The sequence below is a fragment of the Nuphar pumila genome, chromosome 17 (assembly GCF_984573655.1).
Source record: "Nuphar pumila chromosome 17, dmNupPumi1.hap1.1, whole genome shotgun sequence".
Classification (NCBI taxonomy): domain Eukaryota; kingdom Viridiplantae; phylum Streptophyta; class Magnoliopsida; order Nymphaeales; family Nymphaeaceae; genus Nuphar; species Nuphar pumila.
In genome coordinates this window covers 81,304,143-81,448,321 of record NC_143265.1, presented here as the reverse complement: position 1 = coordinate 81,448,321, position 144,179 = coordinate 81,304,143, and the positions used below count along the sequence as shown (strand labels likewise).

The following is a 144,179-nucleotide window of genomic DNA, read 5'->3' as shown; positions in this document are numbered from 1 at the left end:
TGAAAGGTGAAACCTAAACCAATTCCTAACCAATTAAATACTTCAGTTTAAATCACGACTTTTAAGAGTGAGTCAACCAAAGTTTTCATTTTTCTCACACTGGACCAACTAAACAGATACGACTGAGCCCACATTCTTTGGCTGAATTTCATCCTTCCTATTTGAAGTGCAATTAAACAAATGTCTTTGGGATTTTAATTATGTTTCAAACTATGTGCTTAAGGAAACAGTGAGGCAAGCCAGCTGTGATCTTTTTTTACTTAGATAAAGGCTAACATGTTCTCATTGGTGATGAAGAGCAGGGTCTTTGTCTTTTTTGGCATTAATGATGAAGAAACAATTGCATTATTCATTACATTCTTCTTAATATTTTACTCATTTTAACACCTAACCATCCGTGTGGAATTTCTAGCCCCCAAACAGGTAACAGTGATGAACTCATTGACATTCCCCAGTATTAGGGTTTGGATTCGGGTTGGATATGGTCAAATTGGACTCAGAATTGGTTGGAAAAGAGCTCGTATCACATCCAAAATTTTTACATGTAATTGAATATTCGGTCAAATTCCGGGGTATCGTTCGGTAGCAAAGCTAAAAACTGTATCTGAACCCGATTATAATTGGATATGGTTTTGGCTTTAACGGATTGAATAAAATGGAGTTGGGTTCGGTCCAGTACAGAATAAAATCCGATCCATTGACATTCCTACCCAAAATGGCGATCACCTACTTATTCCTACCTAGAAGAAAGAAAGAGTGGTAACAATGGGTTCAGTTTTCTTGACTTGGCATGACCTGAAACCAGTTGCTTGTCATTTGGGTGTGCTCCCTGAGGTCACACTTAGTTTCGACGGAGAGGGATGCAAATAGGGGTGTCAACGGGTCAGATTTGGCTCGGACCCAAGTGAAACCAGACCCAGACCTCATTTGAGATGATGGTTTGATCAGGTTTGAACGTGGGCCCAATAAGACCCACTATAAGAGAAACCCTACCTCGATCCTATAAGGATTACATGACCAGGCCAGACCTAGACCGTATCTGGTAAAATAATATTTTTTACCTTTTTTACATTGAAAATAAATTTCTGATCTTAATCGGAACTCGGGTTGGGCCCAGGTCTGAAATGAAATTTCACAAACCATACCCGGTTCCATATATTAATCTGACCCTTTGGGTCCGACTCGAATTCTAATTGGACCTTCTTATTTATCACCAAACCCTGACCCTAAGGGTTTGGTACGGGTCAAACCCCACCCATTGACACCCCCTAGATGCAAACAGTCTGCTCAGACTATTGCGTTTCAAACCTTGTGGACAGCATGGCACCCATTGAACACCAGACGCTAGCGTCCCTCTGAGAACGGAACACAAGCATCCATCCATGCCCATTTTTGCAGGACACCAAAGTCGGACCCCAAGGAGTCCAACAAATGTGTTCAAGACGAGTTATCCGGGACTGCATGTCGCGTCATTCAAACATTACCTGATGGGACAAATACCCGTCCCGAAACAGCGACAAGCCGTAACTTGGTATATCACCTGATCCTTTCTCACGGGCTATAAGCATTTACTTGTCCTAGTCCTGCATGTTCACAGTTTGCATCACCTCCAAGTTTGGCCATGTTTGTTGGTCAGGGGTTGCAGAGGAACCTAAATTCAAAATCTAGTTTATGACTTTGACAATGTAGCCAACGTTCAAGGTCATGTATGAAACGAAGTATGAGGCATTTACAAGCTTGACATTTCCCACTTATGGTGACGGAGTTCACTACAAGCCAAACGAGACTTTTTTCTTCTTTTGATACTCCAGTTGGGGTTAGGCAGACCCACACCAGTCATACAATATACCATTGGGTTTTGAACTTGGAATGTGTCAGCACAAGGCGACATGCACTAACAGCTCCTACCAAACAAGTGGACCAAACTACACTTTTAGGAGAGTTGTGATGGCTAAATTTGTTACAAGCCAAACGAGACTTTTAGAGGTTTGTTGAGAGGGTAGTTGGCCCCTTAACTCTAAGTACCAGCTCTTATTCTTGAACACCGTCCAATCGTCCAACATTAGGATACTTCATTAATTCACTCTCATGTCATGTCCTTTTATATGCTGTTCTTAACCACAAATTCCATAAAAAATGGCGTGTCTGATATCTTTTTGCCGTGTCCTTGTGACATAGGTCCATCTTGAACCCTTTAACAAAAGAGTTTTTATTTTTTTTTTAAATAATCATCTTTCATTTATAAGGCAAAACCCAAAACCGTTTAGGCCTTATTTGAAAACTAGTCGCTGGGATAGGAAGTGCCATTTGAAGAAGTGGGAACTGTCGAATCCTGGATTTGGCAGCTACCGTGGATTTCATTCTTTAGTGTAAATACAAAGATGAGAGACCTCACTTCCCATCCCAAATGCATAAACACCCATCCCAGCTACCAGTTTCCAAACGACCACCACAAGGTAGTTTGACCAAGTTTTTTGCCAAATGCATTAACTCCTATCCCAGCTCCTAGTTTCCAAACTGGGCGTTAATGGAGTCCAGCTCCACTGATCATTCCCTATGTCATCCCCCCATCTTATACCCCTTTTAAATCCTATGATGCAAGCTGTTTTGATGAAATCAATCTTGGGTGAAATTGTTTTGATCAAATATGATTTATTTAAATCACAAAATTTTGTATTTTGTCAACCATTGAATTTTGAATCACCAAAAAAACTTGCACACAGGTGGTATTTTGGCTATTTAAATATCCATTTTCACTAAAAATGAATGATGCAGATCACATCTATCTGTAGTGTTGGGGGGGGGGGGGGGATTTAAAATAAAAGAAGGATTTCTGTAGTGTCATGTTCCAAAGATACAAAAAGAATCAAACTTATTTAGTGACGTCAACTCATCGACCAACACAGAAAGATAAGTCTAAATAAGGTTCCCTCTGTGTATTCTCTTTTTATTTTGTGAAATTCTTTTAGAAAGGCACCTAAAATTGGTCATTAATAAAAAAAACACACCTAAATTTTGATTTTTTCTAAAAAAACACACCTAAACTTTTGCACCTTTCATAAAAACAAACTTGTATCTATTTAACCTGGGTTATTAGAAACTCAAGATGAGTTAGCAGGGTAAATTTATTAATTAACCCTTCAAAGCGTCCTTCCCTTTTGTTTTCCCTCATTCTTAGCCTTCACTTCCAAAAATTTCCACCCACTCATGGATCTTATTCGCTGTAACTTTCTTCTATCACCAAGGACTCTTAAGCACAACTTTTCCAGCATAGTTGGGTAACACTTATCAATAAGACTCTTATTGGTTGTAACTTGAATGAGTTTTTATTGGACACATTGTTAAACTTTTTTTTTTATTCTTATTTAGAATCTTATATGATATGAGAAATATCAATCATATAAGGTTTTTTTATTAAAAAAACTCTACCTTTAAAAATTATAAATAAAAGTTGTGCTCTCATTTGAAAAAGTGGTGTACTGCTTGGTTTGAGGGAGAAAGAAAAGAGGGTGTTTTTTTTTGTGTGTGTTTTTTATGAGACATTAATGAGAACGATAATAGATTTGATCTCTTGGGTGATTCTAGTGTTTAAGGTCTTTCTTGGGTTTTGAGAGAAGTGCAAGAGAAAATGTATCTTCTTCTCTGTGATAGAGAGAAAGGTTTAAGTTAAAAGCATTGATCCTCTGCGACAAGTATAGTTATTCTGATTTGTAGTTTTATTTGTTCTCTTGTATCGGTGATTGATTATATTAATAAAAACTCTTCATAATTTTCTCGTAGATGTAATCAATTTTGTCGAACCACGTAAAACTCTCTTGTTTTGTGGTTATTTGTTTTATTGTAAATGTCTGCATCTTCTAAGTATGATAATGGGAATGAACCCCAAAAATCAACTCTTTCTTTTTGAGGAACTTCAAATTTTGCCTTTCAATAATAAAAATTTACATTGTGAAGTTTTATGTGATCTTTTTTTTTTAAATTTTTACTTGAGAAATCGTCCAAGGCACAGAGACCTAGCCGTGCTGGCTCAGCCTGCCATACTAACGGTCTCTCTACATGTCGGCATAAAACTATGATAAAAAAATTCAAGAAATTGCCGATCAAAAAAATTCTTTCGAATTGACCAATAGATAATTAATATATATTGCGTTTAAAACACAATATTTATGTTTTTGATGAAAAACTTGCAAGAAATTACCATTTTTAACATTTGGGTAACTATACACCCATCCGCAGTGCCCTCTAAGAAACAAACGGGAACCTAACAAGGGCATTCTAGCTAAATTTATTTCAGATTATGTTTGTATCAATAAATAACTTAGGTGCATTTTTTATACATTTTGAAAGCTTAGGTGCGTTTTTTAATATTAATAAAAAGTTGGTTGTTTTTTGTCTGAAAAAATGATGTCCAAGGTAAAATGGTAATTTTGCATTACATTTAAACGACAAGTTTGAGGGAAGGGATGGTAGTGGATCGGGGAAAACGGGCCCCCGCTCTGGCTCACCCAGTTTGGACCGAGGATGGAGGATATGAAACCGGGATGAAGGTTAAAATCAAAACCCATGTAAGAATTGAGGTGGTGATGAACTTATGCTTTCTTCCGCCCTGCCCTGACCCACCCCGTCCTCAATCCTTCTTTAGGGATGACAGTGGGCTGTGAGAAAACAGGGCCATGTCCCACCTCGCTCTGTTTGGATCGGGGATGGAGGACATGAAACGGTATAGAAGCGGGGATGAAGGTTAAAATCAAAACCCGTGCCAGGATCGAGGCGGGGATGGAGGGCAGGATTTTGAGACGGGGCAAAGTTGGAGATCTTGTTCTCCACCCCTGCCCCGGTCCACTGCCATCCCTACTTGAGGGAATTAAATTCCTTGGCCTTTTTAATTAACCACAGTACTTTTTAGGTACATTTTTGAAAAAAAGAAGCAGCAAAACTCAGGTGTGTGTTTTATTAATGCCCAAAACTTAAGGTGTGTTTTTTGAAAATTTCTCTTGTTTTTTAATATTTATTTTAGTCAATTGTAAATGTTCTACCTAGACCGAGCCAACCCCCCCTCCCCAAAAAAAGACAAGCAGAAGACGAAGAAAAAGAAGAAAAAATGATGTTGAATGAAAATCCTGCAGGTTAAGAACGAGTAGTTAAACACACCAAACCTTTCTTTTATTACTAATTCATGAGGTTGACAATGGATCCTGAAAACAGCATACATGAGAATGGCATAGCCGAAATAAGTGTAGGTATCAGATGAATGGTTTGCACAGGTTGAAAGAAATTGGAAGAAGCCAAAATGAGCCAAACTCAGGGCAAGTCTTCTCCAACTTGGGAAGAATGATACAGGGCTAGAAAATGATGTACCTGGGTCCAGTATCAATTTGTGAGACTATTTTATTTATTTATATTTTTTTATATATTTGGATCATAGCGAGGGTTTGGATTCATTTTGAATCCATATTAGATCAGGGTTTCTCTTTTTAGTATAAATATGTTATTATGAGAGTTTTGTATTCAGACAGATGGAATAAGTTATGAGCAATTGTCTTTGGTTTTCTGCTTATTTTCTATAAATCCATAGTATAGCATAGATTAAAGTAGCGTAGGCATAGATCATAGGTTGTAGATTGGTAGTTTCTCACAAATTCGACATCGGATTTGCATCACAAGGTAATCACGCTCATAACATTAGGGGTGTTCGGACATCCCAATACTTGCCTTAACCAATTGAGCGACCCGATAGGGGAATAGTTGTTAATCGAATAGTGAAACAAAGTGTTACATATCATATTGTAATTTTTTCATAAACTCATAAGTTACCAATTGTGACTCTCTCTCTCTCTCTCTCTCTCTCTCTCTCTCTCTCGCCTAATTGCTATACAATAAAATCACAAGACAGGTGTAAATCTCTCTCTCTCTCCTAAAATATCTCCACAAATCACTCCTCTCTCTATTCTCATTGGCTTAAAAAAAACTCATGCATGGGGTTGGACAATCCCATGCATAACGTCTATCTGATTAAATAATGATGCAAAATGGGAAAAAAATTAAACGTTGCAAATTCTACCTTTCTTCTCTTCATCTAACCTTGTCTTCGTCCTGCTTCAATTTCAAGGTTTTACTGTGATTTTTCATCCCACGTTTTTCAGGTTTGAGGTTTCTCGCACTTCACTTAGAATATAGTATTTCAAAAGGTATGCTTTATGCCTTTATTTTTTAGGTATGCTTTTTAGAATTTTTTATACAAAGCTGTGTTTTGTATATATTTATCTTGTATGGTTGGTGATGTTGTATATATATAAATATATATATATATATACTTAGAAAACAAATTATAATACAATGAGAGCATAACTATATCAAGGATATATGACTTGAAGTACATAAAAAAGATTGCAAACATGAATAAATATGTATAAAAATGTATAAATAAACATAACTTAATTTTCTAAAGTAGATTCTTGCATCTAGGATTGTTAGTACTTTATTTATTTTTTATCCATTTTGATCTTTTTAAGAAATAAGTGGTTTGAAGAAAAAGTGTGCTTGCGTAGAGTAGATGTTTTTAAGATTGAGTAGCTTGTTTATTTAGGACATTAAGTTTGCTGTATTTGTTACTATTAGTCTCATTATTTTTAAATAGAGATTGACATTTAGGTAGTGTAAATAAAATATTTTTATGATATTTGTTGAGCATAAAACATGATAGATGGTGGATTTTGTTGCCATTTTGATTTTTGTTACCACAGTTGTGAGTATTAATGTTAATTACCATATTGCAATTGTTGATTGTGTTAGTTTCCAATATGTTTCCATATTAAATTTGTTCATTATCCTTTGTTAAATAAGAGAAAATTGGGGGTTAATATTTAAAAGAATAAAAAAATGTTAACATTAAGTAAATAAATAAAGATTCTTGGCATATTGGAAGGTGCAAACCTTACTTTAGGTTTTCAATTCATACCCGATAGAGAGCACCATCTATGCCGAGAATCTTAGATTCACAATTGATATCATACGTCGGACATCCATCCGAATAGCATCATGGGGTAGCTTATGGAGCCTGTGCTTTTGCAACTCTCAAGTGTCATTTTCCATTACACCAATTGGTGTAGCCCTTTTGCCAATGAATGAGTAGGCCTAACTTGCCTCTATACATTTGTTGTTTAAGCACGTATCTACCGTAAGGATGCCCATGTCGGCATTACTTGTTCGACTTTATTTAAAAATAAATAAATATGTCAAATTCCCTTAAATATTTAATTGCAATATGAATAAAAGCAAGAGTTAGATATTCATGAATATGGATTTGGTTTAAATTTTTACCAATTGACATAACTAATAACAATATCCACCTCTGGACCTATGTACAAAATCATGCAACCATGTGTAGAAAAATGATATCTAAGAAAAAACTTAGCGAAGAAGAAGGATTATAATTTTTTTATTAATCTTTTATAGAATAGATACAGTGCAAAATAAAATATAATGATAACAAGTCACTAACTCAAGGGATTCACAATGATCCATCTTCTATCTCTTCCTTGAATTAAGCAATGCAGAAATTAAAACTAATCTAAGTTAAAAAAAATACATTTTTTATATTTATCATATCTAAATAGAAAACATAGTAAATGGGATAAATTTAACAAATTTAACACTCTCCCTCAAGTTGGAGTGTGTGAATTTATCATGCTCAACTTGCCTTTTAGTCGAATAAACTGATCTTGACTCAGAGCCTTGGTAAAATTATCGGCACATTGATTTTTAGTGTGGACATATTGGTTCTGGATCATTCCCTTCTTAAATATTAAACATGAAATTACTTTATTCAATTTGGATTGGATTCAATTGATGCTTGTTCAGCATTAAATCAATTTTATTTTGGTTGGGTTAGGTGGGTAGAACACTATGAAAAGCACACGTACTGTGACGGCCCAAGTGATGGGGCGTACATTTTTTGGGGAAATACTATTTGAAAGTTAGGAGATAGCCTAACTATACAATCTTATTTCCTATTGTAAAGGTGTATTAATTGGATGTTCCTTGCAGGCTAAGCAAATTTTTTGAAATTAATCTGATTTGATTTTGATCTAGATTAGTACCAACCAATATGTCTACATGAGATCGAGTTTGTCCAAGGGACTAACTTGAACATGCTTAAACATTATGGTATACGTCTGATCAGATTAGGACCTGCAGGCCCCATTTCAACCTGGGTAGGTCTACACTGGATCCAAATTGGATCCAGTTAGGTTCAATGAGCCAAACCCATCCAAATTGAACTCGATGAGGAACCATGTGGCACCAAATGCAATAAAGCGTTTGGATTCAGGTGAGCAGTTTAGACTTTTTGTAAAATTTTTGTGAACATGAATTTTTGTTTACTTCTATTGCTTAATTTTATATCAAAGGCAAATTAAAAAAAGTATTTAAATCTTAGGCAAATCAACGGGGACCCCACCAGATTTCATTGAAGTATAGAGCTATTACAAAAAAATATGTACAATCCCTCAACGGGGACCAATCCGGGGGTGGTTCTTCCAGGATTTGTGCACGCACCCTCTAGCCAATATAGCCAGGTATTTCACTATAGAATTTGAATATATTCTGGTATATCGTATGCAGAATTTGGCAAAACTGTACATAACAGGTAGGGGTGTCAATGGATCGTGTTTGGTTCGGACCCAAGTGAAACCAGACTTTGACCAGATTTTTGGGTATCGTATCGGATCCGGGCCCGGTTTAATCAGGCCCACTATAAGAAAAATCATACCCGGACCCAATAAGAACTACATGAACCAAACCCAGACCATACCAGGTAAAACCATATTTTTTATCAGTTTTACATTGAAAATTGCGGGTATTAATCGGAACTCGGGTCAGGTCCGGGTCTGGTATAAAATTTCACAAACTATACCTGGGTTCATGTACTAATCGGACCTTCGGGTCCGGACCTGAGTCTTCTTATTTATCACCATACCTGGACCCTATAGGGTTTGGTTCGGGTCGGGTCCAGGTAAACCAGGCCCGTTGACACCCCTAATAACAAGATGAAGGACTATTGAAAAGGAGGGGGACTGGTGCATACCTTGAAGTGCCTAGGCTTGCCTAACCTTGAAAAGGAGGGTTTATGGAGCCTATACTGAACCACTATCCAATTAGAGGATATACACTAAAGATCCGACTACAAATAATAGGGTAGGATATTGTTGCGATTGGACTTTAAGTTGGATTCAGATTGGGACTCTGTTGTAATAATGCTGCAACCAATCCAAATTATGAAGCTGAATCATATATATCTGGAGTTGCTTACGAATCCTACTAAACGGACTCGGATTTAATTATCCATATATATATATATATATATATGGCCGATAAATAGCCACAACCTATAAATTTCCTAAAAAATAGCATAAAAAAAGGTTTCGTGATATACCATGAAACATTTAACAAAAAACAGATTTTTTTTGTTTTATTCAAGATTTTATTTTTATTTTTATTATTATTTATTGTTTTTTTTTCGCTACCTTATCTTTCATTTTTTTGTTCTTCCATATTTTTCCTTTCACTTTACGGGTTTGCCGTGGTTGAAGGTCTAGTCTCCTTAATTCTGTGCAAGTCATGCATGTTGCACCCATAGTGACAAAAGTTTAAAACGGCAAAATCTTGAGAGTCAAAAACTCGGGAGATTTTACAAATTTTCATAAATCTTGCATTTTTTGGCAAAATATCGACAATAAAAATTAAATTAAAAATATATACAAATATAATTTTTATAGGAAAATATAAATAAAATACATTTAAAAATGAAATTCTTGCAATAAATATCTGCTAAAATGGTAAATATCACGATATTTGTCACGGATTGAAAATCTCGGGAGAAATTGCTGTTTTAAACTTTCAGGCAATTTCTTGCAAGATTTTTATAAATCTCGCGATATTTGTTACAGAGGTTGCACCTTATTTACCTTTTTCTTTTTAAATTTTCTCATCTCATATCTTTCTGTTTAAGCCTTCATTCATTTAATTCAAGGTATAATCTAAGTTTTCCTTGGTGTGTTCCAATATATCTTCATTTTTCCTTTCTGTTTCACTTGAGCACTTGCTCCATGTGAAACTTGCTCACTAAGAGGCTTATTTTTACAGTTTTTTGTCTTCATCTAAGTTGGCATGGGTTTATATATTCACATTCTTTGTTTACATTTTTTCCCAAGATGCAAATGAAATAGATTTAGTGCTTCAAATTTATGGATTTTTTTGTATAATTTTAATAACTACTAGATTGCCAATAGATTAACGATATATAATCTCTATATAACTGACATTAGATATAGGTGGCAAATGCCCCAAGGGGGTTGGCGTAATGGGGTGGGGCCTTGGCTGCTAGACGAGCAGTCAAGGTTCAATTCTCATGGACGTCGTCACTCTACGCAAGCCAATGCGTAGCATAGGCCTCGGGGGCAGGGGTCTTAGCCTCGGAGTTTTATGTTGACGGCATGATGACCATAGATATGGCAAGATGAGCCAGTGTAACTAGGTCTTCATGTCGGGTGCAGTTTCTTTGGGTTATAAATCCAAAAAAAGATATAGGTGGCAAATGATAAGTTGCGGATTTATTAACTTGTCCATGTAACTAATCCAAATCTAACCCCTTTACATCCCTATCAAGATTGTAGAACCATCAAAATGGTGCTATATCAACAGGTTTTGAACCCGATGCACTGAACAGCAGCTATATCAACAGCTTTTTTTTTCGAATAGCATCAAAATGGTGCTATATAAAATGGTGACATGCACTAACTGCTCCTGCCAAACAAATGGAGCTCTCTATCAGTTTTTCTTTTCTTTTCGAGTAAGAAGTAAACTTGATTTTATTAAAGCAAGATAAAGAAAAAGCTGGGGTCGATACCTCGTCGCTGAAGAGAAGTTATTGTCATATTGATGTCATATTATATCACCATCCCACACCTTACTTGATTGACGTGTAATAGTTGTTGGGGAACACCCTTCGACATGCTATGGATTGAAAAAGCAAAAAGAGACGACAACCACACACTAAAAAAGAACTTTTACGTGGCTCCACAAAAACTGTCTAGGAAAAAAAGATTGGGATACACAATAAAGAGAACTCTACCAATTTTACATAAAATCTGAATAACAAGGAGTTTAAGATAAAATTATGTAACTACACTAAATTCCCCCAACAATGGTTCCCAGTACCACATTCTATGGTTCTCAAGCGAGACAAGCAATGAGGATTGAATATAACCGGTTCGGTTTAATACAATATGACTGTACCTGCAACTGCTCTCCACCGTACCATGCTTTCTATTTGTCAGCACTAGATCGGAAAGAAATACAAAGTGCACTACATATATACCCAATAAAGAAAGCCTCTTTTTCTTAGGCACATATAATATTATGCCCCTAATGCTTTAGTGATTAGACATTAGTCAAGTCTCCCCAACAGATATAGTGATGTTAAAATTTTATTTCACATGCATTAGTTCTGTCTAGCAGAGTGAATGAATACATTTTGATGAGATTTGTAAAAGCTCTTTTATTCAGCTAAATCAAGGAAACAAACACCATCACTGACCGCACAACGGCTAGTCTCCTGTTGGTAAAACCCTTGAAGTCTCTCCTGACCACACATTGGCTAGTCCCCTCTTGGTAAAACCCTTGAAGTCTCTCCTGTCCACAAGAGAGTACGTTCCGGAGGGTTTCAAACTGTGGTTGCCCCATGTCAGTCAGATGGCAAATCATGGTCGACCTTAACCGGAAAGGTTGTCCCATGTCAGATGACAAAGCATGGTCACCCTTAACCAAGAAGGCAGTTATGGGGATAATAAGAAACTTTATTTCACGTCACTAATTTTTGTCTAATTTATGTAATTGATTGTGATGAGATATGTAAAGGATGATGCCAAAGCTTCCATTTTTGTGCATCATTAGGCAGACTAAATTGGGATCACATGTTATAGCTGGAAGCCTGGACCTAGCTTTTGAGGACTCTCCAACTCTTTTTCATATGTAAGGATAGCTTTAGAGCTACTTGTGCAGAAACTCTCGATAATTGTTGCCTGTGTGTTTATGTTTCTATATGTTAGTAGGGGTGTCAATGGGTCGGGTTTGGCTCGAACCCAGGTGGAACCAGATTTGGACTCACTTTTTGGGTATGCTAAGGGGTCCAGACCTGAGTCTAATTGGGTCTACTATAAGAGAAACCATACCCAGACCCGATAAAAACTACATGAAACAAACCCAGGACCATACCAGATAAAATAATACTTTTTATCGTTTTTACAATGAAAAATTGTGAGTCTTAATCCGAACTCAGGTCGGACCCGCGTCTGGTATAAAAATTTACAAAACTATATCTGGATCCATGTATTAATCAGACCTACAGGTCCAGACCTGGGTCTTAATCGAGTCTTCTTAATTATCACCATACCTAGACCTTATAGGGTTTGGTATGGGTTGGGTCCGGATAAACCAGACCCATTGACACCCCTATATGTTAGGTCTCACTTGCTTCCAGGAAAGAATGAAGACAGACGAAGTGATATCCCCTTTCCTTTGTTTTCTTGGGTTATAGGATATTCTCATTTTGTTTCTGTGTTCATTGGAATGCACTCTACCATGAATTGTTCCACTGATCATCCCCTATGTCATCCCTATCGTCATACTGTCTTGAGACCTCATTGATGCAAGTTCGTTTGATTAAATCTGACCCTATAGATGTGATTTAGGTGGTTCGTTTAGTGAATATCTAAAATCCGACCTGTGTAAATATCATACAAATTTTTTTAATAAAAATGCAATTCAAAGATTGATTCCTATCAAATTGACCATATCGAATCAGCCCATGTGGTCTGATTTGTTCAAAACAACTTGCATCAATGAGATCACACATGGGGCATGACGATGAGGATGATGGATAAATCTGATAAGGTGTTCTGCCCCGAACACTGGATCTGCTCCTTAAGCTTAAACCAACAGCAGCTTTTGACTACCAATACAAACAAACAAAGAGGCTAGACTAATAACTACTTGTACGCTTCCATCCAGTATTAATGTGGATTGTAGGGAATTTCTTTTAGGGTTGGTAAACGAGGCATTCAATTTTGAACAAAAGGTGTTCAAGCTCCTCTCATTTAGTGAGTTGAGCCATGCTTGAGCTCATAGCGAGCCTGAGTTAGGTTCTGTTTGGGAGTTGGTAGCCGAGAAGGGAAGCATGAAATCCACAAATCCTGTGGATTTGATTTTTTCCACCTACCTGTTTGAGAGCATCATCAAAATTTTATCAAGCACTTTCCAAATCCATTTTGAAGTTGTTTGGAAGCATGCGTGGATTTCATAGTTGCCTCATCAATACCAGTTTTCAGTATTTTCTTTTTTTGAGGTTAAGGGTTGGACTTAGTTTTGACTAGGTTGACGTGTGACCCATTGGTATGGACTGACTTAGTCAAAATGCTTGAACTAGGTCCACGCAAATCAGCGTAGCGTCTAGCCCTGTTAATCTCACATGAACAATCTTTTTGTTTTTTTTTCACCATAACATCTCGTCCTAAACTATCCATGTCATTCACATGAAAAGATAAATTATTTTTCTTTCAACATAGTGTCTACCCATATTCATTACATTTTTTTTTATTTATAACCCGAATAAACCGCACCCAGTACGAAGACCTAGTCGCGCTAGCTCAACCTGCCATAGCTATAGTCATCATGCCGACAGCGTAAAACTCTGAGACTAGGACCCTTGCTCCCAAGGCCTATTTTACGCGTTGGCTTGCACAGAGGGGCGACACATATGGGAATCAAACCTTGACTGACCGTCTAGCAGCAAAGGCCCCACCCCACTACGCCAACCCCCTTGGGTCCCCTATATTCATTACATGGAAAAACTTTTTTTTCCCACCATTGCTTCCATCCATCGTACTGAACTACCCATATTCATCACATGAAAAAATATTTTTTGGTTCAGCATAGCGTCATACCCATCATTCTGAATTATCAGTGTTCATCACATGAAAAAATAAATTTTTTGATATATGAGTGGCTAGCTCTTCAAGGCATCTTGTTTGAGTAATTGGGTAATTAATAGGTTAGTGGGATTTGGCGTTTGTAAATGCACTCCGAACTCCCTCAAATACCAGTTTTCCATGCTGCCAAACATCCGGCAACTGCTATGGATTCCACTCTTCCACTCCGGCATCCTCCAACAGTCGTCTTCCAAACAGACCCTTAAACATATCGAGATCGAGCTGGCTCATTTTGTACAAAAAATATTTTTAAATTTAAAAATAATTGAATTTAGACTCTAAACATATTAAGTCAACCACAATTTGGCTCATTTACAAAATTATACTGTTTCAAAGACGTAAGCAATATGATTTGAGCTTGCTTGTAAGCCAAATGCTTCAACCATCTGTACTATATGATATAAAACATATTATTTTATACTCTATGATATAAAATACATAAACCTAACCCCAGCTTGCCTTTAAAAAAATCATATAGATTAAAAATATGATACTTTTACAATGATGATAATGTGATTAGAACAATGAAAGAAAACGCAAAACAAAATAGATGGAGAATAACGATTTTTTATTCTCTTATTTTTGTTTGCTGCTAAAAGGGAATACAATGAGGTATATATAGAACAAAACAATGGAGATAAACTTGACGTCTTCAGAGTCCTCATAGTGTAGTGCAAAAAAACGTTAATGTGTAGAGTTCTTCTCAAACGTGGACTTCTCCCAATATGCTTCAAGAGGTCTATCGTTAACTTCTCCAGATATGCTTCAAGAGGTCTATCACGTGAAGACTCCATGTCAAGTGAAGACTTCATGTCAAAATGAATTGCAGCTCATAACAATAATCAAGAAGTCTATCATGTGAGGACTTCATATGACAGTAATTAAGGAGTCAATAATTATCGACTTAATGGGCTTCACATTATCATGTCGATGCCGATAATGTGAAGATCTTTTACTTCCCCTCAAGTTGGGGCGTGGGGATTGAGAACACCCAACTTGGACTTGAGACGAGAAAAGTGTTCAGTGGCCAGTGCTTTGGTGAAAAAGTCCACAAACTGACAATGCGAAGGAATGAAACATATTGCAATGAGACCACTTTGAATCTTTTCACGCACGAAATGACAGTCTATCTCGATATGTTTAGTGCGCTCATGATAAACGAGATTTGTGACAATGTGGATGGTAGCTTGATTATCACAGTGCAATATCATGGGTTGAGAGTAAGTAATTCTAAAATCCAGCAGCAAGTACTTGAGCCACGTGAGTTTGCAGCAGGTGAGGGCCATTGAATGGTATCCGGCTTCGGCCGAGGATAGTGAGACAGTGGATTGCTTCTTGGTCTTCCAAAAAATTAAACTGTCTCTGATCATGACGCAATAGCTTGACGTAGAGCGGCAAGTGATGGGGCAAGAGGCCCAGTCAGAGACACAACAACCAACCACTTGAAGCTAACTGGTAGAAAACATTAGAATACCTTGTCTTGGACAACTTTTGAGATAGCGAAGGACTCATAGGCCAACATCCATATGAGGCTGTCGCGGATGATTACTAAACTGACTTAGAATGTTGACTGTGAAGACGACGTTAAGGCAGATTATGGTAAGGTATAACAACCGACCTACTAAATGTCTATACATCCCTAGATCTTCGAGTAAAACACCATCATCATTGTTGAGTTTGGTGTGCAGGTCCATGGAAAACTGGCTTGAATTGGCTCCAAGAAGGCCCATGTCCTGCAAAATATCAAGAGCGTATTTGCGTTGGGATAAGAACATACCAGCTTTGGACTGTGCAACTTCAATATCAAGAAAGTACTTCAGTCAACCGAGATCTTTCAATCGAAATTATTGATTAATATTAGACTTAAGTTGTCTGATGTATTGAATAACACCTCCTGCAATGATGATATTATCCACATAAACTACGACAAATATATGTGTCCCATTAGTGATCTTTGAAAAAAGAGAGTAATCGGCCTTAGATTATGTAAAACCTTCCTAAAGCAGATAATGTGAGAGCTTGGTGAATCAGTTTCTAGATGATTGCTTAAGGTCGTACAGTGACTTGTGCAGTCTACAAACTTTATGCTCCCACTGAACCAAAAAATCGGGTGACAATATCATATACACTTCTTCCATGAGATCCCCATGAAGAAAAACATTATTAACATCTTTTTGGAATAGATGTCATTTTTTTATCGTTACAAGGGCTATCAAACAATGCACAATGACTAACTTAGCGACAGGAGCAAAGGTTTCATTATAATCCAACCCTTCAATCTGAGTGTAGCCCATGACCATGAGTCAGGCTTTATATCTTTCAATGAAACCATCAGAACGATATTTGAGTTTGTAAACCCACTTGCAACCAACCGAGTGTTTTCCCATAGGCAAGTCCACAATTGACCAAGTGTGATTCTCTTCTAATGCTTTCATTTATGCAGCCATGGCCTCACGCCAATCCTGGGACTTCATGGCATGGGAAAAAGTTTTGGGTTATATGGTTTGAGAGATAGCACTTAAAAAGGCACGGTGGTCCATGAAAAAATGGTCATACCTTAGGAATTTGGAGAGCTCATGATTGGTAGTGGGGACCGCCTCTCTTGTGTCAGGCAATTGGAGTATGAGAGCAACCATGTAACAACTATAGTCCTTGAGATGCAGTGGCAGTTGTCGACTTCTTTCGGATGGGCGAAGATGGACGAGAACAAGCTTAAGGGTTTCGGGATTTGGATAGGGGGGATAAAAGTGGGAGCTTCACAGACTGGGTTGGCAGGGGAATCTTGAGTTTCATAGGATTGGTGCTCAAAAATGGGAATGGGTAGGATGAGCCATGCCTCTTTATCCATAGTGTTATGATCTTGAAAGGGAAAAATATTTTCATAAAACTTGACGTCCCGACTGACAAATATCATGTTTGTTTCAAGATCATAAACATGATATCCTACTTGACCATATGGATATCCTACAAACACTCCCTTGCGTGCACGGTTATCAAATTTATGAGAGTGATGTATGTTATGAGCGTAACATAGACATCCAAAAATGTGAAAGTGTTCATAAGTCGGGTTCTTCTTATGAAGTAACTCGTAAGGAGTTCTGCCCATTAATGGTTTAGAAGGAATGTGATTGATACCATAGGCAACTGTTAGAACACATTCTCCCCAAAACTTAATTGGTAAAGAAGCTTGAAATCTCAAGGCTCTTGCAACGTTTAATAGATCATTGTGTTTACGTTCGACAACAACATTTTGTTAAGGGGTTACAACACAACTATGTTGATGCTCAACGTCCTTATTATTTAAAAAAATTTGTATATCGTTTGAAAAGAAATTAGTTTCATTGTCATATTTGAAGCTTAAAATTTTGCTGTTGTATTGGTTTTCAACAAGCAAGAAAAAATTCTTGATCTAAGCAATGGCTTCGGATTTGTGCCGCAGAAGGTGAACCCATGTGGTTCTAGAATAGTCGTCTACTATGGTCAAGAAATATTGTGCTTCAGATAAAGATGTGGTTTGATATCCTACTCATATATCGCAATGGATAAGTTGAAACGATTTTAACTAGGAAACAGATCCTCTGGGGAAGAGCAAACGGGTTTGCTTGGCCATGTGGCAAATATCGCAATGATCATGAGGGACATAACCACGTAGTCTATTATTATCAATAAGGGTTTATAATCTGGTATTTGAAAGATGTTCAAGTCTTAAGTGCCAAATACTGAAATCAAAAGAAAAACTATTTAATAAAAAAATATCTCTGATCTAAAAAACATAGAGTCCTCCACGCAGCTTACCCATTCTAATTTTTTGCTTCGAGAGATGGTCCTGTAAAACACAATGATCATGATAAAAGAAGACATCACAATTTAGATCTTGGATTAATTTACTCACAGAAATGAGATTAAACTTAAAATCTGAAACAAAAAAAAACATTTGAAAGGTTGAGGTTTGGTCCTAGTTGGACACTGCCAGTGTGGGTTGCTTGCGTAGAAGACCCATTTGGCAAGCCAATAAAGGGGAAAACGATGGGTTTAGGAAGCATTAAATTTGATAAGAAATTAGTAATATGGTCTGTAGTGCCCGTGTCTATGATCCAGTTTTCAGGCACTAGGGAACAAGCAAGGGAGACATTGACATTGCCTGTTAGGTTGGCGACAGGTGCTAGTTTGGTATTACCTAGATTTATTGCGGCTAATATCTGGTCGAGTTGCTCTGGGGTGAAATGTTGAGGATTTTATATGGGCATAGGCTTGTTGCCTTCAGAAGTCACGAAACTTGCATTAGCCTGACTCGATTGTCGGGCATTGGCAGAAACACCAGATCGATTCGAAAAGATGTGAAGATGAAAACATTTGGCCTTTATATGGTCGAGTTTTTCATAGTGGTCACACTTTGGGTGGACACGATTCTGTCAATTTCTATTAGGATCTACATTGGTTTGAGCATTAAAACCTTTCACACTTACCGCAACTGGTTCCTGGATGGACGTGATTCTAAGGTCACGTTGCCTTTCTTCTTTTACGAGTAGTGCAAAAGCCTTAAAAATATTTGGCAATGGCGTTATTAAGAGCAGATGGTTCCTTATGGCATTGTAGCTTTCATTTAGCCCCATTAAAATATGTATTAGCCTTTTCTGATCTTATTATTCATGGATGACCTTTGTCATCCCGCATGTACATGGCAGAACTGTTATATATGTGGACACCTCATCCCAGAGACATTTTGTCTTTGTATAATAAGCTGTCATAGAAGTTTGCATCTGCTTGAGATTAATGATCTCTTGCTGGATCTGGTATATGCGTGGAGCGTTTGACTGGGAGAATCGCTCACGAGGTTTGGCCCATACTTCGGCCGCAGTCTCGGCGTAGATGACACTCAATGATAAATCCTAATGCAATGAATTGAGAAGCCATGATAATACCATGTTATTGCATCGTTCCTAGGCAGCAATGGACTTTGTGGGAGACATCGATTTTTTGATGGATCCATCTATGAATCCAAATTTATTTTTCACAGATAGTGCCATGGTCATTGCGCAACACCATCTGGTGTAGTTATCGCCAGTCTATGGCTGTGATACCAGTGTCATGCCGAGATTGTTTGAATGATGGAGAAAAAATGGGCTCTCCATCTCTTCAGAGTTCATGCTTGACGTACTTTCGACTCTGCTATCCATCTATAGAGCAGATGCACAGAGAAAAAAGAAGTAAACCTGGGCAGTAAATGCGCAGTCGATAGATGGTCGATCCAATCTTGCAGCAGGGGTTGAATATGATGCTTGATCAAAAAACTATGACCTATGCTTTGATACCATGAAAGAAAACACAAAACAAAATAGATGGAGAATAACAATTTTTTATTCTCTTATTTTTTCTTGCTGCTAAAAGAGAATACAATGAGGTATATATAGGACAAATACAATGGAGATAAACTTAACGTCCTCAGAGTTCTCATAGTGTAGTGCAAAAAAATGTTGATATGTAGAGTTCTTTGGAAACATGGACTTCTCCAGATATGCTTCAAGAGGTCTGTCGTGGACTTCTCCAAATATGCTTTAAGAGGTCTATCACGTGAAGACTCCATGTCACATGAAGACTCTGTGTCAAAATGAATTGCAGCTGATAACAATAATCAAGAAGTCTATCATGTGAGGACTTTATATGACAGTAATTAAGGAGTCAATAATTATCGACTTAATGGGCTTCACATTATCAAGTCGATGACAATAATGTGTTTCATATGACTGTAATTAAGGAGTCAATAATTATCGACTTAATGGGCTTCACATTATCAAGTAGATGACGATAATGTGAAGATCTTTTAAATTTTGTATCATGTTTTATAATATTTGAGCTTGTTTACATATATAGATTGCATATTTTTTAATTCAACAATTTTTTTTTGAGAAAAACAAGATTTTTTCAAGACATCTTGAGATTTTTTTTTTTCGTGATAAAGCAGGGGTTAGGCAGACCCCTACTTGTTCATTAATTCAATAATTTTCAATGTCTTACACTTGAAACATTCAGTTATTGAATGGTCCTTGGATATATCCTGCACATAAGAACCTGCCTGTGCAGTCTGTAACAGTGAACCCAACAAACTATTTATTACTAAAAATGCTGTAAACATTGACCTTAACCCAGTCACTAAGAGCAGGAACCGAACGACCAGCGTGGAGCCATGTTAAGATAGATGAATGAGAGCAGCTTCCTCCAATATGAAGTACAGTTTGTCTAACAGAATTGATGCAGAGCCTTATAACCTCTTGAGGAGAAAAATCCTTATCTTCAAAAGTAGTAAGTTTGCTTAATTGTCAAAGCTTTCATGAAAGGCTGCCAAGGCTTAAAAATCAATGGTTCAGAATTTTCTTAAATATTTAAGCATACAAAATCATATTTTTTTATCCAATTACAATAATCCAATAGTAGATTTCATGCAAATAGGCCATGCCAAATGCACATGCAGGGTTAGATTTGCAAAAAAAAAACTATGAAAATCTTGGTGCATACTTGTTTACATATTTTGCTTACTTGCATATTCCAACTACTCCCTGCATTGATATACCAATTTGTTTTTTAATTGATTCCTAACCCATCTCTAAAGCTCTCCCTCCACATCTTGAGAAGGAAGTCTCAACTGACCAAAATAATGACGCTTTAATATTTCTTTGTTAATCAAGCAACAAAAAAACATGTGAGAAGGAGATTCCAGAAGGGGCACCTACTGACAATGTTGAACCTTATATGCCTCAAACGATTATGGGAAAGTAAACAATCTTCAATGGCAAATCGTAAAGTGAGAGCTGCTCCAGGGATATGATTAGACAACCAAATAAACTCAGCACACCTTAACAATTCACCTTTCACTCTTAATTGTTGCCAGGCAAATTTAATTGAAATATGTGCAGCTTCCTTCCACAAAAAACAATCCTGCTTACTTGGATCCCATGATTGATTTGCTAATGCAGCTGAAACTACTTAAGTGTCTCATGCTCTTGGTTCAAGATGCAGGGCAGAGCAAACGATGGATCCAAGACCTAAGAAACTTTTTTGTACTGGGAGAAACTGCCCCCAGGCGCATAGATCTAGACCCGTGCCTCAGCCTGCCGTACTTACAGCCGCTCCTGTCAATGTAAAACTCTGAGGGCTTACCGCTCGACCCCAGGGAGTCGCCAAGCTTTGGCTTACGCAGGAGGGTGACGCCCATAGAATTTGAACCTAGGCTGCCCGTCAAACGGCCTAGGCCCCATCGCACTACGCCAAGTCCCTTGGGTCTAAAACCTGAGCAACTTTGACGTCAAGTAATTTTTTATGCTCATCAGGGGAAACATGCTGAGAACACGATAAAATGAGAGGTTGGTTGTTCACCCATGTATCAAATGAAAATTCCACTTCCTTGCTATTCTCCATAGCCCACTTGAAATCCTCCTTCATAGATTGTTCTGCCCGTAAAATATCGTTCCATTTCCATGAACCATGACTTCGTCGATTGGGCAACCAATTAGAATATTTCTTCATGTATTTGGCTTTCATAAACCCTACCCAAGGAGCATCCATGCCTGTGTTAACATTCCAATCCAAATTGATAAGACATGCTAAGTTCACAGAGTTTAGATCCCTGACATCAAGTCCACCTTATTTCTTAACCATACAAACTCTTTCCCAGCTAGGGAGGTGAAGAGAGTTTTTAGAGCTCTTGTCCTGCCAAATAAGCCTTCTCATATAGCCTTCAAATTCCTCAGTCACTTTTGCAGGGAGTCAGAAGCACATCATCCAAAAGAGAGGATATGAGGCCATAACCGATTTGACTAGAGTGATTCTACCATCTCTTGATAAGTTGTGATCATTCCAACCATGACCTACCTTAGGACTGAACGACAAACAGAAAAAAAAAAAAGAACACATAAACTAGAAGGAAAATAAACAAGATCACACACGGGTTTGTAGAGGTTCGGCAATGAGATGCCTACATCCTCTGTACTCTTCTCTACTTTCTTAACAACCCTTGAGGAGAGAGAGAACTCTCCAGTATATATTATTTGTTACAAGTCAGATCCATATTTTTAGGATCTGATTCGGCTAGATAATGGAAAGTACTATCATTAACAAAACATGTTACAAGAGAAAGATTTGATTCCTTAAAAAAAATCTTCTCCTGATTTATCAAAATTTACTTGTGGCATCCTTCTGTTTTTATCCTCAACATTCCCCCTCAAGCCAATCTCCTCTAGATTGAGCTTGGATATGAAGAATTTGAATTGAGATCGAAGAAGAGCTTTAGTGAAGATATTGACGACTTACTGCTCTGAAGCAATAAATTTTACTTCTAAATCTTGATTTGCAACTTTCTCTCGAACAAAGTGATAATCTATTTCTACATGCTTTGTTCTAGCATGAAAAATAGGATTCACAAAAAGATGAGTAGCTCCTAGGTTATCACACCATAGAACCGATTTGTATTCATCTCTTAGACCTAACTCGGGCAAAAGTGATTTCAACCAGATTATTTCTAAAGCAGCTCCAGCTAAAGCTTTGTACTGGACTTCAGTGGAAGATCTTGCAACAGTTCTTTGCTTAGAGGATGCCCAAGATACAACAGATTGGCCCAAAAAGGTAACATATCCACTAGTGGATCGTCTGTCATATGGGCAACCAACCCAATCTGTGTCGAAGAAGGCTAAAAGTTTGAGATCTGTCTCCTATGAGAAAACTTGGCCATAATGAACGGTTCCCTTGAGATATCATAAAATACGTTTGACATAACTTCAATGCTCTTCAATTGGCTCTTGCATAAATTGACATGCTTTATTTACTACATAAGTTATATATGGACGAGTGAGAGTAGCATACTACAGGCCTCCAACAATACTTTTATAAAGAGATCCATCTTCCAAGAGTTGTCCATCATATTTGGATGAAGTGACCTTGCTTGTTGCAGGCATTGCAATAAGTTTTCACTCACTCTGACATATGAGCTGTGCCCAAGAGATCAAGAATATATTGTCTTTGGGTCAATATCAGCCTGTGCCTTTTTTGATAGCTTTAATACCCAAGAAATAATTTAGAGGCCCAAGATCTTTGATAGAAATTTTTTTTTCCAAAATTGTTCACAAACTGTTATAGCTTCAAGGAATTATTCCTTGTCACAATTATATCATCAACATATATTAAGACATATAAGCTATCATTGCAATCAAGTTTGTCATTTCTTATCTTCTTTCTTGTCTTAATTCTGGATTAATATGCTATAATATTTCACTCTCTTTTTACTTTTGATGATGAGAACCTTACGTGTCCCACATTTGAAAGCTAGCACGGGTTTGATATGGAGTTTTCAGCTCAACACCTTTACAACCACAACCCCCAGCTGGCCATAAGGGGCTACCCACGGTGGTGATATTTTGCTGTCAATATTGCTTTATTTTCAAAGATTTTTTTTATTTGAAGATAGTCAATATTAAAATATTCCATCATCATTTCCAACACATCGACAGTTACGTTTACTCTTTTCCTTAAAAAAAAATGACAGTTAAATTTAGTCTTTCTGACGGTGGAAATTGCACTAAATATTTGGGACCATCTTTTCAAGCAAAGCTCAAAAGAACACTTTATACCAATGTTGTCAGTATCGTATCGGCAGAAAATCAATCCTATACTAACCTAAATGGGCTATTTTTTAATAAATATAAAAAATACTTGAATTTATTTTTTAATATTATTTTAAATCACAAAATATTTTTTAATTATTTTTTAACCGATTCAGAACGATTCACTTGAAAATCGGTATTCGGCCTGATTCACCTGAATCGTTGGCTAAATTATTCAGGCCCGATACCGATACCGACGACATTGCTTTATTCCTGCATATTCCAAGGCACTTTCGACTCTGCCCATCGCTATCATCCGCAGCTAATCAATGCAGATTTTGACATCACCACCCTGGTTGTTACCCATGTGGTCACATGATCGAATCTCATTGGCGCCATGAGGGCTGCTGTTGCTTTATCACAGTTGTGGTACGTAAGGCTGGGTGTAGTCCTGTCTTCAACGTGGAGTTTTACCTTAAAGGGAAGCGAGCTCATTAAGTGACGCTGTTCTCAGTAAGGGTTTTCTTTGTTCATAAAAAAATGCAGATTTTGAGATCAATGGATGGTTTGGATTATGGGCCTTAAAATTTTGATAAGGCTAAACCACATGGCAAGGATGATGTGGCCTCTGCTATAACCAACATCAGCTTTTCTTGTGAATATAAGAATACTTCTTGAAATAATACTTATAGTGTTGTTGGTGTTCTTCTTCTGAATTTTGCTTTTATGAGCGGGATCTCCGGGCCTAGAACCGGGTCACTTAATGGGTCTGCGCCTATTGTTATTATCAGTGTTGTCAGTATTGGTGAGCGGCCTGAATCAGCCAATACTTGTCGTCTCACCAGAAAATCAATATGATACTGACCTCTGAATCAGCTATTTTTTAATAAATATAAAAAATAAATTAAATTTAAATTATTATTATTATTATTTTAATGGTTTCAACACATGTCACGTTCTGATTGATACAAATTATTTTTTAATTATTTTTTTGGCCTATTCAGAACGATTCTATTGAGAATCGGTCCTGAATCGTTGGCCAAACGAAACTGGTCCGATTACGATACTGACAACATTGGTACATACATTAAGTGTGCTGCTGCACCATCTTGCTGTTGGGGCCCACAGATGACAGGCTGTATCCCAAGATGGTGGGGGTGCAGCAGCATACTTTTAGCGTGCAATGTGATTGCACCTGATCCTCACTCTCATGTACATCCCCTTAGTTCGATATCCCCATCCAAAGCATGGGACCCTGGTCCATAATAAATCATACATGGAGTTTTTCTCAAGAAAAAGAAAAAGAAAAAGAAAAATAAATTGCTTAATAATATAAAAGAAAAATAAGTGGGCTTTCTACTTATAAATTTTCTTGTTGGTGACATTAGTTAATTTTTTGCTTGAAAAAAAGACATTATTTTATTTTTCCTTTATCATGATTTTCGTTTTGAGTAGCTCTTTTTACATAAATTTTTGCATTCTTTACTATTGTGTCTCTACATGATAGCTAGTAATATTAAATCTATATAATTTCTTACTTTGTTTGTTCTTGGTATCCTTTTTTTTCTCTTTTGACAATATTGCTGTATTTTCTGTTTTTATTACTTTTATATTTTTTCTTCATATCATGGGTATAACTATTTTGTCACCATTTATAATCTTTTGAGTATATGCATCTTTTTTTTTTAAGCCAAGCTGGGGTTAGGCAGACCCCTACCAGTTATACAACTATACCATTGGGTTTTGAACCTGCAACATCCCAATACAAGGTGACGTGCAGATAGGCCACCAACACAGTTCTGGTTTTTTCATGCACAAAAAAAAACTATGCAGCTGTTAATACAAGAACCAGCATCATGAGGCGCGGTTCTGTGTTCAGGGTAGAACACTTATAAAGTGTTCTGCCCTTTTAATGGTGGTGCACTGGGCCCCGGAACACTGGATCTGCTCACTTTATGTATGGACATATAAACGGGTCGGACTCGCATGATACTTAATCAGATGTAAGATAATCGGATCCACGGTCAGGTTCAGACAAGGATGTGTAGAGAGATTATACCAAACCTGCATTTAATTAGAGTACACATATAATTATGTTGGATCTTTTTGGGGGCAGATTCGGATTCAAACTCGAATGTAACAATGCTACAACTGAACTCAAGTCCAATTAGCGTTGGGATCTGGTGTTGCTTACCCAATCCTAATGAAGGGACTGGGATTCTGTTGGATATCCGACCCGAACCCAAAAACGTTTACATTCCCCTAACAAGTGGGCCGTACGGGTTCCCTTGCCAGGTGAAAATGAGGACAATCATGTTCATTATTTCTGGTACGTTTACAGCCTAATGACATTTCTGCATGCCACCACACTGTAGGGAAAAGTAACTTATTTTCAAAAGTTTCTCAATGCAATGGACCATTTAGGTAGGATAGTTGCTTTTTTTTTCCTTTTTTTATAACAATGAAAAACCACGGTTACCGTTCGGACATTTTGTCACAGGACAAAAGGTGCCACTTTGACCGAGAAGCAGGGCTCCGTCTGGTTGGTAGGGGCTGTCAGTTCACGTCTCTTTGTAGTGGGACGTTGCAGGTTCAAAACCTGGTGGTACGTTGAATAATAACCGGTGGGGTCGGGCTAATCCCTGCTTCCCTTTAATAAAAAAAATCTAAAGTTCTGGGCTGGCTAGAGTGGCAGCCCTCGAAGCCCCCTATTAAAGAGTGGGGACCCAGTCTACTGCCGAGGCAGGATCAGGTGCAATCACATTACACAAATGCAATGTGCTGCTGCACCTGATCACCCTCCATCTTCTGTTGCACAGCCTGTCAGATGGGGCCTAACAGCAGATGAACGGTGATCAGGTGAAGCGGCACATTGCATCTGTGCAATCAATGTGATTGCACCTGATCCCAACAGGTACTCTCCCATGGAAACACTTTCCTACCCACTGGGAATACTTCTTCGTTGGCGTCAATCTTGCAGCAAAAGCATGCACAGCTCAATATCCAATTCACTACATCCTCTAATTGAGGCATGGTTAGGTGATCAGGCCGAGTACTTTACAAAGTACTCAGGCCACACAAAACACAACAAACCGCTAACGGGTGCAGGGTTTTTGGTGTAAAACACAAACACAAAATCGCTATGCGGGCAGCAGCAAAAAATCACTATACACACAATGATTTTTTGTGTTTAGTGTGGCCAAAGTATTTTATAAAATACTTAGGCTTGATTACTGGATCTGCTCCGGGTTTGCACATCTTTTTTAAGAGAAAAACTGTGTTGAAATAAGTGGTGAGTAAAAAACAGGATTTAGAAAAATTGAGATCTCAAGCCTAAAAACATGTTCTTAAGATCCCTATCTTTAGAACTTCAATCGACCCACTTTGAGAATTATGAATATGCGAAAAGGGTTTATTTACAATTGAGTTCTTAGAATACAACTAGGCTTAATCTCAAGAGAGTCACTGTTTTGCAAGATCACCTCTCCCACACTTAAATTTGACAAAGCCAAATCGAGAACAAAAAAATAGAAAGAGAAAGCTTGAGAATCAGAAAATCTGATTATCCAAAAGGTGAAAAATGAATAAATTTATAAACTTTAGGAAGGTCAAGTTATTTTTGTGATAAATAAAATTAAAAGTCATAAATTCAATGATTTGAAGATTGAACGAAAATGACTTTGAAGGGTCTCTTTTCTCAACAACCTCCAAAACCGTCCAACAATCATAATGCCTCATAAACGCTATATAAATGAATTTTTAAAGTCTTAATTTCAAACGGTCAAACCATTCAAAAAACAAAAAGTCAAAAGATAGCTTGGTCAAAGTGAACCTCAACACCTCGCACCGCTTGTGCAAAACGCGTAATCAAAATATCACATTGCGCCTCAAGTGTCCTTTACCAAAGTAAAGAATAAATAACGAATACTCTATTTAAACGGCCATAAAAATTTATCTCTCTTAGATATGAGACTAAACATTTTCAAAGCACTTTTGGTGAAAAACAACAAATCACAAAAAACTTTACAAATATTCTATATTTTGAAGCTTTTTCTAACAAACCATATATAAAAATTGTCCATCCAATCTTCGTTTCACATAGAGAGATAGATGTAAAACTGATCGGATTCCCATAAGAATCCAACTTAATCAGGTTGGAATTCAGAGTCTCACTCTAAAAGGTAAATTGAATCTTGATCCAATTAGCCAATCGGGTATATTTGTCATGTAATTGGATGAAATTATCTGAAAAAAAATGGATTTGGTTTGGATTCAGATGCAAAACTGCATTCCTAATCCAAACCTGATTATGAATGGGGGTTCTACTTTCTTAATGGAATCTGACTAATAGAATTCGGATACAGTCAGATATTCAACTTTTATCGAAACCATTTACATCCCTAAATAGAGGGCTTCATAATTTATGCTTTCATGATAGTTCATGGAATCAAATATAAAATAATTCTCATAGCTGGATATGCTTCTCTCTCTCATAGTTGGTAACGTGAGGATAACTTAATTTAATTGGGGAAGAAAAAAAAATTCAACGTTGTCAACGGTTTTAGAGAGAAAGCCATGTAAATCACAATCACTGTGCTTTCTCGAAGTTTTTTTTTTTTTTTGATAGTTCAAGAGAAAAACATGATAAAACATGATAGAGAGAGAGAGAGCCATGACCACATGAGTTGGTAAAACCTTGAGGTCTCCCTTGCCTATGGACGAGTACAGGCAGCTTCTACCTTCTGGTAAGGAACCCTACTTTCTCACTTGTAACCAAAGCCAACATGATAAAATCTGCTGTTAAGTTTTTTACCAAAACTCTCTCTCTATATCTCTCTCTACCCTAAAATTCCTTTTTACTTTTTTGAATGAAAAGGAATTACGTTAAAATCGTCACCCATAAATTCATCACAAAGATAAGGATTTATCGCCGCAACAGTTACAAGGTGCAATACGCATAGACCAAAGAAATTAAAACACATTTTGATTACATATTGATAAAATAAAAGCACCGATAATTACAAAAAAGAAAAAAAAAGGAAAAAGGAAAAAATAATAAAAAGATAAGAAAATCAAAGAAAAAGATTTTAAAAAAACACTAAGACAGGATGAGAGCAATTTTTTTTCAATTATTACACGAAGAAATCACGCCTAAGATCAGAGACCTGGCTGTGCTGATCTCAGTCTGCCATACCTACGGTCGCCTCTAAAGAACCTTCCTGGTTCGCCATGCCGAAGTGAGCACCCATGCGGGAATTCGAACTCAGGGGTAGGAGAGACTTCCCTTATCCACGAGCCTGAGACCATGTGGGCAATCTCTTGGGTCTGACAAGATTGGAAGCTTTTCTTACTATCTAATGAAAGCATAGATCCGCAACGGCCTCCGCGGGGAGGCCGCCTGTATTTGCACCGGGGTCGAAGAGGTCGCCTCCTGTCCGTCGGATGGCGGGATGGACGGCCCAGCGAGCGGCATCATGGGTGCGGCGAAGTAGGCACCCATGAGGGTTCGGGACTGGACATCGTTCATAGCGGCGCTGGACTCGACGAGTTCGTCTAGGAGGCGGATGTAGAGAACCTTGAGCTTCTTCAGCATGTGGGAAGCCCTGGACCGGAGCCAACCGAGCTGGAGCTTCCTGAAGGCCCGGACAAAGAAGCCGCCCCTCCGGCGGCCACCGAGCTGGACGGTCTGGACCTTCTTCCTCGGCCGGACCCTCCACGCGGCCACCCCGGCCGAGAACCGGTGTCTCCCGTTCAACAGCGCCGGCGGTACCGGTCGGTACATCTCCGCTCGCCCGAGACTGCGCATCTTGAGCTTATCGTCGTCGTCGTCCTCCTCCTCCTCCTACAGATCAGAGAGATCAGAAAGAGTTGACCCGAGATTCACTCGCCGGGAAGAGGCCATGCGGTGCAAGGAAGCAGCGGGATGCCCTTGTCTTATTCACTTACATGCCCCTTGAACAACCTCACCTCTCATCACAAAGTACAGATCAAGTCATTTGATAACTTTTTGTGATCTAAAATCAATACCGTCCATCACGGTGAATGACAGTACCGTCCACCAAAAGTGCTGACGCCATCATTTTACAATCAATGTTGATAATTGAAGTGATGGATGGTAGTGGTTTTTAGTTTTATTTTTATTTTTTGTTGAGAACAGTATGGTGGTGATTTCAAAACTCAAGTCAGAGGCTTTTTTTAAAGGCAAGCTAGACCCCACCAGTTACTATTCAACGTTCCATTGGGGTGTGTCCATCGCTTAGATGGGCCCCAGTCTTTTTTCGTTCCTGATTTGAATGGACGGTATCAAATGATTTAAAATGAACGGCTGACAATGAACTTATATCGTCACGGTTTTTCTTTCTAAACACAGAAATTTGTGTTTCGTCAAATCACCTGATCTGTCCCTCGACTTGGGTACCTCACATCTTGCAAATCTGGCTCTCGAGGCGGTCTCGATTAGAAAAATGATTTTTTTTGTTGTTTTTGATAAAATGTTGACAGCAAGCAGTATGCACATTACACAAAGACACCAGACGTTTGTAAAGAAAATATGAAATTAAAAATATCAAAGAGGGGTTCATATTCATTACAAAACCATGATGTTTTATAAATAAATGACACTTTAAAAATATCACTTTTTTTCTCAAAAATACATTGAAAACTGCACGCTAAATTTGAGATATTTCCTAAATGACTAACTCCATCAACCATATAAATTAGAAATATGCAAACTTTCATGTGAACCATGAATTTCGTGGGTCCTTTTTTTTTAATATGACCACATGGATGTGATGTGATATACAGGCGTGGTTTTCTAGGAACTGGCGCTTCGATGGTGATACATAAGCAAGATCTTTGTGGGTTTGCAAATCAAATGGCACAGAATTTTCAAGCACCCGAAACATGATCCAACAATCGCTTTCAAAAGAACGAAGTTGAACACATCTACGAGAACAAATTTACTGAAAAAAATAAAAAATAACCAAATCACACGAACACCATTTCTGATTCATACAATTTAATTTTCCTACAACAACAACAACTACGCCTTCATCCCAAAACAATTGGGGTTGGCGATATAAACCAAAAAAAAAATCATTATGGGTCTTCCATATTAATCTTTCTCCTCCAATCATTTCTATCCAATGTCACGTCCTCGGTGAGGTTCAAAACATTCATATCTTTTCCTATCATCTCCATCCAAGTCTTCTTAGGCTTACCCCCAATCTCTTTTAACTAATATATTTTTTCATTTCTCCATTCTTCTAACTGGAGCATCATTAGGCCTTCACCGAATATGTCCAAACCACCGTAAACGATTCTCTCTCATCTTATTTTCAATGAATGCAACGCCTACCTTCTTACGTATCTCCTCATTTCGAATCTTATCTTTTATTGTATTACCACACACCCATCTAAGCATACACATCTCAGCTACACTCATTTTTTGAATATCATGTCTCTTGGCAACTCAACATTCTGTACCATATAGTAAAGCGGGCCTAAATTAGAATGACCATGATTTTGGCTTGGTTTGGATATTTGACAGAACTTGAATTCATTTTGTAACGCCCCGGATTTCCAAAACAAAGCTAAGTTAAAATTTTCATGAATTTCTTTTTTTTTTTTTTTTCATTGCAGCGGAACTTAGAAAAGCTTTTAGCAGCGGAATAAGACGATAATGAGTCGTCAGTTTTAGAAAACTCCGAGCACGTTGCAGGTATGTGGCCAAGCAACTCATTGACCACCAAAGTGTTCCATTTTATCGAAAACATATGTTTATTACAACACTACTGCTTAGGAAAGCAGTGTAGGTTCAATAAAAAGGAAGCAGTACAACTCTGTCTAGAGAAACCCTGGAACTTGATGCCGCCTTGCTCCGCATATCGCCACGCAGGTTCAACACCTGAAATCCCCATTAAACGGGGTCAGAACCACTGATGGTCTGGTAAGTAGGCAAACACCTATCTATTCAACTCAAGTAAATGCATAGACCACTCAGGGTCGCAGTTCGTAATACGACGCTCAAGCCTCCATGACTTAGCGTATATCGCACAAGCCTCATCAGGGCTATGAGTTGAACATCCATGCAAGTCGTCATGACTTCACATAAGCCTCTTCAGGGCTGTGAGTTAGAATAACCTCTTAAGTCTCTACGACTTAGCCTTGACTTCCTCAGAGTCACGAATGGATGTCTAGCTCAAGCCTTTATGCTTGGCACATCCGTATCCTACGAATCTAAGGACAGCTCTCCGAGCTTCACTTAGTCGTACGGATATCAATGGGGTTCTTTCCCAATCGGTCCAGTAGTATACCGACCATGACACCTTTACAAAGGTTATGCAGGACTGACTCAACAACGTCATCCACTCATACATTCAAAGTAGCGCTGTACCTAAGCTAATGCTTTGTTTCGATAATTGCACCTCCCCCTGGGCTTAGGGGACTCATATCTGGGCGACAACGCGACGATCTGGGGGTTGATTATTCTATGTATTTTAGATACCCCAGAGGCCTGTTGACCCCATCCCCCTAGTAGGACGGTACAGCATACCAGAAGAGATCCTTACTAGGTATCCGAATGCATTCTGCTACTGCAGTAGTTGGGTTCAATCCTTAGATATTTAAGGATAACCACGACCTCCATACCTCTGAGTGACGAAGGCCATCAATGAACTCTATCAGGTTCGGGTGAAATATATGTCACTCAAGGCTGCGCCATCACCGTCTTCCTCGGTGAGAAATTCTGAAAGGGGCCTGCCGGTCTTACAATTACTTGACGAGCATTGCATGCCTATAGGGCAGCCTTTGAGAAGTATGTACCCGACCCCAATCAACCACACGGTTTTCACCGTGGAACAAAGGTTTTATTCATATGCATGCTTAACTCTGCTCTCAGCACTTCGGCCTTGACGAGCACTTCACCTCTTTCGGTGGAAACAACACACTCCGGCTCAGCGGCCCTTACGAGTCTGGTTGTCTGATAATTCTCAATGAGCATGCACATAACTCGATCTCTACGGATCGGCTACTCGGCGTATTTTTACGCAACGAGCTCAGGACCTCGTCAAGGCGCTACCACTACTTTGGCGCAACGGCTCTTACAAGTATGATGCCCTTGCAGGTGTCAGGGAGACGAGTCATTCTGACATCGTTCCAACAAAGGACATCATTGTGCCACTTAACTGGTTTTGGCAGCTCTTCTGCCAACCATTCTGTCAACACCTTCTCTGTTCTACCGGCAGTGGTGCGACGAACCTTTCTACATTGTAGAAGGTGTTTCATAACTGGGTAGCACTTCTGCTACGTTCTTTCCGAGCCATTCTTAGCTCCTTCAGGAATTTCAGCAGCACTTCCTCTCTTTTACGGAGAAAGCGTGCGTTTCTTTTATCCATTTCAGCGGCATCTCCCCTCTTTGGTGGGAAATCGCTACGCTTAACTCGGGAAATGGATGCGCACCGTTGTGCGTACTTTGCATCCATCAAGGTTGCAGGAACCTTGGGCCATAGCTAGGCCATACGTAATTGATTTAGTCTTTACGTAAAGAGCATTTTGCCAAAAGGCGAAGCCTTTCCAATAGGGGCTTCATTCGTCAAGCAGAATCTTGTACGAGGAGCGGTAAGGGAATCGCATGGGCGATTTTGGAGTTGATCTCCGTTTGAACGCTCACTTACGCGCCATATATGTAATATAAGCAGAAGCCTGTGCTTTATACAGCGGCGGCGTAAAGAAATGCATATACTATTGTTCAGGGTGTGTAACTGAACGAAATATTCTACATATATAACAAAGCAGAAGCCTTGGCATCGTTCGACGCGACGGCGTAAGTAAAGACATTGCAGAAAGCAGGAGCCTTGGCATCGTTCGACGCGACGGCGTAAGTAAATGCATAATCGGAAGTGCAGTAATCGGAAGTGCAGAAAACAGGGAGCCTTGGCATCATACGACGCGACGGCAAAGGTAAATTACATGGCCTGTGCGATATAAGACGCGTCGGCAGTATCAGCAGATATACACCTAGATCTGTATCCAACGATAGTTACGAGGCGAGCGAGTGAACACCGAAGTGTCCTAGAGGGCTCAACCAAGAACTAGGGTGAGATACTATTTTGAAGAACGCATATACTGCGTATTCGAACATATATATCCGACGATAGTTACGAGGCGAGCGCGTGAACACCGAAGTGTCCTAGAGGGCTCAACCAAGAACTAAAGCAAGATACTACTTCAGAAAGTATATTCTATATACAAACAATCAACTACTTGAGAGAGATGGATCAACGAAGCGAACTTACTTCAAATCGTGGAAGAAACGGCTCCGGGTTGCTTCTTTGGCTTCGAGCCTTCCTTCGAGAGGTCAGACTAAGTCAGATGAAGCTGACTTAGTTGAGAAAGAGGTAGAGCAGGTCAAGCTACTCAACCTAAGTGGTTTGAACCTAACAGGGTTCAATCCAAGTCAACTGGGTTCAGCAGGTTCGAACTCAGCTCAAGTAGGCTAAGTCTGGGTTCAGAAATCCAAACCGGAATCTGGACCAAAAAGGACTTTGACTTTGACTTTAAACCCAACTAGGTTCAAGTCAAGTCAACTGGGTTTGGACCAGGTCAAGTGGGTTCAGACCCAGGTCAGGTGGGTTAGGACCAGGTCAGGCAGGCTCAGGCTAAGTCAGGCAGGCTCAGACCAGGTCAGGTGGGCTCAGGTGGGCTAGGCTAGGTAGGGGAGGTTTAGGAGAGAGAGAGAGAAGGCAAGAGAGAGAGGGGGTCGATTTTTATGAGAAGAGAGAGAGTGGGGAGGGCTATTTATAGCCCAAGCCCACCTCCTCTTGGGTTTTTCCATGCCCAAACTACCCCCTTGGCTTCTTTTTAATTCCAAGAGGTTCCTTGGTGTGGGGCCCACTTGGATATTCCATGGGATATTTTTGTGGGTCCCACCAGATATTTTCTGAGGAATATTTCTGTGGGTCCCACCAATATTTCCGTGGGTCCCGCAAGAATTTCGGGTTTCCGGCGATTTTTTTCCGAAAAATTCTGAGTACGCCATTTTCTTCGTATTGACGTAACTAAGAAAGTTGGCTCGTACGAATCTATTGATTTCGTTTAGTTAGGAAGTTATGGCTTCCAGAGTATTTGAGCATATATTCGCAATTCGACGAATACCCTAAGTATAACTGGCTCGCAGGAATTGATTCGTTTCGCATTCTGAGAAGAAATGCTATTTTTACCGGTAAATGCCCTCATGAATTTTATTCAGATATTTTCTGAAAAATTGCGGGTCTTACATCATTACCCCCTTAAAGGAATTTCGTCCGCGAAATTCAGTTAAGATTACAAAGTGAAGAGTTCAGGATATTTATCCCGCATATCTGATTCGGGCTCCCAAGTGCAATCATCGACTCCGTGATGTTGCCATCTCACTTTAACAAGTGGGATGACCTTCGTTCTTAGCACTTGCTCCCGTCGGTCCATGATCTCCACTGGCCTTTCTTCTACCGTCATATCTTCTCGGATGTCAATGTCCTCATGTTGAATGACATGAGAAGGATCATGAACGTACTTTCGAAGCATTGATACGTGAAATACATCATGTATTTGCGCGTATTGTGGTGGCAATGCTACTTGGTAGGCAGTCTCTCCGATTCGGCTCAAAACTTCGAAGGGACCAACGAATCTAGGGCTGAGCTTCCCCTTCTTTCCAAAACGAAACACACTCTTGGTTGGAGAGACCTTGATAAAAACCTTATCTCCAACCGCAAAAGTGAGTTCCCTACGCCGCTGATCGGCGTAGCTCTTCTGTCGACTCTGAGCAGTCAGTAGCTTCTTTCTGATCATGTGGACCTGCTCAGTGTAATGCTGCAACACAATGGGCGAGTCCAAGGTTCGCTCACCCACTTCACCCCAATGGATTGGTGATCTACAGGGTCGCCCGTACAAGGCTTCATACGGTGCCATCCCAATGCTAGCGTGGTGGCTATTATTATAAGAAAATTCAGCCAACGCTAGGTGGGAATCCCAATCACCTTTCCATTCCAGCATACAGGCTCTTAGCATATCTTCAAGAGTCTGTATGGTTCGTTCTGATTGCCCATCTGTTTGGGGATGGAATGCTGTACTGAACTTGAGTTTCGTCCCCAGGGCTTTCTGAAGTTGCTCCCAAAAGTGAGAGGTGAACTTCGGGTCACGATCAGATATGATCGAAATCGGCACTCCATGGAGTCTAACGATTTCCCGAATGTAGATCTCCGCCAATCGTTCAGTTGAGTATCGAGTGTTGATTGGCAGAAAGTGAGCAGACTTGGTGAGTCTGTCAACGATCACCCATATTGAGTCATGTTGTCTCTTGGACCGAGGCAATCCAACGATGAAATCCATCGTAATGCCCTCCCATTTCCATTCTGGAATCTCGATCCGTTGCATTTTTCCACCAGGTCGTTGATGCTCGATCTTAACTTGCTGGCAGATCAAACACTTCGAGACAAACGTAGCCACATCACGCTTCATACCCTTCCACCAGTACTTTCTCTGCAAATCTCGGAACATCTTTGTACCCCCAGGGTGGATAGTATATTTGCTACTATGGGCCTCCTGGAGTACTTCCTGTCTTAGCTCAGGGTTATTTGGAACCCAAATTCTTTCTTCCATCCATATTCCTCCATCTTCTTTCAAATGGAAGAAAGTGTTATCTTTTTCAGCACGAGCTTTCAATTCCAAGTACTGGGGATCCTTGAACTGTTCGGCTACGATGCGATCGAGGAACTCAATGTGGATCGTCAAACATGACATTTTGATTCTACCTGAATCAGCCAAAAATGGCTTCCACTTGACGAAATCCTCCATCAACTTCCATTGTCCGGTTAGGCTGGCCAGAGTGCCAACAGTCTTGCGACTAAGGGCATCTGCTACAACATTTGCCTTTCCAGGGTGATAGGAAAGCGTGAATTCATAATCTTTGAGGAATTCCAGCCATCGCCGTTGCCGCATATTGAGTTCTTTTTGAGAAAAGAGGTATTTTAGGCTTTTATGGTCCGACATGACCTCAAATTTCTCTCCATACAGGTAGTGTCGCCAGATTTTAAGCGCGAACACTACCGCGGCAAGCTCCAAGTCGTGGGTTGGATAGTTTTTCTCATGGACCCTCAACTGTCGTGATGCATAGGCGATTACTTTGCCATGCTGCATCAACACACAACCCAGACCTGTTCCTGAGGCATCGGTATATGCCACGAAGCCTCCCTGACCAGAAGGTAAGGTAAGGACAGGGGCAGTGGTAAGCCTCTGTTTGAGAACCTCAAAGCACTCCTTACACTGGTCAGTCCATTCAAACTTGACTCCCTTTTTAAGTAATTTCGTCATCGGTACGGCGATTCGGGAGAAGTCTTGTATGAACTTCCGATAATATCCGGCAAGTCCAAGGAAGCTACGAACCTCAGTGATATTTTCTGGCTGCTTCCAGTCCATCACAGCTTCCACCTTCGCAGGATCCACTGCGATTCCATCTTTTGAGATCACATGACCAAGGAACATCACTTTATCTAGCCAGAATTCACATTTTGAAAACTTAGCATAGAGTTGGTTATCTTGAAGGGTTTTCAAGACGATTTTCAAGTGCTCCACGTGTTGTTCCTTGTTCTCAGAATATACGAGAATGTCATCAATAAAGACGATGACAAAGCTATCCAAATATGGTCTGAATATCCGGTTCATTAGATCCATAAAGGCAGCAGGCGCATTAGTGAGTCCAAAGGGCATTACTACGAACTCATAATGGCCGTATCTCGTTCTGAAGGCTGTCTTGGGTATATCCTCTTCCTTTACTCTGAGCTGATGGTATCCAGACCTGAGGTCGATCTTGGAGAACACTCTCGCTGTTCTGAGCTGATCGAATAAGTCCTCAATCCGAGGCAATGGGTACTTATTTTTAATGGTTGCCTGGTTAAGCATCCGATAATCGATGCATAACCGAAGGGATCCATCCTTCTTCTTTACAAACAGTACCGGGGCTCCCCATGGTGACATACTTGGTCGGATGAACCCTTGTTCCATCAGTTCTTCCAACTGACACTTCAACTCACTGAGTTCAGCTGGCGCCATTCGATACGGGGCTTTGGATATCGGCGCTGTTCCAGGTAAGGATTGAATTCCAAATTCAACCTCACGAAGTGGCGGAAGTCCTGGCAATTCCTCAGGAAACACATCGGGAAACTCCCGCACTACTTCCAAACTCTCAAGGGGTTGGTCGTTGGATTTTTCCACCGAGAGACTCAACAGGAAGGCCACACAACCCTTCCTAAGGTATTTTTGTACCTTAAGTGCTGATATGAGCCTTTTCTGTGGAACTGGTTTGGATAACCGGTATTCCATCTTAGGTAATCCGGGTCGAGATAGAATCACTCTGCCCTCGCGGCACAGAATCTTGGCATTATTCTGAGCCAACCAATTCATTCCCAGAATGACATCGTACTGTATCATATCGATCAGGATGGCATCAGTAGGCAAGTGTTGCCCTGCTATCTCAATATCCAAATTTTTCACACACCGGATACATTTGGTGCGTGAACCCAACGGGTTATATACTTCGATCATTTTATCAATCGGTTGCACCGAAGCGTGGAGTTGTTCGGTGAAATCGTCAGAGATAAACGTATGAGTAGCACCACAATCAAACAAGACGTAAGCTGCATGTCCATTAACAGGTACGGTGCCTTCAATGAGGTCACCGGTTTCGACTTGTTCAGTCGTTACAGCGTATACACGACCTGCAGCAGGCCTTTGTTCTACTCTAGGTGGGGGTCGTTGGACTAGTGTTCGTTGTGGTATTTGTTGAGAGGGTCCGGCAGATCCGGCATTCCTCCTCTGCTCATCAATAAGCTTCTTCCTGCATTGTCTTGCAATGTGGCCCACTTTGCCACAGTAGAAGCATCCACCTGTGTCACGTGGACATGGTCCTCTTGCGTGATTAACATGGCATTTTGGGCAGTTTGGGTTGGACTGCAGGTTGTTTGGAGCCATGTTCTGCCTTGGCCTTACAACTTGTTGAGTGTTGTTCCCACCTTGGAACCTTTTCTTCTGAAAGGGTTGTCGTGAACCCTGGCCACTTGGAAACATTCTCTTCTTGTTCCCACCATCAACTATGGGCCTTTTTGCTATGATCACTTTTGATCGCTCCCAATCCACTTGTATTTTTGAAGCTGCTGCCACAGCCGTTTGAAACGTTTGGGGCATGCTGGTGATAACCCGTGACCTTAGCCCTTCTCGCAGTCCATTGATGTACTTGTCGGCCCTTTCTTGGTCGGTCTCAAATAACCGGGAGCAGTACCGTTCAAGATTTTGAAATTTGGTGGTATAGTCAATCAGATTCATGCCACCCTGCTCCAATTCCAGAAACTCCATCTTCTTCTTGTTTCTGGAGTGTAATGGAAAGTAATTATCCATGAAAGCTCTCCGGAAGTCAGTCCAAGGAATGACTTCAACTTCCGAGAACTGGATAATCTTAGTGGTATCCCACCACTTCCGTGCGTTGTCTTTCAGCCTGTACGTGCCAAAGTTGGTCTTCTTTTCTTCTGGTACTCCCAGCACCAGGAAGGCACGTTCGGTTTCTTCGACCCAACTTTCTGCGAGCTCAGGATCGGCTCTGCCAATGAAAACTGGCGGGTCAAGCTTGAGGAACTTCTCATAAGTCACTCCTCCCAGGTGCTCGTTTCGTGGTGCGACTGGTTCTGGCCTCGTTTCACGGATGGCGGTAACTAGGTTGTTGAGTGTCTCCAACAGGAATCCTTGCGTATGGGACTCCTCGCTTGGTATGGTTCTCCTCGTCGTAGGAGCCATTTATCTATGCACACACAAGCACTTGTTTTTAGTTTCTCGATGTATATGAGGAAGTAAAAGCTTTATTTACTTAATATACATCACATTTACACAAGCATTGCCTTAAACAAAACGTCATGCCGCACTGGCAGACTTTAGGCAATGAGAAACTATATACATGAGTCTAATGACTCCAAAACATCACCAGTCTCTTTAAGACTTGGATTTCTTTGATGAAGACGAACTCCAAAAGGTCCATCTATTGCCACATGGCCTTGGTGCAGGCACTACTAGCTTCGGCTTGGGCGGCACTTCCGCACTAGCAAGCGAATACTGGGGATATATGAGAGACTCCAGTCCACTTTCCCAGTCAGCAAGATCAAGACTCTGGGAGTCTGGAATAATGATTGGCGAACAGAAAGAATCTCCTCTTTTGTTCCTGCCATTTAAGCTCGGCATATGTGATGCCGGATGGTAGCTTGGCGAGTGGTAGACTTCTGCAGGGAAGTTCAAATCAAAATCCCTCAGCCTTGGTAATTCATCAAAAGATGTTGGGGTATGGTTGCTCCCAACACTAGAGTGATGCGGTCCACTGACACGCGAAGTCTCATCCCTGAGACCCTTTGAAGCCCGCCGACCCATATCGGCGGTATATTTCCTTTGGCATTCGTTGGCGGAATGCCCATCTTCGCCACAATATTGGCAGTCTTGGACTTCATACGGGCATATCCACTCATCGTGCATGACCTTGCAGCGATAGCAATATCCACGCGAGTCATGAGTTGCCATCTATACAAAGATGCACCCAGATCAGAACAAAAGTATAAAAACATATACTTACAGTGCAATATCGGTACCATGACGGATCTTGAACCAGGTTTCTCAGACTCATGCTCTGATACCAATTCTGTAACGCCCCGGATTTCCAAAACAAAGCTAAGTTAAAATTTTCATGAATTTCTTTTTTTTTTTTTTTTTCATTGCAGCGGAACTTAGAAAAGCTTTTAGCAGCGGAATAAGACGATAATGAGTCGTCAGTTTTAGAAAACTCCGAGCACGTTGCAGGTATGTGGCCAAGCAACTCATTGACCACCAAAGTGTTCCATTTTATCGAAAACATATGTTTATTACAACACTACTGCTTAGGAAAGCAGTGTAGGTTCAATAAAAAGGAAGCAGTACAACTCTGTCTAGAGAAACCCTGGAACTTGATGCCGCCTTGCTCCGCATATCGCCACGCAGGTTCAACACCTGAAATCCCCATTAAACGGGGTTAGAACCACTGATGGTCTGGTAAGTAGGCAAACACCTATCTATTCAACTCAAGTAAATGCATAGACCACTCAGGGTCGCAGTTCGTAATACGACGCTCAAGCCTCCATGACTTAGCGTATATCGCACAAGCCTCATCAGGGCTATGAGTTGAACATCCATGCAAGTCGTCATGACTTCACATAAGCCTCTTCAGGGCTGTGAGTTAGAATAACCTCTTAAGTCTCTACGACTTAGCCTTGACTTCCTCAGAGTCACGAATGGATGTCTAGCTCAAGCCTTTATGCTTGGCACATCCGTATCCTACGAATCTAAGGACAGCTCTCCGAGCTTCACTTAGTCGTACGGATATCAATGGGGTTCTTTCCCAATCGGTCCAGTAGTATACCGACCATGACACCTTTACAAAGGTTATGCAGGACTGACTCAACAACGTCATCCACTCATACATTCAAAGTAGCGCTGTACCTAAGCTAATGCTTTGTTTCGATAATTGCACCTCCCCCTGGGCTTAGGGGACTCATATCTGGGCGACAACGCGACGATCTGGGGGTTGATTATTCTATGTATTTTAGATACCCCAGAGGCCTGTTGACCCCATCCCCCTAGTAGGACGGTACAGCATACCAGAAGAGATCCTTACTAGGTATCCGAATGCATTCTGCTACTGCAGTAGTTGGGTTCAATCCTTAGATATTTAAGGATAACCACGACCTCCATACCTCTGAGTGACGAAGGCCATCAATGAACTCTATCAGGTTCGGGTGAAATATATGTCACTCAAGGCTGCGCCATCACCGTCTTCCTCGGTGAGAAATTCTGAAAGGGGCCTGCCGGTCTTACAATTACTTGACGAGCATTGCATGCCTATAGGGCAGCCTTTGAGAAGTATGTACCCGACCCCAATCAACCACACGGTTTTCACCGTGGAACAAAGGTTTTATTCATATGCATGCTTAACTCTGCTCTCAGCACTTCGGCCTTGACGAGCACTTCACCTCTTTCGGTGGAAACAACACACTCCGGCTCAGCGGCCCTTACGAGTCTGGTTGTCTGATAATTCTCAATGAGCATGCACATAACTCGATCTCTACGGATCGGCTACTCGGCGTATTTTTACGCAACGAGCTCAGGACCTCGTCAAGGCGCTACCACTACTTTGGCGCAACGGCTCTTACAAGTATGATGCCCTTGCAGGTGTCAGGGAGACGAGTCATTCTGACATCGTTCCAACAAAGGACATCATTGTGCCACTTAACTGGTTTTGGCAGCTCTTCTGCCAACCATTCTGTCAACACCTTCTCTGTTCTACCGGCAGTGGTGCGACGAACCTTTCTACATTGTAGAAGGTGTTTCATAACTGGGTAGCACTTCTGCTACGTTCTTTCCGAGCCATTCTTAGCTCCTTCAGGAATTTCAGCAGCACTTCCTCTCTTTTACGGAGAAAGCGTGCGTTTCTTTTATCCATTTCAGCGGCATCTCCCCTCTTTGGTGGGAAATCGCTACGCTTAACTCGGGAAATGGATGCGCACCGTTGTGCGTACTTTGCATCCATCAAGGTTGCAGGAACCTTGGGCCATAGCTAGGCCATACGTAATTGATTTAGTCTTTACGTAAAGAGCATTTTGCCAAAAGGCGAAGCCTTTCTAATAGGGGCTTCATTCGTCAAGCAGAATCTTGTACGAGGAGCGGTAAGGGAATCGCATGGGCGATTTTGGAGTTGATCTCCGTTTGAACGCTCACTTACGCGCCATATATGTAATATAAGCAGAAGCCTGTGCTTTATACAGCGGCGGCGTAAAGAAATGCATATACTATTGTTCAGGGTGTGTAACTGAACGAAATATTCTACATATATAACAAAGCAGAAGCCTTGGCATCGTTCGACGCGACGGCGTAAGTAAAGACATTGCAGAAAGCAGGAGCCTTGGCATCGTTCGACGCGACGGCGTAAGTAAATGCATAATCGGAAGTGCAGTAATCGGAAGTGCAGAAAACAGGGAGCCTTGGCATCATACGACGCGACGGCAAAGGTAAATTACATGGCCTGTGCGATATAAGACGCGTCGGCAGTATCAGCAGATATACACCTAGATCTGTATCCAACGATAGTTACGAGGCGAGCGAGTGAACACCGAAGTGTCCTAGAGGGCTCAACCAAGAACTAGGGTGAGATACTATTTTGAAGAACGCATATACTGCGTATTCGAACATATATATCCGACGATAGTTACGAGGCGAGCGCGTGAACACCGAAGTGTCCTAGAGGGCTCAACCAAGAACTAAAGCAAGATACTACTTCAGAAAGTATATTCTATATACAAACAATCAACTACTTGAGAGAGATGGATCAACGAAGCGAACTTACTTCAAATCGTGGAAGAAACGGCTCCGGGTTGCTTCTTTGGCTTCGAGCCTTCCTTCGAGAGGTCAGACTAAGTCAGATGAAGCTGACTTAGTTGAGAAAGAGGTAGAGCAGGTCAAGCTACTCAACCTAAGTGGTTTGAACCTAACAGGGTTCAATCCAAGTCAACTGGGTTCAGCAGGTTCGAACTCAGCTCAAGTAGGCTAAGTCTGGGTTCAGAAATCCAAACCGGAATCTGGACCAAAAAGGACTTTGACTTTGACTTTAAACCCAACTAGGTTCAAGTCAAGTCAACTGGGTTTGGACCAGGTCAAGTGGGTTCAGACCCAGGTCAGGTGGGTTAGGACCAGGTCAGGCAGGCTCAGGCTAAGTCAGGCAGGCTCAGACCAGGTCAGGTGGGCTCAGGTGGGCTAGGCTAGGTAGGGGAGGTTTAGGAGAGAGAGAGAGAAGGCAAGAGAGAGAGGGGGTCGATTTTTATGAGAAGAGAGAGAGTGGGGAGGGCTATTTATAGCCCAAGCCCACCTCCTCTTGGGTTTTTCCATGCCCAAACTACCCCCTTGGCTTCTTTTTAATTCCAAGAGGTTCCTTGGTGTGGGGCCCACTTGGATATTCCATGGGATATTTTTGTGGGTCCCACCAGATATTTTCTGAGGAATATTTCTGTGGGTCCCACCAATATTTCCGTGGGTCCCGCAAGAATTTCGGGTTTCCGGCGATTTTTTTCCGAAAAATTCTGAGTACGCCATTTTCTTCGTATTGACGTAACTAAGAAAGTTGGCTCGTACGAATCTATTGATTTCGTTTAGTTAGGAAGTTATGGCTTCCAGAGTATTTGAGCATATATTCGCAATTCGACGAATACCCTAAGTATAACTGGCTCGCAGGAATTGATTCGTTTCGCATTCTGAGAAGAAATGCTATTTTTACCGGTAAATGCCTCATGAATTTTATTCAGATATTTTCTGAAAAATTGCGGGTCTTACACATTTAGATGAATCTAATAAAGGCCATTGATAATTTGAATTGGGTTTGGTTTTGGAGATCACATTTGGATTTTGAAACATATAAGAGTCCCATCCGATTTTCTTCAATAGGCAAAAAAAAATGAAAATGATCGTATTCTACAACAAAAATGATATATTTTCTGAAATACCCTACAATTTTTTAAATCAACCCGATATTCAAATTCACAAATTTCTAACTTTAAAACGACCTTTTCTATCCTTCACACAAGCAAATTTCTTTCATACATATGAACTTCCTCTCAAATATGAGAATATGAATTTTCTCTCAAATATGTGAATTTTCTCTAATGAGTTGCGAATGTCCTCAAAATATGTGCATCTTTTTTAACTAAATACTCTCACATTTGTGAATGTTCTGACCTTCACACACAAATATCCTCACACATTTGCGAACATCCTCCTACTTGTGCCCGTTATGCGATCTTAGTAAAAGGAGGTTTGCACGTTTTGGGAACTTTGCAACTTATCGGTTGTGAATGACATAATGTATTTGCGAATGACAAGACATGTCAGACAAAGGATCTTTTGCCTGGTATTTGCAAAAGTGTCATTAAAGGTAAAATAATATTCAAAATAGATGTTCAGAATACATATTACATTCAAAATAAAAAATATATATCTAAACCTATGATCCTTTAGTGTTTTCTCCAAGTAAAAAAATGATTTAAAAAGTTATTGCATGCTAGGCAGACAACTCAACTTGTTTTATTAACCTATAAATTTTGAGAGTTATAAATAAATAAAGTCAACACCTTTATGGTGGAGTTAGAAATTTGTTTCTGGCCTTTAAATTTTATTTATTAATGAATTACATGTTCATCTACTCATTTTTGGCCAATAAGAGTATAACTGATATTTATAAATATATTTTAGGCAACTAACTATAAAAAATATTTAATTTATACCTAAATATATGTATTTGATTGTGTCTATGATTTATCAAAGTAATTTCAAAGTGTTTAGAGCTTAACTAGATGGATTTAATTAGCTTGCAAATGAATTTTTAGCAAAATGGGTATTTTGGTTAAAAATAATTTAAGCGAGTATTTTAATTATTGATAATGACTAATTAAAGAATACTTAAAACAATAATTTGATAAGAGTTAGAATAAATTTGCTTTTAGTCCAGCAAAGTTTAGGATTTGGTTTAGTAAAACTGGATTTGGTATGGACCCCTAGTTCATATGGGTTTGGACCCAATGGGTAGACACAAATTAGTTTGTCTTATAAATTCTAAATAATTAAAAGAATTAATATTTATTTTTATTATATGAATTTTAAATATTATAGATAAATATATAGGTATTATTATTATTCAATTGTATTTGGTGTTGTATTAAACCTAATTTAGGGTTGGTAACAAACCGAACCTGATTTGGATCTGGTTTGGAAGGGGCGCACAAGGGGTTGATAGAGGGATTGAGTGGGGCCCACTAGTGCACCCGACCCTCTCTTCTTTCTTTTCTTTTTCAATCCCAAAATCTGACACCCTCTTTCACTCTTTTCTTCTTTGAGTTTTGAGAGAGAGTCTTATCTATTTTCTTCTTTATCCTAGTCGACCCTTCCTTCCTTTGCATTGGGATTCACACCATTTTTTTAGGATTGGAGCCACCCACCAGCCATTGATTCCTCTAGGGTTTGATGCCCTAGGTGAGTCTTATTCTTCTTCTTCATTTTTCCTTTTCTTTGTGAAGGATTCCTAATAGCCAACCTCTCTTTGTTGATTTTTTGGCTTTTGTACACCATTCTCAGCATTGGGAACTGTGCCCAACATATCTATGCCACAACCATCATCATCAACTCTATTATCCTCGTCTCCTTCCTCTAGCTCTCCTTCTAATTAGCCAATTTTTCCAACAAAATAGATTTTCCTTGGGAATCAAGATTGTTGAAAATCGTGTAACACGTAGAAGGTGCTTGGGAATGCACACAGACTGTGGAGGACGTCCAACTTTGAAAAACCAGCCGACCAGTCAACCAACCTAGCTCTTGCTAATTTTTTGTTTTATTTGGATCGATTTTTTAGGAAATTGCCCTACCTGATTCTCAATTGGTATCAATTTTTGTATGGAGTAGCCTTTTGACACCACCTTGTGATATGTGCAGCTTCATAGCATATCCGTCAACGTGAGAGCACCTTTGACTGAACCCCTATGGTGTTGTTTTACTTGGTGTTGCACATGCACACCAAGTATTTGGTGCAATGTTTGGTTGCGATTTTTTGTAGAAGTTTCAAAACCTCTTGGTTTTCTGGGTTTTGTTACCTTATTTACCGGATCTACGAGGGTAGAAACCCTTGACTGAATTTTCTAGAATACTTATCTAGGTTGTTTTGTCGCAAGTGTGTGTGATTTATCGTTAAATAAGTTATGCATGTAGTGTAGTATAATTTTAGCATAAATTGATTTTGGTTATGCCTAATAGTTAGATTATGTCAATTTTGATTCATTAGTGATTGAAGCATGCAATTAAAATTATTTAATTAACATAATAAATTGTGCTTTACGTGTCATAAATTCTAGAATTTTAGTTTTTCCTTGAGAATTATGTTGCACACTAAGTGTTCGGTAAAATGCTTAAGAGAGAAATTTTCCAGAATTGAATGCGGTATTTAACAAGTTCAAAACTAGTTTTTAAATGTTGATCATGTATATTTAAAACTTAGTTTTTAAGTGGTTTTTATGCATATTTACGCCATGGCTCTAAGTATGCCTTATATGTGCCATAAATGCATATGAGTAAGTGCGAATGTGCATAGTTAACTAAGTGAACATGCAGATCGTATTTTTAGTTTTATGCTAGTGCTCATGAATTGTTAATGATCTCATTTGAATGTGCATAGATGCATGTGTTATTTCAATTTTAGACTTGTATCAAATGCTTAAATGTGTGCACCATGCGTATATATAGATTCTCATGCAAGTACCGCAAAAATATGATACTTAATGCTAAGTATTACAAAAAGGCTATAAGGCAAGCACATTCAAAGATGCAATCACCTATAAAATTGGGTAAACTACTCATGGTAAGTATATATGATGAAATGCATAGTCTAAATATTAAAATAAGTTTGCAGATGTATGATTTGAATGTATGAGAATTGAAATGTTTTTCTTATTGTGGTAAAGAGATCATGCTTGTCATGATTTTAGAACAACAGAATATGAAGTGCTTTTGCAGGTATATATTGTGAATGTATGATTGAAATGAACATATATATGACATAAATACATAATTGAAATGAATACATGAGTAAAATGAATGCATTATTGAAATGAATATATGTGAAGCATGCTTTGTATACTATGAATGAATCATGTATGGGAGCATGGATTAAGTATGACATGTATCATGCATCAAAGCATAAATAAAGTGTATCGTGTATCATGCATGAGGGCATGGGTACAATGACGACATGAGTTATGTATAAGAGCATAGACTAATGAATCATGCATACGGGCATGAGAGAGTTATCATATGATAAAATGACACTAAGAGTGCAACCTATGACTTTAATATAAGATAATGCTTGGACCATGAGTCCAAATGAGTCATCGGTGAAACTGAGCTCTTCAAGATGGCTGGGTTCGTCCCTATCTCATGTCTTCTTTGGAGAGATAAATATGATACAAACCTCATAAGGTATAAAAGTATTGAATGAATTTATGTGCCTCATCCCCACCCCATGAAGGTTATGGGGACACACCTACCTAATGATTCACATGGTAGGGTTAGAAACTCTGCAGAGTTAGGGAAGATGTTCCTTATATTTTTAACTCGGGCAACATACGTGGGCGTAGGTTAGTATGAGGACTCTGTGTCATCTCCCAATCATTGCACTGCATAATTGAACGCTTAGGATAGACCCAATTAAGGCATAGGGGAAATTTGAAAATACATGACATAGTAAATAACCCTATGATTATTTCTGGGCGGCTATACCCTCTTTTGTACTATACAGGTTTAAGTAAATCAAGACAAACAATGCAATAGATTATTAGAATTACTTTTGTCATGTACATAGACATATGATGTAGACATATAGATTGCTATTTTTTATGAATGACATTACATATGAGCACACATGTGAATAAAAAAGATATGTAAGTGGTCATGAGATTGATCAGATGAAACAAGTTAATGAGTTGACTGAAATGCATATAAGATGCACATGTGTGTATGATAAACACTGAAAAGGTTGTGAGAATCGACTTGTTTCTCTTTATGAAAAATGCAAGAATGCATAATATGATCATGAGAATTGACATGTTAGCTACGTAAAGCATGAATGCATATCATGGTCATGTGATTGACTTGTTTATATTTTATCAAAGAATGAATATGAATATCATAAATGATTACATACTTGTATGTCTTGTTTATTCGTAAAGCATGCATATATAATATACATTGAAATGATCAAATAAGATTTTGACATGATTGTTATATGCAATTTGTAAATGCATATGTTATGAATGTGAGAGACTTGTATGTCCTGACTTGTCTAAAAAACATGTTTGTGTGTTTCACGCTGGACATAGTCAATGAGACTTGACTTATTTGTTTTATGCAATTATATGTGAGGTGTTTAATTGTTTATTCATTTATGTAAATAATTGCCATGAGAATGCATGAATGAATGTTTTGAATGCGATTTTTTTTCAAGTTTCGTTTTAGGTTCCCTATAGGCTCATTATATTAATGCCCAAACAAATTACAGATATCATCCTGGAGAACTGAAGCAAATGACTTATATGTGTTGTAAATGCATACGAACAAGTACGAATGTGCATAGTTAACTAGGTTAACATGCACATCTTATTTTCAATTTTATGCTAGTGCTCATGCATTGTTGATGTTCGCATTTGAATGTGCATAAATGTACGTGCTAATTCGATTTTAGACTTATATCAAATGATTAAATATGTGCACCGTGTGTATATATGAATTGCCATGCAGGTACCATAAAAATATAATACTTAATGCTGAGTATCACAAAAGACTATAAGTTGAGAGCATTCAAAAAATATAATCACCTATGAAATCGGGTAAACAAATTGTGGTAACTGTGTATGATGAAATGCATTGTGCAAATATAAAAAGAAGTTCAAAGATCATGTAGAGTATGATTTGAATGTATAAGAATTAAAGTATTTTTCTTATTGCGGTATGAAGATCATACTTGACATTATTTTAGAATAGCAGAATATGAAGTGCTTTTGCAGGTACATATTGTGAATGTACGATTAAAATGAACATATACATGACATGCATGCATGATTGAAATGAATACATGAGTGAAATGAATGTATTACTAAAATGAATGTATATGAAGCATGCCTTGTATGTTATGAATGAATCATGCATGAAAACATGAATTAAGTGTGACATGTATCATGCATCAAAACAAAAATGAAGTGTATCATGCATGAGAGCATGGGTACAATGATGACATGAGTCATGCATAAGAGCATACATTAATGAATCATGCATAAGGGCATGAGAAGGTTATCATAGGAGAAAAAAACACTGAGAGTATGACCTATTACTTTAATATAAGATTACGTTGTGACCACAGACCCAAATAAGGCGTCGGTAAAACTGGGTTCTTTAAGATGACTAGGTCTGTCCTGATCTCAACGAGATGACTAAGTTCATCTCAATCTCATGTTTTCTTTGGAGAGAAAAATGTGATACAAACCTCGTGAAATATAAAAATGTTGGAAGACTTTGTGTGCATCGTCCCCGCCCCAGGAAGTTATGGGGATAGGCCTACCCAAGAATTCATAAGGTAAGGTCAGAAACTTTGCAGAGTTGGGGAAGTTGTTCCCTATATTTTTAGCTTGGGCAGCATATGCAGACATAGGCCGATATGAGGACTCTATGTCCATTTCTCAATCATTGCATTGCCGGATTGATTGCCTGGGATAGAACTAGTTAAGCCATAAATAAAATTTAAAAATACATGACATAATAAATACCCCTATGATTGTTACCTTCTTTTGTACCAAATGAGTTTAAGTTAATCAAAATAAACAATGCATTAAATTATTAGAATCACTTTTGTCTTGTACATAAAAATATGATATAAACATATAGATTTCTAATATTTATGAACATCATTGCATATGAGCACACATGTGAATAAAAAAGACATGTAAGTGGTTACGAGATTGATGAGATGAATCAAGTTAATGAGTTGACTGAAATGCATATGAGATGCATATGTGCATGTGATACACACTGAAAAGGTCATGAGAATCGACTTGTTCCTCTTTATGAAAATGCAAGAATGCATAATATGATCATGAGAATTGACATGTTGGCTACGTAAATGCATGAATGCATATCATGGTCATGTGATTGACTTGTTTATGTTTTTATCAAAGAATGAATGTGAATGTCATAAATGGTTAAATACATGTATGTCGTGTTTACTTGTAAATTATTCACATATAATATACTTTAGAATAGTCAAATGTGATTTTGATATAATTGTTATATGTAATTTTTAAATGCATATATTATGAATGTGAGAGACTCGTATATCCTAACTTGTTTGAAAAGCATGTGTGTGTTTCACGCTAGACACGATCAATGAGACTTGACTTATTTGGTTTATGCAATTATATATGAGGTGTTTTAATTTCTTATTCATTTATGTAAATGATTGTCATGAGAATGAATGAATGCAATGGGAATAAATGAATGTTTTGAATGTGGATTCCCTTGACCCTTATTTTGTAAATGAATGAATATAGAAGTATTTACCAATACAAACTTGATTTATATTCTTTAAGTTTGGTTTTGGGTTTTCTACAAGCATGTTGTATTAACACCCAAACAAATTACATATATCATCTTGGAGAACTGAAGTGAAGGATGGGTTGTTGAGCTCTTGAGGGACACCCTTACCCATTTCGATCCTTGGGGGATCTAGACTTTGTTTCTATAATGGACTTATAAAACATTAAACTTTTATTGTTTTTGATCATGACTCTTATCTTGGATTTTAATGACCAAAGACTTGTAAATATTTTGGAATAAGATGATATTGTGGATGTTGATTCCTTTCTCGTATTCAAATTAAAATTTTATTTCAAATACTCTCAAACTGTTACGTAACTCCTCAAATGTTTTAACCCTTAAATAAATTTTGTCTTATCCATTTATTATATGAATTCCGATAGAGTAATAAACCCAATCAAGTTGTGTCTACAGATAGTTTTATATTGTATTTGATACTATGAGGCTAATATACGCTTGCACTTACGCTCAAGTGAGCCATCCAGTACTTGGAACATGACCTTGCATTACCTTTGAAAGTCATGTATAATTTTACTTGAAGAAAAATTTTCAAAGTTTTCTTGAAATTTCAAGTTTTTGAAAAAGTTTTTAAAAGGTTAGATTTTTTATGGATGTTACAATTATGCAATAAAAAATATATCTAAAACTTATCATTTAATAAGTCATACAAGTTAAGCCCAGTTAAACACATGTAATCCAAACCTATTTTACTGGTAGGGCTGATAAATAGTCAAAGCTTGGCTCATTCTTATGATGAGTTGAGTCAAACCATAATAACAAATATCAACATTTTTTAGAGAGAAAAATAATACATTGTTAGAAAGTTTAGAACAACTATTTAGTGTGATTTTTTAAATATATTTTCTAAAAAAGATAGGTAGTCAAGAGACCAGAATCATTTAAGAAGCACTAATGAGTGAGTAGTTTACATCATTGTAGGCAATTTAGTTGTTGTTTTAATGTCTTTTTCTTCACTAAATTAATCCTCTATTTTCCTTTCACCCATCAAGGAAAAAAACAGTTTTCAAAAGCGAACTCTAAAAAGGGTAAGCCATTAAGAAAAGAAAAAAACTTTCAAAAATCAAAATGTAAAATGTAGAACCATTAAGAAAAAAAGATTATTTCCAAAAACCAGGCTTTGAAAATCGATCCTAAAATACTTTTGCTTAGAACTTTGAATAAGGAGTTGAACGTGAGCCCATGATTTTCTCTTTTTAAATTTTATTCTATATTTTTTAAATTTTTTTATTTAATTTAGCCTATATTTTTCTAAGAAAACATGAGAACAAATATTTTTTTTTCAAAATCTCACGAGTAAAAAAACAAGCACAAGCTTTAAACTTTTGTCACTAGGATCTAATCTCATTACTTGCAAACCAAAAGTTTCAATCACTTTCTATATTATATATTATATAATACAAAATATTTTAAAAATACATTTTATTACCATTTAATCAGTTTATTGAGCCAAACTGAGCCAAACACCTATTCATCACCTTATGCTTACCAAAAATATTTTACGAGTTAGAAGGAACTTTTTAAGGAAAATTCTAGAAAAAAATACAAAACTAGAGGGTGAACATTGTGCCTCTAATTTTAAAAATGAACCCCAAATTTTTTACTTTCTTGGTATGGGTCTTTATTTTTCTAAAAACTGCCGAATAAGGACCTATATTTATTATTGTCCTTTGTCCTTTAACTTTTTTTTTGATGAGGAACCCTCACCAAGAATTGGACTGCTTAATGGGTCGCCCATAGCCCGCCACGGGCCGAGCTTGGGTCTATAAATTAGGCCTAACCTTGGCCCGAACCGGTCTGACATAGGTCGACCCACATCTTGGCTCGACCTGTGTATATGTATTATATATAACATAATATATATACATTATATATAAAATAATATATATACATTATATATAACATAATATGTATTATAATGCGTTATATATAACATAATATATATAATAGAATATACTATATAAATAATATAAATTATATTTTATATACAATGTAATATATATTATATAATAGGCCCGACCCATGGGACTAATGGGTAGGGTCATAGGCCAGGGATGAGAACACAACACCTAAGCTCTTACATAGCCCACTAGTTAAAGGCACCTGCACACTTGGTAGAAATGGCACCTTTACCTCAAGCCTGCTACCACTCGGGTGACCTGAGTTGGTGTCTTTGTCCTTTCACTTGTTAAATAATAAGTCAAATTACTAATAGTAACTTTCATCCTTAAAAGCTTGTTTGATCCTCTGCCCCACACATGATTTTGGATAGTGTGGCTGATGGGAATGAGGGATCTAACAAATGATGGATGTGATAGATGCGTAGAATCTTGTTCACCGTCTCCTTATTTCATTGATCCAATCATTCCACCCCCTATTACACTGAAAACAAGATAGGAGAAACGACTTTAAAAAAATGGGCAGAGGGGGGTCTAACCCTGACCCTCTTATTCTCTCCCTCCTCCCTCTCTCTCTCTCTCACCCTTGTGTAGCAGCCTGATGAGGCCACCAACGGCCTGATGAGGCACCCTGTTCTCTCTCTCTCTCTATTTTCTCTCCCCCCTCCCCTCACTCTCTTTATCTTTCTTCTTCTCTCTAATTAGGGCTTTGATTAAGACTCTTATTAGAGCTTTGATTAAGGATTTGAATAAAAAATTTCTTTGATTAGGGATTTGAATACAAAATTTCTTTGATTAGGGTTTTGAATCAAAACTTTTTTAATTAGGGCTTTTTATATTTAGTTTGATTAGTTTTTTTTTTATTTTTTTATCAAGGCTTTGAATGGAATATCTTTAATTAAAACTTTTGATATATAAATTGATTAGGTTTTTCTTTTATGTGATTAGATTTTTTTTATTAAGTTTTTGAATCAAATTTCTTAAATTAAAGTTTTTTATAGTTATTTTGATTAAGGTTTTTTTCTTTGATTTTCTTTTATTAGAGTTTTGAATCAAAAAAAAATAAATAGGGTTTTTTATATTTAATTTGATTAAGGTTTTTCTTGTATTTGATTAGGGCTATTTTTTTATTTTCTTTTATTAGAGTTTGAATTAGGGTTTTTATATTTTTTTATTATGGTTTATTTATGGTTTCTTTGATTTTATGTCTTATTTATAGTTTATTTTTTTGTAGTTTAGGGTTTTTTTGGTTTATTTATGATTTATTTTCTTGTATTTTAGGGTTTTATAATTTATTTATGGTTTTTGCATTTGTATATAAGAAATTATGAATTCTTATTTTTTTCTCAAATTATCCAAAATTTAAACAAATTTTTTTGTACTTGGATCTAGTTTGAAGCATTTATATATAAAAATGTCAATTCTTATTTTTATCAAATTATCTAAATTTTAAATATTTTTTAGTTTTTAGATCCAATCAGAGATTTATATCCAAAGTTTAAATCCATAATAAATATGTTAAAACACTCATATGGTTGGACATATCAAGTCGTATGATCCAAAACAAAGTTATCCGATCCATTATCCATGTGTGTCCATGCTATCTGCACATTGCAAAACAAACATTGGACTTTGGAACATAGTTTTTGCATACAGTCGAAACAAACATTGGATGGAGTATAGTTGTTACAAAACAAACAAAACATGTGTTTTGTCTATTTTGTTACTTTGTTCAGTCCAATCGTGGACAAGCCATTATAAAAGATTTACCTTCCTTTTTACGAGAATGAACACATATTTTTTAATTTTTAAAAAGCAATATAACACTTTTTTCAAGATGATGAATGTTGACTTGACATCACTATTTGACTGTTTCAATAAATGTATAATCTCATATCTAAAATTTTCAAAAAAAAAAGCGAGGTTTATTTTTAAATTATGTACAAAAGGTTTGCTAGTAAAATACAACTTTCACAACTTTTGATGATCTAGGGTATTAATGGGTTGGATCTGGTTTGGATCTAGGTGAATCCAAACTCGAACCTAACTTTGAGGTTTCATATCTTTTCTGGACTTGAGTTTGATTGGGTCTACCGTAAGTATAACCATAACCAGGTCAATCACTTGGTAAAATAATAGTTTTTATATTAAAAATCATAGGTTAATCAAAACTTGGGTCAAATCGAGTCTGATATGAAATTTCACAAACCTCGGCTCCATATACTAATTGATCCTTTTGCTTTTTACCCGATTTTTAATCAAACCTCCTTCTTTTTCACCAAACCTTGACTGGGAATGGCAATGGATCGGAGTGGGGGACAAGGTCTCCACCCCGCTCTGTCTACAAATTTTGCCCTCCATCCCTGCATGGGTTTTGATTTTAACTTTCATCCCCAGTCCATTCTTCGTTTTATGCCTTCCATCCCCGATCCAAATGAGATGAGGCGGGGCCTTATTTTCCCGGTCCTTCCGCCCCTACCGCATTTCGCCATTAGAAGAAGGAGACAAGAGAAATAGGAGCTCACAAATCTAGTTAGAGAAAGGAAAGGAAGGAGAGATTCAAGAAAGGGTTTTATGTTACGGTTATATTTATAAGATTTTATAATTTGTATAAAAGTATAATAATAATTTTTTAAACAAAGATGGAGGATGAGGCGAGAAAGGGTGAGCTGAGCTGAGGTGAGGTCTAGAGTAAGTCTATCCCCGCCTCCATCCTTGGACGAGTTTTAATTTTAACCTCCATCCCCGGTTCATTCTCCGTTTCATGTCCTCAATTCTCGGTCCAAACGGGGCTAAGCGCCATCCCTAGCCTTGACTACATAGGATTTGGTACGAGTTCGGGTCCGAGTCAAACCGACCCATTGACACCCCAAGCAAACACGAGCAAACTCACGAGTGGCTCGGCTTGTTTCCCGGCCTGTTTACAGGCTCGGTTGGGAAGAGCCCTTTATGAGCCGAGCGGTTTGCCTCGTTACCGAGCCCGAGCCCGACTGTTTCCCTGAGAATATAACAAAGGAATTTTAGAAGCGGCGGGGAAGGAGAGATCTCTCGCGTTCGAGAAGGTTCGAGAAGAACTAAGTAGAGATCGGATCGAGCCATGGCGTCGGCGGACACGGACGTGAACATGGTGCCCGCCGGCGAGGGCTCAGGCGGTGCCGGGCCGAGCTCCTCTACCAAGAAGGCCAAGCGCTTCGAGATCAAGAAGTGGAACGCCGTCTCCCTCTGGGCTTGGGGTAATCATCCCCTCTCCCCCTTCTCCCTCTCTCTTTTCTCTCGTTTTCTCTTTTTTTTGTATTCCTTTCTCGTTCTTGTTTTTGGGGAAACCCTAGAAGTTTCCCCTTTTCACTTCGCACTTTTCTTTTTGTTCCTCATTTTGGGTTCTGGGGGCGTTGGGTTTGATTAGTTTTTCTTTTGGTGGTTTTGGGTTCTTCTTGTTTGTGATCATAATGCTGGAATACCGACTAGGGTTTGTTTTTTTTTGTTTGTTTCTGACTCTTTGATTTTGTTTTCCTTTTCTTTAACCATTGTAGATATCGTCGTTGATAATTGTGCCATCTGCCGGAACCACATCATGGATCTCTGTGAGTCATCTCTATCCCTTCGTACCTTTCTTGAATCTTGCTGGTATTTTTTTGGGTGACTTCTTGAAATGACAACTTGCTAGATGCTGAAATTAGGGGATTAGGTTAATATTTTTTGGTTAATTATCAAGGTTTATGATTTTATTGATGCTTCCGCATATGGTGTTATTGATTGCTTGTTTTGGAACAGGTATTGAATGCCAAGCCAACCAAGCGAGTGCGACGAGCGAAGAATGTACGGTTGCATGGGGTATGTTGATTATCCGATAAGTTCGACGGAAATTATCTGGCACTTCGCTTGCTGAGGCTCAGGAGACTGTCCTTTCTTTTCTTTTTTCTTGTTCAGATTGCTTAAGGTTTCCATCTGTTTGCAATTATTTAGTTCCTATGACCTTGTTTGGTTCTTCAATGAAAGTGGTTTCCCTGATCTTTGTCTCTAATGAAAATAGTCTATACAGATTAGGGTTGAGGATCCATGTAACGTAGTTCAAGGGCAGTCATGATCATATGAATCACAATCATCCCCTACAGAGTATTCGAGTTAAAATTTATCATTGTTCCTATCCAGTTCGAACTATCTATGGAGTACAACAAACAACAACAACTACGCCTTCATCCCAAAACAATTGGGGTCGGCGATATGAACCAACAAAGAAAATCATTATGGGTCTTCCACATGAATCCTTCTTGTCCATTCATTTCTATCCAATGCCATGTCCTCGGTGAGGTTCAAAGCATTCATATCCTTTCTTATCACCTCCATCCATGTCTTCCTAGGCCTACCCCGACCTCTTTTAACTAATATATTTTCCCATTTCTCCATCCTTCTAACTGGAGCATCATTAGGCCTTCGTCGAATATGTCCAAACCACCGTAAACGATTCTCTCTCATCTTATTTTCAATGGGTGCAACGCCTACCTTCTTACGTATCTCCTCGTTCTGAATCTTATCTTTTATTGTATTTCCACACATCCATCTCAGCATACGCATCTCAGCTACACTCATTTTTTGAATATGATGTCTCTTGGCAGCCCAACATTCCGTACTATATAGTAAAGCGGGCCTAATAGTCGTCCTATAAAACTTTCCCTTCAACCGCAATGGCATTCTACGATCGCACAACACTCCAGTTGCACTCTTCCATTTCATCCACCCAACCTTTATCCTATGATTTACATCTCCATCAATTTCTCCATACTTTTGAATGATAGATCCCAAATATTTGAAAGAATCATCCACCGATATTTCGTGCTCACCAAACTTCACTACACTCCCATCACTACTTCGTTGCTTACTAAATCGACATTCCATGTATTCTGTCTTACTCTTACTTAACTTAAAACATCTTGCTTCCAATGTCTGTCTCCATAATTCTAACTTAGCATTAACCCCAGCTCTAGACTCATCAATAAAAACAATATCATCCGCAAACAACATACACCACGGCACATTTTCTTGAATTGATCTCGTAAGCTCATCCATCACTATAGCAAATAGGAAAGGGCTTAAAGCAGATCCTTGATGTAACCCAACCGTTATAGGAAAATTGGTTGTCACCCCTCCACAAGTGCGGACATTGGTTACTACTCCTTCATACATATCTTTAATTATACTAATGTACTTGAGAGAAACACTTTTCTTCATCATTGTCCACCAGAGAACGTCCCTAGGTACTCTATCGTAAGCCTTCTCCAAATCAATAAAAACCATATGCAAATCTTTGTTCCTCTTTCTATTTCTCTCAATAAGTTGTCTAAGAAGATGTATAGCTTCCATAGTTGATCTTCCAGGCATAAAATCAAATTGATTCTCCGATATCATGACAATCTTCCTCAACCTAGACTCAATCACCCTCTCCCAAAGTTTCATAGTATGACTCATGAGTTTTATACCACGATAGTTTGTGCAATCTTGTATATCACCCTTATTCTTATATAGAGGCACCAAAGTACTCTTCCTCCACTCATTAGGCATCTTATTTGTCCGCCAAATCTTGTTAAAAAGATTTGTCAACCATTCTAAATCTTTCTCTCCCAAGCATTTCCAAGCCTCGATAGGTATACCATCTGGGCCAACTGCCCTTCTTGATTTCATTTTCTTCAAAGCCTCTGCAATTTATTTCTTTTGAATCTTGCGCATGAAGTCACGATTCATCTCATGAAAAGGAATTGAAAAGTCTCCAAGATCCTGAGCATGACTTTCATTAAATAGCTTATCAAAATAATCTTTCCATCTCTCCTTAATCTCCTCATCTTTGACTAAAACCCTTTGCGTTTCATCTTTGATACATCTAACCATACCCAGATCCCTCGATTTCCTATATCTCATCTTTGCAAGCCTATAAATATCCTTCTCACCCTCTTTGGTATCCAACTTGTCATAAACCTCCTTATATACCTTATCCCTCGCGTTCCGAACTACTTTTTTAACTTCCTTCTTTGCTATCATATACTTTTCCAAATTCTCATTATCACGATTTTTACTTAGATTTCTATAACACTCTCTTTTAACCTTAATAGCTAATTTGACATCCTCGTTCCACCATGATGTATCCTTACCTAGCGGTGCACCGCCTTTAGACTCACCCAATACCTCCTTAGCCACCTTTCTCATGCCACCCACTATCTTATTCCACACAGATTCTGAATCCTCCTCGAGACACCAATCAACTTCCTTAACTACCCGCTCTACAAACATTCCTTGTTTAGCTTCTTTCAGTGCCCACCACTTAATTCTAGGATCTATCATATGTCTATGCTTTTTGCGGTATTGTCTAATTCTAAGATCTAAAATTAAGACTCTATGTTGTGTAGCTACACTTTCTCCCGGTATAACCTTACAATCGATGCAACAACCCCTATCTCTTTTTCTAAGTAGGAAAAAATCTATCTGACTCGTATTAACCCCAATATTAAATGTTACTAGGTGAGACTCCCTCTTCCTAAACCAAGTGTTTGCTAAGATCATATCATAGGACAAACCAAAATCTAAAATCCTTTCTCCACTTTCGTTTCTTTCTCCTATATCATAGCCTCCATGGATACTCTTAAATCCATCCCTACTAATGCCTACATGCCCATTAAGGTCACCGCCGATGAAAAGCCTTTCTCCATAAGATATCCCTTGTACTACTCCATCTAAATCTTCCCAAAATTGACGCTTAATGGAATCATCTAAACCTACTTGAGGTGCATAAACACTAATAATATTAATAATATTCGTACCTAATACTAATTTAATAAGTAAAATCCTATCACCCTTCCTACGAACCTCAACTACATTATCTATAAACTCACGACTCATAACAATCCCTACTCCATTCCTATTCCTATTTATTCCTGTATACCAAATCTTATATCCCCAAGGTTCTATCACTTTTGCTTTCTCACCTGCCCATTTGGTCTCTTGTAGACATAAAATATCAATCTTTCTCCTACACATAACATCTACTAACTCTACCAACTTACCAGTTAAAGATCCTATGTTCCAAGTGGCTAACCATAATTTTATGGTCTTGGACTAACTTCTTTACCCCCACCCGTCCAACAAAGTGAGGGAACCCTTGCCTATTTGACACCACACCCGGGCGCCGGTGTGACGCGTCGCTTCCGGGCGCCGGTGTGACGCGTCGCTTCCGGGCGACGACCTAGCAACCCTTGCCCATTTATCACTGCCTCCGGACCTATAGAGTACAGCGCGTCGCTTAGTAGGGAACACCCCAACGAAATTCTCATATTGGTTTATATTCATAGGGTATGACTAAGTTTTTATGCTGGCTGTCACAGGCCTACCGCAACCCTCCTCCTTTATTCGGGCTTGGGACCGACAGTGTATAACTAAACAGTTATACACAGGCGGAGTTGAACTATCTATGGAGTATTAGGGATAAAAATTTGGATATTTTTGGATGAAGAGTAATGTCTCCTTTTCTTGCGATTCTATCCATGGATAAGTATCCATGGACAGGGCAAAAAACTCAATTTAGTTTAGGTCTTTTTCCTTTTAGTTAGGTCTTTTTCCGTTTAGTCAAAAATGATTCGTGGGCTACAAGCCACATCATGCATTCTGCCCTTTTTCTCTTTGCGTGATATTATAAAAAACGTTAAATATTACTCATGTGTTTTGCTACCAGTTTAACACCCTCTTATCTTTATAGTTCTAATTGTGAAGTTGTTAGTTGTGATAGCTACGTACAAATATGCATGCTTGTGCTTGTCTAAAGATTACAGATTTTCAAATCGTCTCATTGCAAAATGAAATTTCTGCATTGAAATCAAGTAGTTTGGGAGATGACTTGTAACGTGGAAAACTTCAAGTTTTTAACAAATTTTTTTTGAGAGACGTTTTTAGCATTTTGAGTGTGTGCCATCTGTTGTGCTTGTGCATTTGCTAGTCTTTTAGGGTTTTGCTTATGTCTCTTATGCAAGAGTTTTGGCGTGGAACTTGCTTTCAGTCTCCCTGCCATGGGAAAACCAATGATAGTAACCTTGATGCAGGCTGTTTATGGGTTGAAATGCTCCAGAAGAATGGAAGTTCGTTAGTTACATGATTGAGCTCCTTGTGCATTACATCATTACATGTTGTGTCTCTCATTTAGTGGGGAGTGTGATATCTTTATTGAGATCAAGGTTTGGGTCCAAGTTGTCATCCGACCATGGAATTGACGATTGTGATTTGGTGGTAGGGAAATCACCCCAATTGGAATAATCTTGTTGCTAAGAGATGGTATATGTGAGTGATAAAGCATGAACGACTTCCATGCGGCCACCATTTTGCACCCATGGACAGAAAGGCCTGCATATTCTTTTTTGAGGATTAACTGCATAGACTTGTGAATTGCTCTTACAAACATGATAAGATAGTCATATAAATTGCATCTTTGTTTAACGTTCATCTCCTGAAACTTTAATCACTCTGACATGTTCATCATATGATTTAAGAAGAATCAATATTCCAAAGCTGGACTTGCCGGTGTCATAAATGGTGGTCCTATGTCACAGGGATTCGGCTAGCAGGGTGCCGCACCCGCGTCGACGCGATGCGGGTGCAGCAACGGGTGTGGTCAACCTGACCCTGGGTGTGGTCAACACACCCAGGGTCATTTTGGTCCAATTTTTCGAACTTAAAAAAAAATTGCCAAGAATTTTTTTTGCCCTATATGTCACAGAGATTCTCCAACTAGGTGCCGCACCCGCACCCGATGCGGTCAACCTGACCCTGGGTGCAGTCAACACACCCAAGGTCATTTATGTTCATCTTTTGGACTTTATATATATATATATATATATATATATATATATATATATATATATATATATATATATATATATATATATTTGCCGCACCCCGCACCCGGGTTTTTTGGAAGTGCTGCATCCCCGCACCTGCACCCGCACCCGCACCCATGTGACATAGTGGTGGTCCTTAAAGCAGGATTAACATGTTCTGCAGTTTGAGTGTTCAAAATAAGAATATGCTCCTATATTTTGTATGAGTTTCTTTACATTATTTGTGTGATCTGTTTGACAGTGAGATATGCCAAATTTATTTTTTCATTCCTTCATTATGGGCCAGATTGTTGCCATCATTGGAGTTCACGATGCCATTAAGGCTCTGTTTCGGCACGTTGCATTGAGATGGAAGGACCATTTCCATGTGTTGCCAAAATGTGTGGTGCTGCCAAAATATGGTATGGCAAGCGGTATTGAGGATGGCATTGCCAAAATCATCTGCTTGTGAATGGTGTTGAAATGTGATGTTGGGGCTGTCGACTCCATTCCCGACTCAATGTTTTTGCAGTACCACTGCTCCCAAACAACAGAAGGTATTGGGGAAATCACATCGCACTTCCTCCAATCAGCAGAGGGTGTTTTTGGCAACCACAACACACCTCCAATTCAAGGCTCTCAGGCACATCCTAATTCACTTATGAAAATTTCATTTCTTGTTAACTTGGTGATGTACATTAGTTTTGGTTGTCAGTTATGATTATTGATTAAGCATTATGTGATTGATTTATATAGGTTTTCATAGATGCTTGTATATTAGGCTAGCCATCCGGGCTTCACAAAATAAATAGGCTAATTACATTGTTGAGAAAAGATTATTATGACAAATAATATAAATGATGAAAACTTAAATATTTAGTACTTTAGGATATTTGGAAGAGATAGGGTTAATAGCCTTAGACAAAGATAAAAACCATAAAAAAAGGATGGCTTACATTCTTTTTTGTTCTGCTGTGCATCTTTTAATAAAAGTATCAATGTGCCCTTTGGATAGTGTTATGTCATGCCAGCGGAAATACAAAATTTAAAATTCCATAAGTATCACTATGAGTTGAATGTCATTTTCAGAAAAAATAAGAGAACTTTTTTCGTTGTAACTATTCTCACTTCTGCTTTCTGTTATAGTAGCCAATTGCTATAACAGAAAAATGAACCACTCTATCTACGTTTATCTGCCTTCGTGTTTTGTTTGTTTGAGGTCTGAGTTTCTTTATTAATCCTCTGAATTGTTACTTGTTGTTTTTTCATTTCTGAGAATATCTAGGATTATGTTTGATTTTTGTGAGATATTGGGAGAGAGATTTTTTGGACCTCTCATTTGTGTCTCTTAATTCCTTTGATTATACTTGAGATTTTGTTTTTGCATATGTTTGGGGAGTCATTGCGGGGCATCCATTGGATGTCTCATTCATGTGATGTTTGTGAGTTGTTGGGAGACATTAATTGGATGTTCTTATTTCTTACTTTGGCATGTAGGCTTCCGTTTGTAAGCTGGGTGTTGTGTGACTTGTGAACTCTTTGACAGAAGACCATGGTACTTATTTTGCATGTGTTTGACCTTTTATTATACTTGCATCATGCTTGTTTTGTCATTTAGATTCCATTGCACAAATGGCATGGGGCCTCTGGTTGTTCAGTTCTGGTTTCGGCAATATCTTTATTTTCAAAATGTCCAATTTCATCAAAATCAATTTAGATTGTTTGGCTATGTATCCCCTCTGACCAGTTTGGATTTGTCTAGCAACGCCATTGTTGTGGCAAAAGTTTCTTGTCATTAGCCTTCTGGTTTAAAACCAGAAAGCTGTACGATGGGAGTTTGGAATCGCAATCTTGCAGGGAATGTACTGATTTTGGGGCATCTGAATGCTTCAGACATATCTTTTCCATGGTAACACTATCGTCTATTTATAGCCTATTTATCGCAATAAATAGTTTTTTGGTGTTGAACCTATATATTTCCTAAAAAATCGCCTAAAAAATAGGTATTGTGATATATCACGATAAGCTTTGAGATAATATCATGGTATTTTACCTTTTTATTCCATTTTTTTTTTCAAATTTCAACGTGTGGATTAAGCAAGAGGCTGATTTTTTAGGGGTTCAGTCTGGGAAGTCCACCAATCCCCAAATTGCTTGTCATTTTCTACCTTATTTTTATAGATTTTTTTTGTTTCCATTTTCTGCTTGTTATCTTTCTCTTTTTTTTAGTTTTGCCTTCTAATCTGTGGGCTGGTCATGCTTGACTGCTTGGAGAAGCCCACGCCTTCAGCCTTCAACTTCTCACCAAAAGTTACCCAAGATCCCAATCTCCTTAATAGCTGCCAAGCAATTTGACAATCCAGATCTATGGAGGGGTTAAGAGCAATCCATGCAACGTTTTCTTTTTCTTTGGTGTGTTTTTCCTTGGAAAAGAAAATTCTTTAGTAGGTTTGATGTTAGGGCAATAAGGGTAGTCTTCTTCCTTTATGTATCTTGATTGCATTTGGATGATCAAAATTTTCTCATTGTTTTTTTTCTTTAAGATTCAATTGATGGTTGCAGGCAATGGAATTGATTTAGTTACTCAAATTTATTTATTTCTGTTTATATTTAATATATAAGCTATATATAGCTGATACACGATATGGGTGACAAACAATAAGTTGCCGATACATTGACTTGTGACCATGATCTTTTCTTTCCATTTCATCGTGTGTTTAGTGCAGCTTTGGCAGATTAATGTCACACTTGCGTAACTTCTGTTTCATTCCGCAGGGGTCTGCAATCATGCATTTCACTTCCATTGCATTAGCCGATGGCTGAAGACACGGCAAGTCTGCCCACTAGGTATGTTCACGTTTTCTTCCCTTATGATTCATGGATTTCTATCAGGAGCACACTGACCTTTTCTTTTCTTTTTCACTGCGTGCAGATAACAGTGAGTGGGAGTTCCAGAAATATGGTCATTAGTGGTGCTTTCTAAGAGGATGGAATGGGTTATTAGCTTCTCTCTTTGGCCGTCTTCTCTTTCTGATTATGTTCTGCAAACATGGCCATTTCATCTTGTCGTAAGTAATGACAGATTTCATATTCATTTGCTTTTTTCTGAACCCTTAAACTCTGAATGCACGTTTGTTCTGTTATGTCCTATTTTTCCTTGCTCCTTTCTCTTCATTTCTCAAGTGAAAACCATGTGCAGTTCACACTGGGACCTCCTGTGTGCAGCTACATTCATTTGTTTGTTGAATGTGCTTGAGATTCTTTTGTGGTTTTTAACTGTGCGTGTGCTTCTCCTCTCTTTCCCCTGAGAGAGATCTACCGAAAGGTGATTCCACATGGATGGTATCATGCCGGCCATTTTTGGCCACTGGTGTGGCTGAAACTTGAATCAAACTTTTTACTAGAGAGAGAGAGAGAGAGAGAGAGAGAGAGAGAGAGAGAGAGAGAGAGAGAGAGACCTTATAAGATCTGCAGGCAAACCCTCTTGATCAAACCGCCAACTTTTGTTATAAGCCACAGCGCTGATCTCCATACCGTAGGGTCCTGGCGTGAAGCACGATTCAATGACCCCCAGCATTGATGACAAAAAGGGTCTGATTAGAATTCGGGTCTCATAGAAAAAGAAAATTTTGCAAGAAGTTTTGATATGATAAATTTTTTAAATGAAAATTTTTCGCTTGTTTGTGTTTTATGAGAAAAAATAAAATGAAAAATGTTAAAAAAAATGAGAGGGAAGTGGGGGGAGGGGTGGTGGTGGAATAGCTTCTCCACCATGGCTGCTGGGGTCTTGTCGGCAATTGGGTACCTCTGTTCTTGAGTTCACCGGAATTCTGCTTTTGCATTTGTCATGCTAAAATTTGTTAGGGTTTGGTTGTTGCAGCCCCTTGCCCTGAAACGATGGGGAAAGACGGGCAGGACGAGGGGAAGCGGAGCGGGGGGCTGTCCTTGGGATGAGGTGGATCGCCGAGGAACCACAGTCTAGAGGGCGATCAAGAAATCACGGATCAAATTGTTGCCGGAGTCACCCACCATGCTGATCAACACCACCTTATTTCCTTTTCTTCTTCTTCCCTTCATTTTTCATATTATTTTTTTCATGCCACACAATACCACCACCAATTCCTCTTCTTCTTAGTCTTCTCTCTTCTTGTCGGCTTGGTGGGTGGGGGATTGCTGAAGATTTTTTATTTCTAACAGAAAACCTCCAATAAACCAAAACCATCTTCAATATAAATTCAAAACCCTGCAAAAAATCCAATAAATCAATGTCATTTATAACCTTCAAGCCAGACCTGAAAATGAAGAATAATCAATTTCACCTATCTCGCATTATGCTGAAATTCATAATAAGTCCCACCATTCTCTATCTGCTTGCATTCTTATACCGTTCACAAGTCAATCCACCATCCAATTATAACAATTTCATCAAACCAACAACTTCAATCAAACGATAAGCACTTGAAAGGCATGGGACAATAAAGGGAAAGAAGAACACGAGAAACACAACTAACCTACCTTCTCCGTGACATCGCCGGATGCCAGAACGTTCTCATAATTCCTGTATTGTTCAAATCTAGTCAGCCTATAGCCTTCCCTCGTTATGTTAACCCTGTCCCATGGAATCCCCTGTATATCCTTCCCCTTCCTCGCTTGTGCTGCAGACGTATCACTCTAGTAAGCTACCAGAGAATTTAAATTTTGGCCTCAAATCAGAAGTCCGAAAAAAATTATACCCAAAATGATCAGAGGTAGAGAAAGGAAGGATTACCACATCGTTTGAGAGCCTTGCAATGGGATGAAAACACGGTTTCAGTGTTGCCAAAATATGGTTTTGCCAATGTGTGATGTTGAGAGATGGAGTTGTCAAAAAACATCCTCTCGTGAAAGGTGTTGAAATGTGACATTGGGCCAGCCGACACCAGTCCCAAGCGACCTCACTGCTCCCAAACAGCAAGAGACTATGAGATCATGGCGGAAATCACAACATAGCCTTTCATTCAACGCTCCTAAACATAGCCCTGTACGCCTTACTGGTTCATGTCAATCTGTCACCAAAATAGTGCCCATCAAAAGAAAAACCTGGTTCGGGTCCCATAAGAATTACATAAACCAAACCTGGTCTACACTCGGTGAATAATATATTTATTTTTTTATTTTTTGTTTTTAAAATTACAGTTTTTAATCGAAACCAACCTGAGTCTATTATGAAGTTTCACAAATCATACCCAGTTTTATATATTAATCGGATCTTTTAGGCTCAACCCGAATTCTAATCAGACCCTTTTTGTCATCAAATCTTGTCTCCACTGGTTCGATACAGATCCAGCCCAAGTCAAACCTGATCCATTGCTCATGACAGGCTAGCTAGGCCTACTAAGGAGGGGATGACAGTGATACCCTTCAAAATGGAGAGCAGATCAAGTGATCTGTCAAATCACTTTTTGACATCCTCACCGTCCACAATGTACACAAAGGACATGGCCCTGGTGTCCTTGTGGGATGTGAGATTAAGCAATGGACGGTGAAGATGTAAAATCACTTTAACGGATCATATGCTCTCTTCAAAATGGCCTCAACAACACCGGTTTCCGGCATTGCCACTGCCGGAAAAAGCTAGACTGTACAGGCGCGCGAGCGCAACAAATCAGCTCCCTCTGGCGGGAATCTGTCCGGCCTTTTAATAATTTAGCAATTTATTGATATCTTAACATTTGAAAAATATTCAAGGGGAAAGGAAACCCCACAATTAAGCAATGGGAATGGACTTCTCCCCTGGCATGATGATGAATCCCTCCTCCCACCCTCTGAGCGGGAAGTCTCTCTTTCTCATGGCTAGAAAATTTTAGGGTTTCTCGAGATTCCTTTTGCGGGAAGCCGTTCGATCGTCGGTGAAAATGGCCGGCGATTTCTCCGGTTTCTCGACGCCGTTGGCGGCTGGGCCTCCGCCCTCTCCTTCCTGGGATCGGCTTTCATCGTGCTCTGCTACGTCCTCTTCAAGGAGCTCCGGAAGTTCTCCTTCAAGCTCGTGTTCTTCCTCTCCTTGTCCGTGAGTGCTCCCGACATTCTCGCAGATCCCGTCTCGAACGCTGGATCTTGCTTTGATTCTGTTTCTTTTTGAAATCGGATGAGAATTTGCTGTTGATCGCGTCGTTTCTTTTGTTTTTTACTTGCTTCTGTTTATCGATTTTCTAACACAGTGTTGCACTTTTTAACTCTCGTACTGAATTTTGATTTGCTTCGCGTCGCGGGAGAGCCATGTGTAGTTTGATCTTAGTTTTGGGCCTCGGGGAGTTAAGCGAGTCCGGAGATTAGCTAGAATTCATGTACATTGCGGGCCCTAGAATTGTTAAGTTAGGAGAAGGTTAGTTAGTGACTGATTGGTTTGTTGATGGTTTTCACCAACTCGGATTCAAGTAGGACATTGATAGCCGTTAGTGTGGTGAAACCAGTAGTTTTAAGTTCCACTCAGGCCACAGGGCTGGACTTTGTAGCCTTAGCTAACATGGCAACTTCAAGTCTTTACCTAGGTGGGGGGTCCTTTAACAAGAATCTTGCTCTAGTTCACATGTACATTTCACTTGTTGGAGCATGACTGACAGGTAGAGGCAGAGGCATGAGCCCTTCTACTTCTCACTTGTTTAATAAACGAGCCAATCCAATCGCACATATGATTTCCTACTGAACAGTGGTACTAACAACCTAGAAGAAAATTATCCCACATGTAGGGAAAACAGACTCACCTGCGTTATATGAGCTGCGAAAAGGCCGAAACCAAGAGCATTTCCCTGTGAAAGAACCACGGAGAAAAAACCAAGGGAAAGGCCAAAAGAAGAAACTGATAAAGACACACCAAACTCATCAGTTTAAGTTAATTTACACAGTTTTGTTGACACCCTTTCTATTTCCTGAATGGGACACTTGGTGAATACCAATGTTGCCAGAATGGAACGGAATCGCCCCCAAATCAATTCGCTTCAGGGTCAATGCAGGCCCTGCTAAAAAGATCTGTTGATTCAACCCCAATTTGGTTCAAGCTGAATCAGCCCTTTTTTTCATTTATTTTTTTTGTAATATTTTCAGTTTTTTTATGATTTTTTTTTTATTTTTTTTAAATCGACCGATTCTTTGTGGATCGATTCGAGCCTGAATTTGGTATTTGGAACAGGCTAAACCAAATTCTCTTAGCAATGAACGCCCATCTTTGTATTTGTTACCATGAGTGTCTTTCAAAACATTCTCAGCCTGGAGCTGTAGTTCACCAGTTTGTAATGCCAGGCAGGCAACATTTATCACTTTCCCAACCAGGTCCATCAGAATGAGTGAAAACTAGTGGAATCATCTTAGACTTACTGGGTTTTGAAAGCAAATGTTTTCATAAATAACCCACCAAAATCTTTGTCTGGTTCCAGGTGCGGCCTATGTCTCTTTAGGAACCCCCAAATATTGAAATTTCCCCAACATCCACCAAGTCAAAAGATTTGTTTCGATAGCCTGATTTTAAACAAAAGGCCCAGGGCCTCAATACCTTCAAAAATATCTGGAAGATGTGTGGCTACTCTCAAGCACTTTCTATCTTCTGCATTATGAGCAAGTCGCTGTTTTAGGAATAGAGTAAAAAAATTAAAAGCCCGAATCGCTATTATTAGCTTACATTTTTCCCTCAATGTTTCTTGAACAGACATAAACTTGATTCTCACTTATACAATGTAAGAAATACAATTTAGAAAGAAAAATATCGCATTAAAAGTCTCTGATCCCATTGTATACAGTGCCAGCATCCTTTCAGCAAAACCAACACCTGAAGAATTTTATGAGTGGCAGGGCAATCATAAATAGCACTACCCCATATTTCCACCCTCAAGGAATGTTGAAAACTTGAAACCATTACAATTGAATCCAACCCACCGGGCATTATTGTCATGATCCATTTAGCACACCTACCTAAGTGTTGGCAATTAGGAGACAAACCTACCAAGCACATTAAATCTTAATGGCACTTTAGCAAAATCAAGGAAGGATGACAAAATGGTCACAGAAAATAACAATAAACATGAGAAAAAGGTGCTTTATTGCTAGCATAACCAGGAAGGGAGACAGAAAATATTAGAGAAACAGGACCAACTACATGATACCTTGGGGCACTTTGGAAAAGAACATGTACAGCAACTGCAGTCTGGGATACAGCAAGAGCAGTCTGGGAAGCTACAACTGCACTTGGGAATACAGCAAGAGCAGTCAGGTGAACAACAACCGCAGTTGGGGATACAGCAAGAGCAGTCTGGTAAGCTACAACTGCACTTGGGAATGCAGCAAGAGCAGTCAGGTGAACAACAACCGCAGTTGGGGATACAGCAAGAGCAGTCTGGTAAGCTACAACTGCACTTGGGAATACAGCAAGAGCAATCTGGTAAGCTACAATTGCACTTGGGGATACAGCAAGAGCAATCTGGTAAGCTACAACTGCACTTGGGGATGCAGCAACAGCAATCCGGTAAGCTACAATTGCACTCGGGGATGCAACAAGAGCAATCCGGTAAGCTACAACCACAATTGGGGATGCAGCAAGAGCAATCCGGTAAGCTACAACCACACTTGGGGATGCAGCAAGAGCAATCCGGTAAGCTACAATTGCACTTGGGGATGCAGCAAGAGCAATCCGGTAAGCTACAACCACACTTGGGGATGCAGCAAGAGCAATCTTGTGAGCAACAACTGCACTTGGGGATGCAGCAAGAGCAATCTGGTAATCTACAACCGCACTTAGGGGTACAGCAAGAGCAATCTGGTAATCTACAACCGCACTTGGGGGTACAGCAAGAGCAATCTGGTAATCTACAACGACAGTTTGGGGTACAGCAAGAACAATCTGGTAAGCTACAACTGCACTTGGGGGTACAGCAAGAGCAATCTGGTAAGCTACAACCGCACTTGGGGATACAGCAAGAGCAATCTGGTAAGCTACAACTGCAACAGCAGTCTGGCCGACTACAATTGTGATCAGGGATACAGCAAGAGCAATCAGGCAAAGGGCAAGCACAATCAGGGCAAGGAGTTGGCAGAACACACAGATTGCAGGTGCAGCAAAATGTTGCACAACACCACTTCCAGCACTTGGTTACACGGCAAAAGCGGCAAGGTTTTGGTGCATGAAGTGAACAGTCGCTGCAGCAACAGAAGCATGAAAATTTGAAGCAGAAAACCATGCTGCAAAACAATAAATTATAATTAAAAAAATGCATTATGTCTGTTTAATTGACCAGGAAAGCAATATGAATTAAAGCAAAAAGTTATTATGCAGAAAGAAAATGTAATAATCAACAAAAGGCACGTAAGCAAATAAGCTTCCATACCTTTGGATTAGATAACTATATGCATAAATTAAGCATCAAAGGAAATAACCTATTTACCATTGGATCCTGAATGACACATTTAATACAGTTCTACAACAGGATATCAGCAAAGGAAGTACATTGTGTTTCAAGTGTTTTGAACTTGTAGTCTCTTATGGAAAAACATTTGAAACAAGAAACCTAAATGGACAGAAGCATTAATATAGAACAGTACAAAATTAGTGGTGACTGGGATACTCGGAATAAAGTCTAAAAGTTTCATGACTGTCGGGAGAAGAAAATAGTCAATGTCTTAGATTTCCAATCATTACATTGGTTGATGCATCCTGTGTAGCACTGTACCTAACAACTTGAAGTATACATCTATTGCAGTCATCAATCACTTTCACTACTTGAATAATCTAAATGGAAGTTCAGACATTCTTATAGCATTGTTTTCACAAGGAACATTTATCTCATAAGGCATTCAACTACGTTACTGTTTTTCAGGGCATGCTTCTGCTGATTCCGTTTAACAGATTGAAATGGTTAACATGAGCATTGTAATTTTTGAGCACTTTAAAGGAAAACAGTCACATGACAGCTCTTGGTTTGCATTCAAAAGAAAATGGTCACAGCAGTGCATTTCCATACTGCATTTTGTAGCAAAATGATCACATAAATTCCTTTTGGCATTTTAAAACAAGTCAAATACAAACCATGCACTACCAACTTTACAGGTGTATCAAGCACATTCCAATTTTTTTTTGAAGCTATTCATAATTTCCCAATAGGAAAACAATTCCTTACTATGTAATCTCAGTAAAAAGGGGGGACAATTTTCTTTTGCCACATATAAAGTATTTGCTGACTCTTACACAAGTACTTTATCTTTTTCATATTGCCCTGCATACCCATGGCAATGCACACATGGCAGCATCAAAGTTGTCTGTAGCCGCTATGCTCTCATCACAAATGTATCAATGCTCTTGCTCATGGTAGCAGTCCAATAGCAATCTGATTGAGGTGAATTACCACATGATGCCCATGGGTACTAAGGGATTGATACTCTTTTGGTTTCTCTTATTTCTGTTCACCAGCTTAGTCCCAAACTTGCACCTTGATTGGGCGATTGATAGCCTCAGTTCTCAAATCCAAGGGAGATGCGAATTGGAGAAAAAATGATCTCTGGAGTGCAACCCCCCATCCCTAGAGAACCAAATTAAATGACAAATTTGTATCTCAAATCCACAAAAATTGAGGATTTGAGATCCCCCGTTCCAAAGATTCGGATCTTTGTGTGGTGCCCGCACCACATCAGCCCCTCCTCACACCACCTCAGATCCTCAGATCTGGGATCTGAGGCCTTCAAAATCATCCTAAATAATGCATAATTGGAACCAGATTCATGAAGTGGTTTTCATCTGGTTCAGTATGCAGAACTGCAGCTAACATAATAAGTAGGGAAGCGTTTGGAGGTCAATTACACACACTTACCCATGAAAGTAGAATAAGCTGGGATGTAGAATTATGCTCCATTAGCAATATCCTAGCTTATCCCATTTATCTGGATAAGAGTAACCCATACATACCAATGAATGTATCAGGCAATGCATGAAGTCCATCACTGACTAACACTACGGCAAACTTCTATGGCAAAATGGGGGGAAAAAAAGAAGGAAAGACAGAGACAAACACCTATCAAATTCCTCTGTTATACACAACTGAACGATGAAACTCAGAAACACGACATAAGTGAAAATCAAACTGTTCAAGCATCAGACATATGAAAAAAGGGTAGCAAAATTCCAAAAGTATAGCCAATGAAGGTGGTAGATTGTACCGTAAAGCCCTCCAAAATCTCGAAACCTTCTGATTTCTGCTCAACAATTCCAAAAACCATCAGAAACCCAAACGGAAACAAACTCATACACATGAAAAACATGAATAAAAATTCATACATTGGTACCAATGGATCCGCATTTTCCCGCACAAAATCATCAACCCTGCAAATGACCAACATGTTAGCTCAAACCCAAAACCCAACTCCGCATCACTAAAAACCATAAGCTAAAGATCAGAGTACATAAACCGAAACAAGCATATACTCTTTGCAGCATCGAGAAGCTGGAGGAAGTCCGTCCATCGACAACAGATCGTCCTACACAAACCGAATGCTTTTCACACAACATGAAACTAAAAGGAAAAAAAGAAAAAAAACAAAGCTTCGAACTCGAGAAAGAATAACATCCGAAACCAACTACAGAAAACAAGAATGAAAGAATGGGATGACCTCCAGAAAACTGATCTCTCGGCTCAGCATCTGAACCTGCTTCTGCAACCGGTACTTTCCGTACAGGTCAGGGTGGGAGGGTGGCGACCTGGGCCGCGGCTGCGGCAGGGAAATGGAGGCGGAGGAGGGCGGCGATAAGACGGCGACTTCTTCCGAACCGACCACCATTTTCGCCGCCGAGAACAAGAAACACTATGACAGAAACCACAGAATAACAGGAGCACAAGCAAGAACAGCAAGGGTGGCGAAGACGATGATGATGGCAAAAGAGAAGGCTGTTGAACTTTGAAAGGCAGTGTGGGATGATTGCTGCAAGAACAAAGGCTGCCACGTCTGCAGCGGTTGCAGGCCTGACCGTTTGGACAGGACGCCTGTGCGGTCATTCAAAACGTTCATGAGAAAAGAAAACCTTGGAAACCAAAACCCTGGGATTGCCCTAAACGGTTTCTGTGCTCTGGCGACTCCCAGCGATTCTTTGTGTTTTAGCATCGTTGAAACCCAAACAATAGCCGAACTTCTTTTTCTTTCCTTTTTAAAAAGTCCCAGCTCCGTACGGTGGGAAAATCGGGGTCTGAGGAGGGGAGCAGTGGAAGAGGCTGATCTGATGATTCTCGTTCTGTTTCTCTTTCTGTGCCAAACACGCACACGCGCTCCAGTGCGTGCATGGCCATGTGGGGGTTTCTGCGTTCACGTGAGGCTTAAATGAAACTGTTCCCCTTTGACAGCGGATCACGTCAGGGCTGTGTCCCTACCGCAGCACCGTCAGGATGGTTGGATGCCGTTCGTTTTGAAATTAACGGCATCGGAGATGCTATGACTAGAATACGGATGGATCCCACTTGCATTTTCTGTCCATGGGGGCTCTGCTCATCATCTGGTAAAGGTTTGAATCGATTTTTTTTTTTTTTACATTTTGATTTTTATACTAATTATAATATTTGTAGGCTATATGATTGTTCAAACATTAAATACATATTTTAGAATTCGATTCAACTTATTGTTTTCTTTTGTTGCATTTTCATGACTTTTAAATTTTTTTATTTTAAAAAAATCTAACAATTTAAAGATGCCAATTCAAAGGAACTCTGAAATTCTCCTAACGATTCGATTTTGAAACTAATTTTTGACAACATTGATAGCGAGTTTGAAAATTGCAGGGATGCATCCTGCGACTAAGGACGGATACAGAAACTTTTATTAGGGGGTACAGTGTCAAGATAGAAGAGCCAAAGCATGAATAAGACATTTCATTTTTCTTGGGGGGAGCCTTAGAATTTCTTTTACATTTGGGAGCAGCCAGGTAATTAATTAAGGGCTCCAATTATGAGAGTTTCTAAATTCTTGCCCTCCCCCCAGTCCTAGTCCTAATGTAGGTCTGTCTCTGCTTTCAACCCCAGGCCGAAACTATAGGTGTATTCTCTACTTGACAAGAAGAATCTCAGGGTTTTACATTAATGAGTTCGCTGGTTTTAATTTCTTGATTATCAATGTAAATTTGTGAATATTTCTTTCTAATAAACTGGTAGGAGTCTGCCTAACCCCAGCTTTCTATGCCGAAAAAATCACTTTTGCTTTTGCATCAAAATGTTGTAAAATGGACGGTTCATAAATTAAGAGTGGTGCATTCATTAGATCAAGAAGAAACAGGACATCTAATTAAGGGGATCACCCCATGACTTGATCAGCTCTCTCCACTCTTCATCCAGGGTCTAACAGAAAAAGAAAAAATGAAGTGTGCATAAGTTTTCGTGCCTGAACGAAAATGACCCGACACCTATCGTACCAATCCTGTTTCCCACTTCTGCTTGTCAGTGGTTCTCCTCATGCTATTATTTTCGAATCCTAAGCGGCGGTGGGGCTACTCAACCCAACCGTTAGTAGGGGTACCAAGCTGGTGAGATTGAATTCGGACCATAATCCGAATAGTGGGAAGGAAACCCGAATTGGGATCAGTATCGCAAATAGATTTGATTTAATTAATATAATTGAATATGGATTGCTTTTAGATAACACGGCTAGATCTGGAAAAAAAAAGTTGAGAACAAGGGGAGTGCAAACAGGTCATATTTGGTTTGGATATGAATTAGATCCGAGTGCCAATGAACTCACATCTGAATCCATAAAGTGGGAAACTTGAACTTCAAGTTTCACCTAAATTATAAGTCAATATCCTCTCTCTCTTTGAAGGGCCCGTCCAACCAAAGAAAGGTTCAAAATCTACAACCAACCAACGATAGACAGCTCTCCTTAATTATCCAATGCTTGAGCCTCTCCTCAAAGATCAGACCTCATATATTTATTCTCTATAATTTATTTAATAAGAAATATGCTTTACACGAAGACTTCATGACAAATAGGTATGTTTATCAATGGCTCGTAATGCATTTAAAAAACTTTACTATATTGTGGGCTGTTGGTTTATAATCCAAAACACGTCACTCACTAAATGAATGATAAAAATCCAGTATGTAAAATATGATCTATGAAAAACTGGATCATATATATAGATACATTCTGATGTCACGTCAAATTTCATATCCATGAATAATGCATTTGATTCAGTTTTGAGGTCCAACAAAATCAGATTCATTTGAATTCTCTCTCTCTCTCTTTCTCGCTTGTACTTTGAATGAGTAAGTGGGTCTCAAAAAGTCCTGATATCGATCCCTTTTGAGTCACTCCGCTTCCACATTGACATAATTAAAAAGTGATGGACGCCGTATGGTTTGTTTATAAGTTGGATCTATTTAAGTTAACCCGATCCACTTTAATATCTAGTCTTTCAATACAATATACGTGCCGTAATGCAATTGAATATGATTGGAATTTTAGTGTGGATTTGACTAGCATTTCTATGAGCTATATGATTATATCCATATTCATTTTTAACTGGTATTACTTCACAAGTATAAAATAACAAAAAGTGTTGTTAATGTAATAAAATCCCAATATTGTGATTTTTTAATATATTACTATCAAATCAAGATATTTTCAAAACGTTTTTTATCTTTGTCACTACGACTCTACGTTGGCATGCTCATGTGCACTCCTATAAAATTTCCATTTTGCTACAATGGCATGTCACAAACTACCCGTAACCTCAAGGGTTTAACCAACCAGAGCCCAAAGATGATCAACATTACCACTGATGAAGATCAACAAAATGTTGAACCCATGAACAGAACAACATAGAAAACAAAACTAAAATATAAAAAAACAAAAGATAAAGAAAAAAGAAACTACTCTAGCTAGCAACAAACAACAAAGCCAAACTCAACCAGGATCTGTTGGATTAGAAGAAACCACCGATGAGTGAACGTTGTTCAAACGAAAGGAGAGGTCTCTAAGATGCATATGTAGAATTACATATAAATCAACCAGGATTTTATGGACAAGCTTATTAAGGATGATCCAAATTTGACGAAAAGTAGCATCATTGTGTGCCATCCAAACAAACCACCAAGTAGTAAGCAACCATGTCTTCCATATCAGTCTCCACCGCTTGCATCGTCTAATTTCAATAGGGCCTAGGAGCAGATCAAGCACAAAAGACTCCTCTTTGACAATTACGTTCGGAGACACAAAGATTGGAGAAGACCAGAATAAATGAAAAGTAGTTTATTCAGCAGCTTGACAAAGCACACACCAACTTGGAAACTGAAAGCTCAACTTCTTTAAATAACTGTAAGTCTGAACCCTATCATGCAAAATTAACCAAGCCAAGACCCGAGATCTTGGAAAAGGGCCCTTACCCCATAACACACACTCGGGGAACCAATCTGCCCCTGGGGGGAGCAACGATCTATAAACTTTGTAGGTGTAGAACGCACCATTTGGTGCAATCGCCCATTGCAACCACTGATCATAATTTTCAGCATCCCCAATTTGATCTCTAAAGAATGATAAGACTCTCAGCCACATGCTTTGCAAGTACAAGATCGCCAACCCCCAGGTTTCTTGACGAAAAAAAGATAAATCAGGAGCACCATATTTAGCATAAAGCAAACAACCATATAGAGAACCTGGTTGATGGGCCATCCAACATTGCTTGGCCACAAGAACAATACTCCTTTGTCTTGGAGCAAAAACACCTAAGCCAACCATACGCCTAGGTAACACCATCGTTCGCCAACCAACCAAATGACGCTTACTCTTAAGTTGACACCGAGACCAAAGAAAATTCGCCATTAAACGACAAATCTGCTTCTTCATACTCACATGCATCACGAACATTGACATGAAAAATTCAGAGATAGAAGAAATGACATATCTGATTAAAGTCAGACGACTAGCGATGGAGAGATAAAATGCCTACCACAAAAAAAACTTGTTTTTCACTTTTTGAATAGTTGGAGCCCAAGCAACAGAATGTTTTACCAACCAGAGGCCAACCAATGTGCGGTGAGGTTGTGAAGGTTTAAAGGTCTGTTTGTGTTTCACTGACCCTTTCCTTTTCGCAGAAATGGAATCCGGCCACCTTTCACAGGAACCCTTTTCGCTGAAAGTAGGGGGTCCTGTGTATTTTGGGCTCCTTTTCCTTGAAGAAAAGGAGTCCACAATTTGTTTGTTCATGGTGGAGGCCTGCGGAAATACCCGCCCACCGATGCGTTTCGGCCAAAAGGCCCCACTTTCCATGACAAACAAAGGAGCCCTTATAAGGTAAATAAGGTGGATGAGAAAAAAGAGGGTCCTGTGGATTATGGAAAGTGAAGCCCCCAGTGAGAATCCATTGTTTATGCCACCCAACAATACCGCAACAACCAACCGGGGGCTCTGCTTGTCTGGCAGGAGCAGTCAGTGCACGTCACTTGTGTTGGGAGGTTGCGAGTTCGAATCCCAAATGGTAGGGTTGTATAACTGGTAGGGGTCTGCCGAATCCCAGCTTTCTCTGTCAAAACAAAAAAGAAAAGAAAAAAACAATACTGCAACAAGAGGGATTTGGTTCATAAGATGCCCTCTAAGAGCTAGCCCTATCAGAAATAGACCTATGACATAACAGGGGTTTTTGAAAGCCTTCTCTAAGCAAAGCACTGGCTAAGTTGAGCACTGATCTATTCTTTCTCTAATGACCAATGCGCTTTGCTCACGGCTTGACTTGTATTCCGACGTGAAAGAAAGTCGGGTGCCCTACTTCCATCTAGCTATGGCTCTTGGAGAAGGAGACTCCATCTGGTGAGCAATCTGAATAAGCTTCAAAACTACAGGGCACGTTAGTGATGACGAATGTTTGCTTCTACTTCTCTTTTTCTGAGCGAGCAAGTGGGCAGGAAGCCTACATAGGTTCATTAGAGCCAAAAAGATCATAGAAAAGAAGAAAGAAAGAGGAGCCATCTTAAGAACAAAAAAAAAAAAATGCCATAATGCGAGGCGAGGGAAAAACTTTTCAGGTCTTGTGGTGCCCTCACTCTCAATAGGGCGAGGCTTATCATTGCTTTAAACTTCCTTTCAAGGAAATAGGCTTCTTACGTAATGGAGAGTTTTTTCCAAAAGGTTAGCAAATATGTTATGATAATTTGGTAATAAAAACATAAAAGTTTTTCATACAAAAATCGTAACAAGGAAAAAAAAAATCATTGATATTTTAAAATTATGAATATTTGATCATGTGAAACCATGATATTTTCTAGTTTCTCAATGAGCATGTTCTAGCAGTTTCACCCAATCTTATCAGAATAGAAGCGCATCGGCTCCAAATCAATTCCCCTCAAAGGTAAATGAAAGTTGTGGATCCCTAATAAAACATCAGCCGATTCAATCCCTAGCGAATCCTAGTTGAATCAGATTTGTTTTTTTTTTTTTTTTGTGATTTTATTGAACTTTTGAAAAAAAAATTTGACCGATTCAGTTAAATTTGATTAGAAGAGCCTGAATCCACCGATTCTCTATTTTTTTTTTTTTGAAAATCGAATTAGTTCATAAACCGATTCTGACAACATTGGCTGCACCTACTGTAAAACTTTAATTTTGTAACCCAATTTGAGTTGATATGATAATGGTGTGGTGAAAACGTACTGGAATCTATCCCTACTTCCCAGGTCTATGTACGGCCAATAGTGTACTACGTTAAAATTACTGGAGTTTTCTAGTGGGTAATTTAATAGTGACAAACTGAACAAGATGCCTAGGGAACTGCAAGTATCGTGAAACAAAACTCAGATTATTTGGAAAGCTGTCCTCCTTCAGTTTTCCAGAACAAGAATATTTCATAAAAATAAATCCAAGTGTACTAAAGTATAAGCACCTTCCAAGAACCATCATCACCAGTAAGTCATCAACTCTCTCTCATTTTTCTTTTTTGAGGCCATTTTTTATGCAGCAGTTTAGCATGCAGCTCCACTACTGCTGGACATCTATCTCAACATTTCTCCAGATGGACGATGGACCCATCTCGAGAAATGCTAAGATGAATGGTTGTCAAGCAGCTGTTGCATGTCCAGTAGGGGTGTCAACGGGCCTGGTTTACCCAGACCCAACCCAAACCAAAGTGTCCAGGTATGGTGATAAATAAGAAGATCCGATTAATACATGGATGTGGGTATAGTTTGTGAAATTTTATACTAGACTCAGACCCAACCCAAGCTTCGACCACAAATTTTCAATGTAAAAATAATAAAGGTTAGGGTACTATTAAGTATGATCTGGGTTTGGTTCATGTAGTTCTTATCGGGTTTGGGTATAGTTTTTATTATAGTGGACTCGATTAGACTTGGGTCTGGACCTGATACCAAACCCAAAATTCTGGTCCAAGTCTGGTTTCACCTAAGTCCGAACCAAACCTGACCCGTTGATATCTCTAATGCCTACCATCCAGCATCACTGCATTTTTTCCGATGATAGGAACCCTCACTGAAGTGAAGGAAACCCTGGGTGAGGCTGTACGACCACCTTGTCTTATTTGCCTTATGCGGCCCACATCTAAAAGCTAGAAACGCACCCGTGCACTGGTAGAGTTTGATTCGATGCCTTCATCTCAGCACTCTTAGAACCACCCTGCTTGATATGATGTGATTTTTTTTTTTTAGACAAGAAGCACCCAAACATTGGGCTCTAGTTGGCTCCCTCAAATGGGAAAAGGGACCAGCATGGTATAAGGAGGCCATCACTCGTAAGGCAGAAGAATCAAGCGAGCCTGGTCTCGGGACTTTGCATGCCGGACCAATCAGTTAATTTATGGATCGTGGGTCCTGTTCGCTGGATCTTATGGAGCGGCCAAACATGGTTCTCAAAGCTAGAGAGGAGCAGATTCAAGAGATGGTTCCTAGCCCATCAAACCGCTCTACGAGTCAACATGCACGGTAAGTTTGGTTGCTTGTGGGTACTGTAAAAATGAGATTCACTTTTTAAATCTCACGAGACCACTCACACAAATGAGATTCACTTTCTAAAACTATTCTTACTTACAAAAGGCAAATGAGATTCACTTTCTAAATCTCTCGAGACCACTCGCACAAATGCGATTCACTTTCTAAAACTATTCTCACTTACAAAGGCAAATGAGATTCACTTTCTCATGAAGGTATTTTTGGGGGCGTTTGCATATCATAGAAAATCTGGGTTTTCTGTAGAAACGCTTTTGACAATGTTTAGTGTGATTCACAAAAGAGAAGGCAGATGTTATTTTCGGTTGGAAATAAAACTCAGGTCTATGGCATGGATAGAATTAAAAATGAGTTTAAACATTTTCAGTTTAATGGGAACTTCGATTACTACAAAACATGCAGAGTTCTTTGTTTGTGGGATGATAGCCTAACTGTCTTTTTTTGTTTTTTGAAAGAATGAGATCAAAGCCTAACTGTGTCAGTCTCAAAAAAATGGGGTGACGTGCATTCTTACTGGAATCCATGCTCATAACTACTATGTTCAAAGATGGGCTCTTTGGGACCATCTTTTGCTTCATCAAGTGGCTGTTCCTTGGGCTCTTATCGGCGATTGGAATAGTGAGGGACAAAGAGGATCTTCTTTAGATCATATTGCCTCCTAGGAATTCAGCTCCTTTATAAATAACTGACACCTTTCTCAAATTGATAATGATCGATCGGAGGATCAATCTATTTAAAGCTAGCAAACTGGATCGTAACTCGTAATGACTCCAATTTCCTAACTCAAGTTCGGATTTTATTTCGAATGCTATTTCAGATCATGTTGGTTTATGTTTTTCATGTCTTCAAGGTGTTAGGCGTGTTTGCTCTCCCTTTTAACTTTTTTAATATGTGGGCCTGCCACCTTGAATGTATCTATATCACAGAGCAGTGTTGGTCTCTATGTTCAAAGTGACGAAGAAGCCAGATGAATCTAAAACAATGGAATTCTCAAATTTTTGGGAAACATATTGATTTAGAAAACGCGTCTGGAGAAAGACTACATGATTCTCAGGAAAGGCTTGCCAATATGTTGGGTTTGCAGAAAGATATACGGCATTTGTCAAAAGATGCACCAGTGCTTGATTATGGAAGAATCTTTTGGCGTTAAAATTCTCGCGTGCAATGGCTTGCTGAGGGTGATAAAAATTCAGTGTTCTTTTATGCTAAATTTAAATAGAATGTTAATAATAATGCAATCAAAGGCATTGAGACTGCTGATGGGTCGCACATTCAGTCTCAAAAGGAGATGAAACAGGAAGCACTTGATGGATCGAAAGAGAAAACAGATGTGCGTGAGAATGACTTATACGGCCTGCTACAGGAGGGGTTAATTTGCGCTCACTCATTTTTTCTTATTGGTGAGTAAGCCCGCTCTTGCTTAAATAAGAGAGATACCCTCCTCGGTAACCGATAACCCAGTGTGAAACCGTTACATGTTCAGAACTTATCAACATGAAACATGTTTTATTTTGTATAAGCCTCTATTCTGGGCAGTTTCACCAGTTGGCCCACCTCTCTCTTCAACCAGTGAGACTCTCCGTGAAACATGGCCACAGGGGTCATGTATGACCAACATCTCCTACTTGGTCATGTGTAACTAATCATGATGCATGATTTTACACTACAAGAAATGTTAATTAGCGACGGAAATTTATGACGGATTTTTTTCGTCGTAAATTTGCGATAGATTAGCTAGAAAAAACTTTCATCATGAATTCGTCGCTAAGTAGCGACAGATTAGTGATGAAAAACTTTTATCGTTAATTCGTCGCTATTGAGCGATAGATTAATGATGACAAATTTTTCATCGCTAATTCTTAATACAAGAAAAGTAATTTAAAGAGAGGAATTTTTCGTCGCTAAGTAGCGACAAAAATTTTTTCTCGCTAAATCTGTCGCTAATTTTCGATTTAAATTGATCCATCAAGAGCACAATTTTTTCCCTCTCTCCCTGCTCGAAATTTAAATCGATCAAGCGATTTAAACTGACTTCATAAGCTAAAGGGATGATATCCGAGGATTGTGACGAGGTAGAACAACCGGTTGTTGGAGGACGACGACGTCAGAGAGCGCGTCGGTTCACGGAGGATGGCGATGAGGCAGAGCGACTAGTTGCTGGAGGATGGCGACACCAGAGAGCACGCCGGTTCATGGAGGACGGCGACGAGGCTAAGCAGCCGATTGCTGGAGGATGGCGACGCCGGAGAGCGCGCCAGTTCACGGAAGACGGCGACGAGGCAGAGCCACCAATTGCTGGAGGACGGTGACGTCGGAGAGCGCATCGGTTCACGGAGGAGGGTGATGAGGCAGAGTGGCCGATTGCTGGAGGACGGTGATGCTGGAGAGCGCGGCGGTTCACGGAGGACGACGATGCGGCAGAGCGTCCGGTTGCTGGAGGACGGGTATGCCAAAAAGCACGCCGGTTCTGTGCAGAAGACTCGCAGTGGCAGGTCGGTCCGTTCGGGTCTAAGACCCTTTGCTACGCCTATCCGGTGTGGTACAAGTCTGGCATTGTTGCCGGAATACCGTCCGACAGGGAGCAGTTTTTTTTTTATTATTATTTTTTTAAATTTAGCGATGGATAATGTTCGTCGCTAATCTATTCCAAATTAGCGACAAAAGTAACGACACATAAGGTTTGTCGCTAATTAGCAAGCAAAAAATTACGATGGACGATATCCATCGCTAATCCATCGCCAATCCATCACTAAACAGTTTGGCGACGGATTAGCGATGGATATCGTCCATCGCTAATCCAAGATTTTTTTGTAGTGTTACCTCTCACTATTGAAGTATTTTACTTGCATCAACATTCCTCGAATGGGTTGTATTCTTTAGTTTCATATTCAGATATATATTTTTGTTAGACATATCTCAATCTCATATGGGATACATATTTTGAGAATATTTTATCTGATATGCCTTATGTTAAAGGATTAACAATCATATCATATATAGGCAAGTAAGTAACTTTGATTTCATTCATTTCAATCATATTTGGTACTTTACCATTTTATGTTTACTTTTAGAATTATCTGCTCCACTATTCATAAAAAAGATGGTATACTGATTATCACAATAAATCTAGACTGGCCCATTGGTTATATTATAATTTAAATCATTAATGAAGCGGCTTATCCAAACAACAAATGTGGTAGCTGCATTGCATGCAATATATTCAGCTTCCTCAGTATGCTAAGCTATGCAATCATGTTTCTTACAAGATCAGGAAATTGCTCCTCCTTCGAAGAGAAAAATATATCCAGAAGTGAATTTACTATCACCTCTACTGCCTGCAAAGTCAATATCAGAATACCAAATCAATTCTAAAGAATCAGCTTGAAAGCATAATTTAAAGTTTATAGTTCCTTTTAAATATCAAAATATTATTTTTACTCCTTGTCAGTGTGTTTAACCAGGATTACTTTGGTTGTGACTAACAATACCAACAACAAAGCTGATATCAGGCCTTGTGCATAACATAACATACATCATGAACAACTTGTGCATAAGAGACATTTAGCCTTTTTTGTCCATCACGAGGACTATCATTCTTACTCAATTTGACACTTTTTACCATAGGTGTTCTAACAGGCTTACAACCACTCATTTTATTTTTTTTAGTATATGTTTTAGATACATTTCTTGACTCAAGCTTAAAAGTTTGGAGTTTCTATCTCGAGTTATTTTAATTTCAAGAACATAGGATACTTCTCCCATGTCTTTCATTTTGAACTAAAAATTTAACCATGAATTGGTTTTGAAAATCATGTCATTGTCGTTTTCAGTCCACATATAGTGAGAGAATAACAAATTTACTTTCATTTTTGTAGACATAAACACAGTGGTCAAATTTATTTGTCACAAACCCTAATGGCATAATTGCCTTATGAAACTTTAAGTACCACTGACGTGGTGATTACTTGAGTCCGTATAGATATTTTTCAACCTATATACTTTATTTTCTTTGCCTTTAATTATATAACCTTCAGGTTGTTCCATGAAAATAGTTTTCTTAAGCTCACAATTAAGAAAAACGGTTTTAACATTCATTTGATATAAATCTAAGTTGTAGTGAGCTACAATAACGAGAATTATCCTTATCAAGAAAAATTTCGCAACATGTGAATATGTGTCAACATAATCTAATCTTTTTTTTTGAGAAAAATCTTTAGCAACTAATCTTGTTTTAAATTTATCAATAATACCATCGGATTTGAACTTCTTCTTTAAAATCTATTTATATCCAATGACTTTCTTTTTTTCAAGTAAATCAGTCAATTCTCAGACTTGATTTTTTTCAATGGACTCAATTTTCTCGTCCATGGCTTTTATCCAGTCTGTTGACTCATATGAGTTTATTACCTCACTGTATAACAAGTTATCTTCCATGTTTAAACCATAACATAATTCTTTTGATAGGTAGGCATAATAGCCATCTAAGTAAGACGAACAAACTCTAGACCTTTTGTGCTCAACCTGAGACTGTTGAGAATAAAAAGATGGAGAGATTTCAAAAGGTTCTCTGTTACTTATAGGTTCTTGTGAGTCTGCAGAATCATAATACAAATCAAGAGGATTGTTTTCATTTATTTTAGAAATAATTTCTTTCATGTTTTGATCTTTCAAGAAGATAATATCTCTATACTTTCAATTAAACCCTTATCTAGGTGGTAAAATATATAGTCTTTAGATCTTTTGGGATATCCAATAAATATACACCATATAGATCTGGTATCGAGTTTATCTTTTGATCACTTTATAACCTTTATGTGAGATATTGAACCCCATCTATGAATGTGACTTAGATTATGTTTTCCTTGTCTCAATGATTCATAAGGTGTAGAGACAAAAACTTTACAAGAATCCTTATTTAAAACATATATTGTTGTATGTATTGCTTCTTCCCAAAATACTTTAAGTAATAAAGCATTAGATAACATACATCTAACCATATAAAGGAGAGTTCTATTAAATCTTTCAGTCACACCATGTTGTTGAGGTGTGCCAGGAGTTGTATTTTGCAGTCTGATCCCATTAACTTTGCAATATTTAAAAAAAATATTTAAGGTATATTCTCCTCATCGATCATACCGTAAAACTTTAATCTTTCTATGATGTTGGTTTTTAACTTCTTGACGATATTCTTTAAATTTGTCTAATGCTTCGTACTTATGAGTTATAAGATATACATAATTGTATCTAGAAAAATCATTAATAAATGATATAAAATATTGCATTCTTTTATGAGTTTGAGTCTTAAAAGGACCACAAATGTTAGTGTGTATGATTTTCAATAATTCTGATGCTCTAATAACATTTTGTGGGAAGGGTTTCCTTGTCATTTTTTCATAAATACAATGTTCACATCTATGAAATAAAGATTCATTAAAATAAGATATTAATTTTAATTCAACAAGTTTCTTTATGTTTTTTAAGTTAATGTGTCCAAGTTTCTTTATGTTTCTTTATGCAGAATGTTTTTTTTTTTTCATGATGACGAGAAACCCTCGCCGAGAACTGGGACACTTAATGGACCAGCCGCCCAGCAAGACAAACCCTGAGTGTGGGACACGACCATCCTGCCTTACTTGGTAGTGGGGCACCAAGTTGCACCAAAGTGGTCCTGGGTTCGAACCACGCAAATCGGTCAGCCGCCATTATTTTTCTCTGATTATTGGTCGTGATAATGTTTTTGTAGGAACAGATAACTTGGTGCTTTCCTTTTTCTTGAACATGAGAAAGTAAGCAAAAATGTCCACTTTTTGGATGTATATATGTTTACGGCTTTATTTTTTTGAGCCACAAAATCCCCCGCGTGGATGAAATTCAATTGACAGCTACTCAGTTTCCTCACCTTCTTCACGATGGTTTGCTCGTTATTTTGAAAATATCTTAGTTTATTGCAACGCTTTATCACAAAATTTCAGAAGCCGATATGATCTCGAAGATGTGTTATATTAACATGATAAAAATATTTTTCATGACATTTTTATATATTCCCTTTAGCATTTAGAATTGCGTTAAAATCTCCAAAAATGTGGACATGACTTTGGAATCATAGGAAACTTGAAATATAACAAAGTGGGTTAATATTTGGTGCCTTCGAAAGCACCAAATTATATGATACTATTGATCTGAAAATTATAAGTTTTAGTGTTTTTTTTTGTAAATTAAATCTTTTGAATGCGATCGACAATGTTTGTTTTAGTGGAAAACGAGTCTTGAATCGTATGATTGTGACACAAGTTTTTTTAAGGAGTTCAAAAATGAACTGCCTACATTGCACTAAAATTTCATGACTCAAAAAATCATATTTTTGAATCAAAATAATACTATCCAAGGTATGATCTTTAGCCAACAACCCTTCCTCAACACATCAGATTGAGTTTGAGTTGATAAAGCTTGAACCTATGATTTTCAGTTCAATAGCTGCATATAATTTAGTATCTTTAAATGCACCAAATATTAACCCTATCAAAGTAGCCTTTTGGTATTAAATATTGGCATGTTCAAGATACATATCACGAAAAGATAAGGTTGTCGAAGCATCCAAAAATATGTGAAAAGGCTTATTATGATTTCTTTTGTTCGGACCCAGGTGAAATCAGATTTGGATCAGATTTTTGGGTATAGTATTAGATCCAGATCCGGGTCTAATCGAGTCCACTATAAGAGAAACCATACCCGGACCCGATAAGAACTACATGAACCAAACCCGGTAAAACCTAGGTGAAATCAGATTTGGATCAGAAACTCGGGCTGGGTCCAGGTCTGGTATAAAATTTCACAAATTATACTTGGGTCTGGACCCAAGTCTTAATCGGGTTTTCTTATTTATCACCATACCCAGACCCTATAGGGTTTGGTTCGTGTCAGGTCCGGGTAAACCAGGCCGGTTGACACCCCTAGTGAGTGGCTACCTGTTGCACAAAATTATCTGTTTTTACAAAATGTCATGAAAATATAGGTACTATTAAGATATCAAGAAAATATCTACGGTCCAAGAAATGACAAATTTTGGAAAGTAGCGTTTTGTTTTCTTTTTCCCATTTTAGAAGTCCTCTGTATTTGTTTTAAATTCTTCCTTGTTACTAACTTTTCATATACATTTTTTCTCAAATATGTTTTGGGGTGAGCAACGGACCGGGCGGCTAGGCTGGGTTTGGGCCAGGTTTTTAGGCCCGGGCCATGACCCGGACTGGCCCACGGGCTACCGGGCCGGCCCGATGTGCCTGAGTTATAAAAATAAAGTAAAAAAGTAAAATTAATTTTTTATGGAAACAAGAAATCACATAGTATTACATGAGAACTTGTTAATTATTTTTAATTACCTAATTAATTGCATTAATTTTAAGAGAAAGATAATTAATTGCACCAAATCACATTAATTACACACACAGTTGGCTAGGATTGTTTTGTGTAGGAATCGTCTTATTTGGGCCTGCCCTAATTAACCTGGCCCGCTTCACATTGATCCGTTGTGCCAATGGGCCTCTCTTCAAATTCAAGCCCGTTAAGAACCGGGCCAAAACCTGGCCCTATAGTAAATGGGCCGGGCAGGCCCACCCCTAAATGTGTTATGATAAAAATCAAGAAAACATCTAAAAAATCAGCCAATGAGACTGCATTGCCAAAGGGGCGTGGCATGTTTTGTGTTGGCATTTTAAAATAGGGCTGACAATGGGTTGGGTTTGTATCCAGCTTGACCCAAACTCAAATTTTCAAGTATGAGCATAAAAAATGCTGGCCGAAATATTATTCTGATCAACCGATACGGGCTCGAGTAATATGCGGGCCGGTTTGAGATGTGATATTTGCTGGATATCTGACCGACTTGTTTTTTTTTTTTTGCTGGATATTTGACCCTAACTTTTAAAATTATACTGATCCATGTTTGAGATTTCATTTACTTGACGTGAGAAAGCTCAAACACGAACCTGAATCGGACAACTTGTTATGTCACTACAACAAAGCAGTAGATTAGCGACGACCACATTCCGTCGCAAATTCGTCGCTAATCCGTCGCTAACCATGTTAGCGACAACGCGGCGACAGTATGCTTACGTCGCGAATATTTCGACGCTAACTGGCGACGGAATAATTCCGTCGCTAATTGCGACGGAATAACGAGCGCTATATTCCGTCGCCAATCCGCCGGTACTAAACGGCGACCAGGCGTGGCGACGGATTTAATTCCGTCGCTAAGCCGTCGCTAGATTAATATGAATAGCGACGGAATCATCCGTCGCTAATCCGTCGCAAAAACGAAAAAAAATAAAAAAAAAATTTATTTAAAAATTAATTACCGAGAACTGTACAATTTATATTTCCTGTATAATTTATATTTCCTGTAAATAAAAAACAAACCACACAAAAAAATTCATATAACAAGTATCTATAATAATTAATCGTTCCACCTTAAAACTAAGAAGTTTAATTATTTACAATTCAACAATTACAATTAGGAAAAATAAAAAAAATAGAACTTCTTCAACACAGTCCTCTAATCATCGCCAAGATTTTGTGCGTCTTCTTGTTCATTGTCTTTATCTGTCCCTTCAGCTCCACTACCCTGATTATCGCTAGCAGCCTACACAAGAAAAGAACAGTCAGTATTGATAAACAAAATATAATGAAATAAATTACACACTATATGTGATTCTATCATGTGCTCATATATGATCTAAGGCAATAAAAAAATTCTATATGTGATTCTATCATGCTCATATGTGTGCTAAGACAGTCAAAAAATTGAATATGTGATTATAGCATGTTCATATGTGTTCTAAGGCATATAAAAAAACTCTATATGTGATTATACCATGCTCAGATATGCTTTAAGGCAGGCAAAAAACTATATATGTGATTCGATCATGCTCGTATGTGTGCTAAGGCAGTAAAAAAATTGAATATGTGAATATAGCATGCTCATATGTGCTCTAAGGCAGGCAAAGCCAAAAATTTTATATGTGATTCTATCATAAATGATATATAACATGTTCATATGTGTTCTAAGGCAGTTAAAAAACTCTATATGTTATTATAGCATGCTCATATGTGTGCTAAGGCAGTCAAAAAATAGAATATGTGATTATAATATGCTCATATGTGTTCTTAGGCAGTAAAAAAACTGAATATGTGATTATAGCATGCTTATGTGTTCTAATGCAATCAAAAAAACTTTATATGTGATTCTATCATGCTCATATGTGCTCTAAGACAGACAAAAAGTTAAATATATATATGTGATTCTATAATGCTCATATGTGTGCTAAGGCAGTCAAAAAATTGAATATGTGATTATAGCATGTTCATATGTGTTCTAAGGCATATAAAAAAACTCTATATGTGATTCTACCATGCTCATATGTGCTTTAAGGCAGGCAAACAACTATATATGTGATTCGATCATGCTCGTATGTGTGCTAAGGCAGTAAAAAAATTGAATATGTGAATATAGCATGCTCATATGTGCTCTAAGGCAGGCAAAGCAACTTTATATGTGATTCTATCATGCTCATATGTGTGCTAAGGCAGTAAAAAAATTGAATATGTGATTATAGCATGTTCATATGTGTTCTAAGGCATCTAGAAAAACTCTATATGTGATTCTACCATGCTCAGATGTGCTTTAAGACAGTCAAAAAAACTATATATGTGATTATACCTGAGAGGGACCTGGAATCGAAGATCCCCTATCCTGAACAGCGGCCTTGATCTCATTTCGGAGAAAGGGGGCGACGGTGTATTGGAAGTAGTTATTCAGTGATTCATTAATGATCTCGCGTACATCATCACCGGAAAGAATAGTCGGCTGCTTGGAGCTTATGTCGGCGCAAGAAGTCGGTGAGCCGTAACTGGAAGAACCAATAACTGGTGAAGTGTTCATATTACTCCCAAACCCGAACACGCGACCTTTTTTGGGTTCACCTGCTGCAGTCACCCATGCTGTAGGATCAAATGATGGATGCTGAGTAGCGTCTTCGCCATATCGCTCTACCATCTGTTGCTCATATGCCTCCTACAAAATAATGTTTAAAGTATTCATTAATAATTAATGATAACATTATGATGACTTGCATATATATTGCAATGATTATTAATAGAATTAATACATACCGTTGTCGTTCTCGCCTTCTCTGATACGAAGACTCCCGTGGTCTTCCGTTTATGTGTTTCTACAAACACATCCTTATATGGTACACTGCCTCCTTTTTCTGCTTCCTGCGAAGTTAAATGACAAAAGATTTAGTACACAAATTTGCAACAATACTTATAAAATTAATATTATATATTGATGAGTTACCATTTTCTTTAGGTGGCTCCCAAATGTCTTAGATCCACCTGTGTGTAGATGGGCTTCGGGCATCTTCGATCGATTTTGTGAAGCCTTCGCAGAGCGATTTTTAAATGCATCTCCCGCCCACATATCGCACATTTCATCCCAGTAATCTCTCCTGATAGTAATAGGACCATGGCCCTTCCACAGTAATGGATCATCTACTACGCCAGATGTTTTTTTTGCTGCAGTCTTCATAGTGTGCAGCATGTCTACAAATCGATTGGCAGCCACCTTCTGCCACACCTTCCTTGCATCATTTTCTTCCATCGTAGTTGCAAAGCGATTCGAAGCCTACAAATATTTTCAGAAAGTTAGTAGACATTGCTTAAATAAATTAAATATGAAACACATTAACTATGAGGAACAACTGTATACCATGAATGAGGACCACAATCTGTCTAACACCTCCTTTGGGTACTCTTTCCATTGAGCAACTGGTCCTGGTAGATGTTGAAGAAGTGAATTCCTAATCTCTCATACTACTTCTTGTGGCTCAAACCTCGGGTTGCACATGAATTGTTACACAGTAAATATCAATATAAAATATTTAAAAGATATGCAATAATTGAAAACAAAATACTTACGGTCGATTATCGATATACACTATTCGAATGAGTCTTCTTGTGCCAGCCTGAGAAGACCCTGTTTCCTGTGTTGGCTGTTGACTTGTGCGATCAACTGGTGTAGGTGGGTCGTGTACAGGCGCAACATCATCTGTAAAAAAATAAATACCAAGTTCTCAGAATGTGCATTTGAACTAATCAAGCATCTAATTAGTTATATGATATACCTATCACAGGAGCCCGTGAAGATGAAGGTTGAGCCTGGCTACTGCTGGATGAGCGACCACTATAACCTCCACGAACCATATTCTAACAAATAACATATGTCATACAATACATTCAAATAATTCACATCAAGTATTACAATGCATTCAAGTCATTCACATCAAGCATTGCAATGCATTCAAATAATTCAAATCATTGACATCAAGTATTGCACTAATTCAAATCATTCGTTAATTGCATAAATTATAATACATTCAGATAATTGAAATCATTCACATCAAGTATTACAATGCATTCGAATCATTCGTATCAAGTATTACAATACATTGAAATAAAATTTTTAATCATTCACACCAAGTATTGCAATACAACTCACATCAAGTATTACAATGCATTTAAATAGAGGTTTGTAGTATAAGATTTTGCTCACTAGCTTGAGAATTCTTCCTCGTCACTAGTTTGACTTTCTTCTTCTTCTTCTTCTTCTTCTTCATTGTTTGCCCATCCACTTGGTACATCATTTGGATCACATTTCTCTATGAATGTTTCATCAGCCAATGGAGATATGACATGCATATCATGCGCAACATCGTGACCATAAGCGAAGTCACAGACATCATCTGATTGATAGTAATCACTGTCTTCAGCTAACTCATCTTCCTGTAACTGATCATACTCGGGGTATAGTTTGGATTTCACCTTACAAACTGCCCGCCATTCATTTCTATCTGACTTTTTTATACTCGGATATGAAGTATAATAAACTTGTTGAGCTTGCGAGGCTAATATGAATGGTTCATATGTTCCAAACCTGGATTTATGATTCACCTCCACAATGCCTGAAGCTTTGTCGAGTCTTGTTGCAGTTGGATCAAACCAATGACACTTGAATAACGTAACCCTGTTATTCATGCCTAAGTAAGTCAACTCCATTATTTCCTCTATAACACCGTAGTAATCATGTTCAGTTTCACCGTAGCTGCTACCCTTGACACACACGCCACTATTTATCGTTGATTTGTTTATACCGTAGTCTTTTGTATGGAATCGATAACCATTTACGATATACCCGTTGTAGCATTGCACAACTTTGGTCGGACCATTTTCTAAATCACATATTCCTTGATCTTTAACATCACCATGGCGAACCTACGCACAGACATAAACAATTATTGTGATCACGATCAATTAAGTAACTTAGTGTTGTTTATAAGTACAAAATTTATGTTAGCTTCTTTACCAACTGTTTCAACCACTCCACAAACTTAGTTTCACGTTCTTTTTGTACTTCTGCATTAGTGAGATGTGAAACTTTGCTTTGCAACTCCAGATCAAATCGTCTGCAAACCATTGACATACATGTTTTATTTGATCAGGTCCGAGCACGTACTTCGCCTTTGGTTTCAGTACTTTGCCATTATACTCTTTGAGTTCCAATTCTGGTCTTTTACATATTAATTTTAAATCCATACGGGCCTTCGGATTATCCTTCGTTTTTTCTTTAATATTCATTACTGTATTGAACACATTATCAAACACATTTTTCTCTACATGCATCACATCCAAATTATGTCGTATCAATAGGGTCGACCAATACGGTAGTTCCCAAAAAATAGATTTTTTCGTCCAATTGTGTTCCTTCCCAAATCCACGGAAGGGTGTAGGACTGCGGGCATCTGTTAATACATCTGGAAAGTATCACAATCTTCTTAAAATCTCTATGCCAGACAATCTTGAGGATGGACCTTCCATTTCAGTTGTGCCTGCTGTAAATGCATTCTTTTGACGTTGGAACGGATGATCGCTGGGTAGAAATCGACGATGGCAATCAAACCAGCAAGGCTTCCTTCCATGCCTCAATCTAAAAGCTTTGGAATCCTCCATGCAGTACGGACAAGCCAACCTCCCATGTGTGCTCCAACCAGATAACATACCATATGCAGGGAAGTCACTGATTGTCCATAGAACAGCGGCCTTCATGTTGAAATTTTGTTTTTTGTGGGCATCATACGTGGTAACACCGTCATCTCACAGTACTTTTAATTCATCAATCAATGGCCTTAGATATACATCAAGATTTTGGCCAGGTGAGGTCGGACTAGGGATCAACAGAGACAAGAAAAGATTTGGACGTTTCATACACAAGCTTGGTGGAAGGTTGTATGGAGTTACAAATACTGGCCAACATGAGTATGGAGTTGATCTACCCCCAAATGGATTAAATCCATCTGTACATAGACCGAGTCTAACATTTCGCACTTCCATTGCGAAGTTCTGATGAGTACGATCAAAGTGCTTCCAAGCTTCAGCGTCAACAGGATGCGTGATCTTGTTTTCATCGTGTCGAACTTTATTTGCATGCCATCTCATGTGTTTAGCTGTCTTTGAAGACATATACAATCGCTGCAATCTAGGAGTGATAGGAAAGTAGCGGAGCGACTTGTATGAAACTTCCTTTGATCTCGTGCTACCATTGCCTCTTGTCTTTGGCTTGAACCAAGGATGCCCACATGACGGGCATGATATGTCGTTTTCCTGCTCCTTGAAATACAACATGCAGTGATTTGGACAAGCATCAATCTTTTTGTAACCCATACCTAGAGCGTTGACCATAACTTTCGCACGATAGAAATTTTGTGGCAATTTCTCATCTTTAGGCAACATACTCTTCACAATCATGCACAAACGGTCAAAACATGATTGACTCAAATTATACTCGGACCTCAAATTCAATAGTTGAAGAACTGCAGACAAGATAGTGTGACTCTCACAACCGTTCCAAAGTGGCTCATCAGCATCTTTAAGTAAATCATAAAATCTACTAGCTGCATCGTTTGGTGATTCTTCATCTACGGCAGTTCTTACATCACTAGAACTCATAGCAGAACCCAGTTCTGTTCCTGCAGCATCAAATATCAAATTCGTATATGGATTATCGTGCACCACATTCACCCGTGCATCAAAATCGTTTCTAAATTGTTCTCCATGAAACGTCCAGTTCTGATAATCACTCACAAAACCCTTCCTGTATAGGTGATGTCTAACGCCATGAGGTTCTACAAATCGATTATTCTTATAAATCTTGCAGGGACACCTAATCCGACCTGTGGGATCTACCGTACTGACACTCGCCGTTGCAAATTCAATAAAACTATCGACACCATACATATATTCATGCGATAACTCATTGTCCACTATCCTACGGTACATCCATTCTGTCGTATGATGTTACGAATAGTATCCTAACGAATTAAGAAAAAAACAATCAGAATGCTACGATGAAGAAAATATCAAATTTATCATGCAATATACTATGTCAAACAATAACAAGAATTTTGATGCATGCATTGATAACTTAATATTTTCATGTGCAAACTATTAATGACATGATACAATCATTTGAAGCATGCTTTTATTATAAAATTTCACATGGAAGTCAAAATCAAATTGAAAGTAACTACATGCAAGCATGGATACAATTACATCAAACATTGCAATACATCATAATCATTCATATCAAATAAATGGCAAACATGTACCTGCAGCAAAAACACTTTAATATCTCACTAACTACTACCATGCTTAGCATGGACTCCGTACTCCAAAAATAAGAACACTTCCATATTTCTACATTAAAATCATGCTTAGCATGATCTCCGAACTCCAACAAAGCAGTCCTAGATATCAACAACTAAGTGAGTGTGTGAACAATAAAGTGCTGCATTCAATAAATTAAATAACATGTGATACGTTTGCATCACTTACTCACCACGGGTATTTACCCGATTTGCATTGTTTTTGTCATTTACTTACCACAGGTGGCCGAGCACGAGTTGGTTCCGTTGAAAAATCTGCACAAAAACAAAACAAATTAAGTAACAAACTAACTAATCATGAAACAAGATGAAACACTAACTAAAAAAATTAAAACAAATTAAAACAACTCTAACTAATTGAAAGAAGAGAAAAGAAAAATAGTATATATGTTAAGCCAAATCTAACTAGAAGATGCTAATTTAACAAACCAGCTATAACATGTTGAACCAGTCGACTAACATAAAGTCATAGACAATTTCTAATCTGAACTACTTAGCAAAGGAATAGTAAATCAATCAATTAGTTTACTAGAAAAGATGTGAACTCCGTTTAACCACCACTATCATAAAGAATTCAAATAGCCCTAATCTAACTAACTGATTGTGAGAACATTAAATACCAATCTATCTAAGAAAAATATAATTATAAAACACTAATAGATTGAAATACTCTAACTAACCAGATTTCAAGAAAACAAATTGAAGTAAAACTAACTACCAGTAGACATTAACAAACTAACAAATTGATAAAAATTTATGAACTACTCTAACTAGAACAAACTAACAAATTGATAAAAATTTATGAAATACTCTAACTAACCACAGTTGATTAAATCTCAACCTAGCCAGTTGATTTCGATTTGAATTTTTTTTTTATAATTAATTTTTTTTTTGAATTTTAAATCTCAACCTAGCCAGTTAAACCACCTGCCTTTCCGGCAGGGAAGGGGGTTAAACCCCCTGCCGGAAAGGCAGTTCCGGCATGGGGGGTTGACCCCCTGCCGTGCCTTTACGGCAGGGGGGGTCGACCCCCTGCGTTTTCGGCAGGGGGTCGACCCCCCATGCCTTTCCGGCAGGGGGTCGACCACCCCTGCCGGAAACGCAGGGGGTCGACCCCCCTGCCGGAAAGCACGGGGAGCGGCGGCTGGCGAGGTCGCCGGTGGCCGGCGCAGTCGACAGCAGAGAGGGGGAGACCTGGAGCGAAGCTCGGGGGCCACTGGGTCGCCGGAACTCAGAGCGGAGGCGAAGAGGTGGCTGCAGGGAGGATCGTCGGTCGTCGGCGGCTGAGGACGCCAGTTGCGAGTCGCCGGCGAAGGAGAGACAACACCTCCCGGCAGCAGCCACAGGGAGGAACAGCAGGGAGGAGGAAGAGGTCGGCGGCGGGTCGCCGGTGCTCGGGGTCCCTGGCGCAGCCGCTAGCCAAGCAGGGAGGTTGGCAGCGAGGATCGTCGGCGAGGCGGCGGCGGCCGGACGGTGGCGAGAGCCGACGGGCGGCGGGAGGGAGAGGGCGGCGGGCGGGAGCAATACAGCGAAACAGGAAAAAGAGAAAGAGGGATGGGATTAGGGATTTACGCGATATTTAGCGACGGCTTAGCGACGGAAACATTCCGTCGCTACGCCGTCGCTAAATCAAAATACAAAAACCGTGATGGAATATATTCTGTTGCTACTCCGTCGCTAATTAGCGACGGATTAGCGACGAAAGAGTTCCCTCTCTAAATCCATCGCTAAAATGGTGTTCTTGTAATAAAAAGTAACGACAAAAAATTTAGTCGCTAATCCGTCGCTAAGTAGCGACAGATTTGCGATAAAATTTGTTTCCTCGCTAATCCGTCGCGAATTAGCGACAGATTCTATCTCTAGCTAATCTGTCGCTAATTAGCGACGGAAAAAATCCGTCGCTAATTTCCGTCGCTAATTAACAATTTTCTTATAGTGTGTGGACAGGTTCTGGCCCGGCACATTGAGTGCCATATTTTAGAATAGCATTGTAAAACATCGGTTCACCAGCTCGCATGTTGGGTGAAACAATAAGCCGTTGTCCTGTGTAATGGGAAGCCATTGTCATTTAAAGTTTACCTATTTGAATCCAAATGTCATCCTAAACCCACCTGCACACTGAACCACTACTTAAACAATCCTGTAAGTGCACATTTGACCCAGGTGGCACCAACTTTGGATCCGATCATTTTTAATTGGATCTAGAAGCATTTGCAGTTGAATCTTTCTATTGTGGCTCATATATTGCAAATCAATGATCCATTTGACATTGTTCTACACCAACAGGATCTCCAGATGTTCTCTTTATTTTGATCATTAATAAAACACATCCTTCCACCATCAACTTCTTTGAATCAGTGCTTGATAAATCTGCACCCATTGAAAATTGCATCACTTTTGTGGTTCAAAGAAGTCGAGTGGGATTGGAAGAAGCTCAAGAGAGGTACAGACTTGAGGGCAAGTCTTCTTGATCCATAGAGAATAATGCAAGAGTGGAACACCATGCAGTCGGGGTCCATAAGACATCCATTTGGTTCTAGTTTATTTTTTTTTTGTTATTTGGGTTTTTATTTAAATTTGGATCTTTGTTATCTTGGATTCAATTTAGAATTATGGTTTCTTTGCTCCATATAAATACTCATTATAGGAATTTTTCACATAAGGTTTATTGGATTAAGACTTGATATTTTCTTTACTTTTATGCTTTAGTCAATTCTTAATTTCCATTGTTCCTGCTTTTGGTAGTATAATTCGTAGGATCCGCCTTGGATTCAAGGGTGCATCAATACCAAAAGAAGCACCCATAATGGTGATACTGTTAGGGCTGCAAAAAGATCAGATATGGTCGGATATCTGATCTAAGTCTGACATTTTATTTCCGAATATGAATTCTTTAAGTAACATGTTTGGATCTGTTCAAACAGATTACTTTTGGATTTGAGTTGGATTCAGATAAATATTTTAAGTCAGATTTGGAGGTGATCCGAATCAAAATCCAAACCAATTGCATTTTTTCCATGTAAATAACTTGTTTTTGTTCATTTTTTATCCAGTATTACCACATTTATTTTGATTCGTATTCAACCTTACCTCAGATCTGATTGGGATCTGGGTTTGATTCGGACCTAGCGTTTAAATTTTGGATTGGCAACCAGAAAGATCCATCCCGAATCCGACCGTTTGTACCCCTACTGTTAGGGCACCACCTACCTGATACTCCCTCAAGGTTAGGCACGTTTTCTGGCCTTCACTGTAGCATGAACCGTAACAGATGGAGGTGCAATTCAACCAAAAGACTCTGGGATTGGGGCTTTGAGCGTCACCTAGAAGGTTGAAGATGGCAAAGCTTGTGACTTTTGTGTCAAAAGAAAAAAGGTAAAACAAGGGAACACCATTTAGACTTTCAGTTGCTTCCATCGTTGTGGTGCCAAATATTCCATGAGTAGAGTTTATAGGTTTCTTCTGGTTTACATAAACTGGTTAGGCCCATGTCCATCACATTTGTAATTTTTGCATTCACAGCTAGGGATGTCAACGGGTCGGGTTTACCCAGACCCGACCCTTACCAAACCCTATAAGGTCCAGGTATGGTGATAAGTGATTAAACAAGACTCAAATCCATACCCGAAGGTCCGATTAATACATGGAGCCCCGGTATAGTTTGTGAAATTTTATACCAGACCAGGGCCCGACTCGAGTTTCAATTAATTAAGACTGACAATTTTTCAATATAAAAATGATAAAAAATATTATTTTACCGGGTATGACCTGGGTCTGGTTCATGTAGTTCTTATCGAGTTCGGGTATGGTTTCTCTTATGGTGGGTCCGATTAGACCTGAGTCCGGACCCAATACCATACTCGAAAATTGGGGCCAGGTCTGGTTCCACCTGGGTCTGAACCAAACCCGACCCGTTGACACCCCTATTAATTCACAACATAAATTCAATGCTGTTACCATAACAAACCCATGACTTTTTGTTCCATTTTTTTAGTTCCCACCATCTTGAAAAAGTTTTGTCATGACCTTTTAGTTGCAGATCACAACTAACCCTTCGTGCAATCCTACTTTATTATTTTGATAGTCAAGTGGAAACTTTTGTCCCAAGCGTCAAAACTGCTCTGCAGGTACACCTATGCAAATGAATGGTCTCAAATTCAAAAAGTAGCTTACCATTGAATTCTTACCCATGTAGCAAATTTCAACATAAGATCTCTTCCTTCTGGTTGAAAGCCAGCCATTGATTAGTAGCCAAACCCTACTGTTGGACTTTGCTCTTGTGTGATTGATGTGGAATCCAAGTTTGTCATGCTCACCCAAATTCAAAGGATTCTTCCATGCTTCCCCTTGACGTGCAAAGTGTTACTGTGTTAGGTTCCCTTTTGGCGTTAAACTGAGCCTACCCATTCAATAATTGGATGAAATTTATTACTTTTGACAGAGAAAGTTGGGGTTTGGTAGACCCTACCTGTTATACAACCATATACCATTCAGATTCGAAGTTGCAACATCACAACACAAGGTGACGTGCACTACTGCTCCTGCCAGACTGCGGAGCCCCTGTTGGTATTATTACTACTAATTTTGGGTTGGGACGAGATCAAATGACTTAAGAGTGCCCATGATTGCCATCTTTTGCATGTTTTGAAAGCTTCAAGCACTAATCCTGTTCTTTCATTAATAAAATTACTGAACCATCAATTTGAAGACTCGGGTTGAGCCCACCCAACTTTTTCAGTTCGGTTCTAGTCATACCTTGTGTCATCCCCATCTTCATATATAACCCACTTAAAACTTAAGATGCAAGTTTTTTTTTTATCAAACCTGACACTATAGATAGATTCACTACAAGAAAAATGTTAATTAGCGACGGAAATTTGCGATGGATTTTTTCCGTCGCAACTTTGCGACAGATTAGCTAGAGAAAACTTTCTTCATGAATCCGTCGCTAAGTAGCGACGGATTAGCGATGAAAGTTGTTTCATCGCTAATCCGTCGCTAATTAGCGACGGATTAACGACAATGATTTTTTCATCGCTAATTCTCAATACAAGAAAAACATTTTAGCGAGGGATTTAGCGAGGGAATTTTTCCGTCGCTAATCCGTCGCTAATTAGCGACGGATTAGCGACGAAAAAATTCCCTCGCTAAATCCCTCGCTAATTTTCGATTTAACAGAGCGCGAAATTTTGCCTCTCCCCACGTTCGAAATTTAAATCGGCCGCGCTCAATTTAAACCGACTTCTTCGAGAAGACGGCGACGTCGGAGAGCATGACGGCAAGAAGGCAGTTTCACGGAGGACGGCGACGCCGGAGGACGGCGACGTCGGAGGACACTGGAGGACGGCGACGCCGGAGGACGCCGTCTCACGGAGGATGCCATTTCATGGAGGACGGCGACGAGGCAGACGCAAAAGCGGTGGCCGGAACCTCAGCTTTTGGCAGCTCGTTGGAGCCGAAGATGGCGGTGCCAGCAGCTGCAGTGGATGAGAAGAAGTGGCCGGCCTCTGGACTGTCAAGGAACGACAATATTGAAGACGGAATGCTGTCTTTCTCCTCTGCGATCGTCCTTCCGTCCAGGGTGAAGTCGGAGGGAGACTCGAACCACTTTAACCTTGAGGCATCGGTGCGGGAGATCGGTTCACGGAGGACGGCGACGCCGGTTCACGAAGGATGACAACACTGGTTCAAGAAAGACGGCGACGCCTGAGAGCATCGGTTCACGGAGGACGGTTCACGGAGGACGATGACGCCGGTTGACGAAGGACGGCGACGCTGGAGAGCACTGGTTCTGTGCAATGCCTGTCGGGTGCGGTATAAGTCCGTCTTATTGCTGCCGGAATACCGCCCGACAGGGATCAATTTTTTTTATTTTTTTTTTTAAAATTTAGCGACAGCTTAGCGACGGACATTATCCGTCGCTAATCTGTTGTAAATTAGCGACGGAATTAACGACAGATAAGTTTTTTCGCTAATTAGCGAGCAAAAATTTGCGATGGTCTCTATCCATCGCTAATCCGTCACTAAGCCGTCGCTAAACTGTTTAGCGACGGATTAGCGATGGATAGAAACCATCGCTAATCCACGATTTTCTTGTAGTGATTCAGCATGGTTGATTTAATAAGAATTGACCCGCAGAACGTATTTTTTCAATTTAAAAATATAATTTTTAAATCACAAAATTTTGTATTTTGTCAATCATTGATTTTTGAATCACCAAAAAATCCTGCACACAAGTCGATTTTTGGCGATTTAAATGACGATCTTCACTAAATGAATAATGTATATCACATCTATGGAGTCCGATTTGATTAAGACAACTTGCATCAATAAAATCTCAAGGAGGGTATGAGTGAAACAGATTTGCAACTTTTTTCTTCACACGGAGAAAACACACTTGAGATCAGAGACTGCGACTCCTTTAGCTACTTCTGATTTGTACTTTCCTGTCGACAATCCATGTTCAAGCCGGTCAATGTTTGACCAGCATATATTTAGACATGCACAATCAACCGAGACAGCTGGGGCTCAGTTCGGTTAAGCCTGGATCGAGGTTGGTCGGGCAATGTAAATGAGTTGGGCTCGGACATAGCTTTAAGGTCGATAGGCTTACTGAGTTCCAGTAGGCTCGATTAAGATTGGGTACATTAACATAAGCATAAAATATTATATAATATATGATATATTATTTTTAATATGAACTGTTGATCATAAATGGGTTTCGTGCGTTTCTTCGTTCTTCTTTCGTTGTTGAATGGGAAAACTTTTCTGTAGGATATCTTGATCTGTTTGCTCCTAATCTCTCTTTAGGGCAAGAAGCGTTTAATTGGTGTCATGTGAATTAGGATTTTTCTTTCTCTGGATTGTTAGGTTTTCTTGGTATCGTGTTTTTTTTTTTTTGTTGTTGTTGTTGTGTCGTTCACAGATTACGCGTTTTTTTGTCTTGTGAGCTCGGTCAGGATGATCTCACGAGCCAGACTGACTCGTTACATGCTCAAACCCAGCTCATTTTGAGGGCCGAGCTAGACTCAGTACCTAACACGAGTTGGGTTCGAGCAAACTCGGACAACCAAGTCTGAGTTCTGATGAGCCGAGTTTGTACATGCCAGGCTCGGCTCGTGTGCATGCCTACATATATCAAAGCCAAAGACTGATCCAGTGACTTGGACTGAATACTTAGTAAACTACTCAATCTATCCCATGCTGCAATGAAAGGAGGATTGCACCAGGTGCGATTTCAGTGGTGTGCTGCTGCACTTGATCACTCACCACCTTTGAGATAGAGTCTGTCAGCTGTGGGGCCCCCACAGCAGATGGTGAGAATAGAGGATATCTGGTCCAAGGAGCCTTGGACAGAAAAATCATCCATTGATCATGGAAATGAAAAGGCACCCAACACCTACGAAAAGCATATTTTTTTGGATGGTTCTCAGCCACCCATTTATCATTGGTATAAAATCAACGACATAAAAAATTGTAGATCAGGCACCCAACACCTGTCCTGTCCCCAGATGTGCATGGGTGTCCTGATGCGTCCTGTGCATGCACATCCACGATTAAAACTCACCCTTAAAGTGTGACCTGATCTCAATTCCTGCATTGTGTTCCGGGGAAGGGTGAGCCTGAGCGAGGACGAGCTAACCACTGTCCTGGGGAAGGGTGGGCCCCAGGTTGCATGCCACCACTCAATTGGGCCCCAGTACCGAATGTGCTCTAAATAGGACATCAGATCAGGTGCAATCACCGCTGCACCCGATCCACCCCTCCATCTTCAGATGTGCCCCCATAATTGACGAATTGAGACCAGGTGCTATGTAATTGCACACTTTAAGTGTGCTGCTGCACTTGATCACCGGCCATCTGATGTTGAGCCTCACAGCCCACAGGTTATATAACAAAAGTGATGGATGATTAGGTGCATCAGCACGAAAAAGTGAGCAATGTGATTGCATCTTATTCGCCCTCCCTAAATAGCCCTACGAGCCATAATAAGTCATTTTTCTTATCTGTCCATGGTCACCATCTTGGTCCTCATAAACAGTTCTGGTCAATTCTTCTTTGTACTTGAAACAACAACCTGGACACCAACGACCCAATTATGTGGGGGCGCACTCTATTATCACTGAGCTAATAGCCCGGCGTGCAGGCCTCTCTAGTGAGAAGGCTTGCTATGCTAAAAACGAGAAACCCCGTTCCTCTTTCTGTTTTTTGTTTGCGCCCTCACGTTGCCACCCACCCGGGAGGGATATGAGGAAAAAAAAGATCCTATCAACTTGTTCCAACCTAGGATAATAAGCTCATGAACTTCTTCTTACTCACGCAAAGAGGTCTCTCTCTCTCTCTCTCTCAGAGTCGTGTAGTTACATGTTGTATTTGATTTTTTTTCCTTTTCTTGGAAGTAAAAGACTAAAAGGTATTTTCTAATCGTTTTAAAGCAGAAAGTTGCACTTGTTTTTTACTTTTTTAGGCAACTCCTTGTGGAACCATCTCCTTTCTATAAATGCAGTTTGAGACGTCGTTCTAGAGAGAGAGAGAGAGAGAGAGAGAGAGAGAGAGAGAGAGAGAGAGAGAGAGAGAGAGAGAATGGCCATCATACTTGCACCTGTATTAAGCAAGCAATTTTGCTTCAACTCTCAATTAACTTTTTCAGTGAGGAAGAGGCCTCGCGCTGTTAATGGTGGCGGTTTTGTGGTCACCAACTTTAGCCAAGACTTGATCTTTAGGACAGAAGGATGTAAAGCACTTGGCGTCAAAGGAGAGTTGATTCTCAGAGACTCTAATGGAATAGCCTTGTTCCTCGTACGTAAGAAGGTAAGATTATATAATCATATCGTTACCATCATCATCATTATCATTATATTGTTGAAGACAAAGTTATGCTGTTTTGAGTTATTGTTCTAATTTTTCAGGGTGGAATTATGCAGGCAGTAAGTTTTCATAAACAGTGGAGGGCATACTCCCTAGATTATGAAGGAGCAGAGAAGCTGATCTTCTGCGTTAAAGAGCCAGTCTTATGCTTTGCCAAGAAATGCTCACTTAAAGTCCAATTGGCAACGGGAAGGTCATACACTGATTGGGATTTTGAGATCAATGGTTCTTTCATTGATAGAGCTTGCACAATAACAGATCATAGAGGAATGTTAGTAGCCGAGGTAATGATCTGGATTTGTTTGCTATTGATTGAGGGGTGTATTTGTGACGTATCACATAGGTACATGTAAACTTCTAAAACTATTATACGGTGATGCGGCATGTATTATTTTCTAAGAAAAGATTATATAACCGATTTGGACCGTACACAAGGCCTATTATGTTGGATTATTTCCTCCATTAATCATGATCGTTTTCATCTATTCTTTTATATATATATATATAGGTATCTGCTCACTCGTTAGGTGCTCAAGTGAAGGTCACTCACACCAAGCATGGACGCTCAGCGTCTTTTTGGTGCAAAGACTTTTCCATCATGCCGCAGGAAGGACACTCAGCGTAAGTGACCTTCGTTTGAGTACCGAACGACTACGCATCACTATATATATATATATACAGGATCCATGCTAAACATGGCACAGTGCAACATGAAACATTTTATCATATTTTGGGTGTTTTTTGAAATTCTAACTATACAGATGTGTTCAGCATGATTGATCTAGTAGAAATTAACATTTGGATCATGCATTTAGGATGGCAAAAATGACATTTAAAGCCTCAAAATTTTATGAAAATTGTAGGCCGATGTTTTTTGAAACCTTATAAAAACCAATCCATGCATCAGAATCAAATTCTCTGACAATTGATTCCTATAAAAACAAGCATATAGATTACATCCTCACATAAGAAATTTTATAAAATATTTCATTTAGCACTGTGTCATATTTTGCATGGAACATGTACCATATATATATACATATATATATATATAGAGAGAGAGAGAGAGCTGCTAACCACTTTTCTAGCTAACTGATTAGTAACTAGGTTTTTGAAGTTTTTTTTTTCAAGTTTTTCTTAAATCTAACCATACATATGTATTCTACATGCTTGATTTTATAAGTATTGACTCTTGGATCATTTGATTCTGATACACAGGTAGGTTTCTATAATGTTTAAAAACGGATCGGTCTAAAATTTTCATAAATATTCAAGGCTTAAACAATCATATTTTTTCTCAAAAAAACATGATCCAGGTATTGTTCCCTAGTAAATTGACCTTATCAAACACATCTGTATGGTAAGATTTAAGGAAAACACAAACACACGCACACACAATATATATATATATATATATATATATGGGTACAACACCCTTTTGAAAATACGGGATGTTACATCTTTTGTAACTTATGTTACAAATATCACGTATATTTTGAAAATGTCATGATTCTTTTGGGATGTTTTCAAAGGCCGATATGATGAATCAAACCCCACTGGCGCACAGATGTGTCCCTAGCTTTAGAGGTGGGTCACATAAGGCAGGATGGTCGTGGGGCCCCACCTGGGGTTTTCCTGGCTTTGGTGAGGGTTCCTCGTTATAAAAAAATATAGTGAAAAGCATGATTATTTTCACAATATCACCTATTTCTGAAGCAGTCAGTCAATACTGTGATTAACAAAATAAAAAAACAGACTTTGGGTTATCTTATTTGTATTTGTATTTTTATATTTTTATGTATGCTGATATTTTCTCCAGGGATTTCCGAGAAAAACCAGATTATTGTTCTTATGAGATTCTCACTTGCAGGGATTTAGATTTATGACATTGTTAGAGGCCAACTTGAATGTTCCAATTTGAGATAGAGAAAAATTTAGCCATATTTTCTCCTTTTTCTGCGATACTATAACGGCCTCTTTCTTTGCAGGTAAGGAAACAAACTTCTGCTAGCATGATTATGAGCAGGGACTTGTACTATGTGATTATACAACCCGGGTTCGACCAAGCCTTTGTTTTTGGCATTATAGCCATCCTTGACAACATATACGAAGACTCAACAGGCTGTTGAGTGATCTACATCAAAGCTTATATCAAGTGCGTGTTTGGTATCACGTGAAAACGTCACCAACTTCATGAACTTGGTCGTGTTGGCATGTATATTCTGCTAGACTGGCCTGACAAAGTTGATCACATGCCAAGTGATCTCTACGTTACTAAATGGCCTTGGAATCATTTGTATTATTCTCTGTTTATTGTAGGAGTCGTAGTGCTCATCCCAAAGATGCCTTTATGTATTGAGAGGACAACAGCTCAGTTCCATGTGGTGACCACGTTCCGGGATGCAACCCATTTTGTGTGTTTTCTCTTCCTTCCTTCATTTGTCTTTTTCATTTTACACGTCTCTATATTCGTTCTTCATGATTGTAAACCTAATCTGCTTTGCAATAAGGTGTCGTGTATGTTTAGATGGTTGTTAAGATTCGATTTAATCATGTCCCATGATGTACCAGTTGTGTATGTAATTGAGTTTAACTCTGATTCCTCTGTATACTTAATCACTACGGTTTTGTTGATAAGAGTTTCTATTTTTTATGGAAAAACAATCTATAACACAGAATCTCTGCCTTTATACTTGCATTCGCATCAAGACAATTTTATAGCATCGATTTTGGCATCCATTTAAGCTAATGATCCAATTTTTTCAACACTCACGCTATTGGATCAAATGACAAAGACATTGTTGAGAAAGAGATGATTTTTCCGTATGAAATGAAACATTTGATTCATGTACCAGGAGAAAGACTTCTCATTCCTTAGCCGAAAAGATATGTGGCCGTGAAAAAGGATTAAGTGAAACAGAATTGACAGGGTGGTAAAGTCACGGAAACACTTGTTTATTCCATATTTTGGGTTACTAATCGACCACCTACCTGAGATAAAACTCTGTGTTGAGGACACCACCACCCACCCTTACATGGGTAACCACACCGTGGTGAATAGAAATAACACCAAGTGAGGTGAAGTTGGTTCGTACGCATGGAGAGAGAGAGAGTGGGTGAAGTTGGTTGGTAATTGAGAGAGAGAGAGAGAGAGAGAGAGAGAGAGAGAGAGAGAGAGACGGGCTCACATTACCACTCATAAAGATCAACAAAATATTGAACCCATGAACTGAACAAGAGCAAAAGCCAAAACAAATAAAGAAAGCACAACAGAAAAGAACATCAGACAGATAAACGGGCTCACACCAAAGCCGCTTGCCCAGATTGCGGCAAAAGAGAGGTAGCATTAGCAGGAGAGAGCGGAAGATCAGTAAGATGCATACACAAGATCGCATAAACATCTACCAAGATTTTATGCACCAGGTCATTAATGTTAACTGAAATTTGACGAAAATGAGCATCATTTCGCGCCATCCAAACAAACCACCAAGAAGTAAGCAACCACGTCCACCAGATGAACCTCCCCCTCTTGCTGCACCTAATACAAACCGGCTCCAAGATCAGATCTAGTGCAAAGGACTTCTCCTTAACAAACACTTCTGGATGCCTCCAGGTCCTGCTAAAGAGTTCCACAAATATTAGGAAAGACCACAACAAGTGAAACGTAGATTCTTTTGCAGCTTGACAAAGCACGCACCAACTTGGGAGTTGAATGCCCCACTTCTTTAAATTACTGTGGGTCTGGATCCTATCGTGCAGAATTAACCAAGCCAGGACTCGAGAACAGGGAGAAGGACCCTTCGCCCAAAGCACATCCTCGGGCAACCAATCAGCCCCCGGCGAGAGCAACGATCTATAGACTTTTTTTGTGAGAAACTCTCCGCTTGGCGCCAACGCCCACTGCAACCACTGACCAAAATTTTTGAAGTCCTCAAAATGGTCTCTAAAGCAGGCTAAAGCCCTCAACCATGATTTACGCAAATGCAAGAGCGCCAAACCTCGGGTTTCCAGACGAATCAGGATAAGATCTAGAGCCCCATATTTAGCAAGAAGCAAACTAGCACAAGGGTTATCCGGTTGGTGGGCCAACCAACATTGTTTGGCGACAAGAACAATGCTTCGCAGTGTAGGCGCAGGAATGCCTAAACCAGTCATACGTCGAGGTAAGACCACTGAACGCGAACCAATCAAGTGACGCTTACCTTTGAGTTGACACCCAGACTATAGAAAACCTGCCAGCAAGCGTGTCAGCTGCTGCTCTACTCCCACAGACATCACAAACATGGACATGAAAAATTCTGGAATAGTTAAAAGAACATGTCTGACTAACACTACAACAAAGTAGTAGATTAGCGACGACCACATTCCGTCGCTAATCCGTTGCTAACATGGTTAGCGACGGATTAGCGACAACGAGGCGACAGTATGCTTACGTCGCGAATATTTCGACGCTAACTGGCGACAGAATTATTCCGTCGCCAGGTCCGTCGCTAATTGCGACGGAATAACGAGCGCTATATTCCGTCGCCAATCCGCCGGTACTAAACGGCGACCACGGCTTGGCGACGGATTTAATTCCGTCGCTATGCCGTCGCTAGATTAATATGAATAGCGACGGATGGTTCCGTCGCTAATCCGTCGCAAACACGAAAAAAAAATTTAAAAAATTTTATTTGAAAATTAATTACCGAGAACTGTACAATTTCTATTTCCTGTACAATTTATATTTCCTGTAAATAAAAAACAAACCACAATAAAAAAATTCATATAACAAGTATCTATAACAATTAATCGTTCCACCTTAAAATTAAGAAGTTTAATTATTTACAATTCAACAATTACAATTAGGAAAAATAAAAAAAATAGAACTTCTTCAACACAGTCCTCTAATCATCGCCAAGATTTTGTGCGTCTTCTTGTTCATTGTCTTTATCTGCCCCTTTAGCTCCACTACCCTGATTATCGCTAGCAGCCTACACAAGAAAAGAACAGTCAGTATTGATAAACAAAATATAATGAAATAAATTACACACTATATGTGATTCTATCATGTGCTCATGTGTGATCTAAGGCAATAAAAAAACTCTATATGTGATTCTATCATGCTCATATGTGTGCTAAGGCAGTCAAAAAATTGAATATGTGATTATAGCATGCTCATATGTGTTCTAAGGCATCTAAAAAAACTCTATATGTGATTCTACCATGCTCAGATGTGCTTTAAGGCAGGCAAAAAACTATATATGTGATTCGATCATGCTCGTATGTGTGCTAAGGCAGAAAAAAAATTGAATATGTGAATATAGCATGCTCATATGTGCTCTAAGGCAGGCAAAGCCAAAAATTTTATATGTGATTCTATCATAAATGATATATAACATGTTCATATGTGTTCTAAGGCAGTAAAAAAACTCTATATGTTATTATAGCATGCTCATATGTGTGCTAAGGCAGTCAAAAAACTGAATATGTGATTATAATATGCTCATATGTGTTCTTAGGCAGTCAAAAAACTGAATATGTGATTATAGCATGCTCATATGTGTTCTAATGCCGTCAAAAAAACTTTATATGTGATTCTATCATGCTCATATATGCTCTAAGGCAGACAAAAAGTTTTATATATATATATATATATATGATTCTATCATGCTCATATGTGTGCTAAGGCAGTCAAAAAACTGAATATGTGATTATAATATGCTCATATGTGTTCTTAGGCTGTCAAAAAACTGAATATGTGATTATAGCATGCTCATATGTGTTCTAATGCAGTCAAAAAAACTTTATATGTGATTCTATCATGCTCATATGTGCTCTAAGGCAGACAAAAAGTTATATATATATATATATATATATATATATATATATATATATATATATATATATATATATATATATATATATATGTGATTCTATCATGCTCATATGTGTGCTAAGGCAGTCAAAAAATTGAATATGTGATTATAGCATATTCATATGTGTTCTAAGGCATCTAAAAAAACTCTATATGTGATTCTACCATGCTCAGATGTGCTTTAAGGCAGGCAAAAAACTATATATGTGATTCGATCATGCTCGTATGTGTGCTAAGGCAGTAAAAAAATTGAATATGTGAATATAGCATGCTCATATGTGCTCTAAGGCAGGCAAAGCCAAAAATTTTATATGTGATTCTATTATGCTCATATGTGTGCTAAGGCAGTCAAAAAACTGAATGTGTGATTATAATATGCTCATATGTGTTCTTAGGCAGTCAAAAAACTGAATATGTGATTATAGCATGCTCATATGTGTTCTAATGCAGTCAAAAAAACTTTATATGTGATTCTATCATGCTCATATGTGCTCTAAGGCAGACAAAAAGTTATATATATATATATATATATATATATATATATATATATATATATATATATATATATATATATATATGATTCTATCATGCACATATGTGTGCTAAGGCAGTCAAAAAATTGAATATGTGATTATAGCATGTTCATATGTGTTCTAAGGCATCTAAAAAAACTCTATATGTGATTCTACCATGCTCAGATGTGCTTTAAGGCAGGCAAAAAACTATATATGTGATTCGATCATGCTCGTATATGTGCTAAGGCAGTAAAAAAATTGAATATGTGAATATAGCATGCTTATATGTGCTCTAAGGCAGGCAAAGCCAAAAATTTTATATGTGATTCTATCATGCTCATATGTGTGCTAAGGCAGTAAAAAAATTAAATATGTGATTATAGCATGTTCATATGTGTTCTAAGGCATCTAGAAAAACTCTATATGTGATTCTACCATGCTCAGATGTGCTTTAAGACAGTAAAAAAAACTATATATGTGATTATACCTGAGAGGGACCTGGAATCGAAGATCCCCTATCCTGAACAGCGGCCTTGATCTCATTTCGGAGAAAGGGGGCGACGGTGTATTGGAAGTAGTTATTCAGTGATTTATTAATGATCTCGCGTACATCATCACCGGAAAGAATAGTCGGCTGCTTGGAGCTTATGTCGGCGCAAGAAGTCGGTGAGCCGTAACTGGAAGAACCAATAACTGGTGAAGTGTTCATATTACTCCCAAACCCGAATGAGTTATATATTGATGAGTTACCATTTTCTTTAGGTGGCTCCCAAATGTCTTAGATCCACCTGTGTGTAGATGGGCTTCGGGCATCTTCGATCGATTTTGTGAAGCCTTCGCAGAGCGATTTTTAAATGCATCTCCCGCCCACTTATCACACATTTCATCCCAGTAATCTCTCCTGATAGTAATAAGACCATGGCCCTTCCACAGTAATGGATCATCTACTACGCCAGATGCTTTTTTTGCTGCAGTCTTCATAGTGTGCAGCATGTCTGCAAATCGATTGGCAGCCACCTTCTGCCACACCTTCCTTACATCATTTTCTTCCACCGTAGTTGCGAAGCGATTCGAAGCCTACAAATATTTTCAGAAAGTTAGTAGACATTGCTTAAATAAATTAAATATGAAATACATTAACTATGAGGAACAACTGTATACCATGAATGAGGACCACAATCTGTCTAACACCTCCTTTGGGTACTCTTTCCATTGAGCAACTGGTCTTGGTAGATGTTGAAGAAGTGAATTCCTAATCTCCCGTACTACTTCTTGTGGCTCAAACCTCGTGCTGCACATGAATTGTTACACAGTAAATATCAATATAAAATATTTAAAAGATATGCAATAATTGAAAACAAAATACTTACGGTCGATTATCGATATACACTATTTGAATGAGTCTTCTTGTGCCAGCCTGAGAAGACCCTGTTTCCTGTGTTGGCTGTTGACTTGTGTGATCAACTGGTGTAGGTGGGTCGTGTACAGGCGCAACATCATCTGTAAAAAAATACATTAGAAATTCTCAGAATGTGCATTTGAACTAATCAAGCATCTAATTAGTTATATGATATATCTATCACAGGAGCCCGTGAAGATGAAGGTTGAGCCTGGCTACTACTGGATGAGCGACCACTATAACCTCCACGAACCATATTCTAACAAATAACATATGTCATACAATACATTCAAATAATTCACATCAAGTATTACAATGCATTCAAGTCATTCACATCAAGCATTGCAATGCATTCAAATAATTCAAATCATTGACATCAAGTATTGCACTAATTCAAATCATTCGTTAATTGCATAAATTATTATACATTCAGATAATTGAAATCATTCACATCAAGTATTACAATGCATTCGAATCATTCGTATCAAGTATTACAATACATTCAAATAAAATTTTTAATCATTCACACCAAGTATTGCAATACAACTCACATTAAGTATTACAATGCATTTAAATAGAGGTTTGTAGTATAAGATTTTGCTCACTAGCTTGAGAATTCTTCCTCGTCACTAGTTTGACTTTCTTCTTTTTTTTCTTCTTCTTCTTCTTCATTATTTGCCCATCCACTTGGTACATCATTTGGATCACATTCCTCTATGAATGTTTCATCGGCCAATGGAGATATGACATGCATATCATGCGCAACATCGTGACCATAAGAGAAGTCACAGACATCATCTGATTGATAGTAATCACTGTCTTCAGCTAACTCATCTTCCTGTAACTGATCATACTCGGGGTATAGTTTGGATTTCACCTTGCAAACTACCCACCATTCATTTCTATATGACTTTTTTATACTTGGATATGAAGTATAATAAACTTGTTGATCTTGCGAGGCTAATATGAATGGTTCATATGTTCCAAACCTGGATTTATGATTCACCTCCACAATGCCTGAAGCTTTGTCGAGTCTTGTTGCAGTTGGATCAAACCAATGACACTTGAATATCGTAACCCTGTTATTCATGCCTAAGTAAGTCAACTCCATTATTTCCTCTATAACACCGTAGTAATCATGTTCATTTTCACCGTAGCTGCTACCCTTGACACACACGCCACTATTTATCGTTGATTTGTTTATACCGTAGTCTTTTGTATGGAATCGATAACCATTTACGATATACCCGTTGTAACATTGCACAACTTTGGTCGGACTATTTTCTAAATCACATATTCCTTGATCTTTAACATCACCATTGCGAACCTACGCACAAACATAAACAATGATTGTGATCACGACCAATTAAGTAACTTAGTGTTGTTTATAAGTACAAAATTTATGTAGCTTCTTTACCAACTGTTTCAACCACTCCACAAACTTAGTTTCACGTTCTTTTTATACTTCTGCATCAGTGAGATGTGAAACTTCGTTTTGCAACTCCAGATCAAATTGTCTGCAAACCACAAATACTTATATTACCGAGTCATGTATCCACATATAGAACATAAAAGGATTTATAATTGAGTTGCATATACATATACTTACTCGATGTATGGGTCGATCGCTGAGCAATTAAAAAGAATATAGATGTGTGCTGCATCTTGCTCTCGATCTGTCAATAGCCTTGATCGGCAACTACCAAATGCATGCCCAAGTGGTTGAAATATCGACAGCTTGTCAGCTACAGTTACTTGTTCTCCATCATCGTTACGGGGCGGGCATGTGTAACGTGTTGGAATATGAGGTTAGAAGTACATAGATGAGAAATTTGAAATCTCTTCTAAAGTGTACGCCTCACAAATAGAGCCTTCTACTCTTGCTTTATTATGAACCTTTTTTTTTAGGTCGAACATGCATCTGACAAGAATATACATTTCAAATTTTAAATATCTGTCATTAAAGAGACAAATATAAAAAAACATATACCTTTCAAATGGGTACATCCATCGATATTGCACAGGGCCACCAACCCTTAGTTCATATGGCAGATGTATGATCAAATGTTCCATAACATCGAAAAATGCTGGCGGAAATATCTTTTCTAACAGACAAACAGTGGTGATGACAGAGTCCTCGAGATTCTTTACATCTGATACAACGACCTCCGATGCGCACAATGTTCTGAAAAATCCGCTCAACTGAGACAATACCCCCCATATAGGTTTGTCTAACATATCATGGAATGCTAGGGGTATCAATCGTTGCATAAAGATATGACAATCATGGCTCTTCAACCCATATAACTGTCCATCGTCAATCTTCACAGCCCGAGCAATGTTAGAGACATATCCATCTGGAAATCTCAGTTGTCTCAACCATTGACATACATGTTTTATTTGATCAGGTCCGAGCACGTACTTCGCCTTTGGTTTCAGTACTTTGCCATTATACTCTTTGAGTTCCAATTCTGGTCTTTTACATATTAATTTTAAATCCATACGGGCCTTCGGATTATCCTTCGTTTTTCCTTTAATATTCATTACTGTATTGAACACATTATCAAACACATTTTTCTCTACATGCATCACATCCAAATTATGTCGTATCAATAGGGTCGGCCAATACGGTAGTTCCCAAAAAATAGATTTTTTCGTCCAATTGTGATCCTTCCCAAATCCACGGAAGGGTGTAGGACTGCGGGCATCTGTTAATACATCTGGAAAGTATCGCAATCTTCTTAGAATCTCTATGCCAGACAATCTTGAGGATGAACCTTCCGTTTCAGTTGTGCCTGCTGTAAATGCATTCTTTTGACGTCGGAACGGATGATCGCTGGGTAGAAATCGACGATGGCAATCAAACCAGCAAGGCTTCCTTCCATGCCTCAATCTAAAAGCTTTGGAATCCTCCATGCAGTACGGACAAGCCAACCTCCCATGTGTGCTGCAACCAGATAACATACTATATGCAGGGAAGTCATTGATTGTCCATAGAACAACGACCTTCATGTTGAAATTTTGTTTTTTGTGGGCATCATACGTGGTAACACTGTCATCCCACAGTACTTTTAATTCATCAATCAATGGCCTTAGATATACATCAAGATTTTGGCCAGGTGAGGTCGGACCAGGGATCAACAGAGACAAGAAAAGATTTGGACGTTTCATACACAAGCTTGGTGGAAGGTTGTATGGAGTTACAAATACTGGTCAGCATGAGTATGGAGTTGATCTACCCCCAAATGGATTAAATCCATCTGTACATAGACCGAGTCTAACATTTTGCACTTCCATTGCGAAGTTCTGATGAGTACGATCAAAGTGCTTCCAAGCTTCAGCGTCAACAGGGTGCGTGATCTTGTTTTCATCGTGTCAAACTTTATTTGCATGCCATCTCATGTGTTTAGCTGTCCTTGAAGACATATACAATCGCTGCAATCTAGGAGTGATAGGAAAGTAGCGGAGCGACTTGTATGAAACTTCCTTTGATCTCGTGCTACCATTGCCTCTTGTCTTTGGCTTGAACCGAGGATGCCCACATGACGGGCATGATATGTCGTTTTCCTGCTCCTTGAAATACAACATGCAGTGATTTGGACAAGCATCAATCTTTTTGTAACCCATACCTAGAGCGTTGACCATAACTTTCGCACGATAGAAATTTTGTGGCAATTTCTCATCTTTAGGCAACATACTCTTCACAATCATGCACAAACGGTCAAAACATGATTGACTCAAATTATACTCGGACCTCAAATTCATTAGTTGAAGAACTGCAGACAAGATAGTGTGACTCTCACAACCGTTCCAAAGTGGCTCATCAGCATCTTTAAGTAAATCATAAAATCTACTAGCTGCATCGTTTGGTGATTCTTCATCTACGGCAGTTCTTACATCACTAGAACTCATAGCAGAACCCAGTTCTGTTCCTGCAGCATCAAATATCAAATTCGTATATGAATTATCGTGCACCACATTCACCCGTGCATCAAAATCGTTTCTAAATTCTTCTCCATGAAACGTCCAGTTCTGATAATCACTCACAAAACCCTTCCTGTATAGGTGATGTCTAACGCCATGAGGTTCTACAAATCGATTATTCTTACAAATCTTGCAGGGACACCTAATCCGACCTGTGGGATCTACCGTACTGACACTTGCCATTGCAAATTCAATAAAACTGTCGACACCATCCATATATTCATGCGATAACTCATTGTCCACTATCCTACGGTACATCCATTCACGGTTTGCAGTCATTCTGTCGTATGATGTTACGAATAGTATCCTAACCAGTTAAAAGAGAACCATCAGAATGCTATGATGAAGAAAATATCAAATTTATCATGCAATATATGATGTCATACAATCACAAGAATTATGATGCATGCATTGATAACTTAATATTTTCATGTGCAAACTATTCATGACACGATACATTCATTTGAAGCATGCTTTCAGTATACAATTTCACATGGAAGACATAATCAAATTGAAAGTAACTACATGTAAGCATGGATACAATCACATCAAACATTGCAATACATCGAAATAATTCATATCAAACAAATGTCAAACATGTACCTGCAGCAAACACTTCAATATCCCACTAACTATTATCATGCATAGCATGGACTCCGTACTCCAAAAATAAGAACACTTCCATATTCATACATTAAAATCATGCTCAGCATAATCTCCGAACTCCAACAAAGCAGTCCTAGATATCAACAACTAAGTGAGTGTGTGAACAATAAAGTGTTACATTCAATAAATTAAATAACATGTGATGCGCTTGCATCACTTACTCACCACGGGTATTTACCCGATTTGCATTGTTTTTGTCACTTACTTACCACGGGTGGCGGGGCACAAGCGAGTTCTGTTGAGAAATCTGCAAAAAAAAATGATGTTTTAAAATGAAGTCACCATGAAATTATTCGACTATATTAAATCATAAAACCTTAAAATACAAGAAAATAAATTATAAATAAACCAAAACATCATAAACTATAAGAAAAATAAACCATAAAATTAAATAAAAAAGCCACAATTTAAACCTTAATCAAACAAGGAAAAAACCTGCCCTAATCAAATACAAAAAAATCCTTAATCAAATTAACTAAAAAGTATTAATTAAAAAAATGTGATTTAAATCCCTAATTATAGAAAATAAAAATAAAAACTCTAAATAAATAAAAAAACCCTAATCAAATTAACTATAAAAGCCTTAATTAAAAAATTTTGATTTAAAGTCCTAACCAAATTAACTAAAAAACCTTAATTAAAAAAATTATGATTCAAATCCCTAATCATAGAAAATAAAAATAAAAGCTCTAATCAAATCCAAGAAAACCCTAATCAAATTAACTATAAAATGCCCTAATTTTTAAATTTTGATTCAAAGCCCTAATAAAACAAAATCAAATAAAAAACCCTAATTAAATTAACTACAAATAGCCTTAATTTAAGAAATTTGATTCACTTGCCTAATAAATGAAAATCAAAATAAAAAATCCTAATCAATGAAAATCAAAGAAAACTAAACAATAAAAATAAAATAAAAACCCTAATTTCTGAAAAAGGAAAAAAAAGAGCAAGAAACCAGGGGGTCGACCCCCGGCCGGACACGGCAGGGGGTCGACCCCGGGCCGGACATCAAAAGGGGTTGACCCCCTGGCGGACACGGCAGGGGGTTGACCCCCTGCCAGACAAGGCAGGGGGTTGACCCCTGGCCGGACACGGCAGGGGGTCGACCCCGACCGGACACGGCAGGGGGTTGACTCCCTGCCGGACATCAAAAGGGGTTGACCCCCTGCCGGACATGGTGGGGGGTCGACCCCCCCCCCGGGCCGGACATGGCAGGGGGTCGACCCCCTACCAGGGTTGACCCCCGGTCGGACACGGCAGGGGGTCGACCACCTACCGGGGTCGACCGCCTGGCGGAGTCGACCCCCTGCCGGAAAACGCAGGGGGTCGACCCCCAATCCATTTAAGGTGAAATACGTACCTGCGGTTGCTCCGGGCAGCGGCGGCGGCAGCGGAAGGTTGACGGAGATCGACTTTCGGCGAACGGTGGGGGCCGGCCGAGAGGTCGACGGGATGTATAGGGCGGCCGAAGGAAGAGGGCGGCAGGAGGGAGAGGGCGGCTGGCGGGAGCAGCGAAAGGAGAAAGGAAAAAGAGGGCTGGGATTAGGGGTAATGCGACATTTAGCGACGACTTAGCGACGGATTAATTCCGTCGCTAAGCCATCGTAATTCAAAAAACGAAAAAGGCGACAGAAAATATTTCGTCGCCTAGGCCGTCGCTATGTTGCGACGGAATTTTAGCTGTCGCAATTCCGTCGCTAACTGTCGTATTTATTGCGACAAAATATTCTCTCGCACAATCCGTCGCTAAGTAGCGACGGATTTTGCGAGGGAATATAATTTGTCGCTAGTTTCGTAAAATTCTACAAATATAGCGACGGATTCATTTCTCTCGTTAATCCGTCGCTAAGTAGCGACGATATAACTCTGTCGCTAAATTTCGTCGCTAATCAACTGTTTTTTTATAGTGTAAGGTTAGACAGCTAGCGATGGAGGAATAAGATGACTGCCACAAAAGTAATTTGTGCTTCACTTTTTTAAGCGTCGGAACCCAAGCAACAGAAGATAGGTGCTTCACTTGTAACAGCAAGCCCAGGTGCATAATAGGCAAGTCAGAAATAGTGCAATTAAATATTCTCTTTCCAACTGCAAGTATATTGGCATTAACATTGAACATGGTAATAGAGCTTTTGGTCTCATTTAGAGAAAACCTAGATAGGGAGAGAAAGAACTGAATGATAAGCTTGAACCTAAGCATCTATTGAACATTTGCACGACAAAAAATGATTATATCATCAACATAAGTAAGAATATGACTCAGGAAGTCAAAAATCTGCAAAGAATCAATGAAACACGATACAACAGCCCGCTTAAGAAAGACCACAAGGCCCTCAGCAACTGCATTGAACAACAAAGGCGATAGGGGGCATCCTTGCCGCAAACCCCACCCCAACTTGAACCAGACTCCTCTAACATCATTGATATTTAACATGGCCTGGGCATTTGAGACCAGCTCCCTCACCCAACTAGAAAAACGATGACTAATACTGAAATTTGCTAACATTTGAAATAAGAATGGCCAATGCGTAGAGTCAAAAGCTTTATGAAAGTCTAATTTAAGGACAAAGTAAGGTTGACCGCCATGCTGCAAGGAATGAACAACCTCGGACGCCATGATGAATGAGTGTTGGACCCTCTTATTACGGATAAAGGCGAACTGAGAGTCTAAAAAAATCTGGTTAGCCACCAATTTCAGCCTATTCGCCAAAACCTTGGCAAACATCCGATAGAGAGCACTCAAAATTGAGATTGGGCGGAATCGTGAAATATCAGTGGCCTCGTCATCTTTCGGAATGAGCGAAATAATAGCAACATGAAAATGATAAGGCAGTCTGGAGTTACGATGAAACTCATCAAACATACTCATCACGTCTGATTTAACACAGTCTTAAAAGATTCTAAAAAAGTCAACATGAAACCCGTCAATGCCAGGCGCTTTCCAACCCGACAGATCCTTAATTGCCCTAAAAATCTCATCGTCAGAGAACCTCCTTTTGCATAGATCTGGCTTGCTCAGGTTGAATTGACCCAACTAGGATATTACCAAAGACACCCTCCGCAGTTAAGGAAACAGAATATAAGTCCTTAAAATATAGCAAGACTGCCGGATTAACGTGTTGATTGAGATAAGAAACACCCTCAATAGAGATAGAAGGAACAACCTTCCTCCTATAACGATTGGGAAGCATATGAGTGAAAAAATTTAGTGATGCCATCACTAGCCGCAAGCCATTTCACCCTAGACCTCTGCTTCCAACGAATTTCCTCTTTGACCCTCCAGCTTTTCAAGAACATAGTTAATTCAAAGAGTATGTTTTCAGCTAAAGCTAAGCAAACCAATAAAAGGGTTCACAAGCGGATGTTGATTCTTCATGATAAATTGCTAACGGATCACACACTCAAGAAAAGGGGATTCAATCTTCCTAGCCAATGTATTTTATAACATCAAAACACCTTGCTTGGGAATGCTTTAGACGAATATGGTGCTCACCTACTCCCCAGTGTAGCTTGGAACATTAAAAAATGAGGCAAAATTTTTTTTTTTGCTTGGCGATGCTTCATGTTGATTTTATGACGCTTAATCTGGATGCAAAGAAATGCTAGGCGTCATATGGAGGACCACCAGAACTGCTGCAGTTATAGCTCTACGTGAGCTGCACTTTCGAATTCACTTCAAGTGGCCAAACATGACCGAGCCTGTTCTTCTTGATCTTGGGTTGTAATTGCTGAATAGAGTGACTTCTCGCTCTTCGTTGTAATTAAAGATTAAAGATTCACCAAAATAAAAATGAAAAGAAAAACCACAGCACCCATGTGGTCAGTGGGGTCCTTTGTCAATCTGAAGGCCCAGTATCGAATCCCACTGGCACATGGGGGATGCCATAGCTTTAGAGTCTGGATCAGGTGCAATCACATGGCACAAATTTTGTGCATTAAGCACCTGACCACCCTCCATCAGGCCTTGGGCCCCACAACTGACAGGCCTGTTTCCAAGATGGAGGGTGATCAGATGCTTAATATATTTGTTCCATCATATTGCACCTGATCTTTTCAAAGTATCACGGTTCGTGAACGTAAGGCTAGGGTGGGCACCTAAAATTTTACCTCACAGGTCCCATTAAGTGAACCAGTTCCTGGTGAAGGTTTTCCTTCGTCATCCAAAAAAAACTGAAAATGAGAAGACAAACGGTGACACTTGAATTTGGTGCTGGGTGGATCCTGCTTATGAGTTTGGTCCCATCATGCATGGTGTACACAGCCAATCAGATGGCATCATTTCATGGGCCCCACTCAAAATGCTGCCACGTCATTGGGTGTGAACACATTAGAGATGAGTTTCGAGATCAGCAGGTTGAGAGAACATATGGGGGTAGATTGCGTGTACTATCGAGAGTCATATTATATGTAACTGATCATCGGCTATATTCAATTCCTACCACACATCTCACTTGGGAACGGTGAGATAAGTGAGAGTGTGTTCCACACGTACTTCCGTCAATGTGAAATGTGCGGTGGTGATGGAATATAACGTCATATAAGGTGTGATGGCAACAGCTCTTGTGGATATCGGTTAATTAAGGATGCCTTTTCCCGTGACTCTAAATCATATGTGAAACATGTTGTTGAGCGTCCTCAGCCTTGCATTCCGATTCCCATGCACATGGCTCCTTGTTGGTTTGGTCTATCATGGGAAGTGGTGGCGTGAGGGCCATTGTTTGGTGCATGGTAAACTGCTCGGGCTGCCAGTGAGAGGTCATGGGTTCCAATCCTGTGCAGCTACTTCTTGCAAAAGGCAGAAAGTCAGGACCTTCTCCAGTCTGCTCCTCCCAGCACCAGGGAATATGGGACCACACTAAGGGGGGTGTTTGGCACTCCCTTCCATGGAAACGTCTGCCGTGGAAATAAAATCAGACCTCCCCCACGGGAACCGTTTTTTGCGAAAAACCCACATCCAGCGTGTATTTTGGCACGCAGGTGGAGGGTTTTCTGTAAAAACGGTGGATTCTGCTGTTTGTGTTTGTCACTGTGAGACACACACAAACGTGCCCTAAGTATGGGCAGCATCACACTAAAAGTATGCAATCACATTCCACCTGATTCTCCCTTGTATAATCTAGTTCCATGTTCTACTAGACATAATAAACATGTGTTTACCTCTTTTCAATCAGGATGGAATAAAGGATTTGGGTTTAAAGTTAAAAAAAGTCTGCACCATTTTTCTCGCACCACTTCGCGATTCATGGCAGTTTTATGGAAAATGGAAAAGAAGGTTGAACAGCTCAACAGCCGTAGTCTTTTAGATTTGGAACTTGTCATGTCTGAAGAAAACTATTCTTGGATTTCTATTTTTTTCATAACAGGGCTGAGGCAATTAAGGCTCTCTCCTTTTACAACAGTTATCCAAATACCTATATAGCAGTGGGTTTCGAACTTGCAATGTCCTATCACTTTTCTGGAATGAGCCTCACGATACGTCATCCCCATCGGCATAACCCATCCAAGATCTCATTGATGCAAGTTTTTTTTTATCAAATCTGACCCCACAAATGGATAGAGCACGGGTAATTTGATAGAAATGATCAACACTCTGATTGCAAATTTGATTTTTCTAATGAATAAATTTTGTCATTTTTATAGTTGTTGATTGTTGAATTGCCAGAAAATCTTATACACAAGTTTGGATTCTGGTGATCCAAATGCCAATATTCATCAATTGGTCACATCTATGGGGTCAGATTTGATCAAAACCACTTGCATCAATGAGATCCCAATGTGGATTGTGACATAGGGGATGAGGTAACCGAATTGAATAGCCCTATGTACATCTACAACCTTCCTGCAAATTGGGGCCCACTTTTTAGTGGATATTGTCCACTTACTTGGGAATCAATGCTGATTGGTCCAAGAATCTTGTATTCCTCAATGACTTATTATATACAGTTTCTTTTTTCTGTAAAGAAAATTCACTAGGGGGACGTTCGGTTGGATCATTCGGAATCGCTTTCTCAGGGGAACCTGAGAAAGCGATTTTAATAGCCTGAAATCTCATGTTCAACCGAACATGAGATTTCAGGCAACCCGTGATTTTGATTCATTTTGATTTCAGGTATCCCAAGTTTAGGGTCTGTTTGATATCGGTAGCTGGGATGGGCGGTTGCAGAGTTTATGCATTTGAGGAAGTGTTAGCTGCCAGGAGAAAGGGTCTCACTTCCCATCCCAAATGCATAAACGCCCATCCACCATGGATTTTTGACCAAGATTTTGCCTCGGAAACACCAAATGCTTAAACGCCCATCCCAGCGCCGAGATTCCAAACAGGTCCTTAGCTTGAAATTCAAAATCCATGAATAAGTTTTTAGAAATCCCAAAAATTAGTCCAAACTCTTAAAGCAAACTATCAAAAGAAAGCAGTGAAGGAAAGCGAAATAAGTTGCTTATGCTTATAGTTTGCCTCAGCTTGGCATCTCCAAAGCTCATTGCTCAAAAAGGGTTATCGAACCAAACCATCTCCCAAGGAAGATCCAGAATCTACAACTCCAAACCAAAGAAGATTCAAAATCTACAAAAAAGGGTGATTTCCAAAGATTTATATATTCAATGGGACTTCTATTATATATCTTTTTCCTTTTTACTGTGAAGCATGCATGTTGACTTATATTATATAGATCAATCTATCTTGAAGTTTTAGCGTATTACTTGGCTGTTGATTTTTTAAAATTAATTAAAAAACATGATTAAATGTGTAAATATCATAATTGAAACATGTCCTTTGTTTAATAAACTGCAAAGATCAAATATCTATGGTCTGATTCATGAAACATTCAATAGATGAAGGAACATCATCCAATCATCATTGGTGGTTGATTGTAAGCGTTCTTTAGTTTGGAGCCCTTTAACTTTGTTTGGATTCAGTTACCACTTGGTTGATTCACCTTTTTTCATCATCATTGCCTAGAGTTTCATTCTCATCCATTTCATGTCCAAATAGATGCGGTCAAATATCATTCATTTTGTTTGTAATTTAAGATAAAATCCAAATGTAAATTCATGAAGTGCAAAATTGAACGTATTTGAATGAACAAATATTTGATCTAATATTCCATAAAAAATGACAATTGTATTTGATATAGATTCAATTAAGTCGTTATCCATGGGTCCGTGTGTGGATCACAGAAACCACCCCGCTGCCTAAGATAATCATAATTAATGATCATCTAAAACATAAGGAAGGACGGTCGCGCCCGGACGACCAATTCACAGGGGGGTTGTGAAGGTGTTGAGTTGAAGACCCTGGATCAAACCTCACTGGTTCATGAGTGTGCTTATAGCTTTCAGAGGTGGGCCACTTAAGGCAGGGTGGTCATGGTGCCCCACCCGGAGTTTTCCAGTGAGGGTTCCTCATCATTGAAAAAAAAAACATAGAGAAACTCCCTATCAGGGTTCAGCTCGCATAATCCGCGGGGATTTTGAACGTTCCATATGCTGGGACATCATGACTTTGATACCCACGGCCGTGGGTAATAATTGTATAACTGGTAGGGTCTTCTTAATTCGACCTTGCCGATCTAAAAACAAAATAAATAAATAAATAAATAAATAAATAAATAACATGGAGAAGGAGAGCAAGGCACCAAGATAATACAATTACAACAGACAACTGAGAATTGGTTAAAGAAGCCTTCCCAGTAAAGGTGATAAAGATGTTGATGTAGAAACTTGAAATAAAAAAGAGACTACCAAGTACCAAAAGAAAAAGAAAAAGCATCGAGGGAGGATCAGGTGCAATGTGATTGTGCACTTTTAGTGTGATGCTGCACCTGATCACCCACCATCTTTGGGATACAGCCTGCCAGCTGTGGAGACCACCAGTAGACAGTGGATGATCAGGTGCAGCAGCTCACTTAAAGTGTGCAATGTGATTGCGCACTTTTAGTGTGATGCTGCACCCTATAAAACCTGCCAGCTGTGGGCCCCACCAGTAGACAGTGGATGATCAGATGCAGCAGCTCACTTAAAGTGTGCAATCACACTGCACCTGATCTCAATTCAAAAGAATCTGTGCATGATGATGTCTAAGAACCCTTCAAGTATAAGAAGGGAGGATCAGGTGCAATGTGATTGCATACTTTTAGCGTGTTGCTGCACCTGATCACCTATCTTTTAGATACGGCCTATCATCAGCTATGGGGCTTAGGGAATGATAGAGGGTTATCAGGTGCAGCAGCACAATAAAAGTGTGCAATTACATTGCACTTGATCCTCCCTCAGTATGTGTACGTACTAGTGCATAAAGAAATAGCAATGGTATATTCGTTGAAGAAATTGCAAGTGGAATGTAGGTAGAAAGACCATTATCGCTGCCATTAACAGGTGGAAATATAATAATTAATTTCAACATGTAATAAATCATAACCTGAGAAACTTCAATTACTTGCAAATTGAAAAAGAAAAAGGTATGGATTTGAACATGACCTAAAGTTTTAGAAGACTTTGTTTGGGAACTGGGAGGTCGAGGGAGTTTAGGCATTTGGAAAAGTGAAAGCTATCAAATCATGGAATCGGCTGATATCTTCCAAATCCATTTTTTAGTGCAAATACAAAGGAGAGACTGCCTCATTTCCTTTCCCAAACATAGCCTAAACAATCTTGCGCTTCCAAGTAAAAACTTCCATCCTTATGAATTCTTCTCCATCAAAACAATCTTATTTCAATATAAACATGCAAAACAAAAAATGCATGAGAGATTTTATTGCTCTCAAGACAAACTGGTTCTCTCAAATGGGTCTAACAAAAATTTTCAAAATCATTCATCGTGTACATGAACAGCATGTAAAGAACAAAAAATGAACAGCTGAAAAACAAGGGAAAATGGTGGTGTTTGTGTTATTCAAAGGGTTCTTTTTCCCAAAAAGAGTGGACACCCATCCAGTTAAAATTATTGGCAATTAATAATAGAAACTTCAAAAGAATCCCCACATGCGAATCAGTACTGCATGGTGTGGGCTTTTGGTGAATGGTAATAAAGACGCTGATAATAAAGAAGATGGTTGCTCTTGATTTGACATCCCACACTGTCCAAGAATGTAACAACATAAATAGTGACAAATGACTCATTAATACATCTGATAGTACAGCCACCAGGAATCCATCTTTTAAATGTCCAACGTAGAACCAAGTCCATCCATCATTGCCATGAGGTGCCCATCCTCATTTACTAATGAATTTTAACCAAGAAGTGAAATAAATTGGTTGTGGGATTCTTGGTTCCATATCTTCAAAGTATGGTATAAGACATTGTTCAGCTGACCACCCTATACTTCTGCAAGAGCTACTAGGCAGAGGCCTCTTTCCTTCTGTGCCTATAACTAGTTGTGCATATGTATATATAATGCATTCAAGCCTATGGCGTCCAGCATGGTCTTTCTGGGAGCAAGGGGTAAGCCTACTGAGTTTTATGTGGCCATAACTGTGACCTTAAGTACCTCAGGCAAAGCCAGCGTGACTAGATCTCTGATCTGTGAGGAGGTTTTGTGTAAATTTATAAAAAAAAAGCCTATTGTTTATCTATAGAGCATCAGTGGGCAGGCCCAACGTATGTCCAATGCAGTCTGTAGTCCCAACCCTATTCTGTAGGCCCCACTAATTACATACGTCCCGCCTGCCCACTGAAGCTCGTGGCTTGGCTCATGCTCGTCTCACAAGGAGCACATTCAAAATCGTAAAATAGGCTTGGCAAGCTGAATATGAACAATAAGTACTGGGTTTGACTCGTATAAGCTTGTTAGGTAGTAAAAAATATATTTTACATGTAATCCTATTTTTTTCAACTCTAAAACAATATAATTTTTTTTATAAACCAGTCAGCTCAAACTCTGCTCATTTAACGTGGGTTGATTATGAGCTCAAGTTCGATTTGGCTCACCAAGAGTGAGTCAAGCTTGAATACTTCATGCTCATCTCATTCAGCTTGTTTACCAGCCCTACTGACAACAAAAGCCAAAAAGAGGGGGGGGGGGGGGGGGGATGAAAGAGAAATAGAAAGGAATTGCCATACCTAACCAGGTCAAATCCAAGTCTGTTTTCTAACCACTTGAACAAATTTCAGCTCCAACTGACTGCATACCTAACCAGGTTAGCATATCATACAGGTACAATTTTGAGTCGAATTACTAACTTGTAGGAACTGCATTTTGTTTAGTAAACTAGACCTATTGACATACCTAGTTCAAGTAAAATGAGGATTATGTGGCTTTCAAATTACTTTATACTATTTTGGCTACAGTATAAATCCTTTATGATTAGCTCCATCACATAAACACAAATACAACTATGAGACATGAAATGAACACACATGGTACGACATACTAGTTTTGTAAAACTAGGAGAGTAGGACATGGCCACACATGATGTAGGACATGGCCACACATGATGCTTATGTGAGTATACACACATATAAATGTACATTTGCATGCACACCATCTCTTGTGGCAATATGTTAGCAACAAAAAATCCTATTATATGGGCCATGTCTATGTCATATTGTTGTGGGCGTTTACTGTTTCTTTTGAAGTCTTAATTTTGAGGGCCTCAAGTACAACTTTTGTTTAAATTGGGCTGGTGAACAATGTTAAATTGCTTTTGACATTTTCTCAATAGGGTTATATAAATGGAGGCATTGCCTCTGAAAAAGAAATGGCAAGACTATGCCTCAACTGAAGCTTTCAAAAAGGAGTGATTTGACAGAAAACTCTGATGGTAGAGTTGTTGATACTAAAGAGGAAGTTGCCTTTATTCTTGGTCAGGCTAAACATTGTGAGAAGAACATCATAGTAAAGAATGATGTGCAAGTGAAAGATGGGAACTGCATAACTGTGATTGATACTGAAGCTGCAGATAGCAGCAAACCAGTGGCCAATACAGAATAAGATGCAGTTGGTCAGGCAAAGATGGGTATTTGTGCTTTAGGTTCAAGTGTATCATGTGCTCCAGAACTGCATATGGATGAACAAATTGTAGTAGCTAATAAGAGTTTGGATTTGGAACTTCAATCTATTGGTGGGTTATGCAAGCATGCAATGAATGGAAAAGAAAATGATTTCAGTAATTGTCATGCCTCATTCGGGCTAACAGAGGCTATGAGCCTTGATTCTTTAAGCATTGTTGATAAAATTGAAGAAGCAACCACACTTTCTTTTTATTCACCTGTAACTCTTTATGTTTTTGTGATCTAGCTGGAACTTCTTTGTCATGTTAATTGCTTGGTCTTTATTGATTTTTTTGTTACCCCACTGCACCCCCAAAGCTAATATTTAGTTTTGCGATGAAATATAATTCGTCACTAATCTGTCACTAAAATAGCGATGGATTACATTCCAACGCAAAACTAAATCTGTGCTTATTTAGCGACAGATCATGTTTGTCACTAATCCATCACAAATTAGCGACATATCAGTTCTGTCACTAATTAGCGACCAGGGATATGCGATGGACGCTATCCGTCATGAAATGAATTAGCGACAGATAGCGTCCATTGCATATCCCTGGTTGCTAATTAGCAACAAAACTGATTTGTCGCTAATTTGTGATGGATTAGCGACGGACATGATCTATCACTAGTCCATCTTTAAATAAGCACGGATTTAGTTTTGCGACGGAATGTAATCCGTCGCTAATCTGTCGCTAAAATAGTGATGGATTAGCGATGAATTACATTCCGTTGCAAAATTAAATATGTGTTTATTTAGCTATGGATCATGTTCATCGTTAATCCATCGTAAATTAGCGACGGAAGTAGCGGCAGATCAGTTCTGACGCTAATTAGCGATCAGGGATATGCAATGAACGCTATCTGTTGCTAATCTGTCGTGAAATGAATTAGCGATGGATTTGCGATGGATATCGTCCGTCGTTAATCTGCATTTTTCTTGTAGTGGTAGCATTATCTCAGCAAACTTCTGTGACACATCTTGTTGATCATACGCAGTCATCCGAGTATTTAGTTGTTCCAGCTTTGTTTCCATTGCAGCTGCGCGTGTCACAATATGATCATTCTTTTCATCAAACCTCTGCTGTAAATTTTCCAGCAAATCCTTTTTGAATGGTGTCTTCGGCGGCATCGACTCTGATACCAATTGATACACCCCTGCTAGGATCGTCACGGCCTATGACTCCCTCTTATGTGCACACAGACACCTACTACGTTCTATTTTTACACTTGTAGGAATTAGGCTTAGTTCAGTTAATAGGCACGATAGATCTGGTGCACGCAGGCGCGTGAATTGCCTGGCAGTATACACCAGTGTGACGTGAAACTCGTGTGCGGATGCAAGAGTCATCCATAGATGTCGTTGCTTCGGTATTGAACAGGTCATTGCACGCAGAGGCTATGACGATTTCACGATCCAATTGTAGTTAAACCTGCGGCAATTCTGCAGTGGAGAGGCTGTTTGATCAAGACGTAATTAAAGATGCAAAGTATAACAGGTGCGGTAATGCACTTATCTCAAAATCACACGAACGCGTAAGAGCTGCATGCTCTTGCAACGTCAATGCCTTCTGATCTCTTTATCCGATGAGTGCAATCACATGAGCGAGGTAGAAGCTTCTGCCGACTGTGAAGAAGAGAGACGCGTTGAATGCATTCGACATTCTAGATTATGATCACCTTGATTGCTCCCAGCCTTAGATCAGAGAGAGGTTGGAAAAGAGAAGATAGAGAAATGGATAGAAGAGAAGGCAGAAGGAGAAGTGAATCTTTTCTTAGCAACAAATTGCAAAATAAAAGCCGAATCCTCGTTAGAGGCCAATCTCCAGATGGAGCCAAAACAATCTAAAATTTTATTGAAATAAATCTCAGGATTACAAATGGTTGAATCACAAAATGATTGAATAATCCAAAACAAACAGTAGCCTCAGCAATTTATAAGCTGCACAACCGAATGGCGCCAAATGAGACAGGTGGCCCAAACTTCAAACCTTGCTTACGTCGAACATAATCTGCTCGTGCAAACCATCTAACTCCCTTCATCTGAGTGTTGTCTCTGCTGGCATCCAATAGTAGACCCCTTTGCTGAACCAATTTACCTGCCCCAGTTGACTTATGCTAACCCATTTGCACACTTGTTCTAATAGTCTGTCACTAACCTTGTTGTCCTGTATAGCTTGGTCCAGTCTGCTCAAGGTCAACCGTTTCACTTGGGTTCGTATCACATGAGTGCTTACCACATGGGATACCACCTTGGTGGTAAAGCAACGGCATTTTTTTTTGATAAGCAAGTTGGGGTTAGCCGGACCTTTACCAGAACAACAGCCGCCCCATCTGGCAGAGGGATTTGATCCTGGGCCTTCAGCTTGACACAGGACTCAGCTTACCACATGGGATACCACCACGTTGGTAAAGCAACTGCATTTGGAGAGGTGAAACGGTCATATTCTATATCACCAATTTTTATGGATATTGAATATTAATCTCACTTTTCCATACCCTGGGGGGTCCCCACCCAAAGAAGCGAGACTAGGGCTGGAAAACAAGGCGGCCTGGCCCTGTTCTTTGCACGGCCCGGTCAAGTCCAGCCTGCCAACAAGTCGGGCCAAGGGTGCGCCCAGCATCCATTTTGGACTGGGCTGATCAGCCCATTAATGATGGTGTGCCGGATCACAAGTAAGACAAAAACCATCCCATCATTTGACATAGGATATCAATCCTAGCCGTCCAGCTGAAGCATCTGGATGAGTACACATTCACATGAAAATATGAACCAATTGATTGGACGACCCAGATTAATGTAAGATAAAACTCATCCTATGTCAAATGGGATCCGTACTCCAGGTAAGAAAATTGAATTTTGGTAATGTTATTAAAGAAACAATATTCCATGCAAATGTGTTCCACTCGTCCCCCATGTCATCCCTATCTCGATACCCTTTCTTAGGATTTCATTGATGCAAGTCGCTTTGATCAAATCGGACTCCACAGATGTGATCTACATCTCTCATTTAGTAAAGATTCACATTTAAATTGACGAAATCCAACTTGTGTGCAAGATTTTTTGGCAATTAAAAAATGGACGGTTGGCAAAGCACAAAATTTTGTAATTTAAAAAATCATATTTTTCTGTCAAAAAAATGCAATCCAATGGTTGATTCTTATTAAATTGACTATGCTGAATCCATCTATAGGGTCAAATTTGATCAAAACAACAACTACAAGAAACCTGTGGATTAGCGACGACCTAAATCTGTCGCTAATCCGACGCTAATCCATCGCTAAACTGTTTAACGACGGATTAGCGTCGAATAACTTTTATCGCGAATTTTTTGACGCTAAGTAGTGCCAGAACTTATCTGTCGCTAATTTGTGATGGATTAGCGACGGATATTATCGCGAGTCCTTCACTATTTTAAATTAGCGATGGATAATATCCGTCGTTAAATTTAAAAATAAAAATAAAAAAATTGCTCGTTGCCGATGCGTTCTCCGACAGGGAGCAATTTTTTTGCACAAAACCGGCGCATTCCGGCATCGGGACGCTCTTCCGCAGTGAGCCATTCACGGCTGGAGAAGGTGAGGATGGTTTAAATCGAACTGGGGTTGAGTTCTCTGCTCTTCTTTACGTTTTCCAGTATGCGGGCAGGGCGTACGAGTTCTCGATTTCCCGTCGAGGAAGCACGCGAAGGAAGAACGAGAGGGACAAGTTCCTGTTTGGATGAGAACTAGGGTTGGCTGGGAGGAGAGGGAAAAGGAGACGATGCACGCGATTTGGCTGTCTCTGAAGGAATCCCTAAGGTGCACCGTCAATCCCGGAGCGGTCTTTTTGCCCGAGAAGCTCAAATCGGACGGTCGCGGAGAGGCTCGCGTTCCCAAGAACGGTGGAGTTCACGTCGGAGATGGAGAGGCCGTCATTGCGAGGGACGGAGGCCGTTGACTGGATCCCGGCCGGAATAGGTTCTCCGGCGAGTCCCTTCTCTTTGTCTTCCTCCCGCCGTTTTTTCTGATAATCTAAAACCAAGACGGCCTCCCAGGCGAGAAGACGTTGGTCGGCCTGAATTGGTGGCACTTCACCAATTTATTGAAAATCTCTCTGAATCGGTTTAATATTCTGTGGTGGAAAAACAGAGGGAAGAAAATTTTCGAACGGGGGGGAGGGAAAATTTCGCGCCTCAGGCGAGACAATTTTAAATAAAAAATTAGCGACGGAATTAGCGAGGGAATTTTTCCATTCCTAATCCGTCGCTAATTAGCGATGGATTAGGGACAGAAAAATTCTCTCGCTAATTATCATTTTTTTTAGTATTTTGGCGACAAAAAAACGTTGTCGTTAATCTATCGCTAATTAGCGACAGATTTAGTGACAGAAATATTTTCGTCGCTAATTTTGCAAATATTTCAAATGTTAGCGACAAGTAGTATTCGCTCCCTAATCCGTCGCAAATTTGCGACGAAAAAAATCCGTCACAAATTTCCGTCGCTAATTAGCATTTTTCTTGTAGTGAATTGGCATTCATAAGATTGACTCATTGTTTTGCGTAGGCAGGTTTTTTAAGAACATCAACTAAGGTTTTACCAGCTAAAAAAATCATGTTTTTTCATTGAAACAACTCCATCATGTGATTGCTAAGAAGCAAACCATGTTAAACATATATATGGGGTCAGACCTTTGTCAATATGACCCGGACGAGTATGAAAATTATTTTAATGTTTTAAATATTTTTTTAGTAATTTTAATTATATTTCAATAAAAATACATTTCAAAAAATATCAAAAAATATTTTTATTGTTGAAAAAATAAGAGTTTTTTTTCAAAAAAAAAATATTAACTTATAAATAAGAAAATTTTCACACATCAGGTTATATGTCACAATGGTATGCTACTTAGTTTCCATGTTTAGGGAAACACTAACTGGACATTTTTGAAAACTATTTTAATATTTCAAATACTTTTTAAGTAATTTTAATTACATTTCAACAAAATACATATCAAAATATCAAATTTGCTGAAAAAATAAGAAATTTTTTTCCAAAAATGCACGTAAATTTTCGGAAATAATTAAGAACATACCTAAGTTTTAGATCTTGTTAAAAACACACCTAAACTTAATCATTGTTAATTAAAGAGACATTTCTGTCATTTTAGCTTGAGTTAATATTAACTCAACTTGGGTTAAAGGGATGAAGTTACTGATTGAACCTCAAACAACGGATTTCTTTTTCTTGCTTTCACATGCTCATTCTTCTTTCTCACTTACCGGATCTCCATCATCGAAGACTTCAAATTGCCTTCAGAATTGCTTTTTGCAAGGATGACACTTCTCCACATTTAGTCAGGTGTTATTCCTGTAGTTACCAAGAAGCGAAATGGATACTGGAAGCGATGCGCGAAGTGGAAGAGAAAAAGCGAATGGTAAGGTGGCATGAAGCGAGAAGCAGGATTCGTTTTCGAAGTGATTGTAGAAGCGTGCCAGAAGCAATGAGAAAGCGAAAAAAATAAATATAAACATAAAATATGTATAAAACTAAGAGGAAGCCCGTGAGAAGAGTGGAGTATCAATTTTGAAATTGCCACGAGAAATTCACATCCTAGAAACTGTCATTTTAAACTTCTGTCGCTATAGCATGAGCTACCCAAAAGTGGAGTGTCAATAAATAAGAATATTCATTATTATCAATAACTATTAACCCATATCATTAAATATTTCTCAATAAAGCAATAATTACAAATTCAGCTTTTTCTCCGATTGAGACAATGTGTCATTTCTCCACCAACCCCCAACCTTTTCAATCAATTGTACCAAAGTCGTTGGGGTCGGGATGGGCCCAGAAATGCGCAAGTAGGCCCACGAGAGGCGCGTTGATGTAGGTCGTGGGCTCGCTCTCCTGGAAGAAGGGCCTCGAGTCCGGGAACACGTCCGTGGAGTTGGGTCCGCCAACAACCGCACCCACCAGCACGTTCGGGTTGGGGTCGGTGCTGAAGAAGTAGCGCGAACCAGCCTTGCATCCTATCCGATCCGGGTGAGCCGAGATGGAAGGTATGGAGCTACCCCTGTGGTGTATACGTAGCGGGTACCGTGGACCATATCCCACCATGTACGACATCCTCATGGGGTTGTCCCCCAAGACATAATCCACCTAGAGAACCATCAGATCGACGGTTGAAACTTGTGAGATTTACAAGAAAATCTAAATCTTATTAATCTCCAAATCCATTTGTACATAAAATTCGTTATTTGCTAGTAACCTTTTAAATTTTATATCCCACTTAGATCAAAGGTTGAATTTGGTAATGTCTGAATTCAAACTGAACCCGACCTGTTTACCCTAGTCGGGTTACCGTTACTTGTTTCAAATCCTGAATCTTGAATCTGTCTTTTAGTCCCGAGCAATCAAACACACCTTTAAGGCTATGTTTGAGAGCGTTGAATTGGAGGTTGTGTTGTTGTTTTCGTCATGCTCTCTTGCTGTTTGGGAGCAGTGGCATTGCTGAAACAATGCGTTGGGACTGGTGTTATGGCCAGCCCAACACCACATTTCAACGCCTTTCACGAGAAAATGTATTTGGCAACTCCATCTCTCGACATCACACATTGGCGGAACGATATTTTGGCAACACACTGAAACCATGTGTTGCCATTGCAAGGCTCCCAAACATAGCCTAAGTGGTAGGAGAGATTCTTGCATTCTGATGAAAACACCATTTTCATGTCTTGCCAAGATATGATTTTGCCAAAATATGGGTGTTGCCAAAAACATCATCTTATCTTATGAATAGTGTTGAAATGTGGTGCTGAGGTTGAGATTGGCAACTCCATTCCTATACTGCACTCTTTTGGCAACACCATTGATCCCAAACAGTAGAGTTCATTGGAGCACTGGGGATACCGCAACACCCCTCTGATTAAATGTTCCCAGACAGAACACCTAGACGTGAGACGTCAATGATAAACGCCGTTAAATTCAAGGGCATAATGGTCATCTTAAAATCCTGCCATGATTCTAATCCGCAGTACTAAGAGACAGGGTTTTTGACTTTTTAATGACAAAACTGTCCCTCAGAACTGATAGAATTTCCGAACGAAATAATAAAAAAAAGGTTATCAACGGGTGCCTGGTGGGCATTTGCTTTTTGCTTACCTGGCGCTTGGCTATTTGCTTGAGCTGGGCTGGCGTGGCAGCGACCTTCCCACATGGCACGACGTGATTGGAGTGGCTTAAGTAATTGGAGTAGGTCAGCAGCAAGAAAGACAGTGAGGTTACATGCTGCATGTTGCTCCCACCCGTCTTGAAAATTAATCCACCTGTTGACAATTTACCACCGTAAAATTAAGTTAAACAAACGAGTTCTTTACCATAACCATGGTGGGGCCTTCGTTGCTAGACAAGTGGTCAAGGCTCGATTCTCATGAGTGTCACTTCTCTGCACAAGCCATATGCACCAGAAGCAGAAGCAGCCGGCATGATGACCGTAGTAGGTATTGGTAGGCTGAGACAGCACGATCAGGTCTTCAGTTCGGTTTATAAATTCAAAAAAAATAACTTTGCCCGAGTTCGTCGATGGTTCTTTGTGCTGTTTTTGCTACTTGTAAAACTGAGGGTCGATACCTAGTGGCCTTGAGTTCTTTATACTTATTTAATAAAATTGAGTTTACTTTAAAAAAAAAATTAGATCTCTGATCTAGATGGCAGTTTCCCCCCCTCCTCATAGGAAAAAATAAAACGAGTTTGCCCCCTATCAAGAGGCAGCCAAACCCTAAATACCAGCCGTGTTTGTTGGACTTGATCATTTTACTGACCACCAAATTTTACCATAGTTGGTAACAGTGCTAACATTAAGCCAAAGAACAAGGTAAAATAATTATACAAACCTGGTGAGTACTGAATGTGTGGATGGGATGTCCCCGGCAAGAGTGAGCAAATGAAGTTGTCCGCGTTTAGCTTGAAAGACTCCAAGTAATATGCCTCCCCCATCAAGACTTCCTGTTACAACTTGCAACAAATTTTTATGTCAAGTAACTATATATGGCAGCCTCGGAGTTTTACGCTGCCGGGCACTACCATCGTAGATATGGCAAGCTGAGCCAACACGACCAGGTCTTTGTGCTGGGTGCGGTTTCTTGGGGTTATAAATTGAAAAAAAAAAAACATGGTAGTCCCCAACTATGCGATTTATCATCAAAAGCTTGATACCAAGGATCAAGATTCCCAAGGAGATCCTGAGGAAGAGTATAGTCTCAATATCAAAGACATATAATAAAACAATTAAACGACTGGCATGAGCTTCATGCTTTTACTTTTTTTTCTTTTAACCTTTTTGCATCCCTAGAAGGAATATTGGGGTTGCATTTCCATTTACTAAAAAAATATATCACCTCATAATTAATTATCCTCATGCCCCTCTTTCCAAAACATGAAATAATTAAAGACATTTCTCTTCATTTACCATGCTTTATATAGAACTGCGCTCAGCTTTACAAGACCAGACCCAAGTTGGTCAAAAGCTTGGTTGAGACCTAGCTCGAATCCCTAGGTTATATGTTAACAAGTGGGTGATTTTCTCGAGTGTTGTAGGGGCTCAAAGCTCGAATCTCTAGGGTATGCGGCTTCTGTCCTGTGTTGGATAATAAATATATAACAGAATTGGAGGGCACATCACCAGAAGAACACTGCGTCTCTGCTTGCCTTCTTTTATTACCTTGGAGATGAGGACGTTGATGCCTGCATGCTTGTTATCCCAACCGAACTCATTAATTGTCTCGTCCGCACCCAGTACCATCTCGTTTGTTTTGATGTACTCCCGGTAGGCTCGGTCCCTCGACGCCTTGTGCAGCCACGCCGCAGCCCATAGCAACTCGTCCTAATTTAGCATCCCCACCTAAAAACTCAGTAGAAGCAAAACCAAGTGGGAGAGAGAGAGAGACCTAATTGCGACTGAAAACAAGTGCAGAGGGAGAGACTGAGAGCCATCGGCGACTAAAACCAAAGGTCCAAAAGATATATATATATATATATATATATATATATATATATATATATATATATATATATATATATATTTGAGAGAGAGAGAGAAAGAGAGAGAGAGAGAAAACTAACGGCTACTAAAACAATGTAGAGAGAGAAAGAGATGCCCAGCGGCGACTAAAACACAAAGGGTAGAGACTAGAGAGAGAGAAGTCGGGTGTAGAGAGAGAAATGCAACTAAAACTAGGGAGAGAGAGAGAGAGAGACGCCTGACAGACCACGACTGAAAAGTAGAGAGAGAGAGAGAACCAACGGTAATTAGCCCTAGTCTACTTTTTTTTCCCACAAACGGTAAAAACCCTAACCCTAGGAACGGTCATATTCCCAGAACCGCCACTCACCTGGTAACCGTCAAAGCTACAATAAAAGGGGCAAACCACGTCGTGCAGGCTGTTACTGTAGGCCCCTCGGTATCTATCCGCGAACTCGAAAACCTGCCAAACGGGAACGCAGATCGTGAACTGTCGGAACCAACATGGTGGGGAAGATGAGGATGAGGAGGGGGGATTTCATGAGGGCGACCACTCACGCTAACGGCTCTCTCAAGGAGCAGGCGGGAGTAGGAAGGGTCGCCGGAGCGGAACACGATGGACGCCGCGGCGAGCGCCGCCGCGGTCTCGCCGGCGACGTCGGAGCCCGGGTGGTCCCTGTCGACCTTGTAGACGGTGCGGGGGGTGTCCATGTCCTCCGGCCTCTCCCAGCAGTTGTGGTCCGCCACCGCGTCGCCCACCTGGACGTAGACCGTCCCCGGCACGGCCGTCGCCTTGAGGAGGTAGTCCGTCGCCCACCGCACGGCCGACACGGCGTGGTCGAGCTCCGAGCCCATGTTGCGCCCGAAGTCGATGATGCTCCACGAGAGGAGAGTCGAGGTAAATGCCATCGGGAAGCCGAATTTCACGTTGTCTCCGGCGTCGTAGTAGCCACCGCTCAAGTCTACCTGCAGAAGAAAAGAGAATGTGGGCAATGTGCAAGATTTATGAGGTTTCTTTTAGCTAAATACACACAACAAACTCGAAACATCTGCGTGAATGTCTCATCACCATCATCAAGCCTTGTCCCAACTACATGAGTTCGGCTTAACGAGTCCTATTTCGCCATTCCTGCCTACTTGAGCTAAAACTTCGGTAACTTTACAATCTACAATGTAGGAGAGATAATGGAATGTATCTAAGAAGTAAGTTGTTTCCGGTGAGAGATGGCTTACTCTGGCGAGAGAGCCGTCTCTGAGGGCAGAGTTGCGGCGCCATTTGAGGCGTTGGGAAGGCGGGAGCCTGCCGGAGCGTTGGCCTTCGAAGAAGAGAATGCTCTTACGCAAAGCGTCTCCGTAGTCGTGATTAGCGACGGAGGAGGTGGGAAGGAGGAGGAAGAAGAAGAAGAAGAAGAAGAGGAGAGTTGTGGTGGAGGGAGGAACGGCAGCCATGGTCGCAGGGAGATGAGAGGGATTTTGTTTTGGGGAGTGATGGATGAGATTGATGAGCTCGGGGCAAGTTTTTATAATGGGATCGTATCGGCGATACGGGGTCATCGGATTCTCGAGGGGAGGGCGAATGGGAGATTGCCGCGTGGACAACTCGGTTCGGACTGGTGGTTTCTTGACCGTCTCGTTGACGATGTCCAAGTGGGACCCGCAGGGAAGTTCACGTGAGGGGCGTAGACCCGTTGGGCTCAGATGAGTGTCTCTCTCTCTCTCTCTGCCATGAGCCGTACTGTGTTTTTACTCGAGGAAGGTGGGAAAGGGCGAAAGGGAAAGGGAAAAGGGAGTAAGGACCGAGGGAAACTGCAAAGAGTGGGTGAGAAACAGCACAATTCATCTGTGCACTGTGTTTAGAGAGAGAAATAATGGTACACGCCGGGCCGGAGTTTGGTTCCACTCCTAACATCTCTCAATCTTCATACCCCTCTTAAATCTTATGATGCAAGTTGTTTTGATCAAATTTGACCATACGATAGATGGTGGATTTAATACAAATTAACCCTCGGTTCTTATTTTTTCGACAAAAAAAGATGATATTTTAAATCATAAAATTTTATATTTTGTCAATTGTTCTTTTAATCAACAAAAAATCCTGCACACAGGTTGGATTTGGCAATTTAAATGTTGATATTTACTAAATGAATGATGTAGGTCACATTTATGGAGTCCGACTGATCAAAACAACTTCCATCAATAAAATTCCAATAAGTGGTATCAAGATGGGGATGACATAGGGGATGAGTTGAACAGATTTGGAATGGTACTGGAATAGAAGATGAGCAGGTTTCTCCTCGGCTAGCAACGAAACTTGAGAAGTAGGATTATAGGCTTGGTAAGCCAAACATGAACAGTGAGTGTCTGGGGATGGTTGAAGTATGTGGTTTGCAAGAAATAATTTGGCAATTCAGATTCTATTGCTCGGAGCTTTGAAACAATGTATTTATTTGTAAGTTAGTTAATTAGTTTATGCTTGAGTCAGTAGGTTTAGAGTTTATAATTTCTATTGTTTTTTATTTTAAAATATGTTTTGAGTCAACTTAAGTTTTGTTAATCTAACTTGGCCTCCAATGATCTTAATCTCAACTCAGTTTGCCACAAGAATGAGCTGAGCTTGAGCACCCTGTTTGGTTAGTTGGTTCATTTACAAGTCCTAATGTTGTGGCTTTGCCAACCTGCCATGTATTGTTAAACTTCAAAAGTCTAGTTGGTTTTGGCAGAATTTTGATCACCTTCAATCAAATAGTGAGCTTTGTTACTTCTAATCAGATTCATCGTATCCAATTTAATTAGTGCTCACTGCTTAGATGTAATATGCATTTCACACGTCCGAACCTAACATTTGAATTTAATAAAAATTCTAATTTTATTAGATTTTTTTTCATGGACGGAGAAACCACCTTTTTTATTTTTACTCCGAGCAACCGCCCTAGGCGCAGAGACCTAACCGTGCTGGCTCAGCCTGTCGTAAATACTTACCATCGCTGTCCTGTTAGCGTAAAACTCTGAGGGCTTACCCCTCGACCCAAGGGAGTCACCAAGCTTTGGCTTACACAGGAGGGTTATGCCCATGAGATTTGAACCTAGGCTGCCCATCAAAAGGCTTAGGCCCCAATCCCACTATACCAAGCCCCTTGGGTCTACCGAGAAACCAACTTTGGAGTAAGTGACATGACATGTCTACAGGTAAGGTAAGGAAGTGGTAGGCAAATTTTGATTTGAAATGGGGTTGCCTGAACTCAAAGCCTTGCCCTTAGTTCAGCCATGGAAAAACAGATGCATAAGACATAAAGATACGGGTTGTTGTAAGTAGCTAGTCCCTTTTGGGAAGGCTTAATATTTTAAAATGGTGACTTTGTCGTAGGACTGAGCCCAACTTTTGTTTTATGTGCATTTTTCATTTCTCCAAGATCCAGATGCTTTGTGATCGAGTCGGAATTTGTTGGACCATATTGCTCGTCAGAGAATGTCTTCTGGCATTTCACCCATGTCTGTTCTCCAGTCTTCATTACTAAATTTATAAAAAAAAACACACACCTTTGGTTGCATTAAGAAGCAGGATCCTTTTATATATATATATATATATATATATATATATATATATATAACAAAATTAGTGAGCTAAAAATCATAGGTGCAAGTTGTATCTACTCAATCTAACCACATACATGAACAAGAATTGGATCGTGATTTTTTTTTATGTAAAAATGTGATTTTTTGAGTTATGAATTTTTTTACATTGTGGTCTGTTGATTTTTGGATTCTTTTAAAAACCTAATTATTAGTCATAATCACATGATTCTTTACAAGTTTCCTACTAAATAAATCATGTATATCACATTCATAGCATTTGATATACAAAATATTGGAAAATTTTGAAGAAAAAAGTAATTTTTACTCATTAGTAGCCAATATATATATATAAAAGGTGGTTCTGTAACATGATAACATAGGTGGTACACTTGTTTGTAGGGATCTAGACATTAAATGATAAATCTAACCATACAAATGTGTTTAGCAAGATTTATTTATTATGTTAGAAGGTTTTATCATGTCAAGTATATTATAAGATCTTGTTTTTTAAGCAATGAAAATCAACCTCTCACAATTTAAAAAAAATGAGTGGTCTAGAAATGGTATAAAATTCATATTTTTATAAACTATAACACATGGAAATAGTAAATAAAATAGGTCAAATGTTATATAAAGGTTTGATTTTGCATTTAGAGTTTAAATCTATATAAATCAAGTGTATTACTGTAAAAGTGCCTTTTATTATATATATATATATATATATAAAGAGAGAGAGATGCATTATCGCACTATCGGCCTCAAACTTGTTGAAATGTAACAGCTGGATAAGTCAGAGTGGCACGCCATGTCACATGGACACGAGCTGGGCGACTGCATACAAAGGACATGACATGACACGTGGAGCGGCCCCCGATAACATGCTCTGACACTTATATGTTTTAATAATTTAGTATTATATTATCCATAGTTATACTTCTTTATTATAATAAAAATATTTCTCGTGCCGTATTTCTCATAAAAAAAATTACATAATATTCGTGTTTGTCTCCAGCCCATTTGGCATCTGTATCCATGTGATATGGTGACACCACATTGGCATGCATAACAACAATGGCTACAACTCTTCTTATTGGGTAATATTTATATCTAATGTTGTCTAATGGCCAGGTCCTTAGCCACTGGACGTGCGGTCACGGTTCGATTTCTATGGAAGTTATTGACAAGAGTTAGCCAGGTCTTAGTGCTAGATACGGTTTATTGGGGTTATAAATAAATAAATAAATAAATAAATAAACCATGGTTTCATCAAACAGCCCCGAATCTCTATGCATTTAGCTGTTTTGGATCCTAAGCAGCCCTACTGTTTAAAAACATCGCAAAGGTTCTCTTGGGCTCTCCAGAATGATATGCTATTCTGCCTCAATCTGTTTGTTAAAATGAGTTTTTAAAAAGGGTTTGCAACAACCTTAGCGTCCCTCTCATCATGTTGATTCTTAACTTACTTCAGTCAAAATAAGGCTTTATGAGGCAAACTGAATAAACTAATCATTTTTTGACTTTTTGAGTTAATAAAAAAAGTTTAAAGGTTTTTCTGTATTTTTTAGAAAATCAGAAGTCTGTTTCAGGTATTTTCTATAATATAGGTCTCTTTCTGAAATTACTAAAAAAAGATACCTCTGTTTTTGTAAAATAAATGCTACTTATGTAAATATCAGAATCACAAAGGGTAGAATAGTAAATTTATGCAATCACCTTAGCAAAACACCTTATATTCTAAACTTCTACAATTAAAAAAGCACTACAAGAAAATCATGGATTAGCGACGGCTTATATCCATCGTTAATCCATCGCTAATTCGTCGCTAAACTGTTTAGCGACGGATTAGCGATAGATAGAGGCCATCGGAAATTTTTGCTCGCTAATTAGCGAAAAAACTTATTTGTCGTAAATTCCGTCGCTAATTTGCGACAGATTAGCGACGGACATTATCCGTCGCTAATCCGTCACTAAATTTAAAAAAAAATAAAAAAAAATGATCCCTGTCGGGCGGTATTCCGGCAGCAATAAGCCGGACTTATACCGCACCCGACAGGCATCGTCGTCCTCCGTGAATCGGCGTCGTCGTCCTCCGTGAACCGGCGTCACCGTTTTCCTCCGTGAGCCGATGCTCTCCGGCGTCGCCGTCCTCTATGAACCAGCGCCATCATCTTCTGTGAACCGGTGTTGCCGTCATCCTCCGTGAACCAGCGTCGCCGCCCTCCGTGAACCGGCGTTGTCGTCCTCCGTGAACCGGTGCTGACATCCTCCAGCGATCGCCGTCCTCCGTGAACCGTCCTCCGTGAATCGGTGCTCTCCGGCGTCGCCGTCCTCCATGAACCAGCGCCGTCATCTTCCGTGAACCGGCGTTGCCGTCATCCTCCGTGATTAACCAGCGTCGCCGTCCTCCGTGAACCGACGTCTTCGTCCTCCGTGATTAACCAGCGTCGCCGTCCTCCGTGAACCGACGTCTTCGTCCTCCGTGAACCGACGCCGACGTCCTCCAGCTATCGCCGACCGTCCTCTGGCGTCGCCGTCCTCCACTCTCATGTACATGCTCTCCAACGCACTCTCCGACGTCGACGTCCTCCGAAGAAGTCGGTTTAAATCGAGTGCGATCGATTTAAATTTCGAAAGGGAGAGAGGGAAAATTTCGCGCTCGGTTTAAATCGAAAATTAGCGAGGGATTTAGCGACGAAATTTTTCCGTCGCTAATTAGCGACGGAAAAATTTCGTCGCTAAATCCCTCGCTAAAATGTTTTTCTGGTATTGAGAATTAGCGACGAAACAATTGTTGTCGTTAATCCGTCGTTAATTAGCGACGGATTAGCTAGAGAAAACTTTCATCGCTAATTCGTCGCTACTTAGCGACGAATTCATGAAGAAAGTTTTCTCTAGCTAATCCGTCGCTAATTTGCGACGGAAAAAATCCGTCGCAAATTTCTGTCGCTAATTAACATTTTTCTTGTAGTGAAATTACCATTAAGCAAAGTACTCCCCCACATTTTCTTTCTATTGTTAATAAGATTCAAGTAACCAAAATACCCTCCAACAAAGTGAAAAAAAGGCTTACTAATCCCATTAGAGAAAAACATGGGTGATTGATATCACCTAACCAAACACTAGGCACATGTCCTACTATCCCGATTAGCGAATCAACCGGCCTTAACGGGTCGTTGAGTTGTCACCAGGTATATTTGGATAAGACCCGATCCATCCACAGTCCCAGCCACTACGGCCCATTCTCCTTGATTGAGAAATCTTGTGACTAGTGCACAAATTCATGTTGGAATAATATTTGAACATGGTGAGGTGACATAAAAAGCACCATTTTTTTAAAATTCTTTTTGTAGATCAGATCCTACAGTTTTGATCTGCAAAGTTTATTTGGTAGGAAATAGGATTTACATTGATTTTCAAGAGTAATTAAATAGGATTTTCAAATGCTTGAAAAATCAATGGCCCACAATGCATGAAAATCTTGTGACTAGTGCACGTTGGTTGTTTCTTATCTAGGGGAAGGGGTGGGCATCAGGCTGGCCCCTGCCCGGGGCCCGTTTAGAGCTTGGCCCGGTTGTTAACGGGCTCGGGTTTGAAGAGTAGCCCATTGCTCGACCCATTGGCCCAAATGGCCAATGTGAAGCTAGTCAGATTCGATTCAACCCAACCCAAATCTATTTATAAATTGTAATAATTAACAAGCTCTCAACTTTTTTCATGTACCCAATTAATTATCTTTCTAGTTTTTATAAAATTAATATAACTAATTAGGTAAATAGTAATAATTACCAATGCAATAGTAAATTTTTAAAATTGTTATATTATTAAAAAAATAATAAATAACTTAGGCCCATTGGGCTGGCTTGGTAGCCCATGGGCGAGCCCATGTCCGGCTCACGTAACTAACGGGCCTGAACCTAAAACCTTGGTCCAAACCCGGCCCATGACAGGCC

The 144,179-nt window shown here is 39.3% G+C and overlaps 3 protein-coding genes and 1 long non-coding RNA gene across 4 annotated transcripts; 2 read left to right on the top strand and 2 right to left on the bottom strand.

Moving 5' to 3' along the window:
- Positions 1 to 55,804: 55,804 nt before the first annotated feature.
- On the top strand, positions 55,805 to 64,810 carry LOC149812466 (RING-box protein 1a). The gene is made up of 5 exons (XM_089992763.1): positions 55,805 to 56,051; positions 56,349 to 56,399; positions 56,590 to 56,649; positions 64,443 to 64,514; positions 64,600 to 64,810. The coding sequence occupies exons 1-5, from the start codon at positions 55,916 to 55,918 to the stop codon at positions 64,635 to 64,637; spliced, it is 357 nt and encodes a 118-aa protein (XP_089848889.1). The 5' UTR covers positions 55,805 to 55,915; the 3' UTR covers positions 64,638 to 64,810.
- Positions 64,811 to 89,051: 24,241 nt separating this feature from the next.
- On the bottom strand, positions 89,052 to 91,827 carry LOC149812465 (uncharacterized). Its single transcript, XR_016428603.1, has 3 exons — positions 91,786 to 91,827; positions 91,580 to 91,709; positions 89,052 to 89,243 (listed from the first exon to the last, which is right to left on the bottom strand). It is a non-coding gene; the product is annotated as an uncharacterized LOC149812465 (long non-coding RNA).
- Positions 91,828 to 103,962: 12,135 nt separating this feature from the next.
- On the top strand, positions 103,963 to 106,376 carry LOC149812464 (LURP-one-like protein (DUF567)). Its single transcript, XM_089993056.1, has 3 exons — positions 103,963 to 104,190; positions 104,289 to 104,566; positions 106,259 to 106,376. Exons 1-3 carry the CDS (start codon positions 103,963 to 103,965, stop codon positions 106,374 to 106,376), a joined length of 624 nt encoding a protein of 207 aa, XP_089849182.1.
- A 26,930-nt stretch (positions 106,377 to 133,306) lies between these two features.
- LOC149812463 (endoglucanase 8-like) lies at positions 133,307 to 143,640 on the bottom strand. The gene is made up of 8 exons (XM_089992828.1): positions 143,621 to 143,640; positions 137,890 to 138,073; positions 137,215 to 137,622; positions 137,027 to 137,119; positions 136,357 to 136,518; positions 135,530 to 135,641; positions 134,799 to 134,962; positions 133,307 to 133,796 (listed from the first exon to the last, which is right to left on the bottom strand). Exons 3-8 carry the CDS (start codon positions 137,563 to 137,565, stop codon positions 133,446 to 133,448), a joined length of 1,233 nt encoding a protein of 410 aa, XP_089848954.1. The 5' UTR covers positions 137,566 to 137,622; positions 137,890 to 138,073; positions 143,621 to 143,640; the 3' UTR covers positions 133,307 to 133,445.
- Positions 143,641 to 144,179: the final 539 nt, after the last annotated feature.

Excerpts from the sequence above, each read along its gene's own strand:
- LOC149812466 (XM_089992763.1), top strand. The coding sequence starts at position 55,916 with ATGGCGTCGGCGGACACGGACGTGAACATGGTGCCCGCCGGCGAGGGC. Across the intron at positions 56,052-56,348 it reads CGTCTCCCTCTGGGCTTGGG|ATATCGTCGTTGATAATTGT; the intron begins GTAATCATCCCC and ends TAACCATTGTAG. Across the intron at positions 56,400-56,589 it reads GAACCACATCATGGATCTCT|GTATTGAATGCCAAGCCAAC; the intron begins GTGAGTCATCTC and ends GTTTTGGAACAG.
- LOC149812464 (XM_089993056.1), top strand. The coding sequence starts at position 103,963 with ATGGCCATCATACTTGCACCTGTATTAAGCAAGCAATTTTGCTTCAAC. Across the intron at positions 104,191-104,288 it reads TGTTCCTCGTACGTAAGAAG|GGTGGAATTATGCAGGCAGT; the intron begins GTAAGATTATAT and ends CTAATTTTTCAG. Across the intron at positions 104,567-106,258 it reads TGTTTGCTATTGATTGAGGG|CATGATTATGAGCAGGGACT; the intron begins GTGTATTTGTGA and ends AACTTCTGCTAG.
- LOC149812463 (XM_089992828.1), bottom strand. The coding sequence starts at position 137,565 with ATGGCATTTACCTCGACTCTCCTCTCGTGGAGCATCATCGACTTCGGG. Across the intron at positions 135,642-136,356 it reads TCAACGTCCTCATCTCCAAG|GAAGTCTTGATGGGGGAGGC; the intron begins GTAATAAAAGAA and ends AAGTTGTAACAG. Across the intron at positions 134,963-135,529 it reads ACACATTCAGTACTCACCAG|GTGGATTAATTTTCAAGACG; the intron begins GTTTGTATAATT and ends AATTGTCAACAG.